Source organism: Centruroides vittatus, unplaced genomic scaffold, assembly GCF_030686945.1.
Source record: "Centruroides vittatus isolate TY-2023 unplaced genomic scaffold, ASM3068694v2 contig_651, whole genome shotgun sequence".
Lineage (NCBI taxonomy): Eukaryota > Metazoa > Arthropoda > Arachnida > Scorpiones > Buthidae > Centruroides > Centruroides vittatus.
This window is the reverse complement of record NW_027122405.1, coordinates 3,244,242-3,388,420: the sequence shown is the minus strand read 5'-3', so window position 1 is coordinate 3,388,420 and position 144,179 is coordinate 3,244,242. Positions and strand designations below refer to the sequence as shown.

General features: G+C 29.1%; 2 protein-coding genes across 7 annotated transcripts; one reads left to right on the top strand and one right to left on the bottom strand.

Moving 5' to 3' along the window:
* The first annotated feature begins 2,484 nt into the window (after window positions 1–2,484).
* On the top strand, window positions 2,485–16,752 carry LOC136979904 (lanC-like protein 3). Its single transcript, XM_067275934.1, has 4 exons — window positions 2,485–3,131; window positions 12,348–12,471; window positions 15,890–16,105; window positions 16,324–16,752. The coding sequence occupies exons 1-4, from the start codon at window positions 2,538–2,540 to the stop codon at window positions 16,683–16,685; spliced, it is 1,296 nt and encodes a 431-aa protein (XP_067132035.1). The 5' UTR covers window positions 2,485–2,537; the 3' UTR covers window positions 16,686–16,752.
* A 13,020-nt stretch (window positions 16,753–29,772) lies between these two features.
* Window positions 29,773–135,048, bottom strand: LOC136979914 (splicing factor, proline- and glutamine-rich-like). 6 transcript variants are annotated; one of them, XM_067275956.1, is made up of 11 exons: window positions 134,543–135,048; window positions 130,079–130,380; window positions 118,990–119,285; window positions 110,113–110,167; window positions 107,898–107,951; window positions 101,425–101,560; window positions 93,384–93,413; window positions 79,687–79,789; window positions 75,471–75,553; window positions 34,187–34,217; window positions 29,773–29,799 (listed from the first exon to the last, which is right to left on the bottom strand). In XM_067275956.1, exons 1-10 carry the CDS (start codon window positions 134,921–134,923, stop codon window positions 34,200–34,202), a joined length of 1,458 nt encoding a protein of 485 aa, XP_067132057.1. In that variant the 5' UTR covers window positions 134,924–135,048; the 3' UTR covers window positions 29,773–29,799; window positions 34,187–34,199. The 6 variants fall into 6 exon arrangements, with proteins under 6 accessions (XP_067132057.1, XP_067132052.1, XP_067132053.1 ...); XM_067275951.1 differs by lacking the exons at window positions 29,773–29,799; window positions 34,187–34,217 and adding an exon at window positions 63,540–64,002; XM_067275952.1 differs by lacking the exons at window positions 29,773–29,799; window positions 34,187–34,217 and adding an exon at window positions 63,540–63,999.
* Window positions 135,049–144,179: the final 9,131 nt, after the last annotated feature.

Genomic DNA, 144,179 nt, shown 5'->3' with positions numbered 1-144,179 from the left:
TTTCGACCACGAAGCAAATTCATACATTGGCCAGGAACAGTCGATTGGAGGAAAAATTGTCGGTAGCGTTGCTTTCGATAGAAAAAGAGCTTTTAAATACGTTGATGGAGTCGACGACCAGCGACTTTTATGATGAAGTAATTAACGACTTTGCGGAAAAAATCGCCGAATAGAGTTGGTTTATAAAAAATTAAGAAACAAGTTTTTCTATCATTGTTTGTATCGTATCAATTTGTATTATGTATGTATTATTTGTATTTTAGAACTAAAATACATAAATTGTTTATTTTTGTCATTTCCAGTATTTGTATAAAACTCTTATAGAAATGTGATGTACCGGACAGGTCTGACCCGTCACGAAAGACGCGAAAAAACGGTTAATTTAGAGAAAAATTTATTAGTTTAAAAAAACATAGGTAAAAGTCGTTTGTAGTCGGACATCCATTGTTTATATCAAACTGCCAGGCAGAAACCATAAATCGCGGAAGGAAGTCGTCCTATGATCGGTGGAAGATCGAATTCATCTTCGATTTTGACTTTTCTCCCGCTCCAGGTAAGAGTCTCGTTACATTTAGTAACCAGGGACCAACCACTCGGAATGCGTGATTGAGGGAGAACGACCAATCAAAATGGACGAAAGAAAGAACGGAGATTGATGTAATCTCCGATTCAATCGAGGACACCTGGCACTCCATTAACGTTTCGAATAACCAAAACGCCGTGTGTCAACGCGCAGAAAAAAAAAAAAACAGTTTCTCGTCTATTGTACCAACCCGTGCCACCTCGGACTTAGACCGTGTTCTCGACGCCAACAGACAAAGTCTCCCCGTGGCTTGCAGACTTGTCAACGCCACTGTCCCAGGACCACGTTCGATCGACCATCAGCCGTTCGGACATCGACGCCCAGGATGTCCGAACGGCTGATTGTCCTAAAGCAAACTATTTTGTACATAGTATATGTTTATTTTATGTTTCTTTTTTGTCGGTTTTTGTCAGGTAAGTCTCTTTCGCCACCACGCACGTACGAATGGATCCTAGGCCATCACTGGCGCAATTAACTGATTGCTTCTGGAAGTCAGCTTCTTACAGAAACACAGCTTCCCTATCACCAAATGTCACGGCACGCCACTGTAACATTTCTTCTACAACTTATGTAAAATAAAATTTCAGCGACATTAACACCAAATTTTCTACTGTTGCGAAATCTTGGAATTAAAGGATTTGATTTTCTTAAAATAAAAGTTGATGGAAACAGATAAAGAAAGCAATGTGTTTTAATTTTGGATGAAACATCACTTCAAGCACTAATTATGACACAAGTACTAATATTTATTACGGCAATGCAACATTACCAAATCCTACAAGCTTGGCTACTCATTAACCAGTTTTTATGTTAAGTGGTATATTTACAAGGTGAAAACAGACTATAGCATACTTTTATGCTAGCAACTGAACAGATGGTTCTGTTTAAAAAAATATAATTCTTGATATAATTAAATATAGATGTGAGATTAATTATCAATGCTATAACATCTGATATGGATCTATAAATCAGAAATGTGGAAAGCCTCTTGCATTGTTAGTGGAAAAGTTAGTAAATATGTATAGTATATCCCACACCCTTATTGTTCAGAAGAAAGCGTTGAGTTTATTGCTGATCTAGTGCATCTTTTTAAAAATATTTATGTTTGTAACGACATAACTATGTACTGTAGATATTTTATGCATTTTTGAACTTTACAAAATAAAATCAAATTTATATATTCTTTCAAATTTTTATTCTTTATATTTCTGTACAAATAAAAATTATATAAAAGGCAACGAATTAAATGGAAACTATAATTTCTTTTACAGTTTTAAAAATAAATGGCATTAGTTTATCTCGTAAATAGGCGGGACGAAATATATATTTTTGTTCTCCGAGACGTTTCGTATCATTTTGTCACGTTTATTTAATCTATTTTTAGAACGTAACATAAAATAACCTTAATTATTAACATTCAGGATATTAAAAAATAAAAGAATTGGCTCGTCACTCATCGCGTCGGGTAAATGATCATCATAAACAAATTCCAAAAATGATTGAATGGTATATTAAATAAACAAATAATAAAAGTAAAAATTATATCTGAAAATCGAAAACTACATCTATTTTCTTTCGCCCGACTTTCCATTTAAATAATTGCTACATTATTTCTATTTTCCCAAGTATACAGCCGAATAAGCAGTTTGGAAAAAACATGGCGGAGCTTATCTGTATGACCACTTTCTTATTATAGGCTTTCTAGGTCACAACCACTTCATATAGTATATTCTAACAAGGAATAACTAAGTATTATTTATAATTTCTTAATTTACTGTATATTTATAGACGCTTACGTCTAATATATATATATATATATATATTCTAATAAGTGTGTATTATTCTATTCATCTGGCAACACTAACCATCATCAAATAAATCGTATTATTGTATTGTAAATCGTCGCCGAGCAGACTTCGTTTAAAAGTATCTGATCGCTTTCGTATATAGTTATATGATAAAACTATTAACGCGAAAATTAAGAACAGCTAGTAATTTTTTCAGAAGTTTTAACAGCATGGCACAGGCGAAAAGATATTTTATAAATAATCTACCCGATTATCCGGGAGGCGAAGCGATTCCAAACAGTCAAATTGAGAAGTGGTGTTGGGATGTTATCAATTGCATCGCTAGCAGACAAGGCAAATCTCCTTCGGATTGCGATGGAGGATTATACGTAGGAATCGCTGGAGTGGCATACATGAACTATTACATATCCACTCTACCTCATTTTGCCGACAGAAAAAACGAATTATTAAAATCTGCAGAAACTTATTTATATCCGTCTTTATCCTACGCCGAAAAGTCAAGTATGAGGGATAAAGTCGGTTTTCTTTTAGGAGCATCTGGAGTATACGCTGTTGCTGCTTTAGTTATGGCTGAATTAGGAAGAGAGGAGGAATGTTTGCAGTTATTAGAGAAATACGCTAGCTTAGTCGACGTTTGTCTGCCTATTAATTTTTTCAGTCACGGTTCCGACGAACTGTTAGTTGGCCGAGCTGGATATATGTGTGGAATTTTATTGCTGAATAGTAAATTCAAAAGAGAAGTAAATATAAAATTTTTAATATCTGTTTCACATATTAAAATTATATGATAGTTCTATATAATACAAGGTGTTCATTTTAAAATGTAGCTAAAGTTTTGTTTTGAAATAATGATTATAATAGAAAATATTGAAATTCAAACAAAGAAGCTGAAGTAAGATACATTGTCGTTTCGGGATGGTGCGATGATAACTCGATTCCGTATAAGACTGAAAACCTCTCCCCAAACTTGATGCAATAAATTAATATTTTATTTCTTAGTATCATTTTAGAATGCTTCTTTACACTGATTTTTTATTAAAAAAAACAATGCTTCACAAAAAAAATTTTTTTTGTAAGAGTAAGCTTTTTAGATTAGAAGAAAAAATTATTCTCTAGCATAGTATATAAACACAATGACTATTTTTCCGTGTTCAAACTGTCCGACTATATAAAATGGTACGTCTTCGGTCAAATTTAATCGACTTCTTGTGCGAAGTAACAAACTCGTACGGGATGCATACAGAAAATGAGAAATAGGGGTTGCATTTTTAAAATGAACACATTGCATATTTATAATTTTTAATTTTATAATCACTGGAGAAATTGAAAGTGCAATGGATTATTTTAATTTGCATAAAAAAGTCCATTCAAAGAAAAGAAAAAAAAATCAATTTGATTATTTAAAATCATTAATCTTTATTGAATATGTAAATTTTTATCATCATTAAACTGATATTGCATAATATAATCACTAAATGAAAGAAAAGAACAAGTTATGAAGAGATATCTTCAGTAAACATTAATGCTCACTTTGGAATTATTCAGAAATTATTTAAATCTGACAAAAGTATTCTTGTTCAATTACATTTAGTGAATATATTATTTAATACCAATTAAAGTAGTAAACATATTTTGTATATCTGTAAGTGTTTGATTTTAGTTTTAAAGTATATCCATTTTTAACTACTAAGTTAGTTTGCATATTATCTATAAAATAATATGATAGATAATGTCAAAATATTAATGTTTTTGAAACTGAGATAAACCTCTAACAGTATTGCAAAATCAAATAAAAAAACTTTTAAATACATGTAACGGAACTTTAAGAAAAACTCCGAACATTTTCGGCCTTCGCCGAGGCCTGCCTCGGCAAAATCGTCAAACTATATGTAGATTGACTGACCGATGTGTGGTTCTCTACATATTTATAGCCAGTTTTTCAGCACTAATAATTTTGTGTGTCATTAATTATTGACTATATGATTTCTGTTGTTGATCATAACTTGATTTAAAAATATGGAAATTATGTGTAATTTATTCATGGTATTGGGCATTTGAAGCTTTTTGCTTTATTTTAAATGCATTCTTTTTAATTTCTTAACTTCTTATAACTAATAATAAATTCAAAAGTTCAAAATAATTGCTGGATAAAATAAAATTGATAGGTTTCTACATATGTGGAAATTTTATCATGTATATGCTCATAGTTAGCATGTTACTTACCTATTGTTTATTTAGTTACAAAATTTATTTTGATAAAAATGCTATTATATATAGAATCCTTTCGTTTATTTTCAAATATTTGACTTACATAACAATAGCTTAATATGTAATTTCCACATTATCCACAATCTTGATGAGACAGAAAAAATGAAAATGACAATTTCCATTTTAGTGTTTTTAATTTAGTAGAGATTTAGCTTAAGAAATATAATAATAATACTTTAATGATTATTTCTGCTCAACTTTTCAATTATAATCATCTGAAAGTGCTGAATAGTCTTATTGAGAAAACAAATACTGTATCTTATCAATTTTTTTTTTTTTGAATGACTTTTAATTAGAAGAAATGTATGCTGCTGTTATAAGATTATTTATGAAAAAGTAGAAAGTTGTGAATTGTTACAGAATGGAGTGAATACATATATCTGATTTAAACTTAAAAATAAGTTTACAGTTTTTATAATTATTTTTTAAAGATAATGTGGAATTTTTTTAGATTTACTATACAGTGGGTGATCAGTTAATGAACATAATCTGTTCCAAGACTTTGTTTGCTATCCGAATTGTTTGTTAACTGATTATCGATTTACCGTAGGTTTTTATGAAAATTTGATTCATTCATTCTGGAGACCCAAAAAATAAAAAATATATACTTTCTTACTACGTTTATTTATATGTAATAATAAAAATACATATATACACAGTCTTGTATTTTTATTAGTCATGTTTTTTTCATTTGTGGCATTAAAAAATCTGTCTAATGTCAATTGCTTTTCTCTCCTCTTCAGGATTTTTCAGAAGTAATTAATAGCATTGTAATTCTAGAGATCCCTAAGCCTATTAACCTCAACATGGTTTGGATGCCATTCTAAGACCGTTGTTCTGACATCCTCCCACTTCTTTAAAAGATGTTTAATAGCAGATATCGGCATTAATCCTCTTTTCAGAAGAAAACATATCTCGCTGAGTTTCTTGGTGTTCTTCATTCAAGAGTTCTTGGCATTCTTCTGTTGTCAGATTCGTTTCAGGTTCCATTATGAGCTCTTCAATGTTCTTTATTTCTCAGATGTGATTTCCATTCCTTTAGCTGCTTGAGTCTTCTTGATTATACTGTATCTTTCTTAGATAAGATTGAACTGTGGCCTACTGTAAACCTGTTCAAGCCATACTGCCCAGTAACATCAGACATCATCTGCACACACTCTACCTTTGCTATTATACTCTCGTCTTTCAAAAATAAAACCCATGCAAAACTTAACGAGTGCCCACCCGACAGTCTCGTGAATACTATAAAAGAATTGTTTGTCAGAAAAATAAAAGGCTGGAATTATAAAGAAGAGTTTCAAAGTTTGGAGAAATACTATCTGATCGATATATACCAGGTTGACTGTCAATGTCGACATCTCCTGCGCTCCGAAAAGTTTGAAATTGCTGCATGAAGACAAGGTAAGACCAGTCGGTATTCATTATTTTACGTTGCTGCTTCTTGTGTTTGTTCTGTGAGGTGTTTGTTGTCTGAACATAAAAATCTTTTGCGAAAGTGTTCGTTAGCCAATTTGTTAATTAACTGATCACCCGCTATATTTGTCTATCTTCTCAGAATATGGAGTTAAAACAAGTAAAATGATTTTGAAAGCTTTCATAAAGATAATTCTATAGTTCTCTTTAGGGAATGTTCACAAACCACATAGCCCAATTGAAGGGTGTAGGGGTAAGGGTGTGACTATGTAGACATGAATCTAGTAGCAAGTGAGAGGTTGTGAGCAAAGGAAAACCATGCATGAGTGAGAATGAGAAATCTTGCTGGTAATAGTGAATTTCTGGCTTTTGCAAATGTCTGACAAAGTTTGATATTTATTGCATCTTATCTCTTGCTGCTTCTTGCTAAATACCTCATATGTGCTTTAGCATTAGTAAAAAATGGCTTCTCATATCTTTCATCTACTGTATATATAAATTATAGAGTTTTTTTTTAAAACTATGATATACATAGTCATATGACAGTTTATAGCAGGGTTGTCCAACCTATTTACCTAATGGGCCGAATTAGAAATTTAGGTACATTCAGTGGGCCACAAGGATACTTAATATAAATATATGCTTTTAAAAAGTTCAAAATTTGAATATAAAATTTTTATAACAAATATATATAATTACAAAAATTAGCACATTGTTGATAGTAAGAAAAGAAATTGTACTCACACAAAATAAAAATAAGTTTAATGCAATTTTTGACATTGCCTTCCTTTTATTATAATGTCAATATCTGCTTTTATGACACTAAATTCTATGAATGTTAGTTAAATGAGAATCACTCAACTATTTCTTTCAGCAGTTTTGATGTTTTTCATGCACAAAAAGAATTGCTTACAACAGTATGTTATGCATGTGGGGTAGTACAGTTTTCTAGCACCAATTACGTCATTATGATATCGAAGTGTATCCAGTGAAACGAGAATAATTTTTACGACATACTTTACCAAAATAAATGAAAATGTACCTAAAAAATTAAGGGTGCAGTGGGCCACGGGTTGGACATCCCTGATTTATAGTTTATGTCAGTTTATATCATAACTGATAAGTCATATAAACTATAGATGTAACATAAAGTCATATTCTGTTTTATTAACAAATTATAATAAATTTCTTTATCTAAGTCTCACACAAACTTGTCACTCTTTCTCTAGCAGTTTCTTAAGTCCATTAGATAGGAGAACAAATGTTTCAGCCATTTTAAATGGCCTTCAGGTTCTAAAATGGCTGAAAACATTTGGACTTAAGAAACTGCTAGAGAAAGAGTGAAAGGTTTTTGTGAAACTTATTTAAAGAAGCTCTAGCTTTCCATGCATGGGTTTAAAGTTCTTTATCCTTTTGCTGTTTCCAGACAGAAGGAAAACCATATTTTCATTTTCTTTTTATGTGTTCACTATGAAGTAATCCTAATTACAAAAGTTTTTTCTTTGCTAGTAGTAAGAATTGTAGTCAAACCATTTTGATTTTTACTTCCATATATTTGTGCTTACCTGTGATGAGTTCAACGCAAACGTGATGTCATTATCTCCACATCACTTTCTCTCATTCACTCACATCAGTGTACTCATACTGTACTTAACAAGAACAAGAAACATCAGCTCTTCTCACTTGCTCATGTCTGCATAGTTGCACCCTAAGTCAGTGGCCACTACAACAGCAGGAGGGGTTTGGGACTGGTCATATAGCCTAGCCCCTTAAAAAAATCATTTGGAGTTGTATCATAGCCTATTATCTGTAGAAAAACTTGTATGCATATGATGTTATGCACTTGAAGAAACACAGTATTTGCAAAACTATTAGAAGAATGTTGATTAGTGGCTCTAGTCTGTTATGTGAGAAGTTGCCAAATGACATTTGGCGATGTCACAGTTGACTCAACTCACTATTGTAAGTTGAAGTCAAACATCAACTAGTTTTCAAGTCCACTCAGTAACAGGGACATTTATGACTTTATAAAGTTGCTGGTTTCAGGTAAAGAACATCTGCCAATAGAAAAGCATAATACAAAGAGAAGAAGTTCCAAGTGGAGTTGTTTAGTAATATGATTCAAAAGCTAGTAACAGCAAGGCAGCTCTAACGATTAATTTTTTGGATGAACATATCAAATTTTCCAGATATCATATTTTTATTTCATTTAGAGCAAAAGATAGGTAAAATTATGGGAGGATTTCAATTGGATGGCATTGGTCTTCTAAAACTACAGATAAATAGAGAAAAGTAATAATAGACTATATTTTTTGTTTTAAATAATGTAATTGGCAGTTTTAAATTAATAATGAATTTGTTTATTACAAGAAAATTAGTATGATTTTTTATATTAGGCCTATAGTCTACTAAATTTAGTTATAAACTATATATATTTGTGTGTGTGTTGTAGATCAATAAAAATATAGAGCCCCTGAAGGGATAATAAAACAACAGTATGGACTGAGAACTCATCATGAGACAGAAGCATGGGTCTATGTAATTGGGCTGCAATTTAAAAAAATTGTAGACTATAAATTCCCACTATGGTCTGTCTGTTTGTCTTTCCTTAGTCTCGAGAATGGAGTTAGATAGATGAAAGATGAGACCAGATGTGGAAACCTTAGGAGCAGGAGGCCCAATTAATTATATAAGAACTTCCAATGCAAACCAGAAGTCATGTTATTTTAGTTCAAAAATTTTCCCCTGAAAGGTGGTAGATAGATGACCACCATGACCATTGTTAAAGGAAAAGTATGATGTACAGGGGCAAGCCACTACTAATTTGAGATGGAGAGCATATATTTTAAATGAAATAAATTAAAAATATGATTAAAAATTGTAGCCAAGCGTTGTGATGATGTCACAATAAATAATTGCTCGTTACAGTTATAATTAATTTATTATAATAAAAAATGAGCATTAGAAACTGAGACATGTGAATGGAAACGTGAGAAAAATATTGATACTATCTGACTCAAGTTACGATTAATACAGTGGTGATAATGTGTCAATAACATCACTTGATATAGCACTCCAAGTGTGGTAAACTCCAAAGAAATACTTTTTATAACAGATTTATTATATGAAAGACCTCTCATTACTGTACTTAGAAGAATAGATCCAAAATTTTGTATATATGAGTGCATTGTACTGTTTTGCCACATTCTGTGTTTATTTTTAACTGATCTATATATCTTTGTTTTATTGTGTGTTTCTGTTTTTTGGAGGGAGTTACAAATAAACTTTTAAATTTAAACAATGGGTGGGAGAATAACAAAAATAAAATAAATAAAAGTACTGTACATAATGTGGCCTGTAAGCTTTGAGATAAGGTTTGTATAAAATAAAAAATTCACCAGAATAATAATTAAAATTTTGTAAAATATAAAATAAGCTCCATTACAGTTGATACACTGTTGAACACTCCCAATTGTTGTCATACCATTGAAAATGCCTTTTTTATAAGTCTTAAGTTGGTTGGTTACAATTTCAGAAACAACATTGAGTCTTTGGCCTTTCAATTGCAATTTTTATTTTAGAAATAATAAAATACAGTAGCCTGAGGTCAGATGAGTAGATTGGATGGGTGATCTAATGTTATGACTTATTTTTAAGCCAAAAACTATCATACAATTATTGCTCCTCCATCAATGCATGAAAAATGAAACACAAGTAAACTGTTTTGTTTCTTTAAATTCTTATTTAAGATGCAGAGAAGTATAATTTTCAATATTTTGGATTCTGCTATCATGCAAGAAGTGATTCATCAATCATTTTTAACTGATTCTGCAACAGTGGCAATGTTGTCTGCTTGACTTGTGTGGAAATCACATGCTCATCATCATCTATAGATTTTCTTCCTTCACAAAATCCAATGTACTGTCTGTTCAACTTTGGAAATGGTGGAAAAGTTTTGTAGCTGATAAACTGATTTTAAAACAAAAATTGATTGCAATACATTGCTCTTCTTTTGAATTCACACACAGACAAAAACATATTTCACAAAACAGTAGTGTATTTTATATCAGATAACTATTAACAATTCAAATTATTCACATACTTTGACATCTAGTCACTTTCATCTGAACTATGTTCTCATAACGAACGTAGTTCAGATGAAAGTGACTAGATAGTACTGTACCACTAATATGGCTATAAAAAAGCAGTCTCACATGTAAGAACTTATGAACTAAGACTAAGGAAGCTAGACTCTTCAAATACAATGTAGTTTTAGGAATATGACCACAGAATGAGGGAGGTTTGTGAACATTCCCTTGTGGTGGAAGATTTAAATGTGTTTTTTATTGAAACAATTTCTTTTCTTGATTTACATTAATTTATTAAAACAAAGAAACTACCGTATTTTACGGACTATAAGACGCACTTTTTTCTTCGAAACATTGCCTCCAAAATTCAGGTGCGTCTTATAGTCCGTAAAATACGGTATTTAATTTTTTACTATTAAACTCACGTCAGTTTACAGTACTTACAATAACAGTTTCTCTAGGAATTATAAATTAACATATGTGGTGTTTAATAAAGTATAATGTAACCTACCAGTGGCAGAATGGATAAAACCACAACACTGGTTCATATTGGTTGCAAGTTCGCACTTGACAAACAGGCTGACCATATGGAATTTTCCAGGTTTTCTTCATTCCCTTAATTTACATCTAAATAGGGCAAGTTTCCTATAGAAAGTCCTCTCAAGGGACTTTCTATCCCCTTGACAGACCACCCATATGTTGCACTTTCTTATTCTGTAATTCTTTGTAATATACTGTCATACATTCATTACATACACATACATGATTCAAGAAAATTGTTTACTTATAGTCCTTAATTTTTAAAAATGTTAATGTTTTTTGGATCAATTCATTAGTTCTTCACTACACCATAATCCTCATATAATAAATTATCATCAATGATAAAATGGAATAATTTAATTCTGAGTAATTAGTTCAACACTCAACAGCTTTTAATTATAAGATATTTAACATCTGTTCAATGTATTACTGTTATCCCAGCATATGATTAAGGAGGCTTGTGGTCTTATTCTGCTTTGTTGATGCTTTTTTTATCCATTCCATTTTCTTATAATTCTTACACAACCTTTCTGTCACTTGATATGTGAGCTTAGGTTGTAGTACAAATTTAGGGCTAAATTTGCAGATCTTGTTGATACATTATATGCTAGGATAGGATATGATAACATTACACCACCACCACGTATCAACGAGGATGCAAATTTGGCCCCAAATTTGTACCACAGCCTAAGCTCATGTATCAAGTGACAGAAAGGTTGTGTAAGAATTATAAGAAGAAAATTAAATGGATAAAGAAGCATCAACAGAGCAAAATGTATTACTGATTGATAACTACATTTTATAATGCTTTATTAAAAATTATATTCTCATAATTGATCTTGTAGAATAATTTTTGTTTTATATTTCAAACTCATAATGAACAAGTTCTAAGATTGGGTACTGATATTCCTAATCACATCATATAAAATTTTGCCATTTATGCAACTATTTACACTATAAAATCAATCAATTCTTTTATCTGTCAAATATCTTTCTATTAATTTATATTAGTTTTTTAGAATTTGAGTTCTTTGTTTTTTAACCAAATGAATTCTCTCAAGTTTTCTACAACAGAATTAGGAATAGAGTTAATAAGAAATAAAAGAAAGATATAATTTTCTAAAAAACTCCTCGAATAAAATAAATTTTTAAAATTAATAACAGTAGATATATATATTTCTATTAGTTAAATGTAGCCTATGCATTAGTTTTTCCTGTAAATTGTTAAGAGATCTTATACAGTTTCTCAACAGTTGTGACATTGGCATCAGCTTTACAAGTATTGGTTTTTTGTGTTTGTTTATATCATGTTTGGGCTGCAATTTGAAAAAAATTGTAGACCTATAAATTCCCACTGTCGTCTGTCTGTCCATCCATCCGTCTTTCCTTTATCTCAAGAACAGAGTTAGATAGATGAAAGATGAGACCAAATAGGGAAACCTTAGGGAAAGGAGGCCCCGATTAACTATGTATGAACTTCCATGCATAATGTTATTTTGAAATGCATTGAAGGATAGTTATTGAGATATGGATTAGTTAAGAAATTATATAAATCTATAATAATAAAAAATGTAGATAAATTGTTAACATTTATACGTACTTATATTTGTAGTAATGTTTATTTCTTATTATAATGATTATTTTTAGATTGTAACAAAAGAAAAAACTTATGAGTTATGGAATGTCATGATTCAGTCTGGTAAGGAGTATGCAAGAAGACGTCGATCGCAGAGTCCATTAATGTATGCTTATTATGATACAGAATATCTTGGTAAGTTAAAGTCAAATTAATTATAGAAAACTCTGTTCGTGTACAGTACCTCTAATGTTTCAATGCAGCTTCTTGCCTGATTATGTTGTTAATTTTTATGCAAAAGGTCATTTATTTACAAATGTATTAGCATTATTTTAATTTAAATCCATATAATGCATCTGAATTTAATATAGTTTCATATTCATATTCACTTATAAAAAGAATGTACACACATTGTACTAAAGTGCAGGACAGACGTAAGAGACGTAAAGAATTAGAACACAACAAAGAGCTAGCATGCCATGTAGGAGTCAATCAGAATAAAGACCTTAATTAATAAAACAAGAAAAGACAATAATGAAGGTAATGAACGGGGAAGAGTAGAAGAATACACAGTAATGGAATACATGGCACCCTTAACCAACATTTACAAAGAAGTAGGAGCAGCTACTAACAAAAAGACAGTCTTTAAAAGGAATCCAACAGTATACCAGATGCTACATATGGACAAGGAACCTATAGACTAGAGCCTTATTCCTGGAATTTTCAGAATAACCGTACAAGACGAGGGGTGGCAAAAAGAACTGTACTACATTGGAGCTACAAGGTCATTAAAAGAAAGAATAAAAGAGAACAAAAGGAATGTACAGAATGAGCAACCAGTCACTGCTTTAGCAACATATGTTATAGCAGACCCAATAGAGGTTTCAATGAAATGGGAAAGAGCAGAAATAATACATAAGGTTCAGGAGACATATTAAATATGCAGAAGCCCAGCAGGACAGGCTATAAACTTCAGAGAATCATAAAATGTCTGCAGCATGGAAAGAGAGTGCATTATGAACATATTTAATATCCACAAAAGAAAAAAGTGCAGATAAAAGATGGGCGTTAGTCGGTGCCTGTTATATCATCATTTGCTTATTTATCTATTTCTTTATTATTATTATTAATTATTTTCGTGTAATGTACAAATATATGCATACACTATCAGTCTGTAGATTCTATTAATCTATTTTCGGACTTGTGCAATAGGCATTGAGAAAACTTTTAAAGTTAAAAACATTCCATAATCAGTTTTGTTTGTCATAAATCGAAAAATTGTTCAATCCTGATGGTCAATTAATTGACCGAAAACGTTAGATTACTTTATCAATCTTTAACATGCATTCTATTTTATTAAAGTGTAGTTATGTTTCATATTGTTGCATTTGTTTACATATATTTAATGTTTGTATGAATACAATTTAGCCATAATATTCTTTGGCTTTTAGCTACAATTCTGTGGCTGATAAATTATGTACCTAGCCTTAGAATTATAAAATCGATGATAAATTTATTTTTAACAATGCAAAAAATAATGATTGAAACACAATAAATTAAATTTGTATTTTAATTTCAAAAAAAAAAAATCATCAAATTACAAATATATAAATGCAATTCAAATAATAAGGAATAAAACTCTAGAATAAGTTTTCATAAAGTTTTAAAAACATTTTTCCTTTTTAATTGTAAAATGGCATCACTAGTTTTAATTTTCACAGTTCATTTGTTTTCATAACATTCAACCTATATAAAAGTTATTGTTGCTGTAGAAATTCAGTTTTCCTCTCTCATCAAGATATTGCTATAATTGAATTGTGAGAGAAATAAAACATTTTAGAACCATTTTAACATAACATGGGCTGCATCAGCAGACTCAACAGTTCTGGAGCTGTTGAGTATTTTTCTGCTGAACGCCCTCTACAGTAGCACACTCTTGGAGAACATGTTTGGTGTTTTGATATCACATTTGGTAGCATCTTCCATTTATGCTACCTGAAATTGACCAATGAGGCTTTTTGTTCCAATGCAACATCACTCATTATTTGGCAGATCCAGGTTGCTAAGTAATAGTTACCGATTTGCTCAGTTATAACTTTTGAGTCTGTTGAATGCAGCCATTCATGTAAAAAACACATTAAAATAATCTGAACATAAATTTTACATAACTGCCAAGTCCATTTGTCATGCTGAGAATTCTAAAACATTTCTGTTTCTTTATTAATGAAAAAATGGCAATTTACTTTTTCATGATAAAAGAAGACAGGTTAAATAGATTGGTAAAACAGTGGGTGATCAGTTAACGAACATAATCCGTTCCAAGACTTTGTTCACTATCTGATTATCGATTTACCATAGGTTTTTATGGGAATTTAGTTAATACGTTCTGGAGACCCCAAAAAATAAAAAAAATATAAACTTTCTTACTACGTTTATGTATTTTTATTATTACATATAAATATACACGCAGCATTTTTATTAGTCGTGTTTTTTCTGTTTGTGGGGGTTAAAGAAACTGTCTAATGTCAATTGCTTTTCTCTCTTCTTCAGGATTTTTCAGAATTAAATAATAGCATTGTAATTCTAGAGATCCCTGAGCCTATTAACCTCTACCTGGTTTGGATGTCATTCTAAGACCGTTGTTCTGACATCCTCCCACTTCTTTAAAAGATTTTAATAGCAGATATTGGCATTAATCCTCTTTTCAGAAGTTTCTTGGTGTTCTTCATTCAAGAGTTTATGGCGTTCTTCTGTTGTCAGATCCATTATGAGCACTTCAATGCTCTTTATTTCTCAGATGTGATTTCCATTCCTTTAGCTGCTTGAGTCTTCTTGATTATACTGTATCTTTCTTAGATAAGATTGAACTGTGGCCTACTGTAAACCTGTTCAAGCCATACTGCCCAGTAACATCAGACATCATCTACACACACTCTACCTTTGCTATTATACTCTCACCTTTCAAAAATAAAAACCGATGCAAAACTTGAGTGCCCACCCGACAGTCTTATGAATACTATAAAAGAATTATTTCTGTCAGAAAAATAAAAGGCTGGAATTACAAGGGAGAATTTCAAAGTTGAGAGGAATACTATCCTATCCTATCAGTATATACCGGGTTGTGTCTCCCATGCTCCAAAAAGTTTCGAATTGTTGCCCGAAGACGAGGGAAGACAAATCGGTAGTCATTATTTTACGTTGCTGCTTCCTGTGTTTGTTCTGTGAGGTGTTCGTTATCCAAACATAAAAATCTTTCACGAAAGTTTCATTATCTGATCACTCACTGTATATGAATAGAACATGTTTCATAAAGAATTGTCTTCAGTGATATAATTAAAAAGATTTTTAGAATTTGTTAAAATAGCTTAAAATTTTTAGGACAAATTTTATTTTATACTATTAAGTACATTTCTTTAATTTCAAGTAAAGACTTTTTATTTTAGTCTTTTTTTTAAAAAATAACACACATCTTATTTCAAAACTAATTTAAATGAAATGGGAAGAGCAGTAAACAAAATTGACTTAGCATACTTAGAATAGCTTAATTGTGATTAATAAATTGAAGTGAGAATTAATAGTTGCTAAAAGAATGAAAAATCTTTTGCTTAAATAGGAGCAGCACATGGTCTTTCAGGAATTCTTCAAATGCTTTTGTCATTTCCTGAATTTTTATCTAGAAATCCTGAGGCAGAACAAACTATAAAAGGTGCTGTAGATTTCATGTTAAATTTGCAAACAGCTAATGGAAATTTTCCTTGTGCCATGGATGAAGTGGCACATCCAAGACCCGAAAGAGAAGAATTAGTACATTGGTGTCATGGTGCACCAGGTAAGATTTCTGAAATTTGTATTTAAAATTATGTAGTAATCTGAAACTTAAATGCAGAGTTCTTATAATTTTTAGAATATAGATTTTTTTTTGTTTTTTTAAATTTGATTGTCTGACTGAATATAAAAACAATCTAGTTATAATTGAGACACTAATTTATTCTAGTAATAAGGTGATGAATAAATGATAATAGAACATTTTGAAATTTTTATTTGTAGGAGTTATTTATTTAATGGCTAAAGCATTCTTAATATGGAAAGAAGATAAATATCTCAAATCGTGCCTTCGATGTGGTGAACTTGTGTGGAAAAAAGGATTATTAAGGAAAGGACCAGGAATATGTCATGGTGTCGCTGGAAGCGGTTACGTTTTTCTTCTTTTGTATCGTCTTACCAGTGAACCCATTCATTTGCACAGAGCTATTCAATTTGCATCTTTCATGTTTACAGATGAATTCAAATCTGCCAGAACACCAGATTCACCTTACAGTTTGTATGAAGGTTTTGCTGGCACAGCTTGTTATCTTGCAGATTTATTACAGCCAGAAAAAGCAGAATTTCCTTTTTTCAATGTATTTTAAATTCTGAAAATGGTTTTAATGCAAGCGTTGCATGCATTAAATCCACTTTGTTACCAGTATATAAAAAGTTGTTTCTTTGTTAATTACAAACATCTAACAATTTTTTCTGAAAATCAGAAAAATTGGTTTTCTTAAATTATGTATTTTATAAATGCAAATAACATTAGATTTGAGTTTCTCAAAGACTTCATTACATAAGACAGTATTCTATTTAACAAACTGATCCTAATAATAGTTTTCAAATAGAATTAATTAGACTTAAATGCTAGAAAGTTAAATTAAAATGTGCGCTTTTAAACGGCATTCCACTCGAAGCTGAATTATGAGCATTATTGTCCAATCATGGCTTTGCCACAGAAGAAAGTGCATGTGGTTTAGTATGCCTGCTAGCATGGCTGTCTAGATTTCTTTGTGTGGTTACATGAAAGATATGGTGTTTGCAACTTTGGTCAAAGGCCTTCAAGATCTTTAAGAATGCATCATCACAGCCATTGCCCCTATAAGAGAACATGCTGCAGCATACAAGAAATTGCCTATTGCTTTGTCACTATGACTGCTGGAGCATACATAGAGATATCAAATTTCATTGTGTATGATTGAAAAAAAAATCATGAGTTTTTCAATCTTTGCTGATCTAATTAACTGATCCCTTTAACTGTTATTTTTTTATGGCAAAATCATGTTGAGTACTTGAGTGTAAAACCCTGTATTATAGCATTGATGAAATGTTAATAACTATATTTTCAATATTTGAATTATATATCAATAATAGTTTCTTTTTAGTTTTATAAAAAAATACCAAATTTTAAAGCAAAAAAAATTTTCATCCTACTGTACTAAGGTCCTTCATATCTATTGTGAATTTGGCTAGGTCAGTTAAGTAATAACGAACAGGATCTGATGAATTCGGATACATTATCCAAGAAAAAGGTTTTGACCTAGACTCAAATCTAGATCAGAGCATTATGTCAATATCTTTACTGTTATCTTGTGAAAATTGAAACTGTTTTCACACAATTTCCATATGTCCAGTTAAGATTTCTAGTTATTCCTTGTGTGTTTTTTCAAATATTTTTGTTTATGTGTAATTTCTATATTGATATTTTACTGCAAAATACTTAAAAATAAATTGGGACAGAAAATATTTCTTAAGTATTATTAGAGCTTAATCTAGGAGAGTTATTGTGCAGGCACAATACAGGATTTTTATATCAAATGATATGATTAAAACAAATTATTAAGAACCATTTGCATGAGTTTTAATATCAAGGCTAAATGCACTAATATATAGAACCATGCTCACTGCATTACACAAGGCATAAATTTGAGGTAGCATAACTACAAATCAAAAATTCTGTTTAATTATTTACATTATTTCTTTTCCATTTTGAGTTTTGGAGATTGAGTTGTGTTAAGTCTCAACACCTACCAAGTAGAACTTCATCTCATAGTAAGATTTGAATAATGAATGGAATTTCATCCCACTAATTTTATATTTTAGTCTTATTACCCTATCCACTCTGGCAACCCTTAATTCTCCCGGCAGGACATACTTGTCCGCCCCAACTGGAAGCACCCTTTCAAGAAATAAACCTGAACAAATAATATAATGATTAATTGTAACCTAGAACATGCAATTAAATTATGCCTTATGAATATACCTTAATTTTCCACTACCTTTTTCTCCCTCTATTATTATACCTTAAAAATCCAGTAATATCTGAATGTTTATTTTTTTGGAATGATGTTCTAATCTTCTGGTTTAACCTGAGGATGGCCTGAAAACGTTTGGTTTTAATAAATTATCTTGGAAACATAAGGTGTATTTTGATGGTCTAATAATTATTTGCCGAGTGTGTTCTGAAGTTCTTGTGTTATTTATTTGTCACGAATATTAATATGGTGAATTATGTAATTACATTCAAGAACAAAAGAATGTCATTTTTAAAAAATTCCCGGCGTTATTTGTCATCAAGTACTCCAAAGTGAGGTGCTTTCACGACTCTTGAAAATTAAAATCCATTTATTTGCAAAAAAGAAATACCAATCACATAGTAAACAATTAACCATTTAAATAAAATATAAATGGTACAATAGTATCAGTCTTCTCTCTCTTCTGAAATACTGCTTCATAAATATTTATATTACTGGGGCATCTTACTCATTCAGATGAGTAAGATGCCCAGTAATATAAATATTTATGAAGCTTGAATTTAATAAGCCATCTTACTCATTCACATGAGTAAGATGGCTTATTAAATTGCAAATGCTGCTGTACAAGAAAATTCAATGGTCTCACACAAAAAGACTTCTTGCTGGAATAAATTGTCAGCTGACTGTAGATGGAAAGATTGGCTGAATCAGCTACCATGTAGATTGCACAAGGGCTGAACTCCAGTATGAATCCATTGATGAATTTTCAATATGTTGTTTCTTGAGAATTCTTTATGGCAAAATACAGGAAAACATCTTATTTGTTGATTTTTGATTAGTGTAATCTGCAAAGAGAATAAACACTTTTTTTCAATACTTTAGTATGTGAGTCTTGTCAAACTACATTAAACAATAAAATTATAACACTTAACAATCAAAACATGTTAAAAAAAGTTTCCAGCTTTAAGCCCAGTCTACATTAACTTCTTGATGGACATTTTACCTGATCATGTGTCAGACAAAACATTGTGCGGACAGGAATACGGATGTTTTACTTAAAATGAATGAAGACAGATGGTGTCTTTGGATCTAGAGCAGGTTGCCAATCTATTTTCTAAGTGTAGGCTGCAGGTTGTAGTTTGGTGTCAGTTCATCCAGCCTGCCGCTGCACAGTGCCACAAATGAACTAAAAATATAATTATTTATATGGAAATATCATAGATTTTTTATATATTATACTCAATTTAATTGTAGATGAACTTTAATATATATGTAAAAATGCCAAAATTGGTCCAATATGATTTTTGCATTTGACAGTAATATAATAATTAGGAAAATCAGTGAAATGAAAAATTCGACAACTTTGGATATCGGAGCACTTTTTGTGTAAGTACCTGCAATGATGTTTCTAAGAAAAGCAATTACGAGCTGGCTGCAGCAACCATGTTTGTATATTACAGAGATACAGGTAGATACAGTGGGTGGCCAAATTATTATACTCACAAAAATCCATCACTATCTGTGAAAGTGGTGGTTGTAATCAGTGGTGATATTCGAAATATTTAACAAGGGGTTCGCTAGCAGAAAATTTTTCCCTGACAATCACCGACAAACGAAATGGAAGTTTTGAATAGAAATAAATACAATACCTTTTCTTGCAACCGTATATCTAACAATCAGTGGCGTACTTGGAACGTAAGCCATGGGTGAAGGGCAGGTAACGATAATATTTTAGGGCTGTCAACCTTTTTTCTTTTAGGCAGGGGTAATCCTTACCGCGAAATGGCGCTTCTGGAAATACACACGTGTCATCATCATCTCTCGAGATACATTATACTTTTTCTTTCGCTGTCCATAGCCCGACACGTGTTCGACAGCCAACTTGTATTATCTCGCGCACGTGGCATTCTGGGATCTCTCTTATGACTGGGATCTACTTTCAAGAACTCTCTTGAATTGATTGCGATTAAACCTCGATTGAAACGGTCGAGAGAGATCGCACCAAGACATACTCCCTGACCTTGCTCACAATCTAGATTGAAATGCTCGGTATGAACGGGGTATAAGGCTCTAGTTTAGTAGTATTACAGAGTATAATACGCATATTTTAATATATTTTTTTTAAAAAAAAACAAACCCACTGCAAAATGTTCCGTGTTTTTAACAAGGTTCGGGAAACTGAAAATTTTAACAACGGGTTCGGCCGAACCTGTGTGAACCCGCCGAATATCACCACTGGTTGTAATTAATTTATTATTGGAAGAAAGTTATTGTTTTTTAATTTACTGATTAGCCATTATATCTGGCAACCTATTCATTAGTGTGGTAACACACAAATGTTTTTTTTTTTTTCAAAATGGCAGCCACTAGTGTCAGTGCATGTCAAAAATTTTACTGTGCTGGCTTGTGAGAAGTCTTTGAAAAAAATCTTAGCTTCAGTGTTATCAACTTATTATTCGATAAGTATTGGATTTTTTACATTTAGGATTATTCTAATACTTGATCAATACATTGTGGTCATGTTTGAGTTAGGTCGGTCGACAACCCCAAAAAATAAACTAACCTAAAAATGTTTATTAACAGATATGGGGAAGTGTGCTGGCCTCACACCAAGGAAAAAAGCACGGATTTCGACAATGTTATGGCGCTGTCAATATAACCAGCGTCAAATTGCTGATTTGTGTGATGTATCACAGTCCAGTGTGCGTAATATCAAGCAAAAATTGGATACCGAAATACCAATCAAGGCGGATTGAGTCAGTAAATGCAGTAGAAAATGCATTGCAACACCTTGAACTGAGCGAGAAATACATCACATTACACTTGAAAACTGCTGAGGCGCATTATAAAAAAAATTCTTAATTGAAAACAGAGTACAAATATCAGAGGAGACTCTCAAGTGAAGATTTGTAAAGATGGGATTGAAATGTTGTCGAGCACTAAAAATACAAAACTCACTCTCTCCCATGAAGGCCAAACGTCTGGCCTGGGCCAAGGAGCATCGACACTGGACACAGGAAGATTGGAGCAATGTTTTTATAATCCTAATACAAGAATACACATGTTTAGAGTATTTTTCTTTATAAATTTATACAAAAACAATTTCTTGCAGGTTTGTTTCTTGGATGAGTCGACAATATAGATTCTTCAAGACAAAACAGAGTTTGTTTTGCATGAAAAATTCAATGAAGACTGCATTGTGGAATTAGTAAAGCATTCTGCTTCAGTGATGATATGATCTGTCATCAGCAGCAAAGGGACTGGAAGGCTGTATATTGTCCAAGGAACTATGTGTCAGGATTGGTATAAGAAAGTTCTGGAGGAAAAACTGATTTCACAGACAGCAGAATGGTTCCCTAATAAGAATTTTATATTCATGCATGACTCTGCACCCTGTCATAAAGCCAAATCTATCACAGAATACCTAAAAACAATCAGATTAACACCCTGGACTGGCCAGGAAACTCACCTGACTTGAATCCTTTAGAAAATGTGTGGGCAGTCCTGAAAACTGAAATTTTAAGGGATAAAATTACAACAAACGAGAGAACTGATTGAGAATATCATTAGAGTACGGCACAACACTCCAAAATTCCATGAAGTAGCCATATCATGCATTGAAAGCAGGCTATGCTGTGTTCAAGCCGTCATAGAATTTAAGGGCGGAGTAACCAAATACTGAATAATATGTATTTTTCTTTTAGTACACTATTCAACCTATTTACACATGTTTAATTTTTATTCCTAAATACACTTACTAGTATTAAAATGATATATAATAACTTTAGAAACCATATAACTATTGTATTTAATAACTTAAACTGACAAAATACAAAGAAATAGTTTTGAGTATAATAATTTGGCCATCCACTGTATGTTGGTTGTCTTTATCTTTTTGTGTATTCTCCGTACTGTATTGAACAAAATGGATTTGTGACCCACAATCATCATTCTCTCAGTTATCTGGCCCACTGTGAAAAAAGTCTGGTGACCCCTGGGCTAGAGTAGGGTGTGCAAACCGTTGATTGTGACCCACAGGGGTCATGAGAAAATTTTTTGGGGTTGCCAAATTCAGAGAAATTTATTTGACAATAAAAAATACTTTTTGAAGAAAAGCCTTATACAGTATCAAATATCAGTAAAGTTACATTATTTATAAAAATAGTTCTATTTCATTTCACTAAATTGTTTTTGTAAAAAAAAAAAAATATATCTAATACCTATACTTTGGCAATCGACAGGCTAACAGACATAGTGATACTGATAATGTTGCAGCAATTGTGTGTTTTATTCAGACCTCCAATAAGGCAGAAACATAAGCACAAATCCCAGAAAGAATTTCACTTTAACTATGTTGATGATTATTGATGATTAAGAAAGCATCTATTATCTATCGAGGAGTTGCGACAAAATTTTGCACATCACTGGGCTAGAGCACTGTAAATCCAGTATATCTTAACATGTCAGGGCTTAAAGCAGTCATGGCAATAAAAAAAAGTGAGAAAAGAGAGTTCACACTGAAAAAAAGCTAATAGTGTTAAAATGAATGAAAACAGGCGTTATTAAAAAAACACACAAACGAACACACATTTTGTATCAATAACATTGCATATGATATTAGATTGATTATTAAGTGGACTGATAAGATTAAATATGAAAATAGTTAGGCTGAGTTTATACTCCAGAAAAGTGACCAGTAAGACTGCATTAAGCCAGAACAGGCCCGCATTAAGTTTTCATGTGCCCCGTACAGAATTCCCACCATTACACAGCAAAGCAAATGGAATAGTAACATAACTACCAGAATGTGTTTCCATATAACATGCCAAATTTCAAATGCCATTTATTTCAAGGTACATTTTTTGATTTCTTCATAAAAAAAATGTAATTAAAGAAGAAAAAAAAACAACTTCTGGCAGAATCAGTGGGTTGCATGTTCATTGTATAGCAGGGGTGGGCAAGCAAAAGTTCAGTGGGAGCCGAAATGTAGGTTTTGCAAAATGCATGGGAGCCGCAGTTCTGTACTTTTTTATTCTGTACTGCAGTTCTGTACCTGGATTTTATTATATAATATTGAACAAGTATTGAATTTTTTAAATAAACATATTTTCACAAAATTGTGGAAATAAAACTGTAAAAATACTAATAAAAAGCAGAAATTAACACTTTCAGCAAGAGCCACATAAAATTCAAAAAGAGCCGCATGCAGCTCTCGGAGTCCCATTTGCCCACGTCTGTTACATAGCTATACCACTAGTAATTGTGATCCAATCATTTATTTGGTAATTTTATCAATATTTTTTAAATGATTAAAAATAAAATTACAGCATTCATTACTGGTAATACTAGTCTCCAAATCTATTCCCCTGAATACAATAAAACAATTTGAGAAGAGAGTTTATGAAAACAATGTAATGAAACATTTAGCAGTTTGTTGTCCTTCACAGTGGGGAACGGGCAGAGTCTATTACTTTCACGGGAGAAAATATACAAAGCTTTCTACTACCCTCAAGTTGAAAAATAATACAATCCCATGAAATTTAACAAATCTGATGTTAATAAGTAAATGATGAACTTATTTACAGAGAGTTGATATTTGATAAGTTTGATCTATAAGAGCAAAAAACTAAATTACAGAAATTATAAATAAAAATCTCATTTTTTAAATCATAAAATTTCGCTTACAAAAGATCGAGATGGAACGCACGCTTTTCATTTTTATAATCGCTTTGTTTTATTAGACACAGATATTATTCCTATATAGATTTATTAATTATAATAAACATACATTATGTATAAAATTACATTAAAATAACACTGTAATTAACGTCTGAAATGAAAAAGTAATTGAATAGAGTCTCGCCACCATATTAATTAACACGTTGCTATGGGGGGGGCCTAGTAAAAGCTGTAATTTTCTGGGGAGGGGCACCAAGTTAACTGCGTGGGGGCCGGGCTGTAATTTTCTGGGAGGGAGGGGTTAACTGGGGGGGTGCCCACCCATGCCCTTTCCTGGCTACACCCATGTTAACGTGCCACAGTAATTAATTGATTACGTTGCATTAAATTAAATAATTTATAAAAATTGTTATAAATACGTTTATAAAATAATTGGCTGTATCTGTTTGCAATGATAATGTAAAACACACTGTACTTAAATTAAATATCGGAAATGCTAAACTATATTTTGAATTTTACAATATAAGAAAACCAATTTTTTAAATAAAGTTTTATGCATTTATATCTGCAACTTTAGATAATACAAAGATATAAGAATCCATAAAAAAATTTAATTAATAATAATTAAAATTGAGAAAAAATATAAGTTTCTTTCGAGGTAAGGAAACTTGTAAAAAGTCAGGTACGTGATCACACGATGCCCGTCTCCCCACTTTGCGTAACCAAATGGTCAAGGTTGAAATAAAACCCCAGCAGAAGTAAAAACAAACATCGGCGCGTGTATAGGACAATAAACTTGAACGGGAGCGAAGATGAGACATGACACCATGTAATTTATGCTAATTACTTTCTAATATTAAAATCTTCAATAAATTATAATTAAATTAATTTTTTGACTGAGTTCGACTAGAAGCATATCGAAAAGCTAGATTAAAGTAAAAATAGTGGTTTTTCGACACTAAATATTTACAAATTAATTTTTTAATTTGGTGACAGATTGGGCAGCTGTTCGAATGCGCACGTGCATGAAGAGTTTTATAGTTTGTCGAAATGGAAAATGAAGGACACCGTTAGAATGCAGAAAACCATGGTGCATGCCAAATATATAAGCACCCACTTAAAACCAAACTTTTGTCTTTGTCTAAAGATTGTCTCTACAGAAGTTATTAATATTTAGGATATTAGTTTAAAATCTTGTATTTCCTTGCACGAGATTCACTCGATCTTTAATTTTACAGAGTGCTAGAAAGATACAAGCTTTGAAACGAGTGTCCTACAACGTTTTATTTAATAACAACAGTAAAAATCAAATTTATTATCGCTCAACAATTATTTTTTCAGTTTTTCTACGGTAGTCAAAAACAAGTAAATGTCATCGTTTAAGCTAAAGAATAGCAGGCAGTTGGGAAGAAGTTTGCTTAGCAACTTACTTCAGAAAGTATTGGGTTCTATACGATTTTCCGTTGCTAAAACATGAGTTTCTACTGTTAGTATTAAATAAAATCTATTTCTTTCTTTTGTCCACTGTGCTTAAATAAATACAAATGCTAAAAATAATGCTGTATAAAAATCACTCTTAACGCTGAACTAGAAGTGTACTTGACTTAATGCAGCGTGATTATATCGAAGTGCTGCGGAGATCGGTATTTCACAAGGATACAAGCAAGGAGAACCCACGTGCAAATTCCTACAGCATGTGCAGAGTATCAAGCTTTGGGAAGCTCCTTGTTTTGTTAGTCTATATAAATGTAGTACACTACATGTGTGTACGACAGTGCCTTAACATGTTGCGCACAGTCCATAAGGCATACGGGGAAGTGCTGGTTGCTATTTCGCTTCTGAGCGCATTTACGAAAAAAAATTTTCACATGGGAAGTGAGGAAAAAAGCTAAAAAAGAGAGGAGCTATGAAAAAAAGCTAAAAAAGAGAGTCACTTTAAGCCCTGCATGTAAACACACATTCATCTTGATAGACATTTACACTTAGTCTTTTGACATTTCTCAACTCACAATACAAAAACACACAGAATTGTTCTGTATCACTTTCTTTTCAATGATTTTTTTACAAAGTAAACCTGTTAAACTTTTGGCAATGGTCACATGAATTTTTTACCGAATTCATTGAATTATATCAGTTATTCTTACCTATTGAAAGTCAAGCCAAAAGATTACAGTGATAAAAACAAAAAGAATCGCACATATGTTGTTCTGGTACTATCAACAGTAATTTCAAATAAGTGTACACATCTATTCGTAAATAATTCACCAATCTTCAGGGTCATGACATAATTTGTGAAGCAAATTCACACGAACGAACCTTCCACTCTTGAGCAATCATCATCTATTGACGACTGAATGGCAGAACGATCAAGGAGGTAGCCTACTGCTATGGGGACCCGAGATGGAATCTGGACAGGTAAAAAAAACCCCCAAGGAATTTTTCCAGATATGTCAGGCCTTGTCCCTCACCACCTGGCCTCCCCATATGGACCTGGCTGAACTTGTAACAGGCTTGCTAAAAGAGGCCCTATTAGTGCCCACAAGGTGGAAAGAGTTATAAAGATAAAAATTATTATATGATGGGGGTTTATTCATATTAAATATTAAAAGAAAAATGTTCCATCACTGCCTCACACAATGTAAATTCAAAAATGAATTTGATTTCAATTTGAAAATTTCAAAGCAACTTTTAAACAGTTTTTAAGAATGTTTTGATTTTTAATTTTAGTTTAAGTGTAAAAGGTCAAAGTTTTAATTAATTAATTAATTAAATTAATTTATATATATATATATAAATGTCATACCTTTGTCTGAAATAAAATCTCCATTATTTCTCAGATGATACCAACTATAAGAAATAAAAATTCCTTTGTAAGAAATAAATTGAAGATAATCTAATAATGAAAAGTAAGCTTATGTTTATGTTCAGAAAGAATAGCAGCCAATAAAAAAAACTATCATTGGATTCAAACGGTAATTCCATTAATTTTATCATCATATTTCTATTTATTTGAAATTTCATTAGTAATTTAGTACAAAAATTTCATCAGTAATAACAATTTTTGATAATCAATTATAAATTTTGTATTATTTTAATCATCATTTTGATAGTATGAATAAAAACAAAGTATTAAAAATTTTACCTTGTGTATAGATTAGCATTGTGTAAACCCTGCAAACAAAAAACATTTCAATCAATATTTCAAATGAATATTTTAAATATAATGAATAACTTATTAAATATCAGAAAAAAAGCAGCCATTGTTGTATTCTCATTAAAATCAAACGGTAATTCCATTACGTTTTCATCATAAAAATAAAATAGTTTTGTTTAATTCATTTAAACTCAGTATGATGACATTCTAAAAAATTTATAATTTCTTAAAAATATGCATTGTTGCCATTAACATGAATTATGAATATCAAATATGTCAAATAATATATTAATTAAAATTAGTCATTTTATTAACTAAACTGATACTTCTCTGAACAATCAAATATAAAACACCTTTCCAACATGAGATGTAAACATTAACTTTGCAAATAGTTCAGTAACATAAGTTTTACCGACATTGCTATTATAAAGTATTCTAAATTGTAAATAAAACAAACATTAAATTAAGACACAAGAAAACAGATTATATTGTTTTAAAGCAAACAGTTCACTTTTTTAAAGCTTCTTCAGATTTAAACTCTTCTATGACTGCATTATTTTCAACACAAACTCTTAGACACCTTTTTACTCATTTCAGATTGGAACACAGTTAATCAAATATATTTTATTCTGCCTAGATAGGAATATGCCATCTTAGAATATTATAAAGCTTTAAAAGAAAAGTTAATAAAAGATCATAAGACCCTCAAGATCAAGAGGACCAAAGGGCCTCCAGGATATCAGCAAAATTTACAGTAATAAACATACTCATAGAATGATTGAAAATTGCACATGAATAATCTGCTGGTATGCATTGACAATTGCATTATTGCAGTGGTCTGTTTTGAAATATCAAAACAGTAACACAAACATCAATTTCAGCTTGTGTTACATTTTAATAAAGTAATAATGAAATTAATTCTTTAAACATTGGAAAACTTTTTATTTGATAAAATGTCAAATTATTCAAAACTGACTCCAATTAATTATAAGGAAATCAAATTGAAGGATTAACTTCTCACTAAGGACTATTACATTTATAATATTCTCTCACATATGGTAACAACATGGCTCGTAAGTTCTTAAGTGTCTTCTTTTAAATCTTAATGTTCTTAAGATTTAAAAGAAGACACTTTTATGATACTTCTATGCATTTAATATTGTAATGTATAAATTTTGTCCTGGCATGTGTTAATTAAATTTAATGATTAGAGTGGTTGCAGCTGATGTTTTCATCGCAAAAACATGAACATCCAATGGTCACATTTTTGCAATGAAAAAAAACATCAGCCAAAACCTCTCTGTGGTGCCAAAAACCTTGGGAATATTTTTTAAACTGTATTTTACATATTGAGGTGGAAGAGTAGACTAAAAAGGAAGGCGAACTCTGCAGTAAGAACAGTTAGTTTCCAAAGTGTGAAAAGGACGTTAAGATTTACTTTCTTCTCATCAATACTTTTTGGCTTATTTATATTATATGTACAGTACCTTTCCTATGCATCTACTGTACACAGCAGAGAAAAAAGCCACCAAGACTGTCCTTATTTTAATTTCTGTCATCCCGATGAGAGACAAAATTACTTTTAAAAACTTATTTTCATTTTTTTTATGTTCACTTAATAACAACGGATGTTACAAATTCCAAAAAGACACTCTGGTATTTTAGACATAGCATTTTAGTCAAAATATCATTCTGTTGAAAAGTTTAATAATTAGAATTATGTATGTGGATGGATGCAGGAATTATAACATCTTAATAAATTCAAGTTAAACACTTAAGAATCTTAAGATATGCTTACTATTGCTAAAATTAGTGCAGTTAGTGTTTTTCTTTTTTCCCAATTTTTGAACTGATATCTAAATATAATGAGAATATTTTGAAAGTTTCATTTTCACATTTAATAGAAAAAACTGAATTAGGTTATATATATATTTTATATTAAAAAGCACTCAAAAGCACCAATGCTAAAATATTTGACTTGTTAATTTATTAAAACTAATCTATTAAAACAAAATATAAAATTAAAAACCATTTAGTAATTACCTGAATATTTTTTAAGTTGAAACGTTTTTTTTTCAGCTACTCATACTTCTGAAAACAAAAATTAGCTTATCAGATCTAATTAAGATTGATTAATAAAATTGTTTATGAAGCGAAAAGTCAGAAACAAAAGCAGCCATTTTACTTTTTTATCATTAATATCAAACGGTAATTCCATTAAGTTTTCATCATTGAAGTATATCATTTTAATTTACAATAGTATTTGTTAAAGAAGAAATCTTTATTAATTATAAAGTCTAAAAATGTGTTCATAAAATAATCTATTAAATTACAAAATTAAATAGTTACCATCAGCTTTGTTTAGATGATGTTTTCTTAGAATTCATACTGAAACAGCTGAAAAATTAATTAAAATAACTGTTTTAAAATGTAAATTATTATTAAATAAATTACACACACATTACATGAATAACGTAAATATAAAGTAAAAACTATTAAATTTTATTGCTTACAAAAAAAACAAAAATAATAATTTTTCCTATCAGGAGAAAAAAAAGTACCTTCAATTTTCACCATTCCACCACAAATGAATTTTTTAAAATTCATATCTAATACCACAATGGCAATCTGAAAATAATCAAATATAATAATGCCATTTAGAAAAATATAACTAGGATTTTCATGAAATATCACAATAAAGAATAGTATAAAATAAAAACACTTTCAAGTTAATAAAATTACAATAGTTTATGATATTCTCCAATTTTAAAAACAATTTTTAAGAAATGTGAATATTTGAAATGAAATAAAATTAATGAGGCAATTTCTTGTAAGTTGTTAATTGTTTTATTGTCTTAAAATCAGGAAAAGTTTTAGTTTACAAGTCAATCAAATTAAAACGTTATTATTTTTATTGTACTGGGAAGAATGTTTTCTTTAATGTTTAATTAACAACTAGTTAGATCTGATTAATTTTATTTTAGTTGCAGTTTAACCAAACTTGCTGATGTCCCCCATTTACATGTGGCATGCCAGTCATTCCGCAAAAATACAGTACATATTTTACACACATTTCACAAAATAAAAAAAGAGAATAATTGACTGGCAATAAGATTAAACTGATGAAAACTAAGCAGGTGGAGCCACCGATAGATTTAGTTTTTACAATTCATAATACTTATGAGTTGTTAGAGATTGGAAATCAGGTAAACTACAATACTGAAAATAAGTGTAATTTCATGAATTTCCAAATGAAGACTTTACTAGACAAGACATTTGAAGACAATAACTGCAGTATATATTATGAGAAAAAATCTACTGTACAATAATATGTCTTTTTGATGAAACACGCAAAACAAGTCAGCAGGACTAAAAAATGCTTTGATTCATGAACAATTATTACTAATTCTTTAGATTGTTCAGAAGATTTTGTCTGCATGGGTAAATGCAGGAATACCAATAAATATGCTGAATAACAGAGTTGCATAGTTGATATAAGAAAAACTTGAACTTTGCCCTAAATGAAAAGTTGCCAAATATATGTACTCTACACAGCCTCTTACTAGATATCAAAAAAGTTGATATGCAAGATACTATAAAACTTTGCAAAGATTATGACATTTAAGAGAGGGACAAAACAACTGATTCTAAAAACAGAAATGTTGTGCATTGCTTGGTGACCCCATTCATAATATTTAACAAAAGTTGACTGTTTCTTCAAAAGTTGTAGAAAAATGTGATGCAGAAATAATTGATGAAGTACATTTAGTATTCGAATCAGATGAAGTTAAGACAAAATCGCCTTGCTCTGATCTCAGGTAATATTCTGTACATACTCACTTTTAGAGCTGTGTAGAGCAAGGTTTTGTTATCAAATAATACATTCCACTTGCTGGATACAAATTATCCATCTTCAACCCAAGGAAGTCATGTCCAAAATAAGAAATGCACACAGATTTTTGACTCCTATGAAAGCAGCTTTACTTAAAGCTCCCTCACAAAAGCAGAATTTGCAAGAATGCCTCAGACAACAAGGATGTTGAATTGCTTTACCACCAAACTTAGTTATAACAAGATGGAAGACCTGACTAGAGACTGTTTCATACAAATGGAAAGCAATTACCAAATGGATTGAAAAGCCCCACAGTTTTGAGAGAAGTTCTGCAATGGATTAACTAATAAAAACTGATAAAGTAATGAGCTGAAAGAAAAACAGTTATTATAGGAGTGGATAAAAATTTGCATGTAGCTGTAAAAAAAAGATTGAATCAGAAAAAAGTGTTTACTAATGTATGAACTATTTTCAGTATGTTGAAAAAACTATTGGATAGCAAAAAGTTATCTTCAAATAAAATTACTGATTATATGACCAGCATCCAGCTTGCCTATTTTAGAAAAATATGCAGCAGCCCAAATCATCATTGCCCAATAAATGGATTCTTTTTGACAACAAAACAGGCAATACTTTCCAAAAAACAAATTCCAACAGTGAAGTTGCTTGCTATAATGTATTTACAAAAAAACAAGAGAAGCCTTGTGTTCCTGGAGAAACACAAGTAGAAATATGCCATTACTCAGTAAACTATCACTGAAGGCACTAACTTTTCCTGTTTCTAGCACAGATGTTGAAAAAAGCTTTTCTGCCTTTCGCAGAATTTCTTTGCCTCAAAGATCTTAGTACAGTCCAACTCATTTATAACGTCATCCATGGGACCGGCAATTTTTTGACGTTATAACAGAGTGTCATTATCTGCGAAGTCTATTATTATCACAATAAATTTATTATCATACGTATAAAAATGCAAACTACATGTTTAAATCAACTTTATTTACATTATTATGTTTAAGTTTACATCGATGTGATTAAAAATTTCAAAAATTACCTTTTATAAGAAATTTTTATTTGTCATAAATTTCAATAATGGCGGAACTTCCTGTTTTGAGAATAATGTCGAATCAAAAGGCAACAAAAGCTTAAACTAATGTATGCCAATTAAAAATAATTTAATTATTTCTTTATAAACTATTTAATGTAATATGTTATATTAAAAATAATAGAATATTTAACAATTTAGCATAAAATAATTTGAAAATGAGTACGTAATAACTGATCGTCACGTCGTTAAAAGTGTAGCAAACCTCACCCCACTGAAGTCAGGCTGTGAGAGTACCACCCACAGTCGTTCTAGACCCTAGGACTAAACACGTAGTATTTTCTTTGTGAAATAAAATTTGTAATCTAATTTTGTAAATTTGGGAGTGCTTCAAATATGACGTTAAAACAGGGTTTTATGTCATTACAAGTGGGTTTTTTAACATTATCTAGTGTAGTAAAGTCGTGGGACCGATAAAAATTTGACGTTACATTGATAGCGATACATCAGATAATCCTATCGATCGCTTCTTGTATAACTTGTACTTATTTAAAACAATTGTAAATCAAAAAGAACAATACAATTACACACAATGACTAGTCATCCTTCTTTGTTTGGCAATCTTCTTTGTCTTGAAAAAAAACAACAACTAATGCCCTCTACTTTTTTTTCTTGCGGATTTTCCTTAAAAACTACTTTCAATTTTCAATATTTCTAATTTAGACTATTTATAATAAAAATTTTTTAAAATAAATATACAACATAATATTTATTGTTCTTTTAGATGCTGTGGAGTTTAGAGACATCGATCATAAAAGAACTTCACAAATAATTATTACTTATACTATAATTATTTTTATATTTCTTTATTTTGTTTTTATTTATAATAAAAGAGAGAAAAATTGTGTCGTCGTCGTTTATTTAATCGTCGTCACAACACAAAAAAAACATTAATTTGTCAACAGATGGCGCCAGCTTAACAAAACTTATATATAAATATATTGATTCTCTTAAAATGACTTAGCAAAAAAAAAACTTTATATATATATAAGTATACTAATAAAAGAAAGAAAAAAATATATGTATCGTAAAAGAATCGATAAAAAGCAAATAGCAAATAGCACGATCCGATTAGCGACGGTTCGTGTTGTTTGTTATTTTTTTAAACATCTTCGTAATTTCGAAGGACCAAAAAAATAATTAAAAAAAATGAAGTTTAATATTTTGCCAACAGATGGCACCAGCGTAACAAAAAAATACTTTAATATTTAAGAGATTTTTATATATAAGTTATATATATAATATTAATTCTCTTAAATAAAAACTTTAAAATATTGATTCTCTTAAGAGGTCTATATAAAAAAAAAACTTATATATAAAAATCTGTTAAAGTTATATATATAAAAATATCGATTCTCTTAAGACCAGCGACGTTCGACGACGTCGATTCTCTTAAGACCAGCGACGTTCGACGACGTCGATTCTCTTAAGACAGTTTAACAATTATTTCAAAGTCCTAGCGAAATATTCCAGAACCGCTCATTCAAATTTCGCGGGGAAGTATATCCGAAGGAGCACCAAAAATGGGCGTGGTTTTGATGTCTACGAGAACTTTTGGAATACAAATATCCTAAAAACGCTCGAGCGATTCAACGGTTATTGCGATTTTTAGCCCCTGGTCGACGTCTTTCCCCCGAAATGATAAGCGACACTGAAATAAAAGTCGTAAAGTTTTAAAAGTTTAACAAATTATCCCAGAGTCTCTCTCTTTTATACTACTGATCTAACATGACAGCCGAACAGGAATATTTAAATTTTTCTCTAACTTTTAATGGACCAGCAGAGGTGAAAGATTCACTAGCATACTTAACTGTACCTTTCAATTAATATTTCATTAAAAAAGTATCTTTTTCCAAGAATTCACAAAATTTGTTTATCCTTGGCTAGGGAAAAATATTTTAAAGCATAATTAGCATGTAACAAAAGCATATTTTTTAATCGCAAAGCATTTTCAGCACAGTGATCACAATAAAATTCTATTGCATATAAAATAATACACTGTATTTTAAAAGCTAATAATAATAATAATAATAATGTTTCCAAATCAATAAATACTTTATAAACTGAACATTCATATTTACCTTTGGCATATGTTTAGTGCACCATGAAAGCCTATAAAAAATAAAAATATAGGAAAAATTAATTCTTTCAGTTGAAGTAATTTAGAGTTTTTAAAGTAAACTTATACTTTCATTAAAACAAATTACAATAACTAGTATAAATTTGATTAATTATGCAATTTTTCAGAGATGATTACAAAGGTAAATTTAAAAATTCATTAGCCATTAAAGAGCATTTTCTTTTATCAGTTGTTAAAATACTCATAATAATAAATGAAAGAAAAAAAATGCAAATGAATTATTTGAACAAACCAGAATTAAAACTGGAAAACTTGCATTTAAATATTTAAAATAGCATCTACTATATTTGTAAGAACACAGCCTGAGTTTTCATATAAAATTGAGTAAGAAATAAAATGTAATCTTGACTTTTTTAAAAACAAAAAGCACAAATTGCATCTAGAAATTATTTTATGTATTCCTGAAATTTATTAAAAGTTTTATTTATTAAATAATAAAATTGAATGTCCAAAGTACAAAATTTTTAGCAACAGCATTAAAAATTTTGTTAAATTTATCAGAAAAATCAGATCACAAAGGCGCTCAATAAAAGATCAAATAATACAAACTGATCGTAATTGTATTAATTTTCATTTCATTTTAATACAGGCATTTTAAATTCAAAGGATATTAAAATTCTGAACTTTTCTCAAAAATCACACATACATTCATAAACTTCATGTTTTAAATGAAAATTTATATATATAAAATTTCACGGGACTTCAAATAATTTTTTTCTCTATTAAAATAAATTACCGAACAAGTTGCATTACATCAGAATTATATATAAAAACAACAAACATTTATTCCCCCCAAATAGGCAAGTCATTAAAAACATTATATAGGATAAACTGGGGAAAATTACAGATAATGGACAAAATTTTGCATTACAATAATTAAAATGAACAAACAATAATGTATCAAATGTTTCCGAAACACTTATCAATCGACAATTCACAAAAACCTTTCAAAATGGATCAATCCAATGTTCAGAAATATTCCTTAAAGTATATCTTACCTCAACTTTACTATTGCAGAGGATAGATGATCCTTCTTGTAATACTTTTATTTTAGTAGATATATTCTCCATTTAATTCCTATTCTAATAAAAACTGCCAAAGCACCTTTGGTCACCAAATTAAAATTTATGTAAAAATCAAATATATCCATTGTCCAGGCATCATAAAAGACAAAACTAAATTATCAAGTTGTGGAAAAAAGTCAAATTTTATGAATTTACACATTTTAATAAATAATATAGTCAAAAATTATTTCCTTAAATACTAATTCTAAGATATAAAATAACTTATAGTGTTATAGTTAAACACAAAAAAAAAGTAACAAAACTAAGTATGTTAAAATACTTATGATCATCCACAGGTATATTAAAGTTCAAATAATTTCTTACTGTAATGGATACAATTGAATAATAAGCACAATTAAACTGAAAATAGTTTCCAATAAAATGATAATTTCTTCTTCATGCTAATCAAATTTACATATTTAGAAGAAAGGAAACAAAAAACAAATTAGTAAAAAAAAACAAAAGTTTTAGCAAAACAACAGATTAATTTCTAAATTTAAAATTCAGGGTTTTTTGAAGTTATAAATAAATATGACACAATAGCAGTAAAATATGTTATCATTAAAGACTTTTTAAATAAATAAAGCTGTCTCTAACAGTATAAAAATATTCTTATAACTTCAAATTTTGCAAAATTTTTACAAATTGTAAATTATGCTTTTTTAAAAAATATTCTTAAAATGATTAAATTATTTGAATATTTGTAATTTTTTTTATTTTGAAGCTGACATGTCAATTATTATTTAACCAGAGGGGATGATGACATTTAATTTTGAATATGTTTTTTGCCATTTCTTTAAATCTTTGTTTTTTTTTTAAATATTTACGAACATTTAATTTTCAACATTAACTGTTACTGTCAACAGTACAACACATTTATGCAAAATAAAAAATGCTATCTACAATTCTCATTTCTTCTGGCATAACATATAGACACTTGAAATCTTCGAAGTAAATGTATTGATGAACCATAAAACAATATTTTCTAAATAAATCAGCAAATCATTTATCATCAAAGTGATCTGTTAAACAATTCTTAAGATATCAGAAATTTTAGCTAAACTGTTTTAATAATAAAATTTTGATCTAAACTAAAAAAAATTATTATTAATTACATAACAATAAGCCAGCAAATAATCTTTTTCCATTACGTAAATATTGTATAAACACAGTAAATATATTTGTTCTTTAAATAATCCTTTACATCTAAAACATTTTAACTGTATTAAGAAATTCTTCCTTACAAAAACTATCCATTTTCATTTGTCTTATTTTCAGTTCTTAATTTTAATTATTAAATTTTACTCTTACTCTAAATAAAGCATTTGAAGATAGTTTTCCTCCTGAGATCTCCATAGGGCACGACCATTATTATTTAATATTCCAGGAATAATCAGTGTCATTGGAAAACATTTTACGCAACTCTTCTTCCTACAGACTAACAGATTACATTGTCTGGACTACTATTTTTGTTTTTAAATATAAGTGAAGATTATTTTTGTTTTGTAGAAACCAAAATTCATTATATGGAGACATTGTATCATCTGAGGAAATGCTTTAATTAGGGTGCATCCTATATGCCAGCATCCAGTGACTGTGGGTGTGAATGCACTACAGAGTGGAGCAGACAAACTGATACAAACGTGTGTATCCAGAGTAACAATGTTTAGCATGCAATAACGAAGTTTGATCACCATTTCCACTGCTCACATTTCCAAACAGGAAGACGAAGCTGAGTCATCTTTTATTTTATGATACAAATGGTGAAATTTACCAAACTAACAACATTTCTTACAAATATCACACGTCTTTTGCATATACAAAGTTTCAGAAATTCCATGTAGAAAACTTTTCCATGTAAACCATTCCACGAAGTCATCTCTCTGCCACTCTGAACTGAGATGGCTCGCCAGCTGGATGTTGCCATGTAGGATATAACCATTGTTATTTAAGTGCTATTCCACTAAAGGCAATCAATAGCTTACAAATATTTAATGTTGTTGGTGATTCTTAAATAAAAAATGAAAGATAGCAAATAAAAGCAGAAACCTTATATGAACTCTCATCTTCATAACAATCAATCTTACAAATATTACAATTGTCTTTTAGAATCTCTCTTTTTCAATTAATAATTCAATTTATAGATTCTAGATACTAAATAATGAAAGAAACAAGATTAATGTATAAAAATTAGTATTCATTACAACTTATTTACCTTGATTAAGAATACCAATAATGTATAGATCTGTAAATTATGGATATGTATCTATTATAAACTAACGATTATATTACAGGACACAATCCTGCATTTACAGTTACACACAATTATGATTTACAAACGTTTTTAATTCTTCATTTCAGAATTTGGATCATCTAGACTAGTCTATCCTACAGCCAAAAAATATTTATATATGAAATTATCTAGAACTTAAAGAACCACTTGGTCATATTTAAATTACATAGACAAGTAGTGTACACTGCAACAATGCATATTTGTCATCAACTTTCTTTCCTAAATTACATCCAAATTTCACATATTTTAGCATTTCCATATGAAAATAAAATCACTTCTGTTGAATTCTAAATAGCAGTTTAAAAATTCTCTCTTTGTTATTTTTTTTATTATTTTATTAATTATAAAGATTATTATTAGTTAATTCTCTAATCATACAAAATAAGCAATAAAATTTTTAGAGCAAAATAATAATTTCCTTAATTTTAAGATAGTATTTTGACTGTATAGTCAAATGTACTAGTCCAAGTACAGAAAAATACTAACTACTACATAGTGTAATTGTACAAATTCTATTTAATATATATGCTAATTTTGCTATATATTTTGATATATTGATTTTGATTCAGTTCAAGTGAAATTTAGAATGAAATCTAAGCACTTTTAAAATGATTATCTATCATACCGCATATCAGTAACTTATTTTTGCATTTATTTAAACTTCAAGACTAGATTTAAAAAATTCTGACTAAAACATAAATATGATATAAATGATCCATACTGAATTTATTACAAACATACTGCCATTACTGCACAACAGTACAGCATTGAATTTTGTACAAATCTTACCCAAAGACAGTTAATGTTTTTAGTTTCAATTTCTTTTCCATCATTTCTATCCTGAAGTAATGAAAAGTTAATTTTAAAAAATTTAATATGATGGTTATAATTAGAAATTAAGCATTTTATTTGTCCATTTAATATTTCATTACTTAAACTTTACTAAAATATAAGAAAATTTATTTCTATAATTGAATTTTGATAAAAAGAAACAAAAATTTGTAATTTCATTTTTTATAAAATCCAAAGAGCTGCTTAAAACTTAATATATTGTTAGTAAATACACTTTAAACAAATTGAGGAAATGAAAGATTAAAACAAATTTAACCTTCAATTCAAACATATGTAATCATCACACCCTTTGATTTCCTTATCTAATTGCAATAAATACAGTTTGTCTTGAGAATATTTTAAATAATTATCTAAACTGAAAGTATTAATCTATTAAAACTAAATCCTCTTTACAGAATTTTAATTTTAGACTATAATTTTACTTAACTTACCATTTTCACACAGGTTACTATTAAAGCATTGTTCATGCTGCTCAAAATAATTCTTCTGTTAACGAAATTAACATTAAAGTTGGCAGAAAAAATAATCATTGGATTAAAATATTACATTTTTCATTAAAAATTTTTTATCAGTAATATTCAGGTTCATATCTCTGGCTGATCTAATGATTTCTCTGCTAACAACCTGCTTAAATTTTTAATACAAAAAATAAGCATTTAACTTCCAAATAAAGAATAAAGACAGACTTCTTTGAGAAGAGACCGTTGGAAACAATCTTCCTCTGAAATATTTTTTTTCATTTGAAAAATAAATTTTATGTTCATAAAATAAAAATTAAGCTCATTTGATCAAAGACCAAATATTTTATGAAAAACACACACTATTTTCTAACAATGAAGCATTTCTGAATATTTGGTAGTCAAATCACACAAACCAATCATAAAATTTCATATAAATTAATGTTTCAATCACCATGATTTAATTGAAATAAGATTGTACGGACAATTTTTCTCCAAAGAAATGTTTTAATTTGTTATATAATATTATTATATTCTAATATATATTAATAAATCAACCATGTATCAAACTAACACTAAAATCAAGCTTTAAAAAAAAAAAAAAAAAATCAATCTAATCAAACTTACATCTACATGAAAATCAGAGTTTTGAACTACTAAAGTAAAGAAATGATAAATTATAAAAATAAGTAATGTTTAAAATAATTACGCTACACAGCAGTACTTGAATTTAAATGTAGAGTTTTAGATCATATTTAAATTCTTACATCGGTAATAATGATTTAATATGGAAAGAATTATACGATAAAACTGAACTTTTTGTCCAATATTCTGAATAAAATTTTCATTTATTCCAACAGTAAAAACAAAAATATCAAGGCAGAGTATCTGTATTTATTAATTAATAAAAATCTAAACACTACAGACTAAACAGCCAGAACAGTTGAATAATGGTTCCCAACCAAAACTAAAAAGGCAATTTTAACATTAATTCAAATTATATATGATAATGAAATCCACATTCATATCTGAATTCTTTATAAGAGTAAGAAGAAATTTTGAGTAATTTCTATAAACTTGAAGTTATATCAAAAATACATAATATATTTTTTCCTTAAAATTTACTATATATTAACACCAAATACATAAAAATTGTAAGTTACTAGTTAGCTTATAAATAATTTCAGTTTTTCATATAGTACATAATGATCTAAAGTAAGCAAAAAAAGAAAATTTTTAACAAGCAAAAACTATTTTGATACAAACAAAACTTCTGCTTAAATAATCAAAATTCATAGCCTCATTTAATACTCAATTAAAATATTTGCTTTCTTCATTCCAATGTTTTAATCCAAAGATGCTAAAGTGAAACAAATCAAAATTAGTTTTACTTTATATATGTTAAAGTATCCTTGTTATAAGATACTGCTAATATCATATAAATATACAAAAGTTTAATTATCTGATGATCATTTCCTGTTTGAAAACTTCAGCTGTTAGAAGATATAATCAGACAAATTAAAAAAACATTGACTTTATTGTTTAAGAAAACTATTTGCTAAGAATTCTGAATCCGATATATTAAATAAACACATTTCAGAAAGTGGAAAAAAAAAATTCATTAAAAATATCATAAAAACAATATAATTACAAATTAACAAAAAGAACATTTTATTTGTTGTTTTCCATATGATTATATACTGGACCAATTTCTGTACAGGTTGTGCATCTCTAATCCAAAATACTTGCAACTGCAACTTGCAAATTTTCAGCAGCAACAAATGTTTTTGATTTTAGAACACAATATGGTAGAGTTAAAGATTATCATAGCTATCAGACCTCTGACATTTTTAACCGTATATACACAATCCAGCAAATAATAATAGTAGTCACAGATGCCTTTCACTGAATGTTTTACAGTTTACCACATGCATTATTATATCATTTTAATGGCACAACTAACAAAGTCACACTATCACAGTCCTATCTGAAAGACTTTATAATGTGAAAGTGAAGTTACAGATTGGGAATATTCAACCTGTATTTATTTACTGTATAAAAAATTATATATGTAATTTATAACAGCAGTGTTTCAGATGTAATAACATGTATATAAACATTACAGTGATCATTTGGCTTTAAAAACATTTTCTGTATGTAATTTCTTAATCTTGATAATGAGAATTCTTCCAATTTTTATATTTCAAGCACTTAACTGTAACATCATTTTATACACTTTGATCATTTTGAATTCTGATACTGTTAAAGTTATTCTGTAAAGAATCATAAAAATAATAATATTAATATCATTAACTAACTATTCAGTCATGAAACAATATTAAATTAAAATCATACTTAAAATTATTCACAAATTTTCAGCAGCAATAATTCACTGTATACAATGTTTCTTCTTTTCACTCCCAAAGTTTTTTTTTTCTTTTTATAATTCCAAAATACTTACATTCAGTATTTAGCCAAACAGTAAAATTTAATCATTCGAGTATAATATGGCAAGAAAAATTAAAGGAAAAAAACAACATTTAGGCCACTTCATCAAAAGTATTTCAATTATCCTCGATCACATATATTTTGATTTTAACTGAAATAAGTAACATTACATAATGGTTTGCTTTTCAATTTCAATAATATTTTATTCATTTTCCAAAAATTAGTTGCTACAGTTGAAAAGGGTTGAACTTTTCTTTCTTTTTTATTTATTTAGTTCCTTAACTAGCCATTTTTAAAAACATTTAACTCAAAACTAAAACAGAGTAAAAGCATAATTCCAAAATCTTTAAAGTGTAAAAAAAAAAAAAAAAACTGTTTTATGCAAGTAATTATTTTACACATAAAATAGATATAATTCCTAAATACTTAGTTCCATTTTAATTTTTATCTAATTTATAAATGAATAATGATTATGGATATAATAGGACAAAGGAAAACAAAGGATATTTCTAACAAATATTTGTTTTCAATTTATTTTAAATTAGATTTCGACACTTAAATTTTATAATTTTTATGGAAATAAAAGACATCTTTTCAAGAAATACTGTTCCATTATTTAAAAACAAAATCAGCCAAAAGTTATTACTTAAAATTTTAACTTATCTTTATATTTAATAATATAAATAATTAAGATAATTCTATAAATTTATTTGATTTTGTAAATAAAAATTTGCCACAATATATATATATATAGTTATGTGGCAAATTTTGAATGAATACAAACATTTTATAATATAGGTTTATAATTTGTTTATTTTAAATATAAATTAAATTTGTTCTTAATGAATTTTGATGACAAAATCATTATGTAATATTTTATAAATGGATTTTAACTACATTTGAAGATTTCATTTATTATCAGAAAAAAAGTCCTTCAAACTTCCACTTTGCTTTTCTGAAATATATTTAATAAAAAAATTATTATACAAAAAAAAATTAAATGCTTAAGTTATACATTATTACTACTGTCATATAAAGAAACTTACAAATATTAAATTTTGGAATTTTTTTGAAAGTTATCTTCATTAAAAAAAAGTATAAAATAAAATACTAGTTACTTTTAAATAATATTTTTTTTATAAAATAATAATCACACTCAACTTTAATGGATTTTAATAGCTGTTGAATGAATGACTATAAACTACTTGCTATTTTCAATATATTAATTTATTCTTTATGAAGAAATTCTTTTGAAATGGTGTAATCTGTAATCTTTAAAATGGTTTTTCAGTTAATTTTTAACTACACTGCTAAAATGAATGTTTTTTTTTTTTAAAACTAAATTTTGAATTATTAACCTACCTTTTTATTCTATAATTTTGAATAAAGTTTTAAAAAAAGATAAAATTTTGAATTCAAATTCAATTCTCTTTTAGACCATTCTTGCACATATTGAAGAAACTGAAGCTTAATTCTTCAATGTAAATTAAATATTTTTATACTACTTTCTGTTAAGCTATGTTTATAGTGATGTAAAGAGCAAAGTGGCAAGCAAAGAAAGGAAAGGTACTTTTTCAGTATTTATTGTAAATATTCCTACATATAGTAATAAATGTTAATTTGACATTACGTAATAATAGCAAGAAACAAAGGAATAATTACTATTTAGTGCTTACATTTTTAATTTACTAATATTTTCTGTTAATACTGAATAGCAAGTTTTTATAAAAATAATTATTACTATTACTAATCATTTTATAGAAATTATTTAATAAAAAATACAGCACTGTACAGATTTCAGGAATGAGGAAAGCAGAGAAATAAACTTGTTTGTCTCAGTCTCCTCTTTTGAAGCTTCAGGTTTAGCCCAAACTAGTCTACTACACTATAAACACAAGTAACCTTTGCATATGTTTGTTTCATATCACTTCACCATTGTCCTCACTGCTTTGCTCACCACATCACTGTAAACACAGCCTTAGAAAGATTAAAGTTCAAGAATATATATTTAATAAGGTACAAAAATCATTACTCAATCAAATTTTAACTACAGTAATCAGAAACATCCTAAGGTTTATATATATATTACAATAAATACATACAAGTAAATTTTATTAATCTCTCATTTCAAAATATGAAATCTATTTCATTAATTTAAGTATGCATTTAATTTTCTAAAAATGTTTTTATAGAATTTTCCATCAAAAATAAAAAAATTAATAATGATTGATGATGATGATCAACTGTGTATTTAAAAAATTTACCATTAACAAAAATATCCAGTTTTGAGCAACTTCTAAATATGGTTTTTTGCCAGTACACTTTATAGTTGAAAATAGCTAAATTGTTTCTCCAGCAATAATAATATATGTTACTAATAATCACAATAAGTGCAACTAAACCTTCATTCTATTTAATCTATATCATTATATATTCTATTATACACGATAAGTATCAAAAATTTCCAGCCTAACTATGTTTTAGGCTACGTCCTACGTGGTAGCGTCCAGTGACCGTGGGCAGAAAGAATCTCTGTACGCACTTCCAACTCGCGAGCGACTTCTGTCCAGAGTGGACATGTATTGTTTACAAGATGGTGGTGAGAAGACTTTGTCGAATGCTACTATGGAAAATATGACAAGCATTAAAACGGTAAATTTGAAAGGCATATGTTATCACTAACTATAACATTACATTTATACAAAATCAGAAATCATTAAATTACATAAAAGATTATTAATTAAAATACACACAACATATATATACAATTTATTTGTCATTCTGTTTTTATTTATCTACAAAATCAGCCATTTTCTTCTTTGGAAGCACAAGCAGTGGAAGCAGCGATCAAACTTGCTTGGTAGCTGATTCCTGCATGCGCGTGTAGAAGCATCATCTGATGGTCGCTGCACACTAAACACTGTTACTCCAGAAGTGCACATTTGCTTGAACCAGTTTGTCTGTTCCGCTTGGAAGCATGTTCAAGTCCATGGTCACTGGACACTGCCACGTAGGACGTACCCTTAGATGTTTAAGGTATAAAACAATGATGTCATTTTTCAATATAGTGTCCTTGCAGTTTAACACATTTATTACATTTTTGAATTAGCATTTCAATATCCTTGAAAAAATAGTCTGCAGTTTTGTCTGCAAAACACCAATAAACTGCCTCCTGCAACTCTTCATCAGTTTTTTCGAAGGTCTTTTTTGGAAACAGATGACAATCATGAAGAGCCAGGTCCGGAATGTAGAGTAAATGGACAAGCTCCTCAAACCCACACTTTTACACAGCAGCTGTGTGCAAGAGGTGAACATTATGCAAATTAATGCAAAAAGTCTAACTAAAATGAGTGTTTCCAAGCAACTTATGCAACTTGGAGGGAAAAACTGTTACACATGGCACTATCTAATACTATCACGCCTAAAATATAGTTAGACTGAAATATTTTGGCTCCTACCTCGTAAATGTTTTAAAACAAAACTATAGTAAAAAACTTAATAGTTAGATTTTTATGTATTTTCAAACAAAATTGCTTCTACTTACCTCTTACTTTTGTAGGGGGAAACAATTATACTTAAAATCTTTTGTAACTAATTATTTTTGAAAATTTGCTGTACAATCATCAACTTAAAACACAATTTTCTTTTGAATGTAGCTTAATCCAAATGATGTCAATTTTTCAAGATATAATTTTTTAATTTATTTATAACTTTTCATTCTCTCTAAATTCATTCACAATAAGAAGTATAATAAACCTATAAGAAGCATTCAAGTTTAAATTATAATTTACATTTCTCACCTAAATAATAGTGATGGGATGATACCAAAATTTCTCCCAATTCTGATACAATTCCCAATTCCAATTCTTTGAAAGATTTTCTAAAGTTTATTTTAGTTTAGAAAAATTAATGATTTACATAATCAGCATGATACATTCATTAATTAATAAACATCAAGCTTAACAAAGGAAAATGATTAGGAAATCCATAATCAATCTTTAGAAAGAAACCTGAAAATTCTTCATTTATATGTAGATATGCGTGCATTTATCGTGTACTACAAAATAAATTTGAAATCTTATTTCAAATAAAGTTAATATTGCAACACTACCCCCAAATAAATTACAGATAATTTACATTTACTCAAAGAACTATCTAATCATGTCATCTAGGGTTGTAGTCTTTGGAAACTGCTTCGTTGGCCAATGTTATGATCAGTGCAAAGGTAAATGGAAAAATGCACTTCTTTTTTCATGCTTTTCATAATCATCATGCATTGCAAATACTTTAATTCCATCATATCTCCAGTTCAAACAAAATCTTTATTTCTTAACATTTATTTTCACATATTTTACATACTATGTCCTCATAGGCAAATAACCTTCAGACATTACTGCACATGGACGAAAGACAAGTTGTTTGAAAATAGAATAGGGTGGTAACAGTGTATTATTTTTTTTAACTGTTAATATTATGGACAATTTCCTCACATAACTCATCTTTGTTACACTTCAAATTTCATAATACCACCATATCTTAAAACAAATATGAAAAAAATAAAAATTTTATTTATCATCATCAAACAGTTAAATCTAGAGACTTGTTTTTGCTAAACAAGAAATGATATAAAACAAGAGATTAAAAATTGTGAAAAGCTTTAAACATGAGAAATAATAATAATGCTAATGACACCCCCCCTTGGAATGGTGTCACACTGAATCACCAAAAGTCAAAGACAGCAAAAATAAACTTTTCAGTAGGCAGAATCATGACTACTTTTTTTTCAAATATGCAAGATGTTTTGCATGTGAACTTCTTTACAGAACAAGGGATAATAAAAACATACTATTACTCAAATTTCCTGGAGTGGCAGTGAAAACAGCCATCCAAAACAAGATGATAAAAGCCAAACTTTTGTCAGAATCATGAATGCTGGATCCACAGTACTGTACTATGTTTGCTTCATTATAAAAGCAAGCAAATAATTTTAAAGTTTACTTTAAAATTATTTGCTTTTGTAATTAACCCAACCATGCTCATATCAGACTTCCACCAATTTGCACTGTTCAAAGAATTGTTAGAAGGAAAGAAGTAATTAAAGCTATTCAAGTGGATACATCTTCAGCCAATCCAAAAAGTAACCAACTAATTGCACAAATGTGTTCCAAAGAAAGGGAATCACATTGAAAAATAAAGCAATAAACATCAATGTATTATTTTTATTTACAGTAGAGAGTCGTTAATCAGAACCCCGGTAATCGGAACGATTTTCAGTCGGACTGTGTCGTGCTGAATCGAACGTTTTTGATACTAAATTTACTTCTAAAGTATAATTTTCATGTTTTTATATTCTTCAATATATTTATTTTGTTTGTACAAAATGCAAAAATAATTTTTAACGATACGATAGCCTCGATTATTATTATAGAAATTTTCGTTAAGCTTAAAATCAATGAAAATTCAACATGAAGCGACACGCAACGGAGAAAAATTTGAACATCGGACAGGTTAATATATTTTTTCGTACATAATCGGTAATCGGAACAAATCACTAATCTGAACAACCCCAGTCCCCAATTGATTCCGATTAACGACTCTCTACTGTATTTAATAATTAAATTATAATATATATTTGAACAATCATAATCAGCAGGAAAAAAAAACTTTGTTATTGATTTTAATGACGTATAACAGTTACAAGAACCATTCAATTCCTATCAAATTTTCCTCACAGTAGTATCCATTAATATAGTATATCAATGATTGGAATTTATTAATTAATCTACACTCTAAAATTATAATCTCTTTTTATACTAAGACTAATTCATTTAACATTTATAGTCATTATTATGTAATATCATATGATAATTATAAATGAAAACTGAGCAAAGCGTTGACTTGATATATATCACAAACCATCTGATTTTAAATGCAGAAAATAATTCACCGATGCTGGATTTCCATTTAGTGCAGTCTTGAAGCAGAGCGTTTGCATTTGTTACTGGAATCACTTTCAAGTACTTTGGCAACAGAGGACAATGTATATTTTTACATGGCAATTCTGTCACAGTCAGCCAATATATAACACCTATAATTTCACATTTACATAACATCATATTTTTACCCATCATCCTTAGCAGTACATACAGCTTGGTGTGGAAATGTCAAAAAGGAATAAAATGGAAAATATTAGATGGTCTGATAAAGCTGTTTAAAAACTACTGGAGGATATTACATACCATCCTATTCTTTATGAAAAAAGACCCAAATTTAAAAGAAGATAAAGTCAGAAGTATGGAAGCAAACGACTTTAAATAATGACAGAATAGACAAGACATTAGTATTAAATATTAAAAAAATTAAATTGAAATATAAAACTTTAAGTTGAAAGTTTTGCCGCCATTTTAAAAATTTCCCATAATTTACTACAAATTTAATTCTATTTCATGTGAGAGTGTAAGTATGCAGGGCAGAAATTGCATCACTGTATAAATTTTAAGTGGAGAGCCGCTATAAATGAAAAGTGAAACCAAACAACAGATAAACAGAATTCACCATTAAAGTATTTTTCTATTTTTAGAAAATATTACAATTACATGTATTATATGGAAGAAAATGTTTTAAAAGTTAATTATGTAGATTACTCACAAATGCTGGATCCACAGTACTGTACCATGTTTGCTTCATTATAAAAAGCAAATAATTTTAAAGTAAACTTAATATTTATGTTATTAATAATTTGCAATATTTGATACATTAAATAGATTTACAAAGTTTATTTAATGCATTCAAAATCACATATTAAGTACTATATTGCAAATTAAAAACTGAATTCTTCACACATCTTCTCAACATACCAAGAACCAGGAAAGCTGTTGCTGCAGTAAAATATAAATAATAATATATTAAAATAATTTGCACACCTAGAAATAATTGTAATAAAGAGTTATTAATGTGCATTATTTTATATTCTTTTAGTATGTCTTTTGTTCATGCAAATTGCTTTTGCATCTGTTACTATTTGAATTCTACAGACTGGTTCTTCTACTCTTTTTAAATTGAAATTAAAACTTCAGTGAAGATCAAAATTCTAATAAGTAAAGCACAAAGAAAAACTATTATAATCAATCACTAAATCCATCAAATTTTCAATTTTTAATGTTTTACTAGATTAGAATACAGCTGTCAACTTAATGTATATATATCCAGTATTTGTGTAACTATATATCTATTAAATATCTATTGTAACTGTATATGCATTTAAAAGTGATACTCCCAGAATAATACAATTCATCAATCTTAAAATACAATATACAATTTGTTTACTGAAATAGAATTTTTTACATATTTTAGAAAATCTGAATATGTACAGTGAAATTAAATAAATAATTTTCAGTTTTCCTACTCCCTTACTGCTATATTACCTTTTCTGACCTAAGAAAATTATTCAACATTTTAACAGCAGTTTATTTGGTGCTTTATTTGTTGAAGTATTTATAAGTTTTCCTCAAAAATTATAATAAAGCCATAATAAAAATTTGTCCTATCTTTTAAAGAATAAAATTAAATAATCAAATATGCCATTACTTAAAAATTGTTGAGTATTGATTTCTTTTGTTTCACTCTAAAATACAATGAATGGCTTTAAAACATTGTACTATAATTGTACTTAATTGTTATAAGTTAATTTTCATTGAAAAAAATTATATATATATATATATATATACACACACACACACACAGAGAGAGAGAGAGAGAGAGAGAGTAAATAAAATACTTTAAAAAAAAAGTAAAGAAAGCAACAAAGACAAGTAAATTGTATTAGATCATATCACAAATTGTAAAATTTAAATACAATTTCAATAAAACAAATTTACTTTAGTATAAACATTGCTACAATATAAAATTACTTTCCATTAAAAAAATAGCAAGCCATTCAAAATTCTATTAAAGGTGAGAAAATAAATGTTTACAATAATTAAAAAAACAGAAAATATTACAAAGTGTCGTTTTGAAAATTTACAAAAATATCAATGGAGTTTGTTACATGAATTCACAACTTTTAAATTAAGTTCAGATTGAAATTAAAATGTCTTAACTGAAATTCAATGATAAATAGTTATTGTAGATGAAAATTATTAGTAAATAAACCATTTCACTTTTTAAGATTTTCTAAAAACCCAAGTAAAGTTTCTAAGAGTAAAGATTGTGTTCATTAAATTACATGTGATATTTAATTTGTAAAAATAAGTAAATAATTAATGTATTATTTTCCTATAATTATATTACATACTTATCATATCAAATCAGTAACAGATGAGCATAAACATAAGAGTAAATTCAAATCATAGTTTTTTCAATATGAAGCTTTTCCTGGAAAAGTTTAAAATGATCAATAATAATATATTAACTGTAATATTTATTACACCATATTAAACATATAATTAACTATAGAATTTAGATATTTGCAATTAATATTTCACTTTCACATTTTAACATACTATCAATTTATTTCAAAATCCCTTAAAGTTTGGTTATACCAATGTAGAAGCTGTTTATATTTACTGCTTTAAAATAAAATGTATTTTATTAAAACTTTCAGAATTTACACCAACCTTTCTTAGTATAACAAATTGAAAATATAACAAATGATTCTTGAAAATTATTATAATTATTTTACAGAACACATTCAAGTGATATTTTGTTTTAAACTGATTCTAATATTCTATTCAAAGTGTTCAATAATCATCATATTTCCCTAAAATGTTCTAATATCTGCTTTAAATAATGTGTTTCTAAAATATAATTTAGCCAAAGAATTTAATTACTTATGATGAAATTTTTATCTTAAATTATTAAATTTACTATAAACAGTAAATTTAAAACAAACTAATAAAAAGTTCAAAGTATCAATACTCGTCTTAAACATTAATATGACCAACATTTCTATTTTATATTTGGATAACATGTAAACTATATAAGTATCATGGAGCAACTTTATCATCACTTGAAGTATCTGATAATAAAAAGTTCTTGAAAATAATTCAATTGCTTTATTTTTTGCTATGTACTGTAACTTTTCTCTAAGAAAATAGGTTTCTCTCTAATAATTAAAAAAAAGCTATTAAAATATAATTTTTACAAATTTTTTTACTAAAAGGAAATCAAAATAAGTCATTAAAATTTCTAACCTGGTAAATGATGCAAAATGCTTTGTTTTATTTCTCAAAAAATATTTAAAATTTACTAAATTTAAAAACTTATGATTTTTTTTTCCTGAAATTATATATAAATAAATTTAAAACAGATCAGTCAATTTAAGCAGCATTCTTTCTAACAAATCTTCATTACATTGACTTCATGTATGTTATGCATGAAAATTTACTAAATACACTAATGATTATTTGAAGCTAGAACAAACTGATTTTTGTTTAAAATTTTATTCTTGTTACTTCCACTTCTTTGTCATCTCAAATTTTAGATTAACTATTACATTATGGAAACAGTAAGCTGTAAGAATTAAAAATGAAAATCATTTCATATAATATAAATAAATTACATTCATATGCAAATCTCATCATTATTTAAACTTAGTATTAATGTATAAAAAATTAATACTTTAAAAAAAGTTTGACTAAAAAAACATTACTTAAAAAGTGTGGCAGTTGTTCTTTTTCAAAAATTAAGAGCAAAATTTATTGATAAAATCAAAAATTTGTTTAATAAAACACTAACACTAGACAGATAATGAACAGTACAATTTCTGTTCACAATTTTTTAAAATAATCATTGTAATTTCAATTTCCCCAAAATCTGGAACTCTTATTTACTACTACAATATAAAGTATCTTTGATTTGAACATGCACTTTTGCCTATTTTTCTTTTGGTACAAAATAGTAAAGTCTTAGAATCAATGAAATCTTGCATCCAATCCACAACAGCAATCAAAAGTTATCAAAAACAAATCTCATGATGCATTACATATCAATAATGGATGTTTTTAGCTATACTGCTCAACATACGTATATCATATCGTAGTTAAAGTGAACTTTGCTGGTAATGAGGCAATTTTAACACTTAAAATGCCTCGGAGATAAAATTATTACACAGAATTAAATAAATAGTAGTTATTGTATATAAAACAGAGTATAGAAATATAGTTGTCAAACGTTACCTGTTTCAATGACATTTGTATTATTTTTCACTTCTTGTTTGGTAACAAAAAACTTTACTTTCAAACTCTTCTTCCACAAGAAGTCTTAAGACACAATTTCAAACTTAAAATCAATATAATACAGTAACTGACTTTCAAGTTTAATATTTACTAAATATATTTCCTAGATTAATATTACTTTAAATCCATCTAACATATTTGAATTTAACAGTTTTGTATTGTTAGGAACTTCCTCACAAATATTTGCTTAAAGCCAAACATAAAACAAGTTAATGTGATTGTTTGTGAAGACAAAATACTGATTTTTATGTTGTGTGACTGTTTACTTTCAACTACTGTCATTGATGATCAACTTCACAAGTGTTGCTAATCACTGGAAAAAAATATTCAACAAGTTGAATATACTCTTTGTTGAACAACCTATATTTTGTCAAAAGGATTAACCTTAAGTCCACTGTTCAATTGCAAGTAAATTTGCTTCAACATCAATATGTATGCACAGGGCTTAATGTCCATATGAGTACATTTCATCAATAATACTACAGCTTATTTATGAATGCTTTTATTAAACCTAAACCAACAATTAACTTGTGTACTTATCATAAACACTGACAATAACTTAATAATAAAATTTAGATATTTCTAATTGATTAACAATTATTCTCACAAAATCTATTAGCATCAAATGTATATGCAAAATACATTATCATCATTTCCAAAGTAGTGCTTATCTAGAATTTAAATATGTATCAAATTTCACTTTATTACTACAATTTCTTAAAGAAACTAAACTTAATATAGTTCCTAATTCAATCAACAGTATATAATGAAACAATGAACAATGTTTTAAGATATACTTTTTTTGTAATTTTGTCAGTAATGCTTCAACATCAATATGTATGCACAGGGCTCCACTATTAACTCCACTAGTATATCCACTATTAACAATGAAAAACCTGGAAAAGGTATATTTATCTAGGCAGAATACTATAACTTATTAACTACATAACAAAATAAGCAAAATCAAAGTAGAATTATCAGAAATTTAGGTTTACAACGTGCCACCCCCTTATGATTACACAATCATTTTTCATTAACAATCACAAAAAGAAAAATTTTATATGACAGAAAATAACTCTGAAAAATATGTCAAAAAAAATTACCCCATATCCAACAAAGTGACAGTCAAATTGGAATAGGCCCAAAACACTGCAAATTACCAGCACAAGATGGAAATATAAATGCCCCCCATTTTGACACACTTTTACACCAATCAAAATAAAACATAAGCATAAATTATTGTATATAGAAAAATGAGCAGTAATTGTAAGGCTGAAAATTTTAATCATATTTTTAATTTAATTTATATGCTCTCCACCTCAAATTAGTAGTGTCTTGCCCCTTTACTGATGTACAGGAGCAAGACACTATTCCCCTGACAACAAGAGTCATGCCAGTTATCTAACTCCTTAGAGAGGAAAATTTTTCAATGAAAATAACGTGACTTCCAATTCAAACTGAAAGTTTGTATATAGTTAATCAGGCCTCCTGCCTCTAAGCTTTCCATATCTACTTTCATCTATCTAACTCCATTCAAGATTAAGGAACAGGACATAGAAGGACAACAGTGTGAATTTATAGGTTACGATTTTTTTCAAATTGCAGCCCAATAAAACATTGCTTACATATAAATGTCACCAATGTGAAGCATAAGTTACTACAGAATATATTCATAACATTTACTTCCCAATACTAAATAATCAATCAAGCTATTTATGCCATTTATTATTTGTTGTTAAGATAATATGAATCAGTAATTTAAACTAGAACTAATATTAAAATTTATTACAGTATGACATGCAATAAAAAATTCTAATAATTGAAATCATTAATGTAATTTAAATTTACCTTACATCTAGTATATTTCTGTGTATAATAAAACACTTCATTAAGCAAACTAATTAATTTTTCCAATCAGGATTTAAGCTTGCTTTATTTTTCAAAAGTCATGAACAAGAACTGGATTTCCTTCCAAAAACTGATTTACTTCAAGCTTTCAACAACGGATAAACAAAGAAACCGGATCCTAAACAGGAAATTTCTATGATGAAAACACATCTCACTCTCTAATAGAATTTCATATCTGATTTCCTCAAAAAATTCTCTCTTAAAACAAGTCTCTGCTAAAATATTGATGTAGCTTTTAAAAACTGAATTTTTTGCCATATTTTCATCAACAATAAGTCTCTATTAGATGCCAAAATAAAAAAATAATTTCAGCACTAATTGTTATTGAACATTACCTGTCTAGGGTTAATGTAGTAAATATAAATTTTCCATCAACTGACCACAATCTTAAACAACTATACTTAATTAAAACTATTGTTTACTATAAATTATTAAAATTATATTTATTCTAAATATTTTAATAACGAAGTTTGACGTTACTTTTCTAACATTATTCTCTTATGTTACAACTTTTCATATCTTTACCATTGAAAACATCAAAATTTATAATTAGTTCTTTGAAGAAATTTAGAAAGAAGAGCAGTTAATAACATACTACATAGCAGATTTAAAATTTTGATTAAATCAGTAAAATTTAAGTCTTATCAAAATATAACTAAACTAAACTCAATTTATTTAACTATTGCAATTTCATAATTAAATTTTGGAAATTTGGCACTGTTACAATTCAATTACATAAATGAATGAATGGTATAAAAAAAATTTCAATATCAATTAGATTTTGCTGTATATGATGATGCCAGAGTTAACTCATTACAATGATTGAGCTAGTCAATTATAGATAAAGTATTTTCTTATAAATTTTTCATATTCAAAAGAATTAAAATAAATTAATTTGGTTGAATGATATATTTGAACTGTTATAATTTTCTAGTTTTGGCTAATTAATGTTTTATAATTCATTCATTTTTGAGACTAATAATAAAATAAGATACCACCATATGCAGACTCACCACACACAATTTCAAAATTATGATATTTTCAATGAAAACAAGGTGTAAAATAAAAAATTATTAATTGCACATCAAATTTCTGCTGTTTTTTAAGGTATATTGCAGCATCTTTCTCATTCTTATTCTTGGATGCATTATTGTGACTTGTTTGTTTTGCTCTAAACATTGGGACTCTTGTCTAAGTTCTTGTTTATAACACATTGTGGCCATGTGATATTAGTGCTGCTTTTGTTTCGCTTATGCTAATTACATTGCAAACTTGATTCCAAAACAAAGATAGTGATGCTGATAGATCCAATAAGGCAAAGAAAAGCCACAATGCTTACTTTACAGGAAAAAAATTAAAATTTCCTGTTTAGTGAGAAAAAACATTTTTCAAAATCTTAACTTAAGAAAAAGTTGCTTATCATGCTATTTCATATTGTTATAGTGTTTATTTGACTTATTTATAAAAAAAATGAGACAAGTTGTAATAATAAGATTTGGTTTTTTATATGAATTTCTGCATATGCGAGAGGTCTTAGAATGTATTGGCTGCATGCAACATGGCCTTATCGTATTTAAAGAATGCTTCTTTTAAACAAAGTTTAGCAAGGGACACTTAAAGAATACATAGTATGTGTAAAAATATTGTGAATCACAATCAAAAAATTATTTGCAACAAAACAGAATTCAACTGTTATTAAATCTCATGAACACTATTGAAGTCAAAATTGCTAAAATTTGCTAAATCATGCTAAAATTTAACTTAATTAACTTCAAAACAAATAATACTAACGAAAGGATTTCTTTAGCATTCTGCTATTAAAATATTTTTGTACATGATAAAATAAGCAAGAGATATTTATGTGTTATATATATGTACACACACACACACAAAACTATTGAGAGATCTGTGTAAGTAAAAAATTTATCACCATACAGCTTTTGAAAGATGCTTTGGTATAAATATATAATTAAATATTTATAATTATATATATCTTAAATAGTCTTTAGATTCAGTAATTCAGAAAATTACTGAATTAGTTCTTACCTTAAAGATGGAACATGTCTGTCTCTGGTATTCCACATTTAATACATTCCAAATTCATGAAAATTAGATTTAAATCATTACAATTTAATGTACTTTCTGACAACGAAAATTCATCTAACATCAATAATAGCTATATAATTAATAAAACAAATTTACTATGAAAACAGTTTGTACTAAAAATTTAAAAAAAAAAATGATAATGATAAGACTATTAATAATTCTTCTAATTGGATGAACTTAATAGTAAATAAATTTTCCACAAATCTGGAAATTAGTCCAGCAGTAGTCCAAATTTATCACATTTCTAACATTTTCAATCTAGAGATAAATTTAGACAACTGCTAGACTAATTGCCAAATTTGTGGAGATTATATTTACTATAATGAGACTATTCTAAAGTTAGGTAAATTTTCATTGAAAGAAGAATAAATATGCATTTCTGAAAATAAAAACTCTGTAAATTAGTTAATTTCACATTATCTGAAAAGAAAGGGGGAAAAAAATCTAAATTCTGTTAATTTCAATTTTTGGTTAAGTTATGGCAATGCAAAACTTGGGTGATCTGACTAGGGGCAAATGCCTTCCAGGTCATCTTTTTAATGGTAACTGGCCCCTATTCAGGCATTACAGACGTGGAGAAAACGCATGATCAAACTCCCAGTGTTCAGGGAACAGAACCGCTTGGCCACTGATGGGCTCTGTTAATTTCAAATTACTTCAATACAGAATTTTGAATATATAATATATATAAATTCAATAATTCAACACTCACTATCCAAGAAAAAATATATGGAATAATGTATCATTTTATGCATGTTTCTCAATATCTTGGAGTTTTATTTACAATTAATCAGTAACAACGGCTTTATTACTAAACATGCTTCGAATTTCAGAAATTGTCTATGGCAGTGGTTTTCAACAAGGGTGCTATGAAATATGAACAGCACCATAATGCTTTATACAGTTATTAATTAAAAGATATTGTATATTCATGTGCATTTAAAATTATAAATTAGTTAATACCTTTCTTGTAATCATTTTATTAAGAATTGCCATATATATATATTGTAAATGTACAGTACATAAAAAAGTGGGATGCACCAAGAAAAAATTTACCACTATTAGAAAAAAGTTAAAAAACGTGGTTCAATGGCTATGTAACTAGCCAAAATTATTAGTTTATGTTAAAACTTTTACAAAATGAAAATCATAATTTAGCAAAAAAACTAATAATCAACTACAAGTTATACATATTAATGAAAATAGTTTAAAAATACAGTGAGAAATTTTCATTAATTTTTTTAGAGAATGTGTTTAGTATAATGATAAAAAAATGAATTAAATTTATATTGATATTTTAATCAACTTCACACAATCTGTTTGTATTTAATTTATTTAGTTTTCAACAACAATTAATTGATTCTAAAATGAAATTTAATACTACTGTTATCATCATAATGCTACAAAGTATGACTTAGTGCTTTATGTTCTCTAGTGAGATTATCTTTGTTTGTCCAGATATATACATTTTTATACAGTAGCATCCCAATTAACTGATAATCCATTTATCTGTCAATTGTAAACAAGCACTCCATAAACAAAGACTAAATGTAGTATAGTACAGTTTGAAAGTTGTAAAAAGAATTTCTTGTGGCCATCTTAAATCTTTTTTTCAAATTTATATTATCACAATAAGTTTTAATTGAGGTACATTTTCTGTAATAAAAACAGTTTCAAATCATATAAATAAAATTATGCAGGTTTTATTGTAAGTCATTTTTTAAATTCAATTCAATCTAAAAATAAAACTGAATTTATGGGAAAAGGTAACACCAACATCTGATCTTCCAAAGGAGGAATAATCCCTGGGAAGACTTTCTATAGGAAACTAGCCATTATTTAGATATTGAACACAAAGAAAACTCCATGCGGAAAGATTACCGGACAGGCACAAACCTATAACCAGTGTTTAGTAGTTTTATCCATTTGGCCACTGGTGGGCTAATCCGAAAGCAAAACGCATCAAGTCAATACACCCAAATTAAGTTCTATAATTAACCAAACTTGTTATCTCAGTATTTGATTTAATTTGGATTAAGTATATCGGGTTTTAACTGTTGTGGAATTGCAATTATAGGCTTCCACATCATCACTGACAATTCTAAACAACAATGTATATTTAACTACTTAATAATTACCAAAGTAGAAAATTACACGTGATTTCAGTGGTATTATTAATTGCACAATTAAAGTTAGGCAAAAATTAAATTCAAACCATCATTTCAGAATTCCAAAAAAGTTTTATTCATAAAATAGGTTGCAGCAATAATTTTAAAGATGTGAAAATTTATTTCCAAATAAAAATTATAAACAAATATAATTCTTTTTCCAACATAACAGATCTTCTGTCAAATTATTATTTAGAAGATAATGATTTTTGAATTTTGTTGAAACTAAAAAATAATTTATAAATTACAAAATAATGAGACTGAAAATGAACAATTATTTATTGTGACATCATCAGCTGGGCTCCAATTTTTAATATTATATTTAACCGGTTCCTGTCCGCGCTAATTTTTAAAAAAATCATAATTAATAATTAAATTATAATTAAAAATAATCAAAACTAAAAAAACGAAAGAAATGTGTTAATTTTGAAGAAAGCTTCAAAGTACAATTTCCTTTTTCTCGCCTTAGCGCGAAACTTGACACCGATGAGTCATTGTTTACAAAGCTGGATGACCTTGAGAACAGCTGGTGTCGTCTTTCGCGTGACATTCTCATGAAACTCTCAGGAGGAGAAGGGTAAAAAGTAGGGTGAATACTAGATGGCGGTATATTCCTAAATATTTTTTTAAAATTACGATTTTAATTGAAATTTCCGACCCCCCCGACTTAATTAAACGTAATTATAAAAAAATCTATTAATTAAAAAATTAAAAAACTATTGGATGTTGTTTTTTACATCAGAAAATAGCTTTAAATAACTTTACCGAAGTAAAATCGGCGCACTAGAACTTTAGAAGGATGAATAAAGTTCCATAAAAAAAATCCCATAAAAAAACAATTAAGTGTTAAAATCGCGCATCATTAAGGGTTAATTAAAATCGCAATAAATTTTTTTTCGCGCGGGAAATAATTTTCAAAAAATTTGGGGACTGAATAAACATCCGAAACTCAAAAAAAAAAAAAAAAATTCCCCAAGTTTTTTATCCCGAGGGTCTAAAATACCGGTTTCTGTGTAACGCTATGTAAACCGCTCGAACTCAGTTCGAGCGCGGGTACGAAGGGCCATCCTCTGCCCCTAAGATTTCCATATCTGGTCTAATATTTCATTTAACTAACTCTGAGATTAAGGAAAGACAGACAGACGACAGTGGAAATTTATAGGTCTACAATTTTTTTCAAATTGCAGTCCAATGAAGCTGAATAGACAAATATAACTATAAAAAATTGCCTATTATATTACATTAGGGAATAATTTACAGCACACACACAAAAAAAATTATACAGGGTGGGCCAGCGAAAACGAAACGGCAGAGTGTTCGTGTTCGTCCAAGCAAATCGCTCGGACAGGTCGATTTTATTCTGGAGGGGACATCTTTTGCAATAAAGTTTTTGCGAATCTGAATATTAAATAAACAAACAATTTTTTCGAAATAAATGTTTGTTTCGTTAATACAAAATAAATGAGTTTTTAAACTTTTTTGTTGTCTGTTGTATTCAGAATCGCAAAAACTTTATTGCAAAAGATGTCCCCTCGAGAATAAAATCGACCTGTCCGAGCCATTTGCTTGGACGAACACGAACACTCTGCCGTTTCGTTTTCGCTGGCCCACCCTGTATATATCACATTCTTCTTGGACCGGACATTATATGAAAAGTTAAAAAACAGTACCCATTCTTACATTTAAATAGTCATTTTTTTAATACTACCAAAATAAACATTGAAGTATTTTACTACTACTTCCCAGAAAAATTTTAAAAACCTCACAGAAGTTCTATACCAATATACTCTAAAGAGAAATTTAATATTTTTCAACATTAGAGATAGATATGTTATTTTTGATCAGCTAGTATCAGAAAATTTTTCCCCTAAATACGTGAACATCCTAATTTTATTTATTGAAATGGAATAATAATTTTCTTATAGCAATGAAATTATTGGCAAACTATCTAACATTTCATCAATGTGTCATAAAACGAAGCAAGAAGCAATATTAATTATTCAGTCAAATCTTTTTAATTTGATCACAGTTCAAGTGCTAATTTTTTGTTAACTGTTTTTGATAATTACAGTAGTTCTTCTATTTTATAATGATATAAACCTTTATAATATTTAACAAAATGTTTCACTAAACAATGGAGGCAAAGTAATATGATAATCAATTGATATTATTTCACTCACTTTCCTATTTTCATTTGGGAAACTCTTCTTCTGTAAATATTAATATTAAAAATAAAGTATACTCTCTATTATCTGAGCTAATCACCAGAATGGAGGCATGAATAACAGATATTCTGCAAGGTGTATTAAATTCAATATAAAATTAAAACAAATAGTTTATATATTATGAATAAAATACATTTTGAGAGCGATAATTAATTAAATAAGTTTTAGATGTGATCAGTTGAATAAAACTAACAAACAGGAAATTCCATAATTTTTTTCTGAATTAGCACTTCACTAATTTGTATACTTGTGTTTTATTTTATTCTAAAATTGAATTTATATGATGATTATCTCTATTATTCATAATTATTGAAAATATAAGTCATTTGAGTCTCTTATAACACTCAAATTTTACTTATATAAAAATACTGTTAAAAAGATTTAAATTTAAAACAAGGAAACAATTTAAGACAAATCTCATTTCAAGTATTTATTTTAAAATCTAAAATAAATCTACAATAAAACACACTGTAGAAAAGTGGTTATGTTTATATAAATATTCAATGTGCAAGAATTACTTAGAAACATTTATAAATTTAATAAAACTTTTAATACTTCTTGTGCATACTTTCATATTAATTAAAATAAGTTTATTGAATTAAGTAACCCATTAATTCAATTTTTAAATTATTTAAAATAGATAACATAGGAATGAATATATTTAAGATATTGAAACTGGAAATACAGAAAAAATATTCCACTATTTTAAATGAAATATTCAAATAACTACAATTAGACACTAAGTGAATTCCAAATTTATCAAACTTATGCAACAAATCCATTTTATGATAAAGAAAATTATAGATGTTTATTCTGTCTTGTAAGAACAAAAATAATCTCACACACACTGAAATGTAATATAAAGATACACAGAATGGAGGGAAAAAAATACTAATTGAAATTTTAAGACCAAATTATAATTTTATATAATAAAAAATTTTAAACTAATCATTTAATGAAGTTTTATATACAATGAAAAATATATTTATATATATTAATTAACAAAATGTAATAACAACTCAGTATGTACTAAAATTTTAATTCGAGATTTAGATTTCTTTCAATAGTTGTACAAACAAGTGAAGTTTAGAAAGTATAAAAGTATCCCAATTTTGGTTACAGAGGCATTAAAATAATCAAAATATTTTTATCATCTTCAAAGGCTGTTTTATCAAATCATTCATAAGAATTTGAAGTTAGTATTAAAACTATTTCTAAATATAAACATCCCACAAAACTCAATATATTGCAATAACACCATTTCTTTTAAATATTGGAATAAAATGGTTTGATTTGTAGTTTTTTTTTCTTTAGTTCAAAATTCATATAAACAAATATTTCTTTCCAAATTTTTATACATCCACCACACAATATATATTTGACAGTATTTTAACATTTGTTTCTTACAATAATTCCCACTTGTCAGCTATTCCCACTTTTATTTATAATCATCACAATAAAATAATTACAACAAAACTAAACATTCCTATATCTATTAAATTCAGTAAAACAGATTTTCAGTAAATGCTGAACAAAGACACAGCATTTCTCGAAAAAATGTTCAATGTTATAATGATTGGAAATTATTACATCCAACAGTAATATTTATTATAACTTTATAAATATAATAATTAAAAGATAAATTTTAGAATGATATAAAAAAAATCAACAATTAGCATTTAAAATTTTTTAAAATTTCCTCTCTACTAAATGAAAAACACTTTAAGAACACCTATTACTTAATAGCTTCAACTACGTTCAAAATTAATTTAAAATAAAGCGATGCATTTAATATTTTGCAACATTTTAAATATAATTTTCAGAAGCAAAAACAAAACTTCAAATCTTATAGCATATTTAATTTTAATAGTTTCAAATTAACTTACTGACTTCATTTACAAAAGTAAATTTTAAATGATGCACTTCTGAAAATATCCAGAAAGTCAATTTGAAAATGAAAAAAAAAAAGTAAACAGGTCTTTTTACAAACTGCATTTTTCAACATTTATTTAACGATAAAATTTTTCATCTTTTTTAGGTTAAAATCAGTATGAACCGTTAAAGTTTTAATAAAAAATATTTTTCATATTACTTGCTTATCAAAATGCAATTAAATCTCATGTCTTATTTTCCTAATTCATTTATAGCATATTGTAAAAAACTTAAATTTTAAGTTGTTTGTTAAATACAACATACATCCTGTGGATTCTCTATGAATTCCAATTTATTATTTCCCAAAAACTTTGCTAAATAATTAGTGGTGTTTCAACAATATTTTAAATTACCACATCTGCAAAAGAATTTTCAAATTATATATTCCAATCAATAAACTCTATCATTTTTTTCATTCTTGATATATCCCCATAAGAAAAATTCTCTTGGTAGTGGCTAGGTTATATTCACAAAGTTAAAAATAAACTGGCAAATTCTTTATAAACTTACAAATAGTTTAATCTTTATCTATACAAGTAATTATAGGCTATTAAGTTTCCTTATATAATACAAAAATCTGAAGTATAATTTTAAAAATTTAATGGCTCATTAAATCTAATAAGACTATTATTATTTATTCAACAGTTAATCCTGATTTATTGTCCAAATTTATTAATAAATTATATGTTCAAATGAACAATGAAACTAAATTCCAAGTTATAAAAACAAAATCAAATATTTTGATTTTGTTCTTATGTAACATTCCAGAATTTTATTCAATAACTGTATAATTTCCAATTAACCTGCAATTCTATTAAACTGTTTATTTCTATAATATTCTCAAACAAGAACAAGAGAAATATATACTGTTATAATTTGTAAAGCACATACACCATGTTTAAATACAAAACACCTGTATTTCCAAGTTAAAATATATTCATTGCTATGATATCTAAATTCTACACAATATGAATGCTAAATTATACTGCCTGCAAATAAAACTAAACACTCTAAACAAAGATATCAAACATATTTATGATATGATATATTATTATTGTTTAAACACAAATTAATTTTACAAGAGTTCTTTCACTATAACAACAAACTTTCTAATATTTAAATTAAACTTTATTTGAAAGTTAAGCTTTACTCCAAAATAAAAAACAAACATATTACAGTAACATGAATATATTTTTATTACTCTAATTATTCAATTTTTAAGAAGATATATGTTGTATTTTTTCTTTATTTAAAATAAAATGATGATGATTATATATTTATATATGAAGAAAACACTATCAAAGTATTCCTTTGAAGCAGATGTCATTCTTCCTAATATAGATATAAATATATAATCTACTTAAGAATACTAATTACATTGAAATTTTACATCATTCAAATTAGTATACAATTTAAGTTTTATTATTATTATTTTTAAATGTTTAAGTAGAATTCAGTAGTGTAAATTCTTAAGATGCAGTGAATAATCTTTTAAAAATATTATACATAAATTCAGTTGTACAGAAATCTTCAAAAAGAATGAAAAATAATGAAAACTATTGATGCAATTTTATCTTATTAACTTTATAGAACACATTTAGACTATTTCACATAAAAAGACCCATTTTATTGATCACAACATAGTACAATTCCCATAAGTGAAAAACTTAATTACACTTATAATATTATAACAATCAAATTGGAAAGTTAGGTAAGTGCATTTTACGATGAGTAATAGTATCTTCCTACTTCATAATGAAAGTTATCATTAACACAGGCATATACATGATAGACAAATTCTACAACTACAATGAAGATAAAAAAAAATGAATGTCCACATTCAATATCTGCGTCTCTTGTTTTCCATTGGATAATCCTCCCTGTGATCTCTGCGATCCATCATTTCGCGAGGATTACCACGTCCTGAGATAGGACCGTTACCACGCATATTATTCATATTTCCAGAGGGCGGTGCCCCAGGAGGGCCCATATTACTGTGATTTCCAGGTACAGGACCTGGTGGACCACCCATATAAGGTGGAGGCTGATCAAATCGTGACTGTCGCTGCTGTTAAATGATTCCACAGTTCAAAAAATGCAACAGTCAGTTCATTATTTCAGTGAAGCGATGAGTAGCAGAACAACAAATCCATCCAATACACGCGAATGCCCATCAGGTAGTCCATAAAAGGAGGAAAGGAATGTGAAATTAGTGAAGAATAATAATAATGACGCACAAAATGCCAATTATAAAATGTAAAAGGTTTTACCTCCACAAAATGATGTAGTATAATATGAATGAACCTTAACTAATATAATTTTAAAATTATTAAAACTCAATGTTCCAATGCTGTTATTTCATAAGTGTATATACATATATACATTTATAAACTATTTAAAATATTCAAAATAAACAAGACTAAAAATTTCCTTTCCACAATATGCCAAGAGGAAAAAATACAAGAAATTAAAAAAGTACATAGAAAATTCAATATTAATATAAAAACAATGTAAATCTTTAAAAAATATGAGTATGTATAAATTTATACACTTGAAAGTACAAATTAATTATATTAGAAGTAATTCACTAAGAATACATTGAGTATCAAACAAGCTTGAATTAGAATTATGAATTTGCAAAGAAATTTACAAATTAAGTGTTTCAAGGTACAATACATTTCACAACATGAGAGGCCATTTTTAATATATTTATATTACTTCTTTTTAGTTGAGGTAAAACAATTTACATTCACAGAAAATAACTATAAAAAAAATATGAGAACAAAATAAATTTAACTCAAATGACAGATTTATTTTATGTAACCTTCTTGGATGTCATACACACACATTAGATAATTTATATATATATACATATTAATCTTATAAATCTACATTATTTCTATATTAATTTTTATATAAAGAAAAAAAATTTAATTTCAGTTAAAATGCTCATTAAATATATTTAAAACTCATTTTGACAAAATTAAAAACAATAATGTTAAATATTATTATGAATACATGATTACATGATTCCAGCTGGGGAAAAAAAAAAATGTAAAAATCACACAAATCAAAATTATCAATGACATACACAAAGATCAATCTGAAATGTTAGTATTATATAGAATAAAAAAGTAAAAAGTTTAAAAATTAGATCTATCAATTCAACAACTGACCCAAATTTTCAATTATTCAAATAACTAAAGCCAGATTACATTCAAGATATAATAATGTCAACATTCAGCATAAAATTAAATCACAAATCACACTTTGGGAAAAATAGCAAAATGTTGAGCTTCTGTACAATGGGAGTCCAATGCACCACACACTTGTGGTGCATATACTTTTTGAATCAAACTGATCCAATATTACTCTGATCCCTGAAATCCTGTATACAAACAAACTGTAGTGATCTGATCAATCTCTATCGATGTATACAAACGTCATCTAGAATCAACTGGATCACGATCAAACTAATCTGGATGAATGGTAGAATCATTTGGCTTGGATAAAAAAGATTAAAGATGGCAACTACCACGATTAAAGTCAAGCTTATCATTGACAGCAAAGAAATATGTTTATTTCATTTTCAAAACTGCTGTTCCTAAACTGATAAAAAATTAATTGATTATAACAAATGTATAAAGACTTAATACATTATTTAAATTATTTATGATAAAGAATTTTGCATAAGGCTATGTCAAATAAAATATTGAATTAAGTTATACTTCTCTTTGAAATAAAAATTTAAAAATAAATAATCTTTCTTAATCTTTAATAAAACATTCATTTACAGATTTCACAGATAAATTTTTCTGCTTATGATTGAATATGAAGTCAATATATTATGATTAAAATAAGAAAATCAATTCTGAAATGTTTTAAAAATATTTACTGTATGTTACTTTCATTTTTGTAAATTCCACTACATTATTTTCAAATTTTAAATTGTATATATATGGTTCAATTAAAAATGAAGTAATTTCAAATACACAACAGATGAAACTTTCATAAAATAATGATATTTATAATGTATGTACTGCATTGTTAATATATGCAATTTAATATTTTCTACAAATTAAAAATTATCGTCATTTATTATAAAAAGAGTCTATTTGGATTTAAAATGGATTATTAAAATTTACAAAATCATATTTATTCAAAAATGGTAATATTTCAAAATTTAAGTAACTGATAAATAATAGATGTACTATAAACAGACTTTTGGTACTATAAACTACATGTGTAGTTTATTAAATCTGCATTACAGTAACTGAACATGATCATTATATCATCTATTTAAACATTCAGCATATTACATTTATGGAATTTTAAGGAGTAAGTTTACAAGTAAATTTTATTCTAAGATTTTAATGAAAAAAGCAATACCTATAAAAGGCAACTTTAATTAGATGTATATAATTTTTCTGTTTAAGGTGATATTTATGCTAAATTATTATTCAAATGGATTCAACAATGGTTACTAACAATTTTCACAATAAACTGAAAAATTTAATAATAATTAACTGAATGAAATATTAATATAGAAATTTCATTGGAAATTTATGCTGAAATTCTAAAATATTTTAATAAATTCTGTATGACATGATTATTGAATTTATATCACTAATGGTTATTCATATATACTATCATAAAAATAAATCTTTGACAATTTCATTCTAAAACCTAAAATTTTATACAATTTCAAACTTGCTTGAATAAAAATTCCCTTGTTAGTCATTATTATAATATATTGCAAACTTCAATTTTTTTACAACAAAAATTTTTTCTGTATAGAATATTGGTGATAATACATCAATACATTTTCTATTAGAAGTATGCATTTTTAATAGAGTACAATATCCTATATATATTGTTTAAAATTATTTTAAAGTATTGGTAACTGTAAAATCATACAATATTTCAAATAGAAAATTTGTTGTTCAAAAAATAAAAATTTATCATCAAATGTATAAATAATCACAATTTGCATTTTCTGAAATCAAAGTTGTCTTCAAAAAACAAAAAAAATCTGATTATTATGAATTTCTTCAATAAATTTGCAAAATCAGTGCAACAAACTTTATATATAAATCCATATTATTCACAGTGGTTCAGAAATTTTTGTTTTTCAATCTAATAAAAATCATGAAATGAGTTAAGCATTTTTATATAGTAATTCCATAAATTAACATAATCTCAAAATTGCAAATTTTATAATTATACGGCTTTATAGAATAAAGTGAATTTTTCAAAAGTAAAAAACATTCTTCCGAGAAAGATTCATCTACTTCTATATAGCTAAATCGAATCCTAATAATTAAACTATATATACTAAATTTGAATTAAAACTCAAACATATTAAGATAATTTTTTTTCCATAAAAAAATAACGATTTATAGAAAATACATGTATTATTAACTATCATCATCATACATAGAGCATATGCTATACTCCTTAACACACAATTCATTTCCTATACATTGCCATTTAATTAAATATAATACTATTATTATTAATAAATTATCAATGTAAATTAAAAGCATTATAACATCAGAATTCTCTGACATATATTTCATGCTTTTTCAATATATTTAATTCACAAGATCACAGTGAATTATAAAAATGCCAAAATAAGAATGTCATAAGGGAGAATAATAGTAATCAAGTTAATGTAATCAAACAATGAATGAATGAAGTTATAAACTGAATCATTAAAAGATGAATATTTAAAAGAACATTACTATACTTCAGCCTGCAGCATCACATTTGATATTATACAGTTTTTCAAAAATTAAGTTCAGATAATACACAAATCATACAGAAAACAAAATAGTGCACTAATTTAAATTTCATATCATTGTACTTTACTTAAAATTTTATGTTTATTATATAGAGGAAATTTATTATCAATCATAAATTAATCTCAAGACATTTTAAAAACAAACTAAAAAGGCAACAATAAAGAGTGTACACAAATCACCATTTATAAACTCAATTGAACTATACAAACATTATTGCATACAGTTGTATTTTAGAACGACACTTTAATTTATATTAATTTTAATTATCAATCATTTACTTTTTTACAATCAATACATATTAATAAAAATAAACTTTATGTTACAACATTTGAGATTAATAGCAAACAATTATCAGTAGAAATATGTTTTGTTAAATAATCAAAAACAAAACAGATAATAAACTTATTCAAAATCACTTATATTCAGTCTTATAAATGGAAGATCTTGAAGAAGAAATACTACAAATATTCAAGTAGGTCAGCAGCATAATGCATGATCAATATAAAGACAGAATTATCTAATGTGAAACAATCAAGAAGGTTACATTTTTTGGTTATTTCAGAATTATTATTACAATAGATATTACTGACAAAAATTGATGATATTAAACACAAAATTTTTATAAAATCATAATTTAAAACTTTATATTGAAAAACAGTGTATGAGATTACCATACAATCTTTTAAACTGTATAAAAACACTTAAATGTAAAACAATGATAACTATTATTTAAATTCATTATCAGTTGCTAATTAATAGATTTTTTCTAAAAGCAAGTTTTTTAATAATCATACTTTTTATAAACCTTAAAAAATAAAAAATATCTTAAATAATCTTGACAATGATTTCTATAGATTTTTTTTATTTAAATACTGAAGTTAAACATAAACGAAAAAACATGTCATATCCACCAATAATTTCAAAAGAGGAGAAACATTTTACATTACACTCAACAATAACCTTCATATTAAATGTGATTTAAAATGAAAACATTTTAGAACTCAATGCATTCAAAGTAAAAGTTCACATGCAATATTTTAAATTTTAAAATTAAAATTTGTTTTTTCTGTTTAATTTTTAGTCATCCAGTTTCTTCTATTCAGGTTCATTAAAAACTTGATATGAAGTTGATAATTATAAATTTTTTTGACACACTGGGAAATAAAATTGATTTCTTAATTTCCATTAAAACTCTCAAATGAGTTAGTTAAATGTATTTTTGAATAATGTTCATGGCAAAAGTGAATGTATATTTCCACATAAGAAATTTTCAGTAGACTAAAAATATATATATTCTAAAAATATTTTGAAGCCATTAAATTTATTTGCTTCAAAAAATTGATGAAGAGCAAATCACTTTGAATGTAATATGAGTTAAGGTACTACATAGTAGATTGAAAACACATCAGAGAAATGTTTATTCATACATAAGGTAACTGTGTAAAAGTACTGTAACTGTTATTGACATTTAGAAAATAAAAATTTAAAGCAAGCTACATAAACATGAAAACTGTCCACTATCTACTCTCAGAGAATTAAATTAAAAAAACACATTGTAAAAATTATTCCAATGTGGGGACACAAACTATTTTTGAATTAGATTTTGATATATCACTTATCTGGTGAAATATTAAAATTGATAATGAACTGATCAAATTTGTACAGTATTGAAAAAATCTTTTAAGAAAAAATTTCATTTGTAATTAATGATATCATAAATGTTGCAACTTAGTTTTTCAATTATATTTACATTTCATTTAAATTGTAAATTACATTTCATTTGTCAGATAGCTATTACTGCAATTTTTTTATACAATTAACAAAAACATTTTTCAGAAAAATAAATTTGTAATAATTTTGAAATGATACTGTAGAATTAAAACAACTTTTGTGTGTGAAGATTATTTGTCTATGGATATAAATTACTATGTAAAATGATTAATTCAACTAAGATGTGGTCAAAATTATATTTTGTTGTATAATAGTAGACTAATAACAGATCCTGATAGAATTTGTAGTAGTTGTAACATGCAAGTGTATGAAACTTCAAAACATTTTTTTCTATTAAGTGAAATTTGAAGAAAATAGGAAAAAGTATTTGATGAGATTTAAGTCTTGGAAAGATATATCTAAAAAGAAAAAAAACAAACTCACAGAAGGCTCATGACTAGACTACATATTAAGAAAAGCAAAGCAGAAACTGTGTCTAACTGAAAAGCATAAAAACTACATCTGCAGTGGTCAAAAGCCTATCACATTGAAGATTTGATGCATTGAAAACAAGTTATGTTCACAGAGGGTCATGTATTTGCACAGGATACGAAGATAATAATGGTAGCAAAGTTTGGAGAAAATCCAATGATAAGTTTCTATTAGAACACCTTATTTCAAAAACAAAATTTCTAAATGGAGTTGATGCATGCTCCACTCTTGTCGGCTCTGTAGATTTCTATGGCCTCCAATGCCCTTATGTGTTGCCAGTCAAAGACCCAATGTATTACACTAGCCTCATCCCAACAGGGGGAAATCCTCTGTTGGGACAAGGGCCAGATTGGTGGCATAACACACCAGAGCCATATTAATCTTTCCTTTTGCTGCATTGTACTTGTGATCTCATAATGTGGCTTGCAACAATCTGTATGTGGAACCAATATGCATTATGGATCCAAATTTCACACAATAGAAAAATACGTTTTGAAGTTTCATACACTTGCATATTACAATTACAATGAACCAAGTGGAGTTATGGTTTTGGCTGGTATGATTACAGCAGGACATGAACATTTGAAAATTGTCAACACTACAGTGAATGCAGACATTTACTCAAAAATTTTGGACAATTTTGTAAGAAAAATTACATGGGAACACTTTAGTCACTCTGACTATCTTTCAAGATGGCAATGCATCTTCCCACCATGCCAATAATTCCTAAACAATAATATTCCACATTTGGATTGGCTACCAAACAACCCAGATTTAAATCCAATAGAATTTGATGAATGTTTAGAATAAACTGGTTTGAAAAAGAAACAGATTTCATTGTCTGAATTGAAGAGTGCTATTCAAACCAGCTGGGCAAAATTATCTGTAGACTTACGTGGAAAGTTAATGACTTTAATACGGAGACATATTAAAGCAGTAATAAAGACCAAAGATAGACCCACACAATATTAATTTACTTTATTCCATACTTATGCATCTGTGATTACTATATTCCATATTTTTGTCTAATATTGCTAAAGTTTTGAGAATGCTTTCTTAAATTTTTTATATAATTGCTGTCATCTCTTTTCTGTTGTTACTTATACAAAACTGCAAATAAATTTTGTTTAAAAAAAATTAATAATTTAATGTCTGAGTTTTGAAACAAAGCCGAATTGAATGACATGCTGCAAAGTGAACAATATTCCATACTTTTGATCAGGGGTTGTACTTTTATATGTGAAATTTCTCATTTTCATAAATTCTAATGGTTTACATAGTTATATGCTAATGATAAACAGCATATCTAGACCTAGACTAAACAATGTTTCTAATATTATATTCAAGACTTGCAAATTCCAGAAAAATACATACATGTGAAATAAAATCATATAACTTATACATACTAACCTTATCCAATCCAACTATTTTTTATATTTAGAATGATTCATGACTTCAACATACACCTATCCCTCATTTGCATGGTACTCAATTTGCATGGTTTCGCTTTTACACAGTCTTTAAATGAAAACAAAAAAAGTTTTTGAGACAGCTGTTGGTAGCCATTTCTCGGGTTATTCTCATGCACATCTGTCTAGAAACGTCTTCCCCTGAAATTTGTATCAGTTACCATAAATACTCAAATACATCAAAATTTTTTTGATCCAATACACTATCTCTATAGACAGGGACCAAAAAAATGGTCCGAAACAAACTTCTATTGGGTGTAAAATTATAAAACATGCTGAGGTTATAAACAACATCCAATAAAATGTAAATAAGCATTGTTTGAATTATTTCGAGCAACGAAATGTTACGTCTCATTTTACACAGTTTTGGTTTGCCTGACTTTTCTAGAAACGTATCTACCATGTAAATCGAGGGATGAGTGTATTAGGCTAATGCACTATAATTTCATTCAATTAATGGCTGACAGCTTTCCTGTTCTAATCAGAACTAATATTTGCAATTTATTTTTAATCTATCTTTACATACATTATTTTTCACATAATTGCTTTTTCCTTAATTTTCATTACACGGTATAAGAAGTAGAGGACAAATGAGTAAGTATTAGGAAGACAAAATAGATCTTGATTATGAATATCTGATAGCAAGACGACTTACAAAATGTGAATTTATCAATCATATATAAAAGAAAAACTTGTAGTAATAAAAATACTGTACCATTAAAAAAGTTTTTACTATCTAGAATTATACTCCTTAAACATGATTGATTATAATTACACATGTAATAAAGGGTTGATTTTAATCAGTCTTATGAATGCAGAAAATTCACATGCATAACCAAATGAAGCACAGGCTAATATACATAAGTTACTATCAGATCTTTGTACAGTGGAACTTCACTTAATGAGCACCTCTCATAACTAGTAATTTGCATAATGAGCAAAACAAATTGTATAACAAGACAATATTAAGACAATTATAATCAGAATATTGTAAAATTGCAACAGATTTTTTTTTCAATTGGATGCATATACACATTTGTCTGATAAGTACAAAAAGTTATACAAAGTCTTTTGTATATAAGGGGTTTATTATAAAAATGAGGTGTAGCCCAAATTGTATCTTATAGTATCCTCTAAGATAAATTTTAAACATACATATTTAGACATACAGATAGATAATCTAAAAATTTAAAATTATTATTAATGAAAAATAAATAAATTTAAAGTTATCTTTCATTCATTCCAGACTAAATACTAATGATTATGTTTCTATTCAGAAATTAGTTATTTCAAATTGTTATTTTTATCACTTTCATCCAAAAATAATTTTTCTGATAAATATTTATAAAGCATGTTTCAAAAAGACTTCTCTTCACTAATCTGTTTCTTCAGCAAAAATTTGTTGTCCTGTAATAAAGCAGTAATTATCATGAAGCAACTGTCAAAGTTTAATTTCCAATTCCAGGAGATACCACTGAAAGTATTAAAAAAAATGGCAGCAAATCAAGCAATTAGACTTTTGCACCCTAAAATACACTAAAGTGGACTCCATCAGCTGTGAAATACAATTTATAGTAAACATTTGCAAACAAAACTCACCAAGAAACTCCTCTTTAAAGCTAAATGACAAAACTTTTTCAGTGCCACTTGAGACATGAAGGAGGGAGATTGCTTTGATAACCACCATGTTTTGTGCAATTACCAAGATGTGGGTATACAAATCATTTTTCTTTCTAGAAAAGAACCTCCACTGAATATACTTAAACATGATGCAGATGTGGTTGATGATTAAATCATTTGACTAGAGGTAGGCAATTATGCTGCCATCTCATATTAAATTTAATGACCAATTCCAAATTAAATTTCAATTTTTTTTTCTGTTTTCTGCAAATCAAATTTGCATTCCAGGTTGGTTCATTCTGTGCTAGCGGATAAGATAATAATGACTCACAATCCTTAACAATATATATTGTATAATTTCTTTTGAATAAATGTTATACATAAAATATTGAGTATTTTTTCAGCATGAAACACATTGTATTTTACAATAATTTATATGGGAAAAATTGTTTTGCTTAATGAGTGTTTCACATTACATTAGTAGTACATATGACTACATGAGTAGTGGTATGCAGACTTCATTTTTCAGCAGGATAGGACACCACCTCATTCTCATGTGCAGGTACAAGGTTATCTGAATGACATTCCTCCAAAGAGATGAATAAGACATGCCAGAAATAATGACTGCACTCTCCTTAGATCTCATGCCCTGCAATCTCTTCCATTGGGACTATGTTTAAGATCTTGGACTTGTACCACCATTGCTCCTAATTTGTGATTTCACTACTGTCACAGGAGTTATGCTGATTATGTTTGGGAAGAACTGAATTATCAATTAAGATATCTGCCATGGGACCAATGGTGTATATTAAATTTTTGTTAAATTACTGCAATGACTGCAAAACAGTATTTTTCTTTCCTGTAGTAAAAATCTCATATTCCCAAACTATATTGTTCAGAAATAAATTTTGGAAAATGTCAATCTTTTTGAAACATGCTATGTTTTATATGAGGTAGATCTTTATACTCTGTCCCCTGAACTAATTGTAGTGTTTATACAAATTTTAGTTGATATTATGTAAGTAAAACATATTTTAACAGTGCAAAAGTTCTGATAGAGTACATAAATTATATATATTAGAAATTAAGTACTTCCAGAAGAAGAGTATGAGTCCAAAAGAAACACAAGGACAAAGAGACTTTAGGCGACTGTACTCTTTCATATGACTTAAACAGTGATGTCATAAATTTAAATATAATAGAACTTCATATGAAGATAAACATTGCATATTGTATTATTATGTTGGGATACATAGGGAGTTGTATTAGTTGATCATTTAAGAGAGAGTCCACGGTAACGGGAATGTATTATGCTCAATTAATTTCAAAACTGCATTTTGCAATTAAAGAAACATTGTGTGGAAAGTTGACTAAAGGATAATGCAGTAAATTACACACATTGTCATAGCAGCTATGCTCAAGCAGAATACCAGCTGGTTAAACATCCACTTTGCCAGATCTAACCTCTAGTGATTTCAGGTTGTTTTCCAAAATCAAAATCTGTCTCTGTGGAAATTTTTAAGTTAAGTTGAAATATATACTGTTAACCAATGGTTTTTATGAACCTGGACCACTTTTCTTCCATGAAGCAGATGACATGTTGGAGTACTATTGAGAAAAAAGTATTACAACTGAGGGAGATTATATTAAAAAATTAAAGTTGTTATTTTGTTGTCATGAATATTCTATCTATGTCTGGGTCAGAGCAAAAGTACCACCACTGTCAATTTTGAACTTTTCAGTAACTTTAAACATTAAGTTTGGATGCTCACTAAAGAATCAAATTAATAAATACATAAAAATAATATTCGTACTTAAGTGAGTTAAGAGATAACTAAATTCAATTTTCATCAAAGTTATGCAGGTCTACAAAATTACAAAAAATAAATCTTGTTCAGATGATAAATAAATACTCCACTTTTTATATTTATGAATCTTATTATTATTAAGAAAATTAAAATAAATGAATTATTATAAATTATAACCAAATATTTAAAATTTTAATAAAAATTATTATTTGTCTTTCATTTTTAGTTTGTTGCAGAATTACAATCCTGATTCATACAAAATATAGAAAAATATATTGATTTTAACAAAAAATTTAGATATTTCTGCAATTAATATGACCATATTCTCAGACCTTATATTATATTTTTAATAAAAGATAATCAATAATGATTTGATATTGTCAGTATTATATACTCGGATCAATCTAAGACAATTTCTCAACAATATTTTCAGTAACATCTATTGTTTCTACTGTTGACATTAAATTTTTCATGTCAACAAAATTTTTTCATCTGAAATAACCAACATTTACTAGAAGTGAATAATATCAGGTATCAAACACAAATATTTTCATTTTGAAATATATTTCACTGGAAAATGTCTATAAAATTTTTTTCATTTAACAGTCATGAAATTTGAACTAACTACATTACCTGTGGCATCCCCATTCCTCCAGGTCCTTGCATCATTGCTCCTGGTCCAGACATTCCAGACCCTCCTGATGGTCCTCCTGGTCCTATATTAAATTTTTAAGTAAGCTAAAATAGTCATTTCTATAACAAACCTTCATTTCAGTTAAATTAGTTCCATTGTAACAGAATATCTTAAAACAAATTTAAGCAAGTAATTATTAAATTTTAATTTTATTAAAAATAATTAGTATAATTCAGAAATTTATGAAAGAAATTTGGATAATATATTTATATCAAACTATATTTATAAATGCTTTGCTTTAAAAACCATTTATTATAGTCATAAAGGAATAGAACCCAATAAGTACATTATGTAATCTGCAGAAATAAACAGAAATAAGACCCACTTAGATAAAAACAATGATTAGCAATGCATTTTTGGAAACTGTATAAACACATGAGGCTTATATTTAAGTTATTTATTTTTACTTGAATACTTTTGAATGACTAGTCATTATACAGTGTGTGGAAGAGTAATCTGACAGCTTTTAAATTAAAACAACATACAAGTTATGTAATTATAAATATCACATACTCTGAACTGATTACAGTGAGCACATAAACAAAACAAAAACAAACGTTTTCAAACTCCACTCGAGTTCTTCATCACACTTTGTAACCATTACCCGATGGTTCTTCGTAAAAGCTTTTGGGATAAAAAATTTGAACAAGCGTTCAAATATAAGCTTGAAAAATTTAAAAACCATGTTGTGCCTACAATCAGTTGCCTTATCGAAACTCAATGAACGACTAAACAGTGTTGTCAATCAACTCTTGCCAGGCAATTAACAACTATTTCCTCTTTATAACTTATGAATGTTGATGTAAAGTTGGATTTAAATATCTGCATGGCTTCCAGCCATCTGAGATGTTCGGGGGGGGGGGGCAAAGCGAGGATGAGTTTGGTCCAGTTAAAGCAGTGGTTCTTAACCTTTTAGTGATAAGGGACCATTTATCAAAATTTTTCTCTTGCCATGGACCACGAGCTGTTTGGCAGTAATGTAAGTGCTTATAAGGTTGTTCTATAAATTAAACACGTATAAAATTATTCGGAACCAAGAGTATTATATTATTTGCGAAAATGTTACATTAATTATATTATTTTAGTGCAATTTTTGTAACTGCATAGTGTTTACCAACTGCTGGATTCTTTGTTCAATGCTACTCAAAGCCAAACGCATGTCGGCACTGGCATCCAACCGATTTCGATGTTTATTTTTAATTATCAAAAGCACTGAAAATCCTTGCTCGCATAAATATGTGGTTGAAAATAAAGTTAGGTACTGTAAAGCGATTTCTCAAATTTTAGAGGAAGCAATAACTGTTTGGCTCCAAAAATCTTCAAGATTAATTCCTGTCTCAAAAGTATCCTTGCAGTTACTATCGTGTTGCATTTCAATTAACTCTTCTTGTGTTTCATCCGGCACCTCAGAAATATTGACTATGAAAGGATTGCGGATCAGTTTCCGAATACCTTTGTCCTTGCAGTCAGGAAAATAGCGATTGAATTCATTTTTCAAGTTTTGCAAATGGAATGTAATGTTCTTTTGTATTTGTCCTTTAATCTCAGCACACTTCTTCTCTGTGCCTTCTATATCCGTTACCGGACTACGGCGACACCTGGCGCAGGTTAGTAAGGTTAATAACACGCCAAGGTATTTACTAGGGAAAGTTAAACCCAGAGAGGTTTCCCGTTGCCGTCTCTGGGATGCGATGTTACGCGTGGGAATAATGCCTTCCAGGAGGTCTTTTAAAAGAAAATGGTCCCTATTCAGGTGTTACAAACATGGAGAAAACCCGGAAAACTCCACGTGACCACCCTGTCCGAACGCAGCGGGAACCCGCGACCAAACTCCCAGCATTTAGCAACAGAACCGCTCAGCCACTGGTGGGCATCTCAGCACACTGTCTGTCAATAATAGGGTTCAATGTATCAAACACAGAAAAATTCTCTCTTTCAACTTTGCTGATCAATAAATAGGTCGATTTTAGCGATAAACGCACTGATTTTATCTTCAAATGCAAATATATTGCTAGTGCCTTCCAATTTCATATTTCCTGAACCTTGCAGTTGAAGGTTCAATTTATTTAGTTGTGCAAAAAAATCCACTAAATAAGCAAAATGTATTTGAAATTTGAACTGACAGAACTCGTCATCATTTATTTAATAATTTTAGGATGACTTCACGGACCACTTCAGGTGCTTTCAGGGACCACAAGTGGTCAGGGACCACAAGTGGTCCAAGGACCACCGGTTAAGAACCACTGAGTTAAAGTCTGCTACAATGTCCAGATCTGCTGTGTATGTAGGAAGGGCCATGGTAGTTCTCATGTGTCATATATCGACAAGATGCTCTTGTAGCCTAATTCCCATGGAGCGCTTAGCTGACCACTGGAAAGCAGGTCTCTATTGTATCTGTTATCCCTAATGGAAAAAATATATATGCCAGGAAGTCTGAGTTGGAAGAGACCTGCCCATTATGCAGCATATCAAAAATAGTCAGGTGCAGTATTTCCTGTAAGCGAGACACACCCGGCATTTCCTGGCAACTTCAGCACATTAGGACCTTAAAGGTAATAGGGTTAAAGGTAATTATGCTAAATCAACTTATCATTCTGTATTTAACCTCAAAGCATTTAATCTAGAATTTACAAACAATCACTATTTTTATATTATGTCCAGAGGTAGCAACTTTTCTTGTCTATGCATTCTTGCAATAATAACTAAAACTGTGCATGACTTTCTGCAACATTTAAGAGAGAATTGCTGCCACTTCATCCCTGATGTTCCATTTCAACTCTGCCACAGTCTTTGAATTGTTCCCAGTGTAAGCAGTTGTCCTGTTCTGTTTAATCCACAGATTCTGATATTCAACACCACATTAACCCAACTCCAACAGTTATAAAGCATTTTTATGTAACAAGCTGAAATTACAGACACCCCCACTATCTTTTTTTGTCATCAATGAAATATGGACCAATCATTCCATAAATTGCTACACCATACTAAGCAATAGCCTTAATACTGTAAAGGTTGCTTGTGTGTAACTTATAAAAGTTCTGATAGAACAAAATGCAAAATTATTTTTTACACAAATTTCAATTGATACTAAATAATTGAGTTAAAAAACAGCATGTGTACTTAAGGTCATTCTCCCCACTCATACAGTTTCAGTCATTGCCATTTTCAAAACCCATCAGATTAACCTAACCTGCCACATCCTGTATAAGACAGCTAATTTCAGAATAAACTGATTCCATGTAAAATTAAGACAAATTAAACAGTAAGAAGAGTATGGGAATCAATCATTCTATTTATTTTGTTTTCCAGGACCTCATCCCATCACCATACCCAAAAAAATTTGAATCAAATTTATAAATTTAACACTTTTGAATTCCTTCAGAACACTACAAAAAAATATAAGGATATTTTCAAAAACAAATAAAATAAACTCTCTTTTTTAAGAATTAAACCTTCCTTTATAAAAATTATTTTTTAAATGGTTCCTTTTTCAAAATGTATATAGAAATATGCAAATAAAAAAAACATATGAATTACCCTTGTATCCTTATATTGAAAATAATAAAAACAAATTTTAAAACAAGCATTTTTGTCTTGTAAGAATTATTTGGGTTACAACAGTTTTTGTTATCAAGAAAAGCTTTAAAAGAAATTCATTTGATTTTACTTTAAATTTGCAGCTGAAATATAGTCTGTTATTAATTTGTTTTATCTCATTTATAGAATAAAACCTTAAAATTATTGTATAACAGTAAAAATATATTAATAAAATTTTTATCTTCATGACCAGGTGCATAGATAGACACAGGGCATTTCTACATCATCTTTATTCGGAATCTTCTATAGGCCTATACACGTTTCAGGCATAAGCCCCTCATCTGTCTGCATGACTTCTTATATGTGGTGTTGACACACATACATTCCGTTCAAAATTACGCATTTACAGTTAAAATTGTTTTAATGTTAAAATACCATTATAGTGTAAAATATATTTACAATTAAAAGTACTATTACAGTTAAGGTTTCTTGACTTAACATTGATCATCATCTAGCATATACTCTTGACATCCGTGTTAAAGTATATTAATAAAGTATTAACTTAAAAAATATATTAATACAAATTAATAAACTAATATAAATTAAAACTTAACATACCTGGACCCATGGCTGCAGCAGCAGCAGCGGCAGCAGCAGCACCCATATGATCTCCCATACCTTGATTCCCAGAACCTTGCATTTGTCTGAGAGCTGCTTCTTGCTGAAAATAAAATTTCTAATAAATAAAAACTATTTACTGAATAAGAAATATCCAAATAAACTAAATTATTAAAAATTAAAAGCTAGTTTCATAAATTTGATAATGAGTTTTAGTGTGTAGACTTCATTTTAATGATTTATCTTAACAAATTAACATTTATTCATAATTTGGATTGCTTACAGTGAAATTTCAAAAGATTTGTTTATATACTGACAATTGCTAAAATAAGTCTCCAAAAACTTAAGAAATCAAACAACAGAAATTTGTTTAAACTGCAATTATCATAAATTCCAGTTGTGAGAGGGAACCCAACTTTTTTCATTTGTTTACTTATTTTAGTTTAGTTACATTTATTTTAGTTTAGGGCAACTGTTTCATGCTCTTGATTGGACAAACAAAATTCCAAAAGCAACTTAACATTCATACTCCAAGAGATGCCATAAACTATGTGACTTTCAAACATCCTTAATAATCAAAGGGTAGACAGCAACTATATCACTATACCAAAAGGGTATAAAATGATGAGCACTTGATGGCAGAATTGAAAAAAGTTTCTCTAGCTTAGCTAGACATATAGTCAGACAACTGTGAAGAATTTGTTAAATCTTTGTTGAATTAATTGGCATTTAACCTTTTAGGTAATAACCATTGTGTCATAACTAATGTTGATTTAACTAATCATCATCATTGTTATATTAAATATTTTTTTGTAACCTTCTCCCATTAAATCGTATTGTTACTGTTAATCCTTGGTTGTTTTGGTATTTCTATTAATGGAAGTTTTCAGAACATTTTACCCCCACCCTACAGACCTTATCCTATACCTTATCTAGTCAAGGGATTAGAGTTGTAACATTCATGAGAGTTAAGACTAAGCTTTACAAAGTTAGGCCATCATCATCTGATAAGATTAATAATGAAGGATTGTGAACATAAGGCATCCCCAGATAATCTATCTTTACAGAGCTGAAAATCTGAGTCCCTGAATCTTTTTTGATTCATATTTATATGACAAGTACTTTACTTGACTGCTCGATAACCACTTGTTTTTTTAGGTCCGGTGAATACTGCTTTTCAGAATGTTGACTGCTACTGATACCACTTCTCTACTCTCACAGACTCTAGACTGATGTGTCAGTAAATTATTACATCTTAGAGAAATATTTACTACAAGATATGTATAGTCTCTTGATCACAGAAAAAAACAATGTATCAAAATATATTTTAACCAATAAGCACCAGTTTTGTATCTGAAGATCAATTTTCTAGAGCCTAAGTTTAAAGATTACTGTCAAGAAATATCTTTTTCATTGTACACAGTCATTTACTAGCATGATAACTATTATTGTATTAAAAGGCTATGGTCAGCAGATTCACAGCTATGATAATGGAAGAAATGATTTGACATGAAAAAATGATATGAAGTAACTGTTGTAAAAAATGCAGTTTGGAAGTATAGACAATCTTAATGAAATTAATTTTAATACCTCTGCTATAAGAGTAGCCAGTACTATGATAACTAAATACATAAAATAGATCAATGAAAATAAGTATCATTAAATTTTTATTAAATAAAAAATGTAGCAGTAACAAAAGTTATAAAAATCACAGTACAATAGTACAGTTAGCAACGAAATCTCTGCTAATTGTGCATCTAGGCAATAATCATAGAATCATTATATTTAATGTAAAACAATTCATCACATTTTCTTCCATATATATATTTTCATTCTCAATTTCATTTCCTTAAAAATAATCACCATGACAAATACATATTAAAAATAGTATCAGTGTACATAACATTATTTTACATTTCTGTATTATATGGATATTGTTAATTTGATTATTAAAATTCAAAACTTTATCAACGAGTTGCTTTTCCCAGCAACGTTTTGTGGCACATCTGTTATATTTATTTTATTTTTAAAACTTTTTATATTTTTAACTATTATAAAATGGCAAAAAGTTTTGTTTTGAGGATAGGGATGGATTTTATAAAAATTGCAAATGCTAATGAGTAAAATCCTCATTAAGTCTGACCCTACTAGAGATATCCCCTTTATCTCCCTACCCACTGCACCTTTTAATCACCAAAATTTATTACTATCAATCCCCCAATAAACAAACCTCTCTGCAAAATTTCAGAAATATTCAACAAAAATCACAGAAGTTATTAAGCTTCAAACAGGGTGAACAAAATTGTGTGCCCCACACAGACATCCATACAAACAGAAAAACCCCACCAATGTTTTTGCATTTCTCAACATTTTAAGATGTACAAGTCCAAAAATTTTTAGCAGTCATTTTTGACCAATTGTCGTACTTTCCCTATATTATATATAACAGCCAAAAAAGTAAAAAATCAATTCCTCTCACAAAAACAGTTGCCAATCTTTCTTCTAAATCATGCTATTGTAATTTCATGCAGATAACCTACAGAAAATTACAAAAACAAAAAACACCTTTCTATGGCTCACCCTAACATATAACTCATATCTCCAGGACAGGTGCTGAAAGCAATATAATTAACAGTATGTATTAAAATATTGCTTTTTCTGCTTCCTTTCTGTTAACAGAAAATTGCAATATATGTAAACAACCAAGTTCAAATAGTCTATGATGATATTGATTTCTGGATTATTCACACAAAACTACATTTAGGCATGATAGCTCTGGCACAAGAACATCTCAATGCAAGAAAAACTCATTAATGTTACTTACATAGGTAGATAAAAAAAAGGTTACAAGCAGCAACATTTCAAAAGTAATTAATGTGGAAGGAATATTTTTCCCCAGAGTGGAGGCCATATGGTACTAGTTGTCTTATAGAGATTGTGCGGGTAGGTAGTGTAAGTTTGCTGATGCGTCAGTGATTGAAATGACAAGATGTTTAGAAAAGTGGTTTTGCTTGGAGGTGCGAGCTATGATTCGTTTCTTATGGGTATCTGACACAAACACCCTGGCATGTTGAGTGACGTGTCATCGTCCAGCATGACAATGCCAGGCCCCATACTGCTTGCAAAACTCAACAATTGCTGCAAAAGTTCAAGTGGGAAGTCTGAAGCCACTCCCCCCATACAGCCCAGATTTGGCACCAAGTGACTATTTTCTTTTTCCAAAAATGAAGGAACACTTATCTGGAACAAGGTTTGCTTCAGTGATGTGAAAACAGCTGCCGAGAACTGGCAGAGTGGGCAGGGATGCGATTTCTACCAAATCAGGTTATATAGGTTGTTCCCTGTGTTCAGATAAATGCCTGAACAGATTTGGTGATTATGTAGAAAAGTGATTGGCAAGTATGCCACTTAATTCCCTTTTGTATTTTCTGTCTATTATTAATAAATAATTTTTTATTACTCTTGTAACCTTTTTTTTGGATCCACCCTTGTAATATCAATGTTATTATAAAGATGTGTATGTGTAACAAGTCACTCCACCACATTTATCAGAAATGCTCTTTATTAATGATTACCTGACATTTTTTCAAACTAAAGTTTTTAATTACCGTATTTTACGGACTATAAGACGCTATGGACTATTAGACGCACCTAAATTTTTAAGCATTTTTTTTAATAAAAAATACCTATAAGACGCTGCAAACTATAAGACGCACCTGAATTTTGGAAGCAATTTTTCGAAGAAAAAAGTACGTCTTATAGTCCGTAAAATACAATATATATTTTTTTCTAATTAACAATTTTATCTTTTTTTCTAACCACTGAAACATTAACAATAAGACACTTGATTATATAAAATAATTTATCCTTGTTATTAATATGCAACTATAGTAGTATATAAGTCCCAAAAGCAAAAAAAAAAGTTACTTTTATATGATTTATTAATAAATAATAATTAAGCTGTTGTAAAAATAGAAATTTGTTATATTTAGAACATATTAAAAACAAAAAAAAAAGCTGCCCTGTCCTATTCAAGGAGATTGCCAAAAATAAAAATTTCTGTCTTGCTTTCAGTCTTTCTCCCTTCTAAAAAAATACCAAAGATGAAGCAGACATGCATCACTTTCCCGGGTATATACTACACCCCTCCCTAACAGATTTAACCATAGTTTAAAATACATTAGCACTTCAAGCAGAAAACAGAACACCCACCTCAAAGAAAATCACTATTTCATCGGTAAGGGGCCTAGCCACCTTACTGATGAAATAGCCCTACCACATCTACCACCAACTCCAATATTGTTGTCCACTTTCACCAAACTTACCCATCCATTATATTATACCGAAGACAACAATTCAAATATATGGAATTGTTGAAGATTTATAAAGCAACTAGAAGAAATGAAGCAATTAACTTCAAAAAGATGGACTTTCCTTCTGGCATGAATAAAGTTCTAATTATACACCATGTCTCCTAAATCATCAATCTTTACCACATGGACAACAACCATAAATTAACAGCAGTTTTTTAAACCTAAAGTTCCATCACATTCCATTCCTTTTTCAAAGATGTCTAGCTTGACAATGACTGTTTAACACAGGAAACATCATTTGATATTAAGTTTTTTTATTTTTTCCTGAACTTTGGCATTTAAGTGTCTTGTCACTTGACATATAACTTATCTAGTTTTATTGTCATTGAACTTTGCAAAATTTTATATTAACAAAATTAAAAGAAAATTTAATTAAAAATTAACTACAATATTTTAATATACAATCAAATTTATTAAGACAAAAATTGAGAAATGATAAATGAATTTAAATTAGAATAATTTATAATTTTTTACTTTTAGGCTAGTTTATTAACACCTGCCCTCAAACAAAGGATGTAAAGGTTTGGAAAGAATTAAAATATAGTATTTCAAAAGCAAATTTTATCAATATTAAATAATAGTCCTTTAAATTTATAATTCTGTTTAATTAATATGTTTTTAAAGTCCCAAAATGTTTTAAAAATTTAAATAAGCCAAATGATACTGTAATAGACGCTCAGTCCAATCTACTTTGTTTTGTGACAACTGGTTTTGTGACAACATCACCATTAATTCATCCTTATTAATGGAAAATTTTTCTTGAGCTGAAACTTTTGCACCAAAATATATTAGGCAGTTATTTAGACTATAGTTTGGCTAATAATTAATATATTATATATATTAATAATTATTAAATTATTAATATAATTATATATATTAATATATTAATAATTAATATAAAGTTTTTTTTCTGAAAGTAGATGGTTTAGACCACTATCTTATTACAAAATTAATTAATAATTACAATAATTTTGAATTAAATTTATTAATTAGTAATGTCACCTTTAGTTTCAATTCTGTTAATCACCTTTTTGCTTTATTTTTTAAACTCCAGTGTAGACATCTGTTTTACATCAATTATACTAGTATTTGTATAAAATTTAAAATACTAAATAACTTTCAATCCAAGCATACATTAAAGAAGCCAGTAACTTAGTACAGTGGCATATATACACAAGTGTGCACTTTTGTATTATCTTTCCTAATGTGCATTTGAAGACACCTCGTGTATGGTATGGTATAGTTGGCATAATGAGAGATCTAACTTGGTTAATATTAACTGTGCCCATTTTATGGGATAAGATAGTGTATGCTGTATCAAACTTCTCCACTGGTTTTTATAAACATCTTTTCAGGGTGCCAATAAACTTGCTGTTAATAATATAAGAGATGTCATGTGTTTATGTATTCTTAACTCCTGCAATTTTTGTCTAATTCATATAAAACTTTGGTTATATTTATTTTATGTTCTGACAGAACATACAGGCTAGTTATTTTGTGAAAATATTAGCTATAAAATAAATGTTTTATCGATTTGAATCAGTGTTTCCACTTATATTGCAGTGATGCCAGTGGCCTCATTTAGTTCAAGCTTGACGACTGAATTTCCCTCAGGTTGCATTTTTAAATATTTTGGAAATGGCATACTTTAAACTTACTTCATTAAATTTAAAATTTAAAAAAAGTTAGCCCCATCATGTAGCTTCTACAACAATTAAAAATAATTTTTTTTATAGTGACCATGTGACATTCTATTATCCAATCAGAAGTAATAATCTAAAGAGCCTGTTATTTAAAATGTATTATCATGCATTAACTATGCTTCGATGATCAGTACAGGCTTCTTCATTTGTAGAAATATTAGCTGCTGCTCTTGAATTTCTTGAAATCTGTACTCTTCTCAATTTTTCAATCTCTACTTTAGCATAGAAAATAGTCAGTCATTCTTGGCAGAGAAATTTCTAGGTACAGTGGAACCTCACACAATGAGTATTTCGCATAACGAGCAAAACAAATTGTAAAAATTTGCCTCGCTTAACGAGCGATTTTCGCATAACAAGTGATGAGGAGAGGGAAAGTCCCAAATTGTGCGCATGCGGCATGCTCCACCAGTCTGTGTTTAGCACTAGTTCCACTAGCATCTTAGTGTCGCTTGTAATCACACATTTTTCCAAACTTGTGATCACACATATTTCTTATTAACTATTTATAATTATTAAATTTAATACAAAATGGAAACATAACTGCCTACCTCTAGTAAAATTAATTAATTTCTAATATTTAATTATAGCCTTTACATAACTGAAGAATTTGGAATATCGTTTGGAGTGTTTATCAAACATATTAGCTGTGATTCATGCTCCTTAACAGTGTATATTGTACAATTTTTTTTGAATAAATGTTATACATAAAACATTTGAGCATTTTTTGACGTGGAACACATCATATTTTATGTTAATTTCAATGGGAAAATTTGTTTCTCTTAACAAGTGTTTCACATTACAAGTAAGACTCTGGAACGAATTATGCTCGTTAAGCAATGTTCCATTGTAGTTATAAATAAGTTTATAAAAATGTGTGTGATTGATTTAAATCCACAGATCAATACTCCAGCCTTCCCCTACTTTCCCAATTATAACCCAGGCTAGAGAGTTCATTTCTGTTTACACAAATGCTCTTTTCAAGAAAAAATGATCTACATGTATCCCCTGATTAACATAATTAATTAATCCCTCAATGCCATTGTGTATATCAAAACTGTGTTAATCAAATATAATGGTACTTCAGTACTCAATCAAACAATCACAACCCACTAGAACAAATTTTCGGTTTTTGCTGGAATAGCAAATATTATAATTTTATCATCTGTAAATAAGTTCTCTGTGATAAAAATGAGTAATTTAAAAATAAAATAAAACTTAGAGCTGTTTACCTTCATCAGACAAAATCATAATTGATCCAGTTTGTTTTTTTTTTCACTTAATGCATGAGGAACACAATCATCATGCCAGTGACACACTAAGATTTGTTGCAAGTCATTCATCAGTTTTTAACAATAGCTTCCTAAAATTTCTCATCAACAGCTTTTTGGCACCCCTATATGTTTTGTATCCTTTAGTGCAAAATTTCCCAAATGAAAGTTTCAGAACCACATTTGATGCGTCCAATGTTTAGGAGCATCTTTCCCATACATTACAAGTATGTTTTACTGTTAGCATAGTATTATATCCTTTACACAATTTAAAAAGCATACATAATATGCCTGATATGCATTTAATCTGCAGAAATTTTGATTTAATTTTGTACAAACAAAATGTGAAATAATAAGTCTTAAAATAAGCTTCTAAAGAAAGAATACAATATCACATTAGCATTAATATGTTAATTTTTACAACTATATAATTAAACTAAGTATCTATATCACAACATCAGCTCAGCATGTAAACGGCAAATTCACCAACACCTTCTTTACTAAGAAGAACATGTCTATGTTAAGTAAAGACAGCTATTAAAGCCACATTAATTAAAACTTCTAACCACATATAAAGAGATTGTCACAAATTAATTTTGCATGTTAATTAAAGCCTTTGTTAAGCACAGGATACTTGTATTATAATATAAAAACTTGTACAGCATAAATACTTGCATGTATAGCAAACCTGCCACAAAACTATCCCATTCTATCACTGTATATAACTGCAAAGCATTATAAGGTTAGTGTGGTGTATGTATGATTTAATTATAATAGTTAAGGAATGATGTGTTCAATTTCATATGTGTAATTGTATTCTTTCTTTAGAAGCTTATTAAACATTTACTTCGATTTTGTTTGAATAAAATCTATAAAAATGACTAAAAAGAATTTTTATATGAACCACACATAGTAGGCTTTAAGAGTTTCAAAAAAAATATATAGCTGTACAAATAGTAAAAAAGTTTGTAATTTTTATGGGGAACACATTCTTAAACTTTAAATAGTTGTGTGGTTGTAGTGTAAAAAGTTATGTTTCAGAACTTCGTAACCACAACCAGTTGACCTGATAATGTGAAGAATTTTACACTTTTTAGTTGTTTTATTCATTTTAAGGTTTAATGTGTTTTTCTATGTTTTTAGAAAGTTATTTTACTAGTTTTTACCCTGTTGTTTTAAATACTTTGTTATTCCAGAAGTCACATGTAAATATCATTTCAGTTTTAACAAATGTACAGTACAATGTTAACTGAGGAGAAGCAAACAATCTGAAATGAATATCCTTCTAATGTACAAAATAAAGTCTATTTTATTCATCTAATAATGTTCCTGTGTGATAAGTTTGACTTAGCAATTTTGTGTTTACTCCCAAAGATCCATCCTGGAAATTTTGAACTAAAGAATATGAAAAATATGGGACACCCATAAGTTGTCACAAAAATTGCCGAGAAAAAATTGCTAAAAATCAAACCACACACAATACATGTAACCAAACACACAAAATGTAAAGTAAAAAAAGGACTGAAAGAATATAAGCAAGATGCAAGAGCAAGGGACAACTTGGGCATGAACAGATTGCATTTATACTTAGAGCAGATTTATTTCACTGTAAGCACAGTTTGAACTATGAGGCATTGTTCAAACTCTGCCTCGTACTCTGTCAATAATACAAGTGTCATACATGAAACTCTGATTGGCTATGTGTGATATTTATCAATGCTTACTGCACTGTGCCGGCACGTCACTGTTGTGTGTAAATCGACCCTAATGGACAGGTGAATTAGTGACAACAGAAGCACCTGAGTGGTGATTTTGTAGTTCACTGCCAACTACTTGGTACAGTCCTAGAAAACTTTTCACACAGTAACAATAACTTGCGTTATAGTTAATGACTTGATGTCCTATAGTGTAAAGCCAAATAACCACCGGATTACATTGGGATACTGTTCCGCAATTGTATTTAATTAATTACTAAATAATTTGTCACTGGAGGAATGTGTTAGGTGCCATCTCTTATTAAATTCAATAATCATATTTGAAGTTCAGTCGGATGGTAAAATTTTTTTGTAAAAATAAAATTTTTAATAATTATAATTAAATTAATATTTATTAAATATTATTTAAATATGTCTGGAAGAGAACATTGGACTGGATGCTTTAGGCAGCATAACTGGCAGTGCATCCACACAGTAAGCAGTAGTTGTGGGTTCAAGTCCCACTCCAGACTGATTTTCTTCTTCCAGAATATTTAAATTATTCAATATATATTAATTTTAATCATAATTATTAAATTTAATAAGAGATGGTGCCTAATACTCCTTTAGTGACAAATTATTTAGTAATTAATTAAATATAATTGCAAAAAAGTAGCCAGATGTAATCCAGTGGTTGTTTGCTTAACAAATTTCTCAGGATTCAGGATGTTTGTCTAAACAGTAAAGAATGTCTTTTATAATCTTTGAGATGCCTTATGAAAACATTACAGAAATACTGTAATAAACTGTGATCTCAAAAAATATACCTGACACTGAACTGACAAAGTAGCAGTATCAATTAATTTTCTTCTTAAGAAATCAATTTCCTGCAGCTTTGTTAAAATATTCCACATTCTGAAAGCATCACAGTAAAAGTAAACTTATGACTGAATTTAGACAAAATGAATATCAGATAAGAAATTTTAAGTGATGAACAACAATCAGAAGTGCAACAGCAAGACAAGTGCAAAGAGAGGAAGACAAAAGTTCACAAAATAATTGTACTTAGCCACAATGAAGCAAAAATTATATTGTCTTCAGGCAGAACCGGAATAAAATAGCTTTTCAAACAGATTATTTTTTAAAAATTGGAAGAAAAAACGGCATTAGCCGCTTAGAACATAACAAGTTTAAAGTAAATCTAATACTTTATTTTTAAACTTGTTGTGTTTTAAGTGGCTAATGCCGTTTTTTTCTTCCAATTTTTTAAAAATAATCTGTTTGAAAAGCTATTTTATTCCGGTTCTGCCTGAATACGACATTTATAAATACGTCGAAAGCGCTTGCAGGATATTAAAATGTTCTTTAATGCCTTTTTAAGTAAATTTTTCACTTGAATCAGTAAAATTGTTGGTGTGACATCCACTCTATGTTTTTAAGTTACTTAACGAAGTATCAAAATTACTTAAATGAATGATTAAACTTTCACTTAGTATCCAGATTAGAATGAATAATTCTGGTTAAAATATTTTAAACAATAATGGAAATTGCATTTTAGAATAACTTCAAAATATAGTGTGTTCTCAAATTACACAAAAATTATGAAATTTAAACTAGATTTAAATTTCAAAATTTAGACAAGATTTTAATTCATTTATCACTGCTTCAAAAACCTAGGTTGTCCTATATGTGTGAGCAAAGGATTCTGTGTTTTTGCAATAATTTTTGCAAACCGTGTATATTCATACTGCCATTATAGCAGGGTTCTATCTAGGTCAAGACAAATGTCACTTTCAAAGAGATGGTCTGTAAATAACTGGTTACTTAGCAATGATTACATATGTAGTTATTTCATATTTGTTAAATAGTATTTTTTAAGAATATTTGAACATTCTGAATCATTAAAAATATACTTTTTTCCTGTCATGCACATTATAATCTTTTGGTTTTGCTACGTGGGTATCAGGTGTGTGGAAAGGCATTCCTCAAGAGCTGATAGCAGTCATTCAAGAAATACTGCATTTCAAATTAACTAGACAAATCAGAAAAAGGTTCTTTGTAGAATGAGAGTGAGAAAAAGGAAAATTGTAATGAAGTTTTGGAGGATGAGTCCGAGCAGACAAAAAAATGATAATGTCAAGAAAACAGTTGTTTCCCTTAATACATTCATTTGATAATATTTTATTTGCAATTAAACAAAATAAAATTACAATTGTATTATTAAATCTAATTTTCTATATTTTGATCTTTAAAATCACATATTGTCCTACATGCGAGATCCGTCCTATATGCAAGTTAATATGGTAATTGTAAATACTATTTCAACTTATTAATTAATGATGTATTATGCAACTGACAAAAAGCTGAAATTTATTTATTTTCTTTACAAATGGAAATATCATATTTATGACAAAAAATTTACTTAGAATCACACAAAAATTATTTGATAATGTAACATATTACAACATCATTTGTGAATTATAACAAAAAGTTTAATAGTTATAATGGAAAAGTTATTTTATCATTAAAACACACTTCTATATAGGCTGAAACTAATTTAGCTTGAACAACACTTTAAATACTTTTTTTGGCAACACTTTAATTTCTATAAAAGAATGTTTTTTGGCCCTTTCACAGGTCTGTGTCAGGTTTAACAAAAAGATTTGAACTGTCTTCTTAAACAGTGCATTCTTCTTGTTAAACTTGACGCAGACTTGTAAAAAGGGTGGAAAACGTTCTTTTATAGAAATTAAAGTGTTGCTGAAAAAGTATTTAAAGTGTTGTTCAAGTTTTTATCATTATAAATAAACATACTAAATATTAAAAATAATTCTATATATTTTTTTGATTAAAATATAATTATGTTTATATTTTAAACTGTTTTAACACACACATTTTTATTCAGCATTCATTACCTAATGTGAATGAAAACAAAGAGGATTCTTCAATAATGTATGATAATTGTTAGTAGTAACAATAGATTTATGGTTATATTACACTGTAATAATGTACAATATCTATGAGAATAAAGAATAATGTATTGTGTATTGTTCTGGGCAGCTTCACAGATGAGAAAGGTTAGCTACAGTTTCTAAAATTTTGCTACAACTTTTCAGTAAAATTAGCTAAAGTGCTACAGAAAATTTTTTCCAGTTTAAACCCTGCATTTTTATTTGTCATCAACAACAGCCATAATTAATATTTTGATCACAGAAGTAAAACATTAGCAGCAATATTTTCCTTTAAATGTACCATTACTGAAATAAAATCCTTATCTTTATGTATATAAAAATATACTGACTAATATTCTTTACATTTGCTTCTAAGCTTTTGATATTGTCCACAAAAGAACATGCATTTAAACTTTTAACAATTTGAATATGAAAGATCAAAACTAAATCATGTAGACCTTGATGATTTAAGTAACAAATAATTCAAATAAAATAATCAACAATGAAAAAAAATTGTAACAAAATTAAAATGATGAATTTGTATTACAGGGAATCACACATTATCTACTAATTAACATTTTCAAAACTTTTTGCTTCATCAGATTGTTCTAATTGTTCCTTTCTAAGCAGAATGTTCTTTCTTTTTTTAAAAAAATTTTAAAATTAACTATTATGTCACATTCTGAAGTAACATACAGCAATTGATATTTTGAAATGTTCTATTTAGAAAGGAACAATTAAAACAGCCTGAAGCAACAGCAGTTATAAAAATATTAATCAGACAATACTATATACTCCCTGTAATATAAATGATCATCATAATTTTCTTAGCTTTCTCCCTCCTAAACTTTTTTAGACTTTGAGCAGACCGCATTATATCAAATCAGCATTGATCAAGGCAGTGTTACTGTAATTTAGAAAAGTGAAGACCAGAAATATTTTTCCTAATGCATGGACACAACTACTGGATTATTCTTATGGGAGCACAGCCAATATTAATAAGATATAACACAAAGGATTTGTATAAGTAAAAAAAGAATACACATTATCATTAATACAATAAAGTACAAAATGTCAAAAAGTGAGAATAGCAAGTGCAAATGAAACATGATGATATTTTGAAACTTATCAAAGGCAACAACTTCATATAGCTCCAGCATAAACATTATACAAAAAAATTATGTTCAATTAAAAAATGAAATTAATGATTAAGACAATTATTTTGCACTTATATCATATCTTCTTATATCACTTATATCATAGTTTCTAACACATGCAATGGAATTAAATTTTAAAGTGTTGTTATCATGGTAATGAAGTAAAATGTATTGTTTGTAATTTCTACCAGCAAAATAATTAAATTTTTATTTCACAACATGAATCAAAAGAATTTTAAGTCAAGACAATTATATAGTTTATGGATGTGAAAAGTAGGCAAAACTATTCATAAATGATTGTTTTAATTCATTATAATATTCCTTCCATTATTTTACTTTTATCAATTCTACTGTGCTTGTATGAATTGTAAAAAAAAATTCATCAAAAACAAAATAACAAATCATGCATACACTCAACAGTACTATTCAAGAAAATTTCAATTTTGGATTATATATAATCAAGATTCAATTTTTTCTTAAATATTCCAATTTAAGTACTTATCTTGAGTTAAATATAAACCATTCATTTACATAAAGGTATGACTTCTTACCCGGTCAAGCAGATCAGAGAGGGAACTTGCCTAAGAAGAAAACAAGAGGATATTGTTCAGCCAAGTTACCCTATTATATTGCATCTTTATTAAACACTAATGATGCAAATTTATTTCAATATATAAAACCAATTTCATAATTTTGACAATATACACACAGTTCATTCTGTTTAACATTCTCCAAATCAACACACAGTACTTTTTTCAAATTTAGTTAGAAAACATTAAAATATTTACATATGTATTCATTCATTTTATATAATTAAAACATTTAGTATACAAATTACAAACTTAAGATAATATCAATAAAATAACCATAAACATTTCAACATTTACTGTAAAGAATATCAAATTAAAAGTTTAGTAATCATTTTAAATGAAGTAAGCTGTTCATTTCCTTAAAGACAAAAAAAACCTATTCGAGCAACAATTTTTTATTTTATCTAATGCTTTCGATTATCTGTTTAACCATCATCAGGATTGAACACTTTGAATAGAATATATAATAAATTATTAGATAATACTTAAGGAAAACTATCAGATCAAGGAGCATAAGTATAACATATAAGCACAACAAAACTATTTACAGCTGGTTACGTAATGACAAAGACCCAATAAATCCTGAAACGACTCCTGGAGTACGAGATACTGATTAATCTAGGTCTGAAAAACAAAACAAGCAGATACATAAGATACACATCCAGAAACCTCCCGACAAGACTTAAAGAGCATCAGTATGATGTATATAAAGGCAAAACCACAACTACCTTAGCTATAATGGCCACTGTACCAGACAATACACCAAACTTTAACAAAGCTAAGCTCTTAATAATAATAGGGGATCAGTAAGCAAGTAAAACTCTTGAAAAAATACACATTTATAAGCAGCTTGCAAGTACCTTCTCAAGGCAGAGAGCAGTGACACCATAGACTAAAGCAAATATCTCATTTATGCATTTATTTACTTTACTTTTATATATGTTTGATTTTATTCTATATACTTTAAACAGTGTTGTACACATTAACTGCTATTCTCAATTTTCCAATTTTATGTATTAAACTATTTCTTGTTTAGAACATAATAGTTAAATGTTAAAGAATTCTATTCAAAGAGTTTGATCCTGACAATGACTACACAAATAATTTAAAGTGTTAGATAAAATTAAAAAATTGCTGCTGGAATAGGTTTTTTTGTTTAAGTATTTACAATAATCCAGTTAAAGCTCAATATATGAGGTTAATTTCCAAAAACTATTTTAATAAACATCAATATTTGTTTTCAGAATATATTTTCTGTGATAACTATATAACCAAGGAAAGAATATAACAATTGAAAATATTAAATCTCTCTGAATTCAAATTACACATTATGACAATTTTTGGAAAGTTCTCAAGATCAGATTAGTCTTTTTTTTTCTAATTGAAATAATAATAATATTATTAAATTCACTTTATTATATCAGAAGGAATATTTTTCTTCTAAATTTCAACTAAGTTATTTATATTTCTATACTAATACTGAATCTCAAAATACTATTATTTCCTTGAATCAAGGTACTATTGATTGTAGCATGCATTAAAATTCTGATATCAGATGTTAAGATTTTTTCATGGAGAAACAGTTTTTAAATACAGTAGTGTTCATTATAACCAATGTTTATTGTATCAGATAAGAAATAAATATAGTCAAATTTTGAAAAAGTAAAGTTTAATTAATGTCTCAAAGATAAAAGGTAACAAATTAATACATAAGAAGTTGCCCATTAAAACATCAATATAAATGTGTATGGTTACTTAAAAACACTGTTATTTTTGTTTGTCAATTTTTGCTAGTTGCATAGCATTCTGTAAAATATAGTTCCACCTCAACAAAATTAAAATACTTTGTGGAGTATTATGCATTTGTAAAACCTCTTGAATAATAATGTTTTGCAAAAGTTCAGAAATTGCAAACGATGTGTTTAAGAAATGAGTAAAGTAATGGAGGAAGTTTCAAAAGAATACCTTACTGTAATGTCTGTGTAAATATGAGTGGGCAGTTCAAACCACCAATCATCAGAAAAGCAAAATAATTGTGTTCCTTTAAAGCTGTGCTGTTCAACCCATGGTCTGTCGCCCAGCACAGTAATAAATGTGGCCCAACATAAAACTATAAATTTCCTTAAAACATTAAGATCTTTATGTACTGTACTTATTTTTTAATTTTTTTAAATTTGTGCAGCATTGTAATACATGTTATTAAAATAATTGTCAACAGATGCTATTAGTGTATACTTATAGTCTAAAATTATCTATCGGGCATCTTTCCTAGTAAAGCCACTTTCTTAAAAAACAGTTAAGCTATTTTTGCATTAAGTGAGCTGCTGTAGTGCTAGTGCAGCAAGGTTCACAAGTATTGAAGAAAAGTTAAAATGGCTACCACCATACATTATACATATATTATGTACAGTACTATATATCAAATGAAAAAAATTTGACTTTTGTGTGTCAAAATGGGCTTCTGTTTTTTAGTTTGGCTCATTGGCACTTTTTTGGCTACATAAATTTTGTTTGTTTGTTTTGGCCTAGACCAGCAATCTACTCATGTCATATTTACATGTAATTTTATAGTTTGTGCAGCCAGAGACAATTGTTTTTCTTGAAATGTGGCCCAAGAAAGCCAAAGATTAGACATCCCTGCTTTAAAGGGATACAAACAGACACTCTCGTTGTTTAGTGGTATGCTATCAAAAAGCATGAATGATAAAATATATGTGATGGATTGGAACATGGACAGAATGAAAAGATAGGTGCTTCTTTTCTTAGCCAATGCAACCTCCCATCCCAAAAATATTGCCTTGGAAAATGTTAAACTTTTTAATCTTTCCTGAAAACACAACTTTCAAATGTCAGCCACTTAATCAAGGAATAAGCAACTTCAAGGTTTTATACTACCACAGTACATTGTCATATCCTAACTTGAATGGCTTGCAAAACACAGTGAACCAACAAAAATCATTACTGTTTTGAAGATGCACTTTTATGGATTAAATCATCTGTGAATTTCATGCATCAGAAAACTAAGAAACTGCCTCATAAAGGCTATTTCCTCAGATATCAAACTTGGAAGTAACATCAAATGACAATCAAATAGAGATGCAGCAGATGCTTTAGAAGAGTTAGTGGCAGAATTTAGAAAATACATACAGGCAACAAGTTACATTACAGTTGATGATCACCTTCTAACTGAAGATTCATCAGTAAATATTAATAACATTGTGGAATCTGTAAAGGAAACAAGCAGTGCTATGAAGAAAGCAGAGAGTGAAGATGATTATGCTATGAAAGTTACAGAACAATAACAGCATTCACTAAAGCTTTGAATTGCTTTAGTGAATGCTGTTGTGTGCATAAACAAAAATTATAAAAGAACTTGTTTATTCAGAAAGTAGATTCTTTAAATATTCAAAAACTTTCTGAATTGGAAAATGTCCTGAAAACAATTTTGAGCTTGCATTCAAAAGCAAACAAATATTTCTGATTATTTTTACATACAATAAGCTATGTTTTACAGAAACACAGTGCAGTACAATTTCATACTGTATCAACACACATTCTACACTTTACAGTGACAATAAAACTTCATTTACTATACAATACTGTATATTTCTTGTTAGTCTGTTTTTATTTTGATTTAAGCAAATTAAAAATGCAATATACAAAACTCTTAAAAAAAGACTATGATTTCAATACCATATGCTGTACAGCATATGGTATTGCTTATTTATACAGTACTGTAACATTAACTCTCCACAGAGCAGACATTTTGGTTTGTTGTAAGATGTCTGCTATACATAAAGGTTTCACTGTAATTACAGAGTTTCAAAAATGCTAGTAATTTTGAATATGAAATTTTATTCTTATCAATTTAATACTATTTATCATAGTTTCCTGGAAAAAAACAAGGAACTGTTTTATTCATAGTTTAGCAGTGTGCCAGACAACTGTAATTGGATAATTCTACATTATAAAATGCATTGCAATCATTTTGACAACAGATTTAACATTCTGGCCAAAAGTACAAAGCTATCTTTAAGCACTTTCACAATTTTGTTTGATTATTATTTTCTAAGGCATGCCAAAATATTTTCTTAGCAAGATAAAATATCAATACTTCTAACTTAGATAATGTCATAAATATCACTCCAAAATATTGATTGAATTTCTATATTTCAAGTAATTTCTGTCTACATTTGATTTGCTGGGTTTACATCTAGCAAAAAATTTAACAAAATAATTAACTAAATATAATTCTTAAAATGGATGTAAATCAATAAATAAATTATATAATATATATATATATCTCATTGTTGCTGTAATTAAGTGATATATATATATAATATATTCACTTAATTACAGCAACAATGATATAGTGTGATTCAGACACACTATATCATTACTGCAACAGGTAACACACAGCATTTGCTACATGGAATTGGAAGTGTTATCGTGTGAAACGTCCAAATATATTTAATTTTCTACATCTAACAACTTGGATTTATTCATTTCTAAATGGTACTTTCTTAATTCTAATAAGTGCCCTCTCAATGTTAAATGTATAGGGTATTGTAGCCATACGTACACCGTTCAGAGGGATCCTATCTTTCTCTATCTAACTATGTCCTCTCCCTTCTTCTTCCCCCTTTCCCGCCGACTAAACACCTTGTGTACGGCCAAAGTCTTTCTTTATGTACTGTACATATATAATAAGTGTCCTCCAGTAACCAAGTGGATAAACTACCAAATACTGGTAGTCAATCGTGGGTTGGGCATGGCCAACAGGCTGGCCACATGTAATTTTCAAAGTTAGTAACACCTAAACAGCGATCAGCTTCACATAAAAGTCTTCCCAGCAACACATCCCCCTCGGCAGATTCCTCACGTGTTGCATTGCCATAAACAAATAAACCAAACTAATTCTAATAATTTTCCTATAAATGCAATATTTACTGGGACATACTTCCCACACTGTTCTAATCTGTTTGCAAAAATATATACACTTTAATATCACATAAAAGCAATTATTCTCAAACTTTTATAAGATATTTTAAAATTTAAGTCTTATGAAGTCTTTCCGACATTACAGTTAGTAACTTTGATCATATGTAAGACTATCACAACCTATCCAACACAGATCACTTTTCAAATAGTAATAGCAGACCAGTATTAATTAATTAGTAGTCATTGACCATCCTCCCTTTCAGAAAAAGGTCACAATGAATACTTTTAGTCAAATTACTTCAACCCCCTTCCACAACAGTCCCTTCTTTCTATTGGACCAGCGGTATGGTGGTATTCAAATATGAAGATTAATTAGTACACTGTTACCAGCCCGATTAAATATGGTTTAAGTGGTTTTCAAAGATGCTGAGTTTAAATGTTTGGTCCTTTTTCTGCAAAATTTGATTTATTGGGAAATTACCATTTTCATATTCGACTGTGAATGGTATAATTTCTTAAAGATAAAAGTAGAAAAAAATTATGATATCTCAAAAAATTTAAGATATAATTTTCAATTCCTGTCTATTTGACCATTAAAAGTGTGTCATTTCATACCATCAGAGTATTGCGATAAACATGACAATGGTAGGCTAAAATGACAAAATTCTTTATATGCTTTTCGTTTTAATGTTTGCTATTTTATAGTATTTGATTTATATAACTACAAAGGTTATCTTATGTAAGGATTTATCATACAGAGTGACCAATCTAACACATTTTAAAAATTCTTTATCCCTCTACTATACACAATTTAAAGAATTTTTAAAATGTGTTAGATTGGTCACTCTGTATGATAAATCCTTACATAAGATAACCTTTGTATATAAATCAAATACTATAATATAATATAATAGAAGGGTTAGAAGTACAAAATCTAATAAATTAATGTTTGTTGTTATTTTTTGTCCAGGCAATGCTGGGCTTACCTGCTAGTTAGTTATGAAATGAAGGCATGATGGAGAATATTCAGGTAAAGTCGTCATCTTCCACAGTATACAAAACTTAATCTGTTTAATCTAGTTGCATCATTTATCAAAAATCCAAAAGCCAAGAAAAAGTTTAAAGTATTAAGAAATAAAAAAGTAAAATCATAGCAAATGCAATGACTATATACCGTAACTGTTTTTATATCTAATTTTCTTTTAAAGAAGATTGCCATCAAAACTTTTCTTAGATGTTAGTGCAATTTAAAAAGAAATCTACAATTAAATATTTAATTCAAAATACAATTGAATATGAAAATTTGCAGTGATATTTCAAAATACAAAGATAACAGTAACTGTACAAAAACTATTACCATAGAAAATTTTTCTGAAAGGGTATCTGGTTTTTGAAATAACACACAAATGGTTCTACATTTAAATATTCACAGATAGAATTAAATTTTTATAATTAAAGTAACCCAATGCATTGGAATTTGCAAAAAAGACAATAATCTTCAAATTATTTTGTTTTCTAGAATTGTATGTTGGTTACTTTGAGTGTCACATTTAATTTTTAAAATCATAATATATTTAGAAATATCTTACTGATCAACATTCATTCGGTAAAACAGTTATTCTCATAAATCATGACACAGAAATAACTTTATATATACTATAAATTATTGCCCAAATACTAATGCATTTTACCTATATAGTATCCATTTTATTTCAATTTAATCATTCCATATTATTTTTTAATCTTTACTACAAAATTGTGAATTTTTCTGTTATGTCCATATTCACTTTACTATTAAAATAAATTGTAATTCATTAACTTCTAACTCTCAATTCTTGGTTGTAAATATGGCCATTAGTAACTTAAAATTCAAATTACTATGCTTTAAAAAAAATTTCAATTAACATTACATAAACATATCAATAGAAGAAAATTTAAAATTTTTATGTTATTTAAATCAAGTTATAATTATAGATAACTATACAATGTCTTCAAAATAATATTTTTCTAAATTTTTTTCACAGAGTAAATGAAAAGCTAATATACTGGTGATGTAATACACATTTTGCCTATCTGGAAGAACTTGAATTAGGACAATATATACCACATTTACTCACATATAAGACAATCTCACATATAGAACGAGATGTGACTTTAAACATCAAAATATAGAATATTATACTTATTAATAATGTTAATTTTATTTCATTTAATCACAAATAAAATATCAATGGCATGTAAATTGTCCTGCAAAAATTACTGATATTTTAAATGTTAAGGAAAAATCTTGTAACATTCTTCCTGAAGAAGATCTAAGTAGATCAAAAATGTTAGGTTGCAATTGATCATTGAATTTACAATTAATTATCCTAGAATTGCTTTAAAGGTTCGATTCGTTGCTATTTTATATAACCTTGTAAAATCGACAAAACTTGTTCACGTAAAGCTGGACAATTGGGAACCTTTTTTGTCAATTCTTAACAGTCAAATCCACTCTTGGTCGATTACATTTATGAGTTTCTCCAAATTCTGATTTCTGAATAATCATCTGTTTTCACGTGGGAATAGATTAAAATTTATATCGAGCTCTTGTGTGATTTTGAAATTTCAATTTAGAACCTGATTTAAAAGCTTTGTTTTTCCTATTGCTATTCATCTTTATTCCTGACAATATGCAAGAACAATTCAAACGACCCAGATAAAATACTTTTGTTTCTAAATACCTGAGGGAGAGCAACTGGTAAAAAATTTACAAAGAAAATTATTGCAAAAATGCAAAGAATCCTTTGCTCATGCATATAGGACAACCTAGGTTTTTGAAGCAGTGAAATATGCATAAAAACCTCATCTTATATGCAAGTAAATAGGGTATTTTGTATACAATTATGACAACAGCATTTCAACTACAATATATCAGGCAATGAAATGATAACTCTCTATATAAACAAATGTTTGAACTAAAAATCTTATTATTGTTTATAAATTCAATTTTTATAACAGATATTTTACTAATGCAACAGGTTAATAATACATTTGGAAACTAGCAATAAAATTATTTTACCTGCATCATGAGGGTATCCTCTTGGCGACGACGAATTTCTTCAGCACTTCGTCGTCTTAAGATTTCTTCTTGTTGCTGGCGCAACATAAGTTCTTCTTGCCGGCGCTGCTCATCTCGACGGCGTTCTTCCTCTCGTCTAAAAAACAAATGTATATATTTTATATTTCAATTCATAATTTAAAAATCATATTGTGTATTATAAACTTTGCAATTTTCAAATTCCTTTACTTACTACAGAACTGAGCATTTTGAAGTTAGTATATAAATGCAAATTCACTTAATTACATGTACAGTACATTAATATTTTCATTTTCATTAATTCAATTAACTATATCTAATAAAATTTTATTATAAATAAATCTATTTACCAATGTATTATAAATCTAAAGCTAAATTAGATCTTGATTTAAAGACTCAAATTACATATAAATCATATTAAAGCTATCATTTGAATCAATACTTGACCTATTAAAACAACACAAAATTTATAGAAATTCATCTTCACTTTTTTTTCAGGCTTTATTTAATGCAATATACTTTTTTTTATATTTTGAAAAATATCTGAAAAAATAATTTTACTTAAAAAAGCCAAGAAAAAACTTGCATTGATTTCCATCAACTAATTTTATAGCACAATATACAGAGTGTACATATACATGTCCTAGAAAAAAATTTAATTTTTCAAAAAATACAATTCAATTCGTCTACATGGGGACCACTCCAGACTGTCTCAGTGTTTCCCAGCACTTCCAAGGCTATCAATCTGAAACCAAATTAAGTGACATTCCATTAATCCAGTATCATTGGAACTGTGCAATGCCAGGTTATTGAATATGCCAACTTATCAAACAATAGAATTTTTTAGATTCCCTGGACACAATTTTACATGTTTTTGCATGTAAAACTACAAGTTCACCTTTTATGATCATTTAACACACTAACTTTTTCCAGATTATTACTATCTTTGATTGGTTTGAAACAAGAACTGTCTAATCTTACTTTGTGTTTTATACTCTTATCTATATCTACTCTATGTTTTATATCTATATTCTATATATTTTACATATTAAAGGTAAAATGTTCCATCATCACCAACCAAAATCAAAACTAACACTTTACTAAGAAGTGCTGTAAAAATACACTCAACTGTCACTGCCTGGATGAAATATAACCAAACCAATCAAGATGACAACAAGTACTTTATCTACACTTTGTGAAATATTATGTTTCAACTGATTTGATTTTAATTTTAATTTAATTAATTAATGTTGATTTTAGTTTGCTTCAATGTAAATGCCAGAATTTTAAATTTAAATTAAATATTATTAAATTTAATCATTACTTAGTTTTAATTAACTGACTACCTTGTTGCATATAAATACAGACAAATACACAGTACACTGATACTCACCCCAAAGATGAGCTGGACATGCCAGCTTATCAGTTTGCTAGCAAACAAAATGTCATGTTAATGGAATTTCACTGTACCATGTTTATTGTTGCATGCATACACACACTGTCTAAAATATCTTTCCATCAAATTTTCAAACACAACTTGTTTCTAAAAAGCTTAAAAAATTACAGCATTTTCCCACAAAGACCACCAATACATACACCCAATCCTGTAATAGTATATTTTCAATCTTTCCCTTGCTGTTTATTACCTAATAAAACTTTAAAATTTGTGGACTTTTTGAATTCTTCTAGAAAATACAATGGAACAGATTTGTAGGAAAATATATAAATGAAAAAATAATTTTTTTAAAAAGTTGAGGTTTCAACAATGACAATGAAAAATTCAACACCACCAAAAATCCAAACACAAAGACGTTTGGAAAGGCCTCATGCAGATCCAACAATGAAATTTTTCATTAACAGCAATGAGTTAAAATTTAATGCCGTACACCAGGGATGGGCAACCTTTTTCTAAGGGCCGCATTTTAAAACTTTTGAACTGACGTGGGCCACATACAAGAGAAAAGAGGGGGGAATGCCAATAAATCACAATTATTTATTCATATATAATTATAAATTAGCATATGTATACTTAATTTAGCTTCTGGAACTGATGTAGACATAATATATCAGAAATATTTGATTAAATATTCGTCACTGCTAGTTTTAAATTAGTTTCGATGTGTGTGTTACCTGGTTTCATGATGAATTTAGTAAAAATTAAAACACGGAAAAACTATTTACATACATAAGTTGTAGAAAATAATGTTTAAATTTTTCCAGCATACTTGCTTAAGCTGGAAAATTGATATATTTATTCATATTTTATATGACGCGGGCCGCATGCAGCGCGGGGGGCCGCCAGTTGCCCATCCCTGCTGTACACTGTCCTAAAACAATTAACTACCACCAGAACAGAAAATGCAAACACACAAAAGAAACTTATAAAAATTAACTTTATTATTTCTACGTGTTTATTTTTTTTATTAGTCTATATAATTATAGGATTTAATTCCGTTGTTTAATTTATATGTATTTAGCTTTTTATAGTCCATATCAAAATATCAATTTTACAATTCTCTTTGAATATGAGGAAGAAAAATGTTTATGTTAATCAATTCTATTGATAATTTTGTGGATTTCCTTTTTCATACCTTATATTCCTTCATAACAATTCAAATTTTTAATAAAGGAATTTGAAATTAAAAAACTAATTAAATTTCAAGTAAATTTAGATAAACAAAGAATTTTGCATATCTTCACAATGTAAAAAAAAAACTTTAATTTCAAAATTAAGATATTCTGATAAGATCATATATGAATAATTAAATGCTTAATGCAAATAATATTTTGCCATCAATACATTTACACTTTCTGCTCTTGCCAACTATAAAACTTTTGAATAAACAATGACTTTCTTTATTTTCAATCATACTTTTATATTTAAATACAATACTGAATTAAGAATGTGGAAAGCTGAGAATCAAAAGTGGTCCAGATGTCTGATTTTCCAGTTTGAGAGACAGACTAAATATATACTTTACATATAAATTGAACAATGGAAAGTAAAGAATTAAATTGTATTTAACACACCATATGCCAGCAGTCACACTGAAACTAGTGTCATATGCCATGAAAATCAAAAGAAAGCACCTACATGCCAAACTAATTTTGTACTACTACTGCCAATTTCAAAAATAGCCACTTTTCTGGAAATTCCAACTTACTAGAAGCCAGATATTTGGTCTGATACTGTATTGCCTAACAAGCTGCAAGCAAGCTTAATAATTTTCATAATAAGTTATGTTTGCAAACTTATATTTCATTAAACTTTTTATAAATTTATTTTAATCGGGCTGCAATTTTAAAAAATTGTAGACCTATAAATTCCCACTATTGTCCATCTGTTTGTCTGTCCTCCTTTAATCTCAAGAACAAAGTTAAATAGATGAAAGACAAGACCAGATATAGAAACCTTGGGGCAGGAGGCCCAATTAACTATATACAAATTTCCGATGCAAACAAAAGTCATGTTATTTCATTTAAAAAAATTTTCCCTGAAAGATATTAGATAGATGACCAGCACAACTATATTATTAAAGGAAAGTTCATGTACAGAAGCAAGATACTACAGAGGTGGATAGCATATATTTTAAAAATTAATTAAAAATTGCAGCCTGGCATTGTGATGATGTCACAATAAATAATTGCTTGTTTTAATATAAAATACTTTTCATTAGAATTTTATCTCCATGCTAATTTCTATTGAAATCTTTTTTTAGAAACAAAGACAATTCCAAAGTTATAACAAAGTTCTGTTCTGAGATCTATCTAAAAGGTGTAATTAAATATGACCAAACTTACAAGATATTGTTTTTATAGTCTGTATTTATTACACATTACAGTATTACATTTAACAGTAATTCTCATACTGTACCATTATCAAGTATGGCTAATTGTATGTTAACTGTTTTCAAACTTTTCTTTAATATGCTAGTTTTGATTGTGCTAAGCACACCAAGTTGAGGACTGACTGCTATTATATTAAGTAGTTCATTACAAGTTTTATCTTTGAAACGTGTTCTTTCACTTACAATGTATCTAAAATCATCAAAATAGCTAAAAAGTTTAATCCACTTAAGTTTAATATTTCAGGTAAACTAAAGCAAATGTAAGTTACAAATTTAAAACAATGACATTTTTTAAATTCTTAATGCAGCATGGAGGCAAACTATATTCCCACCAACAAAACATGTCCCATTCCCTTGGGAGATACAGTCTATGGGAGAAAAAGGGATTTCACTTCATAAAAATATTTAAAACTAGAATTTAACAAATTGATTAGTTATAAAACTGATTGTTTCAAGAATAATTTGATGGAAATGATATATTTTGTATGTATTTCTTTTACTGATTATCTTTCAAAGAACTTCAACTATCCTCATATGTTTCAGACAATTTATCTTTGCACAGTTTATGTCAGAAAACAATTTTCATTTATAGAAATTTTTTGATTAATTTTTTAATTCTATGATCCATATTTAAAAATCATAATTCTTAGATTTATAATCAATATTTACAATCTTGAAAAATAAGGTTTTTAGAAATTAATTTTATTTGCCTAATAAGACTAATGATAAGATTTTTAAATAATAAGATTTATAGATAATATGATTTTATATGTAATAGCCCATAACTGCATGATGGAGTATATATTCTGGTCTGCAAATGGTCATGCCATTAATTTAAACATGTAATAAGATTTTTGCAGATCTGAAGCATGTATCAGATTTGCTACACGTGTCATGTTAATTAAAATAGGTTGGCCTTTTCCACTAGTTGTTTAATTTAAAAAAAGAAGTAAAACACAAATTGTGTGTTAGTTCCAAGATCTCTCTCTCAGTGGTGAGACTGTGTCAATTGTATTGAATTAAAAATAGTTGTTTTTTAATAGGATACATCTAACCTAATAGGATACATTGAAACAAAATCAAAGACAGTTATATATTCACTGTTCCTTAAGAAAATTTTTTCTAATTGTTTAATTAGTTCATTCACTCTGGCTATGGACTGTTTGTAACCTTTCAGGTGCTGTTCTAAGATCTGTATGCTTCTCTCCATGGCAGCTGTTGGAGATCTAGACAAATCCAGATCTCCAACAGCCACCATACAATGATAGATATACAAACAAACTCTTGGCAATAATGTAAGGTATGTGGTAACTCATAATACAATTTACTTTTAGGAAGTATCATTTTATTTGCACAATGTGACACGTTTTGTTTATATATATATATATATACACACACACACTACAAAAACCAAATGCCAATCTTTTCTTCAGACGTATAGCAACTTCTATCTTGCAGCACTGTCCACTGTAGCTAAGAACAAATATCCAAACACATAATTGTTTCCTGTATTCTTTCAACATATTTTTTCTTGCTCATCATCTCTAAACAAGTCTCCAGCTTACTCATTTTGGGAGGTCTAGCAACGAAATTCTCAATTCTCAGAATTTTTGAAGTAGCAGAATAGATCTCTAATTATGAAAGTGTTGTTGATACAGATTATCAATTCTCACAAGATCAAGATAATTCATCAGAGAATAGTAGTAACAATGCCTGAAAAAATCTAATGAAGATAACACAAATTTTATGTAAAGCCATGAAATTTCAGTCATGTCACTGGCAGTCTTCCATAAAGAAGTCAGCAAACTTTTCAATATAGTATCTAAAGATAAAAAATCTTCCAAAACATGGAAGATCAAGTGTAATCATCAAGACAGCAATTCAACAGAAAAATAAAAGATCCAACAGCTTACATTCCATCTAAAGTTGTTCAGATTGATCAGGTAGGCCATTGGCCATTCTGGTCAGAGAGATGCCAATGCTACAACTTACCATGGTGCAACAGCTTAAGCTTTGTGAAGTGTGATAGGTAAGATTTTGCACCTTACCTTTCACACTTGCAAACCTTTATTTACACAAAAACAAGAACTGTTTCACACTAATATATAAGGAAAAAATAATAAATATGGCTGATTTCTAATTCATATGATTTACATGCCTAACCCCAACTTGTAGCAGATCTGATACAATGACCTTATCTGGTAATGTCAACCAGTTTATATAGATTTTTGGCATGTTTTTTAGTAAAATACTGATCCTAGATTAACCACACATTTTTTGCATCATAAAAAACTCATGCAGTAATGGTTTAATATATTTGTTAAATGTAATTAAATTTTTGATTTAAATGATTAATCAGAAACAACAATTATGTCAAAATCAAATAACTTATACTATAAACTAAAGCAACAGAGAAAATTATGATTATTAAATTAATACAAGAGCAAAATTCAATATGCAATAAAACAAACAAAAGTTTGTTATGATTTATAGAAGAACAAGTATATTTAGTTACAAATTCATTTTTCATTCATTTAAAATAGTTAATTTGATTGTTTTAATCTAGAAATTTCCAAGAATTACTTAGCTTTCAAAATCAATACCTACGATTCATATGGTGAAACTTTAACAGGAGAAAAATTTCTTTGGTTGAACCAAGGGCTAGAAACGAATAAAGATCTTAATTGAAATTCTCTCTCTCCCCCTCTCACCTCTTTGAAAATATATTTCAAATATTTAAAGTAATTACTTTCAGAATTTTTTTTTTAATTTGGCAATTTTTAATCTTTTGCACTTTAGCAATTATTTATCTTTTATACTCGTAAATCAAAAAATGATAACTAATAAATGCAAATACAATCTCAAAAAAGGGATTAAAATCTTAAATTGAAATATTGCTTTAAATATTTCAAATCTATCATAATTTAATTTAAAAGCCAAAATCTAAACTATCATAAATTAAAATCATCCACCAGTTATAATAATACTTAATCTTTTTTAAGTAAATAGTTTATAAATTATTTTCTTTAATACATTCAAATGATAACTGATTTATCATCAAAATTTTTGAGTCCTTAATAAAATACATTTTATCAAAATTAAAATAAATATAGATCTTAACATATCAATTCTATTCACAATAAAACAAAAATCAATTTGTCCGAGAACTATTAATAGTCAAATAATTTTTGATTATAACCAATTAATTTTATTTTAATTTTGATAAATCTGTAATTACACTTCATAAATTCAATGCTAAAATTACTGAACAATTTAATTTTTTACTAACAATGCTCTTACTAAATTCATAATTTCTTTAAACTATACAACTAAAATTATATAAATTATCTATAAAGAAATTTATTCTCAATTATAATTAAATTTTATTTTTATAATAAATTAACCAAGAAAAACTTTGAAGTAAATCTGAAATTGTTTCTGAAAACAACCAACTTTTACCTTATTCAAATATGTATAATTTTAAAATTTTGTTTTAAGAGCAAAACCATAGGGAAATTAGAAAAAATAATTAATATTTTGCAAGTTGTTTTAAAAATTTGTTTCTTTGAAAAAGTTAGTTTATTTCTGTGCCATATGTTCACAACAGTTTAATGAATTTGCATAATTTATGAAATTCAAGTTCTATCTCAATCAAGTATGTGTACTATTCTTTTATCATGCCACACAATTTAACTTCTATGGATAATTTAACTTTAGTAACTTATAATTAAGCATTAAATTGAAATCCTAAACTTCTGTAACTATTAATTGTCAAAATTAATTTTTCACCAAAATAAGTAACAGAAAAATAACAAGTTGTATTTCTGAATTCTTATAAAAACATTCCCAATTTTCTATTTTATTAATTTACAATATAATCATTACAATTTCTGCATATAATATCCATGCCAAAAATTTTATCAAAAAATATAGAAAATCATATCAATTGTACTGTTAAAAATACTTCATTCGAAACATAATTTCAAAAAAATGCATTTACTTCATTTACAGAAAATTTACATTTTAACAGCTTATTGTCTTTATTTATTGAAATGAATCACAAACACACTTTAAAAGTTGTTTAAAGTGTGTTTGTGATTCATTTCAATATTAAGAAGGTAATTTTTGATGGCCATAACACTCATTTTATAGTTTTTAAAGTCTGTTAATAAATATACTTATAAATCTCAAAATCCAGCACACATTATTTATTGTGCTGGATTTAGTAATAATTTTATAATGCAGTTACAACATCTGAATGATATTAACTAATAAATTCAACAAACATCATTGTCAGCTTAATAACAGCTGAAAGTTAAATTTCTTGCTAAAGCACACACATTTAAAAAATAAGAACTGACTCATTTGAAGTTTATTTTAAAGGATTCATTACTAATGTTTATTAATAAACTTTTAATATTCATAAGAAATGAATTTATTATTATTATATATTATTGCTATATATATCCTTTTGATATTCTTAAGTTTTTTCTGTGTTGATTATGAAGTTAGTTAAATTTGTATTCACATGAAAAATTTCAATACACATTCTAATGTTTATACAGCCAACTGATATTTCTGACATTCTCTTGTTACATTACATCAGTCAAAATTAGAGTGAATAATCAAGCAATTTAATAAAGTGATTTATATTATTAAGTTGGAAAGTCATTACAATATCAAAAGTTTAAGAATGATATGATAATCACAAACAATTATTACATACATCATCTATGCAAGAAGTCAAAGATTTTCTATGATAACAGTAAATAAATTAAAATCCAATGCAATGCTAAGAAATTTATAAATAAAATTTAAATACCTGATATCTCTCTCTCTTTGTAGAAGAGTACTTTGCTCTTCCATATGGCGTAATTCTGTATAAAAAAATAAAATTATAAGTACAAACTTCAAAAACATGAACTATTATTTTCACAATTTTCTGACAAAAATTATCATTTATATACTATAGTGATCACTATAATCCACTACAATGATTAACATTTGCATAACTTTGTTCTTCCTGCATTTTCTACTTCAATTCTATTACATCAAACAAAACTCTTCCAATCAAATTTTGATACTGATATTAATCATGTTTACATAAATTTAACAAACTTATTACTAATGATTAAGGCTCAGATTTTTAAGACCTAAAAAATGGCAAAATAAGCAGGTATTAAAGCCCCAAAAACCTGAAAATATGACCTAAAATTTTCAGAAAATAAGCATTAACTGAGGTTAATCCAGATTTTCTTTAATCTCATAATATTTTAATAATCAACTTTCATACATGGCACTGTTAGACTTCATGACTGCACTGTATTACCATATGTCAATGTAAATTTTCAAACTTGAAAGATCAACAATTGTCTGCTAGTAGAACTTTGTATCTGCTGAATGATCTTTCTGTATCACAAAAAAGGTTGATGTCACTGCTTGAGTTCATCCTCTTCAAATGTGTCTACCTCTCCATTAAAAATGGCTTCAATTTTCTTCATTGTTTTAAACTCCTTGTTCATTGAAAGAACTCTCTAGAAATGATCTGTGCTACTGGATCATTGGCTTGACACAGCTCTGCCCGGATATCATCTACAATCTTTGGACATGACACAGCTGAATCCCTATAGTTTCCAACCTTGTAATTGCAGCCAACAGTATTTCAAACTGAGATTTAAGATTCACCTTTCTAAAAAGTTGTATAGTTATCCTTCTCACATAGTTGGATTATCTGTCTTAAAGTATACAATTGATTGGTTTGATTTTAATTAATTAAGGTAATGCAACATATAGGCAATCTACCAAGGAAGGAATGGCTCTCGGGAGGTCTTTTATGGAAAGCTGGCCCCTATTTAGATGTTACTAACTTCTAAGCCACATGGCCAGTCCAATGGCAAGTGCAAACCTACAACAAACTTCCAGTGTTCAGTGGTTTTATCCAATCAGCCACTGGTGGGCAGCATATATAATTGAAGGCACATAAAATTTTTTAAAAAATTACGATTTACTGAAGGTAGAAGTGAAGATTCCATCTTTATAGGTTTTCCTTTCAAAAACCTGTGCCAAAACTTTATTGCTTTAAGCTTCTCCTAGGGTCAAGCCAATCCCTAGTATTGTGACATGGCAAGGTTAAACAAAATTAAAAAAAACCTAACAATTTCAAAATGTGATGGAAAATGGCTACAAAATCCCCCAAAATATTACAAAAAAAGGATGTTATACCATACTTTTGTTTAAAAAAAAAAAAGACCTATCCCAAAATTTCAGCCAAAATATGACTTTATAAAACTTGTAGTTCAATGTTAGCTCACTTATAATTAAAATTTTAAAAAAAAAATTTATAAAACAAAAATTAATGAAATTACTAAACAATCAAAATAAATTTAAATTTGATTATCTTTTGTGTGAAACAACACAAACAATTTCTACCGTTATGTTGCAAAAGAAATAAAAAGTTGCAATTAATTTAAAAAATCGAAATTAAGGATTCAAAAAATGCAAGCAAAATTAATTAAATGAAAATTATTAAAAATAATAATTAAAACTCTGACCTTTACACTGAAACCAAAACTAAAAAGAAAATAAAATTAATTTTTAAATTTAGGTCATTTATGTAAGGCAGTAACACCTCTCAAACTTTGCTTTTAATATAAAAGGCGTAACAGAAAGATATGTATAAAATTTGAGGGGTTATAACATCTCTACAACCTCTCAAATTTTTATACCCCTATCTGTTACATCCTTTATACACATATACACATAATGAATACAGATCCAGTCAAACTAACTGGATGGCAATCCTAAAGACACTATCTCCCCTAAAATGGGGACAGTTAGAGCATGGTTAGAATCCACTGTGACATGTCACCTTGTGTATGGGGGGTGTCACAGACTCTGCTTTGTCAACATGAAAGTTTCCAGTAAACTAATATTTAATTATTAATATCATAATTTTAAAAAATTTTTAATCGTCAAGTGAAACAAATAATTAAATTTTCTAATAAAATGTAAAAAAATCACTTTTAAGAATTGAAAATTGTGACAAGATTTTCTCAATTCCCAGAAAATGTGAAGATTTTTCTGATTCTGATTAATCATCCCATCACTGATGTGCACTCTCCCAAAAATCACACCCTCTTGTTAAGCCCAATTTCACTAATTTTTTTTAATACTGTAACAGTTAATTGATTAAACATTCTTATCATCAATGGTGACTTTAAATCTTAAGAGAAAAACAAATTAAGAGGTACCCCCCAGGTACAAAAGTCTCTAGTATTCAGCATTAAATACTGCACAATAACTATAGTTATGAGTAAAACTTATTGGGACATCTTCACAATGCTGGGCTGCAATTTTTAATCATATTTTAAATTTATTTAATTTAAAATACAGGTATGTTCTCCATCCCTAATTAGTAGTCTTACTCCTGTACATCATACTTTTCCTTACAACAAGAGTCTTGTCAGTCATCTATGTAAATCCATTCAGGAGAAAATTTTTGAATTGAAATCACATGACTTCCAGTCTATAGTTAATGAGGGCCTCCTGTGCCTAACCTTTCCATATCTGGTCTTGACGTTCATATCTAATATATCATTCTCAAGATTACAGGAGGACATAGAGGCAGACAGACAACAGTGAAATTTATAGGTCTAAATTTTTTTAAATTTCAGCCCAATAAATTATCTCCAATCAATATCATACAGTTAAATAACCTAATGTATCACACTATGACAGAGAAATATCTAAGTTCAGTATATATCTCATAAAATTACATAAAAAACATCTCAAAATCTGATGTTATAAATCAAAACCAAACAATTGCTGTAATACGAAAGCTATTTTTTAAATAAGGTCCATTTTTTAATAAGAAGAAAAATACCGTAAATATCGTTAAAATATATTTTTTTCTATATTCTACACACTTTTATCTACTTTTCTACATAATTTCCATTTTGTTTAAACATTTGTCATACCGCTCAACAATTTTTTGAATTCCAACTTCAAAGAAATCTGCCGCCTGTCAAGAAGCCCAATCCACGACTGCAGTTTTCACTTCTCCTTCGTCGTTGAAATGTTGACCACCAAGGAACTCCTTTAAGTATCGAAACAAGTGAAAAATCACTGGGTGCAAGGTCTGGACTTTGTGGGTGATCATATCGAGTCAAAACGATAAAGCACTGTTTAATCTTTTTGTTTTGTGATCATCAGAAAGCAGTCTTGGAACGCACCGAGAAAACAATTTTCGATAATTCAGTTTCTCCGAAACAATGGTATACAAAACTGATCTTGAAATCTGTGGAAATTCAATTGATAACGTTGAAATCGTGAATCGTTGGTCCTCTCAAATTTTGTTATCCACATCATGAATCAAATCTTCAGAAATCAGAGAAGGTCGGCCAGGGCGTGGCTCATCGTGCACATTAACCTTGAACATTCTTACCCATTTTCGAACTTTACTGTCACTCGTAGCATTATCACCGTACACTTCACAAATCTGACGGTGAATTTCCGCTGCTGCAAAGTTTCTTGCATTCAAGAATCGAATAACAGATCGTATCTCACAGTCGGTGGGAGACTTGATTTTCTTAAACATTTTAAACTTCTACAGCTCGGCACACAGACAGACGATATGGCTGCAAATGGCGTCAAAACGCGCGCCAAACTTGCTCGGAGCAGAAGCGTATGCATACTGCCGTGATTGCGCATTATTCTCACTTTCATTCACAAACGGACCTTATTTAAAAAATAGCCCTCGTATATCAGGCTATTTTCAGTTACTATTAATATTTAGATTTTAAACTCCGTGACAAAAGTATAACTCACCCCCCTAATTTTTTCATATCTGATAAAGTTGGGTGTTAGTAAGTTTATTATACTACCAATACATTATTTATTAAATGCATAATTAACCAAATACAAATGATATTGAGTTTTGCAGTGCAACAAAAGTATAACCCAGGTAATGAAATTTAAATAAAAATTCGAGAAAAATATAACAAACCATAATCATTCATATAGATTAATATTTAGTAAATCCACCACTTTTACTTATCACCTCAATCATTCGGTCCGGTAAACTGTCATATAGCTTTTTAATTATGTCTTGATTTATATTTTGCCACTCGTCAACTATCACCTTCTTTAACTCTTCAACAGAAGTAAATTGTCTTGATCCACGATAGACAGCTCGTGATAAATTTCCCCAACAATTCTCAATTATGTTCAAGTCAGGAGAATACGCTGGCCATTCAAGAACTTGAATATTTTTTTTCAGTAAAGTAGTCTCTAACTACCTTTGCACGATGGATACTGGCATTATCTTGTTGAAAAATGAAATTAGGACCAGCAATTCGCATTGCATGAGAGTTAATTTGCTCATTTATTACTTCTATATATCGTTTACTATTTATTTTTCCAGAACAGAACTTAATATCCATTTTACCTGAGTATCCAATACCAGACCATATCATTACACTACCACCTCCGGCTTGTCGACGGCTCAATATAAAATTATCTTTTCTTAAATCATGAAAATAGTAATTAAAACCATCAGGTCCATCTAAATTGAACTTCTTTTCATCAGAAAAAATAACTTTTTGCCACTTTTTTTTCCATTGAACATGATCTTTTGCAAATTGTAATCTAACTACTTTATGTTTATTAGACAACGGCGGTTTTTTTGTTAATTTCTTACATTTTAAATGTTCACACTCACGTATAATACGTTGAACATTCCTTAAATTCGTATCAACACCAGCCTCCGCTGCGATTTGTCTTGCAGTAAGCGTAGAATTGGACGCAACTCTTAAAATTGATCTTTTTTCTCGTGGTGTAGTTGCTCTCGGTCAACCTGTCCTTTTTTTCTAACCATAGTTTTCGGGATCTTTTAAAAAATTTCGCACAACACGATGACTTCTGTTGATGATTTTTGCAATTTTGACCTTAGAATAATTTTCAGAATGTAATTTTTTAATTATATCAATTTCAGTTTCGTTTAAGTGTTTTCCCCGTGGCATTTTAAATAAAAAATAGACAATTATTAACTTAAACAATTTATTTATGCGTAAAAACTTACGAGTGACACGAAACAAGTATAAACATGAATTGACATGTCCAGTGCACCGAGCTGCTTGAGCCAATGAGACGAATGGGTTATACTTTTGTCGCGCTATCAAACCAATAACTTTGCCGCTGTGTAACAAAGCAACATCGGAACGTAACTATATATATACCATAGTTCTAGAATCAAGTGAACAATGCTGGCGCGTTAGGAATTTATTTACTTATATTTAGTTTTACCGTAAATATAAAAAATTAGAGGGGTGGGTTATACTATTGTCGCGGAGTGTAAGTAATTTAGCATTAGAGGTAGATGTTAGGCACCCTCTATTATCAAAATTAATAATTACTATATAATTTAGAAGTCTGGAAAAATATTAAATTATAATAATTATTAATTTTGATAAGAAGTGGCACCTAATTTCTACCTCCAATCCCATTTATTTAAAATTAATTATTAATAGTAGCAAAAAAATAGTGAATACATTGCACTAATTGTTTGGCTTTGATTTTCATAAAATTTATAAAGATTATACTAGGTGTAATTTATTTCCAATTTGTTAAGATATAAGCAGAAAAATTACAATTATACTTAATATATCATTTTGAAGTGTATTTAATGTCAATAAGCCATCTTATGTCTATTTTACTGTTTAATTTCATTTAACCTCTCTAAACAGAAACAAAAGTTTGTGAGATCATTGCTGTTACACTACGCTATAATGTGGAAGAACTGTTCAAGCTTCATCTTGCTTTTCCATGTTATCTTGTTATCAACTACTTACCTATACATACATACATATATATATATATATATATATGTGTGTGTGTGTGTGTGTGTAGTTATATATGTATGCTATTGTTCAGTTTGTGACTGTTTAAAGATACATATAGCTTTTTAAAAATGTTAAGATCTTACTGACTGGATATTTCATACTATATATTGAATGCAAAGGTATGCAAGACTGGATGTTTCATATCATGTACTTTACACAGAGCACATTTCCGTGTCAAGCAGCTAAGTAAGCAAATGAATGACACAGATCATTTCATATGAAACAAACTACATCATTAGCTTGCTTATTTAGCTGCTTGACAAAGAAACACACCCAAAATTTCAATTGCTATTTTTGATGCTTCTCATGATAAATTTTTTCTTAATTTTAGAGCTCTATGGATATTCTTCAACAAGTACAGGTAAATCATCCAGAGCTTATTTCGCTTGTAAAATTTGCAATTGTGAAAATCCAGTCATCAAAAAATTCCATTTTGTTAAATGCTTGGCTCACTCTGTTGGACCCACATATCAAAAGACAGCTCAGTATTCCTAATCTACCCAGATATTACAAAATTGATATGAATGCAACACCAGAATATGAAAATACTGCTGCAGGAGATTATCAACTTCATGCAACAAGCTGAAGAAGAGGAAGGCCTGTTCAAAGTGTGCATCCTCCAAGGATAGAAGAGTTCCTACCTACAAGTGTATCAAATGTAATAACTCAATTAAACTAAAGTGCTGAAGGAAAGTTTGTATCACATGTGAAATAACTAATAACTAAAAGTTATAATTTATTAAAAAATTTCTTTAGTTTTACCCTGAAATTAGTTTTGAATAAATTTGAATTACTAATCATAATTTTGCTTAATCATCACCCAAAAAATCAAAAACCTCTTGTTTAGTAACAAATATGCATAACATGAAGTCTACAAAAATACAAGGTCTCTCAGACCAATATTTCCAATTATATAGTAAAAGACCTATGTTTCTGTTTAGAGGTTAAATGAAAATGTGTATTCTTGCCATAGTGGCACTTCTACCTGCTGTTTTAGCTGTTCTTTATGTATTGGACAAGAGTAAGTTCAATTTTGAAAATAACTGAGTTGACATTCATTCATTCACTTCTAATTATATTTTAATTTTCTTATTAATGGAAGACATTTAAAATTAATTTTGGTCAGAACTAACATCAATTTCTTTAGAATAAAATGGTGCCTAAGCAAAGAACTCTTAAGGGTAGATAAAAAAACAATAACTACATTTGATTAAATATAATGGATTTAAGTATTCATTTCTGCATGCAAATTAACTATGAAGGTATTTACATGGTTATTTGAACCATTTCAAAGAAATAAAGGCCATATGTCAAGAGAAAATACAAATACATCTTTGTTAATATTAGTCTTTGTTAGAATTAACCAGGGGCAAAACAGAATTTATGTAGCTATCTATATAAATCTATATATAGAAAACACTAAGGCAAAATCTATTTCTAATTCATTAGGTACTAGTGTTGTATGCTGAGAAATTTTTTTCTTATATTAATAGTTTGTGTTTTTTATTTGTACCTTAATTTTTATAGCAAAAAGTTTGCTGGGTACAAGTAGTATTAACTTAATAAGTCTAAATACTGTATGATCCAGGTATATCATAGTTGATATTTTAATTCTGATATTCAGTCTGAAGATAATAATGGGGTGTCATCATTTTACACAAGAATTAATAATTAAAAAATCAATTTTGAATCTAAAATTTAGAAAATTTTGAAAGAAAAAATTAATCCAGACTGGAACTTAGACAATAACTTACATATAGAACAGTTATACAATAGGATTTCAGGTTCAAACAGCAAAGTGCTGATATACCACTTATTCTACTTCTGAATAGAAAATGCCCACATTGTAGCATTTTAATATCAAATATCTGTTATAAATAACAAATAAATTCCTACAAACAATTGCAGGCTTACTGTTTCTTATAAAAAGGTTTCTCAGTTTCTAATTCATTCTTATTTCTATATTATAAAACTCGTTAATATTTGACAGATATTAAATTCTACTAATATATTGCTATTCAGTATGATGTTGCAATTTATTCTTAAGATACTGCAGAGCATTCTTACTATACATTCCATAATTTTGAATGCTTTCTCTTATTTTTGAAAGAGAGTTTCAAAAAATAATTGTGAAATATTATGGATTCTCTAAAAATTTAGTAGTATTCTTACAAATATCAGCTTGTATCAGAAATAATATATTGCAAGAATATTGAAAATAAAATACGAAAAAGTTAAGAATATAAACAACGAAAACAGTGCAATGCAAGCAACGGGAGTACTTTAAAGGGAATAAACATATATAATATTGTAATTCCGGTAAAAAAAGTATGTATGACAAAAGTTCAGTCTTCTTTTGAACAGACCTCATATAACTTTATATACTTTACAAAATTTAAAAAGTGTATATAATATGCCTAATATGCATTTTATCCACACACATTTCTATTTGATTTTAGGCAAACAAAATGTGAAGTAAAAAGTTTTAAAATAAACTAAATAAAGAATATAACATCACATTAGAAGTAATATATTAATTTTCAAAACTTTCATAATTATACTAAAAATCTATATTGGAAATCACCCTCAGCACAAAAATAGCAAATTCATCAACACCTTATTTGCTAAGAAAAACATATCTGTGTTAAGTAAAGACAGCTGTTAAAGGCCTGTTAATTAAAACTTCTGCTGTGTATATAAAGAGATTGTCACAATTAATTTTTATGTTAATCAAATCTTGCATTAAGCAAGGGATATCTGTAATTAATATCATATCAACTTATAAAAAAAACAAAACTTACTCTCTCTTAAAACATTAGTTTCATGTTCATAGAGCGAGTATTCCATTTGTTCTTCCAACTGGTGTCGTGCTTCTAGAATTTCTTTTTCTAAATTTTCCCGCTTTTGTCTTTCGACCTCATAAAGCTGTTTCCAACGGGTAGCAAAATCATACTCAAAAGTTCCAGGTTCGCCAAGTCTTGGTCCAATATCTCTTTCTTTTAAATACTGTTTATTATTTTTCTGAAAATTTTTCTCTGGAAGACCATCTTCTTCATCTCTCTGTTCTAATGGTTCAACAAGAACTGGTCTAGGTGAACTGAAAATATTTCAGGAAATGTAATGCCACAATACATACATATAACTTTTATAATCTTTTATTTGAAATTAACAACAGAAACAGTAACATTGCTAGTACTTATACTATCTAGCATAGTTAATGAACAATATAAACAAATGTTAACATTATTTTGTGTTTTAAAGAATCATTTTTCTTTAACAAATTGGAATAAAACAGACAAATATAGAAATCTATTTTTAATTTATATCAAACTTTTTGAATCTTTAACTAAAATTTACCTAAATATCAATATTTCCATTGTTTTTTTAACCAGAAAATGCTTATATACTAATCAAAAAAACTAAGAACTTCCTTAATCTCTTCTGTCTTTACAGGAAATACAAGATTTTACAATAATGTAGGTCCATTTAAATGCAAAAAGTCCAGCAACGAATCCTTAACTTTCCCGGCAACACTTAAAATTCTGATGGTGCTATCTGTTTTGGAGATTCTGTGACACATTTATCTATAAAAGTTTTAGCCATGTTAAATAAATTTGCCAGAAAATCACCTATATAATGGAAAAAACAAAAACTGTAATCCTCTAACAATTATTTAATTACGAAGTAACATTTTCAGAGTTCTTTATAAGCCATCTTATGTTCTTTTCCCTGTTTTTTTATTCAGATAAAACCAAAGGTTACTTTTTAAATAAAAATTCGCTGAAGAAGAGAATGTTTTTATTCATTCCATTACAACAATTATTACAGATATAGGTCTACATTGTGTGATTTATAAAATCATTCATAAAAAAACATATTGCAAATATACTTCTATATATTGGATAAAGATTAATGTTATTCATATACAGATATTGATTTTTCTTTTAATACTTTCCAAGAAACTGATACTGTATGTCAACCATTTAATATATACATTTAATGAGAAACTATATTTATAATGTTTAATTTTAAATAAATAAATTATTCAGTTTCTATTCTTTTGAAATAACTTTGTACAACTTTGCTGGTTTATATAAATAATAAATAATTTAAAATATTTTTGTATTTACATTAGGTTAGCTAATTTCTTAACAGAATACATCCCAGTATTATAAATTAAATGAATGAAGAAGTTAATTTTAAGCATCAATAGCAGATCAATATCATTAAGATGTTTTTACAAATTCAAATACTGTATTTACTCACATATAAGACAGGGTTTTAATTCATTTTTCACTGCTACAAAAACCTTAAGCCCTGGTCACACTATGCGACTTCCAGCCGCGCGGGTGACTGCAACCGCGACGGCTGTTCCCGTTAATTGGTAATCCCCCTTCGAAAACCGGCGCGACTGCAACCACAACTAGAAACAAAAAGTTTGTTCTACTGGCGACGGTTGCAAACGCGCATCCAATCAGAAAACTTCTTTGTGCCACGTCATACTTTGTGTTATATATTTGTCAACATATCTTGATTATAACATTTGTATTAACTCAGTTTCAGTACATTTAAATGCTATATTTGATATAAATCAAATCTGAATTTATAAAAGTTATTTGTTAGATTTATTTTAAAAAGTTTGATTACTTTTAATAATATACAATTGAATAAAATAAATGCTTATATAAAAGAAAAAATATATCGATTATAAATGAATTAAATCATTCAAGCTTTCCTCTAAACAACACTTACCCTCAAATATTCACTTTTATAAGATTGATAAATAGCATCCAAAACTTCTGGGATAATGACTGATATCGAATTATGGGCCACTCTAAATTGATATGCCAAACTACGAAACGTTTCGCCTAAATTATATATAAGTATTGGTATTCATACGGATATATCCCCTATAACCTACGGCATCCGAAAGCCTTAATTCATTCATCAACTGGTGAAAGCACGATTGTTTAGCCCGTTGATTTTCATTTCGTCAAGTTTTAACCCAGCATAAACGTTTTTTTCTTATTTTTCTCTTCGTATATTCTCGCCAGCTCTAACAAAATTAGTGCCTTTTTTCTTTTATTCATTCCAGAAAAGGAACTGCTTGCTATTTTAATAAGAAAAGTAGCTAAAATTCCGTAAATACTCTGAGGTAAAACGTAAAAATATCGGTAAACTTACGAAAGTAGATAAAAACAAGCTGCTGTAATTTTATTGGTTTATTATAGGGTCAGGTGTTCCGAGTTGCAACGTCAACGAACAATGTGTGACCACGAGAAGACGTGCGCGACTCGCGCTTGTTGCAGTTGCAGTCGCCTGCATGGCTGGAAATCGCATAGTGTGACCAGGGCTTTAGTCACGAGCAAAGGATTCTTTGCATTTTTGCAATAATTTTTGTGAACTGTGCATTCAAATTTTTTTACCGGATGCTTATCCTCTGGTGTTTGAAAACCCTCTGGTTTTTATCTGGGTCATTTAATTGTTCTTGTGTATTGTCAGGAATAAAGATGAATAATAATAGGAAAAAGCAAAGCTTTTGAATTGAATTCTAAATTGAAATTTCAAAATCACACGGGAGCCCAATATATGTTTTAATCCATTCTCACGTGAAAACAGATGATTATTCAGAAATCAAAATTCAGAGAAATTCATAAATATAGTTGAAGAAGAGTGGATTCAACTGTTAAGAATTGGCAAAAAAGGTTCCCGATTGTCCAGCTTTACGTGAAGAAATTATGTTGTCAATTTTACAAGATTTTTCCGTGTCAGTAATTTTTGCAGAACAATGTGTGCATTTACATGCATTTGATATTTTCTTTGTGATTAAACAAAATAAAATTGGAACTGCATTAATATATCTAATTTTCTTTATTATGATCTTTAAAAGTCACACCTTGTCCTATATGCGAGTAAATACAATATATTGTTCGGAAACACACACTGAGGAAACCAGACTTCATTTCATCCTTAATTACTCTTTGCTTAGTTAAATTTATTATTGAGATTTTGTTTAGTTTACAATGACTACTACTCACAACTAGAAAAACAAAATTGAAAACCAAACTTTCCATCTACATCAGGCCGTCTCCCTAAAGAATGCCATAAATCCACATGATCAACACCTTTAAACAACAAAACTATTTAATGAATATTTTCAGTTGTATTAAAAGACCATCTTCAGGCTAATTAGTTCTATGAAATGTTACAAAGTGAATGATTAAGAATGCAAGAAAAAAGATTATTATTATTATAATAAACAATAGCTAAATGCTGGATATATTGTATACAATCACCCTACTCAGAAGCCTAAACGCCAGCAAAAACAAATCCTTTACTTATGTGAACGTTTTTGTCCACATTCCATTGGACATCAAAAGGTTATAGAATTGGCAAATGGAGCCACGATGTTTAAATATTCAAATCTTACGCATTGTCATTCATTGATAGGGAGACGATTCCAATCTGGACAGTCAGGGTGCGACTATGCAGACACGAGTGAGCGAGACGAGGTGAAATGCAATAAATATCAAACCCTGTCAGATATATATGAGAACCAGAAATTCACTCTCACCAGAGAGATTTCTCGCTTGTGCATGATTTTCCTTTGTGAGAACTATATTGCTCGCAACTTCTTGCTTACTAATAAATTCACATCTGCATAGTTGTACCCTCACTGATTGGAGGAGACAATCTCCATAGGAACCCATAGTTTATGGGTAGTGAAGGAAAAATTTCCATTGGTTGGGAAACATGTCATCATCCTTAATTAAAGTTGATTGCCTTCTAATTCAATGCTGCCTTGTGAATTTCTAGTAGTTCAAGGAAGCAGAGTTGCTCCCGTCAGATGTCATAGGACCAGGATCCTCCATCAAATGATATAATCTATTCAAAAATCTTGTCACTTTAGCCAATATGAAAGTTCATCCATTAACACTTGAGATAGCCCATAGGAGATATGAGCATGACCCTTAAATAGTGTTGAAAGGAGTTTTGAAATAAAACAATTTTCTTTTCTTGATTCTAGATAGTGATATAATGAGAATGAGTAGCTAAACTGATCAAATACAAAATAAACATATTTGTATTTCATCAGTTCACTTTTAAAACAGTTTCCCTGCATTTTGGTGAATATCCTTTCAATTTTATTAAATAATTCATATACTCTATAGTGCTGGTGATTAATCTTTGTGTTTGTAATATTTTTCATAGCAACTGTTTTCTTGCTTTGATGATTGTGACATCAGAGAGGTCAGATTGGCTGTTCTCACAGACCCAGAGGTAAAGTTTGGTCTATGAGGTTAATTTCATGCAAGAACCTAACTTTGCAACACAGCTGAATGTTCAAGTAAAAATCCTAGTTCTCAGTTAATTCATTGCAGGCTTCTGAAATATTTTACTCTAATTTTAATTGCTTCTTTAAGTTCACCTTTATTAGTTGGTGCCCTTCCATCAACTAGCATTTTCAACTTTGCCAATAAATTTTCAATAGAGTTTAAATCGAGGCTATTTGCAGACCACATTAATGTTTTAATACTCAAACTTCAAAAATTCTTTTATTTGTTTGGCTTGATGGTATGTGATATCATCATCCTGACAAGAATTAGTAGCATCAAAGTGATCCTCAACTGTTGGAATCAGAAACAATTCTAGAATTTCCTCATACACTTCTACTGTTACAGCCTCAATACATATTTACAGGTCTAATAGCAGATACACAGTCCCAAATCATTAAACTTATTGGAAATTTAGTGTTCCTATTTACGGCAGCCTTCCTTAAATTTCTCATCTGCATATCTCCAAACAAATTTTCTACATCACCACACCGAACACACGACTCATCTGAAAATGCAACTTTTTTCCATCCTTCTATAGTCCAATTTTGTGCTTTCTTGCAATTTTAAATGATTCTTTTTTTTGTTTTTTAGTTAGAAAGAGTTTTATTTTGGCTTTGCAAAATAAAATCCCTGTGTCATTCACTCTATTTCTTACTATTTTGTCATAAAGATTTATTTTATTTTTCTTCCATTCTGAATTTAATTGCTTGGAAGACATTTTTCGATTTTTAAGCATTTTTTCAATAGGTGATCTTGAGTCTTGATGGATTTTTAGAATGACAACTTTAACATGATTTTTTATGTCTCCTGTCTTTAAACTTTATCCAAAATGATTTACACCTCCTAACAACACATATTGAACTTCTCTTTGGTTTCTTCCATCTTATAGCTGCTTTATAATTTGTTTTCTCACATCATTATTAAATTGTTTGATTGGGGCCATTGTTTATTGTTTAAGCAAAGACAGGTAAAATATCAGTCTTGCATAAAAATATGCAAATGCACCTCTTAAAGCTAATGGTTTCTTCCATTTAAATTAGAATGCTCAAATTTATGAATTTAGAACAGTGTTAAAATACTTTTTTCTAACTTGTTGTATGTTCAAAAACTTTTTCAAACACTGTTTTACATAAAATTTTTTGGGAAAATGATTAGGTTTATTTGTTTGAAATTAACATGATAAACACTTAACCCAATGAATAAAATACAATTTTATTTTCTTGTAAAATGAGCTCAAAACTAAACAATTTTATTTTCTTATATCATGTTCAAATACTTTTTGTCAGAAGCTGTAGTAGCTCCTTTCAGATTGATTTAATAACCATTGTAATAATCGTCGATAGTTATAACGTAAGCTTATATATACTGGAGGATGAGATTGGCCAGAGGTCCAGGTAGCATAATTGGCAATGCATCTGCACAGTAAGGAGTTGCAGGTTCGAGTCCTGCTCCAGGCCGATTCTTTTCTTCCAGTACTTCTAAATTATTTAAATTAAATTATTAAATTTATGAAAAGATGGCACCTAACACCTAACTCTAGTGCCAAATTGTCTTATAAATTATTATTATTATAGCCATTTCTAGCCCGATAATATTCGGCTTTAGTTGGACAATAGTTTTAAAAGATTGATTTATTGGGTTGTTTGGAAAGTAATTTCGTTTTTTCCATAGAAAAATAAATGCAATATTCTTATAATAAATAAATATTTTATTGAATTGTATATTAACCATTTTGTCAAATACCTGTTGTCATTGTTTCTGTTAGTAGCATGATTTCATTCATAAAAATTTTGATCGTTGTTCACAAAAAACTGATCCAAGTGATTTTTGACATTGTCATTTCAAGTAAATGTTTTAGTTAAAAAAATTTGTATAGACCGGAACAAGTAATAATCTGAGTGTGCCCGATCTGGCGAATATGGTTGGTGTGATAACACATCCCATCTAAGCTATAACAGTTTCTGACGAGTTACCAAACTTGTGTGAAATTTGGCAATCATGGTAAAACACTATACTTTATTGATCAATTCTGGCCTTTTCTGTTTGACGATATTACTCAATTTGTTTACTCAAGGGCAGTACACTTTCAAATCAATTGTTAAATTGTCTGATAAAAGCTCAAAAACAAAATTTCTTTAAAATCCAACCATAGAGAGCATCTTTCTTTAATAACATGTGGAACCCATATATCAAGCTTTGAAACGAAACCAATTCGTTTTAAGTAATAATAAACGGTTCAATTTAACAGATTTAATCTCTTAGTGATTTCACTTGTTATACGGCAGATTGCTTCAATCAGTACCTTTATTTTGTTTTCATTGGCTTCAAATGGCCATCCAGAATGTGGTGTATCTTCGATATTAAAATTGCCAGAATGCAATTTTGTAAACCAGTTTTGGCACTGTCTTTCTCTCAACACATCTCCAAACAAGTACCACAATTTTTTTCTTGTTTGAACAGCATTTTGATTTTTTAGTTATAAAAAAGCAAAATATGCCGAAAATGATGCTTTCAATTTTCCATATTTGATCGGTCATCAATAAAAAACAATTGTACAGAATCAAACAAAATTTTTTACAAATAAGCCTTAAAATGTCAGCTGTCGAAGTTTATAATGAAAATGTGGTTTAAAATAAAATTGGCTGGTAAAAATACACCTAATTCCTCTAGTAATAAAAAAACGAAATTACTTTCCGAACAACCTAATAAAAATTAAGAATCTGTACTCAGGTTAGAGCAGGTAGCAAGCTATATCCAGAGCTGCTTTAATTGTCTGTAATCTCTAATCTTTTTATAAAACATTCCAAACACTATTCTCAAACATAAAGCTTCACAATAAACAGATGCATAATCAGAACAATGCTGAATACAGATGAAATATACAGTGGAACCTCGCTTAGCGAGCATAATTCATTCCAGTCTTACTCATAATGCGAAACACTCATTGAGCGAAACAAATTTTCTCATAGAAATTAGTGTAAAATACGATAATTTGTTCCACACCAAAAAAATGCTCAAATATTTTATGTATAACATTTACTCAAAAAAAATTGTACAATATACACTGTTAAGGAGTGTGAATCATCATTGTCTTTTCTTCCAGTGCAAAATGAACCATCCTGGAATTCGATTTGCAGAAACAAAACAAAAAAAAAAAAATTCACAGCTAATATGTTTGATAAACACTCCAAACGATATGCCAAATTCTTGGGTTATGTAAAGGCTATAATTAAATATTAGAAATTAATTAATTTGACTAGAGGTAGGCAGTTATGTTTCCATCTCATATTAAATTTAATAATTATAAATAGTTCATTTTTAATTCAAACATTTCTAAAATTTAATTTGGAATCGGTCATTAAATTTAATGACCCAAGAATTTGGCATATCGTTTGGCGTGTTTATTATATAACGGGCTATAGTTGTTGATGTTTATAAGTAATATGTGTAAACACAAGTTTGGAAAAATATGTGATCACAAGTAACACTATGATGTTAGTGGAATGAGTGTTAAACAGACTGATGGAACATGCCATGTGCGCACAATTCGGGACTTCTCTCATCATCACTCATTATGCAAAATACTTGCTGGTGCTCGTTACGCGAGGTTCCACTATATTTCAAAACAATTTGAAATGCACAATCACTTTCCATGATGACCACATTTTTCACTAAAATTGAAAAACTTGCAATTGGCTAGTGTTGATATACAGTACAACTTCTGATTGATCATAACAAATTCCCACTGACAAACACACTCAATGTGAATACTTTTATAAAATACTATCAGTTGACTCAGTTTGTACAGTCAAGCATAATATGAAATCATCCTAAATCTGAACATAGCAAATATCTAAATTTTAAACTCTGCCTGTGGAAGTTACATCAAGAGAATAAAAGGAACAATTTAATTCTCAATCCCATAATCCAAGAAAATTTTCATCAAGACTGCAGAATGAAGAGATGTTTTGCTGTGCAGCAAAAATCAGTTTCTCTTTATCCATCAAAATTCTACAAACTATTTCTTGTTAATGTTACTCTTCTATTATTTCATGAATCATTTGAGAATCAAGTCAGTCTGTAAAGTTTTGAATTTATATTTAGTTTATTATGATTATTATATAGTTTATTATTTAATCTTCAACGCTTATCTTTAAGAACCTCACAAATCACTCAAAAACAACAAAACAGACAACAGTGTTACCTTGCTTACAGTTACCTACAAATACCCTGCCAGCATTCTCTCTAAACCTTATTTTGTTGGGTACACTGTCTGAATGATTTTTCTGGTCAACCAGCCGATAAATTTTCTGAGAATTATACATGCACACAAAGTATAACTTTTTCCTACTCCTAGAGTATAGTTTCGTTCTAATTTTTTAACATACATGTTTACCAGAGGCAGCATTCTGGGAATCTCTCATCTTTGAGAGACAATGTCTACATCACAAGCCATCACTGATTAGTTAACCCACCCACTTTATTCACCAGACCTTGCTCCTTCTGATTTCCACTTGTTCCGATCAATGTCACACATTTTCTGAGCAGCACTTCAAAACATACAAAGAAGTGGAAAATTTGTTTCTGAATGGTTTGCCTCAAAACAAAAATTCTATTGGGATGGTATCTACAAATTACTTGAAAGATGGCAGAAATGTGTAGCTGGTAATGGATATTATTTTGAATAAAGCACTTTTGATGTTTCTCTTGAAATTATCATGTTTTATTTGATTACAAAATCCACATTATTAACTGGTACACCTGGTAAGTACCAAGCTTTTCTAACTAGCTTACTATTATTAAAATTTCTATCCATTAAGAAACAATGTTACCCAAGACGTTACAATTGTAAAAACATCATAAAACAAAAACATATCTTTGTCAAAATTATGTGCTTTATTTGAGCCACATGCTTTCCTTACCATGTGATCTATAATTCTGTACTCTGCATTTTCAAAAATTTTAAAATTTCATTGGTTAAAATTCTTTACTTTGTTGCATGTGAATATAACCAAACATGTATAATTAACCTAACAGAATCATGATGTCAACAACAAAGACAAGATCAATACAAATGACTAGAATCACCTCTCTCACTGGGAGATCAGTTTAGTCTCTCATTTTGTTGTCATTTATCTCTGAAAGAAGAGACAAGAGATAAGTGACCAGAATAAGGACAAAGAACACATTCAAAATTTAAACAAATAGGCATTCTTTCTTACAGATCAATTAACACTTCTACATTAATATATGTAAAATCATTTTAACATCTCTGCAAATACTTTTCAAATTTTTTTATATATCTACAGTACATTTAAAAAAATAAATTCCCATGTGTGATAATTTTTTGTTTTATCAAAAATTAATAAAAATTCCAAACAAGAACATAAAAAAAGATAAGACTCAGTTTTTTAAAAAACTTTGTTTTTACAGGCCAACCAGCCACTTTATTTTAAAACAGAAGAAAGTTGCCAAAATAGTAAAAATTCCAGAACAACTACCAATTTGAAATCGTGGCATTGAAACTTGTCAATAACCATGTTTTAAAAAATCCAGCAACAAGTTGCATAACTTTCCCAACTATTATGAGATCCTATTTACAAAATATCTTTTATAATTTTTACAATACAATTTAATTACAATATAACTTAATAAAATTGCATGTGGTACCATCCATAATGACATTTTTGTTATAAAAACTTTTTATAGTTTTTATTACTATAAAATGGCAATAAGCTTAATTCTGAGAATAGGAAGTTTTATAAAAGTATAAATGCTAATAACGAGTAAACTTGTCATTAAGTCTGACCCTACTGGAGATATGACCCCCTTTATCTCCCCACTCCTTGACCTTTAACCATCAGAATTTAATAGCATCAATGCCCCTCACATACAAGCCACCACACCAAATTTTGATACTTAACCTTTACCCCATCCTGAGATATTAGGCAAAATAGATGCCAACACATACATACATATGGAATTTTTGATGCTTTTTTTAATATTTTTTTTTGGATTCAGGTGGTCTCAAAACATGGAGAATTGCAAAAATCTCAAAAGGGCCAAATTTGACAAAATTTCCTTAACAGCAAATTTGCTTTTTTGATATATCATTATGAACAACAACACATTGTACAATATAAAATCTGATATAAATGCATAAACAGTAAATAAGCAAATAGAATTTGCAAATACAGGTAGGTTGTTAGATTAATCAGTTGTCATAAACACATTGCAACATATTCATAGATGTCTTTACTTCTTATAAACTGAAGGAACTACCAAACTTTGTATTTACTTAGATTCCTTAAAGGTACAAATCACAGAATAAATTCAAACCATAATCAGATAAACTTTCATTTCTTGCTCAAAATTTTACAATGCTGAACATTGGAAATATTTTCTAACATTTTAGCATAAATTCTTATAGAATTGACTTATTTTTATAAAAGTTAGTCTGATAGCTTATACTTTAAAACAAAGATTACTGGTTTTAGTTAATTATTATAAATAATTTTTAATTAAACAAAATTATTGAACACTTGAAACTTACCTGGTCAACAAAAAGCATCCTTCTGTACACCTTTTCAGTGCAGTTTGAGCAGCTTGTTTTCTAGAATATTCAACAATACCTTCTCCAACAGGTCTTCCTCGATCATCAACAATAACAATTGCTCTTTCCACTTCTCCAAATATTGAAAAAGCAGCTTCCAACAACTCATTTGAAACCCAACCAGAAAGATTTTTTACTTTTAAAGCTGCTCCATGTGTTGCAAATCTCACACGAAGTGCTTTGCCATCTTTGACTGAAAAATCTAATGCTGCCTTAGCTGCTTCTGCATTTTGTCTTGTATCCTACATATTAAAAAATAAAATCATTTTGTATTTGTAAAATATTTTAAAATAATATACAAAAATCATCATTCTAATATTTTCAGGAAAAAAGTATCAAAATGCTTTTAAAATTGGTTAACTATGATCAATAAAGAACTGTACAAAACATTAATTCCAAGTATTATCAGATGAAAACTTGATGGATAATTTAAAATTGGAAAAATATAAATATGATGAAAATTTTTGAAGGCTGCAAATGACAACTGGAAATGAAAATAGTTGAGAAAGTAACTAGAATTCTTTAAAAAGTAACCAAAAAGTAGCTGATTCAGACTTATGAAATATGCTAAAAATGTGTTCAAAATATGTGTTTGCTGGAAATGGTACCAAAAGGTAAGCAATAGATATGCAGCAATTACGTAACAGTTGACTATCACCAGTAGATTATCATATCTACAATTTAAGCCTGTTTGACTGAGATAATAATTGCTTTGATAATTGTTTTAGATATTACACCATCAGGTAGTTATTCAGACTATATGAATTTTTAAGCAACATAAAACAGGGATAGTATAGATTGCACCCTATTGAATTTTGGGACTGAATATATATTTGAACTCAGGGGACTGAGAAGAGTTCAAAGATACCCTACTTTTGAACTGGAGGCAAAAAATAAAAAAGTTATACTTTTTAAGTTATCATATTTTTTAATGCTATCATGAAGATGGCACTGTAGTTGCTAGTGCTGCCATCTTGCATGCTTTTGTTTAAGAACTACCATGAATCAATAACTAGTGACGTTAAATAATTGGCGGCCTGCTGGCGACTCCCATCCCGGGGGAGTCTGTCGGGAACATGAACAGTTGAATGCCAGTTCCTTTTTTCCCTTTTGTTCAAGCATTGTGACTCCTGATCGCGATAGTGCAGTCAGCTTGTAGTACTAGCCGACCGCAAGTGATGGCGAGACTGACGGGCCGCAGCCCCTCCCTTGCATTAAAAAAAATCTGAAAATTCAAAATAGTCACAATTCAACAAAATTCTTTTACTTCTCACAATTTACCAAAACATGCACATATTTTGAAATAAATCCACTTGGAAAATTTATGTTTGATAGTGAGTGCATTTGAAATATTTATTGATATTACAAATAAAGTACTATCAAATAATTTAGCATACCATTAGTTCATTTCAACACAAAAAAGTGAAGAAAACTTTCTGGCATGCATTGTAATTTTCATTCTACTACAGTGTATACAGCAAAGAGTACATGAGTCAGCTTGAGCTGGAAGGGTCTATGTCAGATGAAAGGAATAAAAGGAAACATTGGTTGTGTTCAGCAGACTCAACAGTTTCGGAGCTGTTGAGTATTTTTCTGCTGAACACCCTCTACAGTAGTGCTGTTTCAAAACATGTTTGGTGTTTTGACGTCACATTTAGTAGCATCTTTCATTTACACTATCTATTGCTAACTGCAACTGACCAATGAGGGCTGTTTCCTGTTCCAACACATATGCCATTCATTGTTCAGAGGATTTAACTATGTAACAGCTACTAATTGAAACACTTTTGTTTAGTTACAACTGTTGACTCTACTGAATGCATCCATTGTGGCTACCTTCTTAGGAGATGACACATGGATCTGATCTTTAAACTTTTTTACAATACAACCACTCAAAAACTGGGAAAACCTGATACAAAGCTACAAGAAAATTTTTTCTACTGGTTAATTTGGTTAAGTGCTAACATTTTCACCCATGTTGAACAGACATCCTCATCACAAACCATTCTTTTTTTCCATTTCTAAAACATTTTTATGCCATCTTTATCATAATTTTATGGTTTTATTTTTTTACAAATTTTATTACTTACTCTTAATTCTAATGTTTCACATTAATCATGTCACCTATCATTCTTTTCATCTGACAGACCCTTCCAGCTCAGGCTGACTCATCTTTACTCTTTTGCTGTGTGAACTATAGTATGTTTTATATAATTTGTTTAACAATTCTAAAAGAAAAAGTGAAAATTTTACTAGGAAATTCAAGCTTAAATCCAATAATGCATAATTTTCCAAAAAATTATTTAAGAAGCATTCCAAATACTATGATCCCAAAATATAAAATTTCAATTTTCAATATTGTTTCATGAAAACAAAAGCAAACTTACATACACAATAAGCAACAGAAATATTTATTTGTGCATACATATAGATATATAATTTTTATGTACGACATTACCAATTTTATTACTTTATCTCAACTTCTAACTTTACAGAAGTTCTTTTGAATATAAAAAGAGTTTAATTTGATTTAATTAAAATTTGACAGTTACAGTATAGCTTCTGAATAAGGGAAAGAACTCTGTAATGTAACTCTTGTCGTACCAGTATCTGTTCATTTTATTCATTCTGAACTTCATTTCTCAGGCTTTATCTTACTAATATAAGCTAATTTGCCTGTGATGTTATTTGGCACTTTTATATTATGAAAGCTGAATTTGGTGGTTTCATATTATAAAAGTACCAAAATTAATTGTATATTATTTAATGATAAAGTAGGAACAGTGTTAACACCTTTTTATTATTTTAACTACTCACTAACAAACAATTCATTAAAACAAAATTAAATTTTACAGAAAACATTTATTTCCAAACAGGATAGTTTGTATATTATATACATTATTGTTATATAATCTCAGTTCAAATTTTTAAACAAAATGGTTAGTATTACAAAAACATTATATTTATAAATTTAGATGACAAATCCATAATTATTTATTTAGGATTATAAGTATTTGATCTGAATTTCAAAGTAATTTAATAATTTATTCATTCTGTTTTTTACAGAGTTAATCCTGAAAAATAAATTGTTATTAAATTTTAAGTAGGTGAGTTTTGTTGTTTCTGATAATATTGTAACATTCTACAACAAATACATTTATCAAACTGTGGTATGCAGACTCTTCGGAGTCTGAAAAGTTCTCAGGAAATACACCAGAGGATTCACATGGCTGACATAAGAGATATTTTGTAGTAGTCACATGATCAAGTGACATCTAGCAAGGTAACATTGATTGGTAGAGATTATTTTTGTAATTTGTGTATATTGTGTATATATATATATATAATTTTATATGTCCTGACTGACTGATTGATTCATCATTGCCCAGAGCAAAGTGCTAAACCTAAAGAGGTGAAATTTGGTACATAGGGTGTCATGAAAATGCACACTGAGAAAGGATTTTTCAAAATTTCTCCTGCGAGGGAGAGCATTAAGGCTTAACCTGAAGAATGGCTTCTACTGTACTATTTTAGATGTAATTTTTTGTTTTTAACTACATTTAGTTTTCATTGAGTACTTAGGTGTATTAAATTGATAACATTTCAGACATTGTTATAAATACTTTTACATATTTCGATTTTTTAACTAAATGTTTGAACCGTTTTAAATTTGAATTCGATATTGCATATTGGTTTGACTATAGAACGATTGTAAACGTTCCATAAAATTGATCAAGTTGGAAATGTTCGTTTGATGCAGTAAAATGATTCTCAGCAAAAAAGGGAATACAATTACTATGGTGTCAAAGATTACCATTCATAGTAATAACTTAATTTCCAAACATATAATATTTACCAAATCATCCAAATTGTTTGCCAAAGCAATGTCAGACTCATTTGCTAGTATAAAATATATTTATGTATATATACATATATAAACATTTGAAGTTGTAGATCATTAAGCAACAGGATAATTAACTAAATGAATTCGAGAATTAAATTTTGGCATTTAATAAGACTCATTCATAATAACTGCTACAGATTTAGTAGAAAATTCAAAACACAAACATGAATAATTAAGGATCTACAACGATCCTTAATTATTTTGCAAAATGAAGGCATCCGAATTCTAAATTTGCATTTTCATATTAATTTTAAAAAATTACCAAAATTTACAAGACAAAAATAAAATGGTTATAGTGCAAGATAATGCCGGCGTCCGAAAACTATTAACAAAATCCGTTTCCATCTACCTATAAATTAATAAATCAGACAAAAATTCTCACAAAATCGAGTTTATCGCCATCTTAAATAACGATCTGAAAATTTAGTATTTAAAATTCTGAAAGCATGCCATTTCTAAAAGAAAAAAAAAGATAACGGAGCCGCCATTTTTATACTTACCAATTTCACGAATCCGAAACCTTTCGATGCATTTAAAAACACTTCTGCGATTTCACCAAACGGTTGAAATAACTGTTTGAAGGCGTCGTCAGTAATTGATGATGGTAAATTTCCAACAAAAAGTCTACATCTTCCCGTAAATTTTTTCGGTTCTCCGCCTTCTCTTGTTTGTAAATTGTGCGTGGGTCCACTTACAGAAGCTAAACGTTCCTTTACTGGATCTTTATTCCTTCGTCCCTGGAAATTGCCACGATCTCTTTCTCCTTGTCTATCTTGTCGGTTATTTCTACCATCTCGAGATTCTCGATCTCTTTTGCTTATACGAACTTCTGGCTTCATTTCTGGAACATCGTTATCTGGTATTTCTACCGTATTCGACATCTTGGAATGATTTTTCTAACAAAACGATTTTGCCAACTACACGATTAGAAAATGGCGGACCAATGCGCTCGATGACGTTAGAGTACCTTGACCAAGCACGAATAATGCCAGACAATGACTGACGATGGATATTTCTCATTGGCTAAAATCGAAATCGAATATATAAAATTATTTGTTTGTTAAATTTTATTTCATATAAATATAAGTTTTTAATTATATCTTAATAAGTTTTGTTAATTTTTAAATTTTTCCTCGTGGATTAAAATATGAATTAAATTAATTAATTGTTTTATATATAATAATTATACATAAGCAATTAATTGATTTAAAATAATTTGCTCCTGTGTTAAAACAATAATAATTCTTGTTTTAATACAAGAGCATAAAAATGGGAATAGGAAATTAAATTTCGGGCAAAGGTATATCTCATATCAATAATAAGGAAAGAAAAAACTGTTACGAGTGAATGTCACTTAATTTTTTTAATCATTTTTTATTCTTTCCGCCCGTTGAAAATAAGATGACTTTTTAAATCATGCATCAAAAAATCCCAAGAATTTTTCAGGGGTGGTTCGTCCCGAATGTGTTGGGCCCCGTCACTCACTACGGGCCAGTCTCTTTGCGGACTTGGGCAGAACCCATGATAGGTTTTTTTTTTGTTTTTGTTTTTTTATTAAGGATTCGGCCAGCCCGCAGTGAGACGGTGGATGATGAGGAACGAATCCGACACACCCGGAACGGGCTACCCCGTAAACTTTCTTGGGATTTCCTACTCGTTCGGATTTGTTAAGGTTAATCATATTAGTCATTGTAAACCGCGCTTTAGTCAGTCGCTATCCGCTTATTTTGTGTGTCCGACCGTCAAAGAACCACTCGGGATCGAGTTACGTATATACAAGCTAAGTTTTTGTTTATTGTCTGGTCAATATACACTTCCGTTTGTCAATTGTTCACGATAGGAGGCGTTTTTTTTTTTTGTGTAAGATCCAAGTCGGATGTACCTTCCAACATAAACCCACGAACAAGAACAAGAACAAGAACAAGTCGGATGTATGTGAGTTAATAAATGTTCTTGTTGCCTTTGCCTCGCCCTGTTTTTGACTCGTTCACGGTTATAGGAAATCACCACAGGATTCAATTCCGGGTCCCCAAGCGTTAGGCTGCCACCTTAACCGCTTGGCCATCCGGCAGTCGATGCATGAAAAATATGTTCTCTGTCTACACGGAATTGAAACTTTCATAGCAATACAAATTCAGGATTTAAAAAAAAAAAACAACAACAAATTAAAGTAATATTTTTAAAATTAAATGCCTTGATTTCCTACCAATATTTTGATATTTATATTTTTTACAGTATATTCCCGCTGGCGCGGGTGCACATATCTGCTACGTAAATAATAGTAAATAAAAAAGAGACTCGGATAAAATGTTGTGCACTGTCCTCTAAAACTTATACAGGAAATCTTTCTAAATTAGAAATTTCAGAAATCAGAATATTCTAAAATGTTTTACAAAGCAAAAGTATAAAACAATTAAATACGTTTGCGTGTCGAAAACATTGTTTTGATACATATAATTTCAAGTTATTCTAACAAATGTTTTAAATATTTGTAGTAAAATTGTATTTTAAAAATCCATGAACTAACTTCAATGTTCTGAATTAATGCAATATTTTCAAGCTATTTGGCTAAAATTAAATTTATAATAGCTTTTTAAAAATATGCGACTGCATCCCCGAGAGGACTCGTTGACATGTATTGTGTATGATGTCCTGTCTAGTCCTGAGCTTCTCGAAGGCGAGATATATCGATGGAAAAACTGGATTAGCAAAAACCTAGACGAGGAGCTGTCGTGCACTTTGGCCAAATAGGTAAAAACATGCGAACCAGTTACGTTTCCAAACATTTTCCTGTTGCTGAAACTCTGTGACACAATCACCACATAGTGTGAATGCGAAAGGTCAGAATGTTGAGAACACTGAGTAAAAACATGAGAGCTTCAATGGCTGAACAGGACTGGCCCTGATTCATTGTCATTATGATTTTAATGTTGATATTGAGAAAGTGTATATTTGCGACATTGCATACAAGGAGGATGCAATTAGATGTGTTGTAGGCAATTGAAGGTTTTCTTGAAGACATGAAACGTTATTTTGTAATACTGTATATATAAGGTCTTTATTATTCCACCAGACCACCCTGGAAATTTTCTGACGACGCGACTGCAAGACAAGAACATAGGCAGAACTTTTAGTAACATACACGAACTTAAAGTAATAAGTATTACACTGACGCTTTTACAGTTTTCGTCTTTTGTTTTTAATCTTTCCGTTGTCGTCCTATACCTGAATGCAGACAACGCGGGGTAGCATAATTAATAAATAATATATGCCGTATTTACTCGCATATAGAACGAGGTGTGACTTTAAAAATCAAAATAAAGAAAATTAGATTTATTAACACAATTCTAATTTTATTTTGTTTAATCACAAGTAAAATATTAAATGAACGTAAATGCACACATTGTCCCGCAAAAATTACTGGCATTTTAAACTTTAAGGGAAAATCTTGTAAAATTGGCAACATAATTTGTTCACGTAAATGTAAGGACCCAGACGAGGTCCGAAATTGCATAAATGCAGAATTCTGTTGTGAAAAAAATAACGATAAATTATATAAGAGAGAGAGAGAGAGAGAGAAAAAAAACTCTTAATCAAAACAACGTAACGAAAAATGTAAACAACGAGTCTCGGGATGACGTCAGCGCGTGTTAAACGACCTGTTAATGTTCAGTCCAAAGGTAGAACTCTGACACACGCGCTATAAAGAGGTATAAGTTTGACACAAGTATTCAAAGAAAATAATTGAACTAAGGGAAAACAATTTCAGAAAAGGGGAAAAATTGGAGAGATAGAAAAATATCGCGTGATCGTTAGCATTCCAAAATGACATCAATTACAAACAACGGATTAAATTATGAGTGCAGGTGTTGTGGTTCTATCAACAATCTTGGAGCATAGTCGACAAAGAGTGTCAAATAGACACCTCGAATCGGACCTTTCCGCGACCCGACATGGTCTCGTTTTGCGCTTGAAAACAAAGGAGAGACCAATCGGGAAACGAGGAAGGGGACGAGGGACCAATCCGAAAGGTGGATAGTACACGAGAAAAACGTATAAAAACTGGGACTTCAAGGTCAAGAGAAGTTTTTCGGAATGACGGACATGCCTCTTGTGGATTAAGACAGTGTGTGTAGTGTCGTCGCCCTGAACATCTAAAGCTACGGCACACTATGCGATTTCCAGCCGCGCAGGCGACCGCAACTGCAACAAGCGCGAGTCGCGCGCGTCTTCTCGTGGTCACACATTGTTCGTTGACGTTGCAACTCGGAACACCTGACCCTATAATAAACCAATAAAATTACAGTAGCTTGTTTTTGTCTACTTTCGTGAGTTTACCGACATTTTAACGTTTTACTTCAGAGTATTTACGGAATTTTAGCTACTTTTCTTATTAAAATAGCTAGCAGTTCCTTTTCTGGAATGAATAAAAGAAAAAAGGCGCTAATTTTTTTAGAGCTGGCGAGAATTTACGAAGAGAAAAATAAGAAAAAACGTTCATGCTGGGTTAAAACTTGACGAAATGAAAATCAACGGGCTAAACAATCGTGCTTTCTTTCACCAGCTGATGAATGAATTAAGGCTTTCGGATGCCGTAGGTTATAGGGGATATATCCGTATGAATACCAATACTTATATATAATTTAGGAGAAACGTTTCGTAGTTTGGCATATCAATTTAGAGTGGCCCATAATTCGATATCAGTCATTATCCCAGAAGTTTTGGATGCTATTTATCAATCTTATAAAAGTGAATATTTGAGGGTAAGTGTTGTTTAGAGGAAAGCTTGAATGATTTAATTCATTTATAATCGATATATTTTTTTCTTTTATATAAGCATTTATTTTATTCAATTGTATATTATTAAAAGTAATCAAACTTTTTAAAATAAATCTAACAATAACTTTTATAAATTCAGATTTGATTTATATCAAATATAGCATTTAAATGTACTGAAACTGACTTGTGAGTTAATACAAATGTTATAATCAAGATATGTTGACAAATATACAACACAAAGTATGACGTGGCACAAAGACGTTTTCTGATTGGATGCGCGTTTGCAACCGTCGCCAGTAGAACAAACTTTTTGTATCTAGTTGTGGTTGCAGTCGCGCCGGTTTTCGAGGGGGGATTACCAGTTAACGGGAACAGCCGTCGCGGTTGCAGTCGCCCGCGCGGCTGGAAATCGCATAGTGTGACCAGGGCTTAAGTGAATCACCGCTCGTCGCCATCGTCCAACGGCCATTCTCGTCCGCCCGGGACTGGATAGATCAACCAGCCGAACTCTCACGTTTCTGAAGATCGCTGAGATTTGGAACAATCTAACCGATGTAAGCATGAATTCGTCCAAATAAACGGTTTTCCGCATATAAGCACTTGTCATCATTTGCCTCCTTCGCAACCGCCCACATACACGGGTTCCCTTAAGCTCATCCTGACGAGGGGTTAATTGTATCCCCCTTTAAAGTCGGCAAACCTTACACTGGTGTCAGTGAAGTGAGATATTTAAGCCCAGTCTACACCAGCCAGCGGCCGGATGACCGAGCGCTCAAGGTTAGCAGCCTGCCGCCCTGCGGGACCGGGATCGAATCCGGACGGGTCGAAAAATCTCCAGGAATTTTTCGGGGGGTGGTCCGTCCAGATATGTCGGTCCCCGTCCCTCACCACCCGGCCGCCCCATTGTGGGCCTGGCCGAACCCATAATGGGCTTGCTATAAGAGGCCCTCTTGGTGCCCACTGGGCGGAAAGAGTTACAAAAAAAAAAAAAAAAAAAGTCTACACCAGCCCAAATTACATAAAGCCGGACAATCGGGAACCTTTTTTTGCCGATTCTGAACGGTCAATCCACTCTCCGTCGATTACACTTATGAGTTTCTCCGAATTCTGATTTTCGAATAATCATCTGTTTTCATGTGGGAATGGATTAAAACTTATATGGGGCTCCCGTGTGATTTTGGAATTTCAATTTGGAATTCGATTCAAAAGCTTTGCTCTTCCTATTGCTATCCATCTTTTCTCCTGACAATATGCAAGAACAATTGAAACAACCCAGATAATATACTTATGTTTTTAAGTACAAAAGGGTGAGCATCCAGTAAAAAATGTGAATACATGGTTCACAAAAATTATTAGCAAACACGCAAAGAATCTTTCGCTCACGCGTATAGGACGACCTAGGACTTTAAAGCTGTAATAAATGAATAAAAAACCTCGTCTTATATGCAAGTAAATACGGTAATTATAAAAAAAAGCATTATTAAAAAATTCAATAAAAATTCTTTATAAAAATGCACGATATTAAGGTTGAGGTATTAATTAATAGACTACAAAAAATATGTTAACGACAAAAAATTAAAAAAATTACAAATACTGTCAGTAGTCAGTACGTTCAACTAGATTTTAACAGCAACTTCTTCACTTTTAGATATAGATTTTACTACACACATACGTAGTTTAAAACACATAGGTAGTCTTAGTGAAAAGCAATAAGTGCACATTATACAACGTATAAATTAGAAAGTGTCATATAAACTTGCCCATACGAGTAACTTCTTAATCATTTAAACAGCAATGCCTAATACTGATAAGAGTGTATTGACTGATTTTCTTTCGAGTTTTTATCTTTATTTCTCTTTTTTTTTCTTATTGAAAGTCATTCGGAAATTTGCGAAATTTCAAACTTAGACATTTCTTATTATTGGTATTACACAGAGGCACACAACAACCGGCATTTCAATATCTAAATAAGTAAAAAAGCAATTTTAAATAACGTAAATACAGTACAGTAAGACCCTGTTTAACGCTGCTTCGATTAATGCTGATTCAATATAACGGCACAGAAAACGGTATGCTCAAATCCTATAAAAAGCTCAAAATTTACGCTGATTCATATTATCGCGGCATTTCATTTATTATTCCCAAACACGAACCAAACAGCAAAAGGTGGCAATTCGTCGTAGCGCTGTACTTTCCTTAAATTATGTTTATTTGGTGCAATTTTGGAAAGAATATAACATCATGGATACTATAGGCAATATCGATTTCACTTGGCAAGAATTAACTAATAAATGCATGAACGAAGTGTGGAAGAAGTTATGACTGAAGGTATCCAAAAATTCTCAACGAGAAGAGCCTATCGCTGTATCGTTAGGTTGATCAAACTCAACCTAATCGATATAGCATGTAGACGAGCAGGATATTGGGGAGTAACAGCAGGTTTCTGGTGAGAGCATTACCAACGACGACCTTCAAGAATTGGCAGAACAAGAAATTCATGTAGAACTGGAAAATGGAAACGAAGTACCCAAAGAACTTGCTATAGTAAAAGTTTGGTAACGATAACCAAAATCGGTGATCAAATTGTAGCGAATGATCCAGATTTTGAAAGGAGTGCAAAAGCACTCCTTTCAAAATCTGGATCATTCGTTACAATTTGCCCTATTCAAAAAGACGAGGCGTTTTAGATGCGACCTTTTGCTACCGACATTTGCTTAAGGAAAGAAAAAGAAAGCGACAAATGAAACTACACGACTTTATGGCAAAAAACAAGAATTTCAGAAGAGCCCAGATCTTCGCCACAAAAAGTGAACGTTACGTTTCTGTGTGCATATGTTTATGTCTTATTTAACATATATTATTATGCAAATTAATATAAAAATAACTTAAAATTAAAGTAAAATTTGTTTATTTTTGGTCACGTTTCCCTTTCAATATTTACTCTATGTTAAAATGATCTCGTTTAACGCTGTTTCGTTTAGTGCTTTGTCGTCTAGGGACGTATCCCCCGCGTTAAGCGGGGTCTTACTGTATTAACAGAGTCGATAGATATACAGTACTTTTTTTTTTTAATTCTTTCCACCCTGTGGGCACTAAGAGGGCCTCTTTTAGTAGGCCCATTAAGGGTTCGGCCAGGCCCACAATGGGGCGACCGGGTGGTGAGGGACGGGGCCCCGACATATCCGAACGGACCACCCACCGAAAAATTCCTGGGGATTTCTCGACCCGTTCGGATTCAAACCCGGGTCCCCCAGAGCGGTAGGCTGCCACCTTGACCGCTCGGCCATCCGGCCTAGATATACAGTACTGGTTTCTCGGCTCTCAATAGCTGTAATGCTATAAAAGTGAATATTTCTGCCACTTCGAGCGCTGTAATCTCTTTGCGGCGAAAGTTTTGCTCGAGTACAGGAAAGTCAGTTGTAAACATCCGAAATTCTTTCAAGATGAAATTTTTCTTCTGTTTAACCCAGATATGTCTTTTTAAACGACTATTTGTAAATACTATTTTAATTCGTGTTTTGAACATTATTTATTCATAAATGTCACTAATATTTATTAGTCTATTAATTTGGAGGCCGGATGGCCGAGCGGTCAAGGTGGCAGCCTACCGCTCTGGGGGACCCGAGATCGAATCCGAACGGGTCGAATAATCCTCAGGAATTTTTCGGGGGGTGGTCCGTTCGGATATGTCGGGCCCCGTCCCTCACCACCCGGCCGCCCCATTGTGGGCCTGGCCGAACCCATAATGGGCCTTCTAAAAGAGGCCCTCTTAGTGCCCACAGGGCGGAAAGAGTTAAAAAAAAAGTCTATTAATTTAACTATCGTTTTCATGATTTTAGACTTTAAATTGATTCGACGGTTTCTTTTAGCTCACAATTTGGATTCATTTTTCCTTGGACCGTATTGGAGCCGGTTTTTTTCAGGTAGTTAATGTTAAATGGAGCCCGGTAAAAGTATTGATAGCGATACTTTTACCAGGGTTCAACTCCTACCCAGTTAGGAGTTGAAAAGTTGAAATTTGGTACACAGTTACGGTATGTTATTAGTAGTCCCCGAATTTTCCGGATTTATCTGAGAATCCGAGGAGAGTTCCGTAAATGATATACAGTATTTTGCTTCTAATCCGACGAAAATAAATTACATTTTTTGAACTGAAATCAGCAAAAATGTTTGATTTATTGGATTTTCTTGCAATTTTTTTATATATATTCATAATTTTCGGAAAAATAGTATTATGTATGCGGTCACTGATGCCTTTGTAGGTACCAAAAAAACCCATTTTGTATTTCAGAACAAACGCGCACACCTCCGGACGTCGTTTTGTAAACAGCATTATTAATATGATTTTGGAGTTTACAGAACGTATTAAATTACTTTAAAAAACGAAAAACAATTTTATCATTTGATTTCATGATATACTGTATATCTTAAAAATAATTAATTTTGTCCCGGGATTCCGGGATAAAAGTGAACTGTTTCCAGGGATCTCGGGACAATCAAAAGACCGGGAAATGAGAAACCCTACGTTACGACAAATGTGACCGTGGTTGTACGCGATCAACTAATGTCAGAAATATAATCCGCGGCAAACGCTCTTACGTGTGTGTAAAACACTATCTAATGTAATGAAAAGGTCACTTTCGGATGGATGGGAGTTCGGACTGAAAGCTCTGGGAGCTGTCAGCTAAAATGTTGCTATGTTGCTAACCCGAGCAACATTTTAAAAAGGCGGAGAGCACTGAGTTCCCAGACGAGGTTCGAAATAAAGTAAATCGCGAAATTCTTGCGCTAAAAATTATAGCGATAAATTGTGTCAAGAGAAAGAAAAAAAAAACCTTTGATCTAAACAACGAGACTCGGAACTGCTCGAACACGTGTTAAACAATCTGTCAAACCGAAAGGTAAACTCTAGCACGAGCGCTCATAAACAGGTAGATCTTTGACTCGAGTATCTATAAATTTTTGACCGGGATAAACCTTCTCGAAAAAGGGAAATTTTTAAGATGAAAAACGATCGTTAAAATTTCTAGACGCCAAAAAAAATTACAAACAACGGCCTGAATTATGAGTGCAGGTGTTATTGTTTTATAAACAATTTCCGAGCAGAGTCGACAAAGAGGTATCAGATGGACGGACACCTTGAATCGGACCTTTCCCGCGACCCGAGATGGTCTCGTTTTGCACCTGGAGACAAGGGAGAGAGACCAATCGGAGAAAGGGGGACGAGAAACCAATCACAAGTACGGATGACGAGAGAAAACGTATAAAAATTGGGACTTCAAGGTCGAAAGGGATTCTCTCTGACAGTTCCCTGGAGATAGTGCTAGCGTGGAAATTTGTGTCGCCTAGAGCGCCGGA

What these genes read in the sequence shown, in the direction of transcription:
- LOC136979904 (XM_067275934.1), top strand. Translation starts at nt 2,538, where the DNA reads ATGATAAAACTATTAACGCGAAAATTAAGAACAGCTAGTAATTTTTTC. An exon ending in ATAGTAAATTCAAAAGAGAA is followed by an intron (nt 3,132 to 12,347) that starts GTAAATATAAAA and finishes GATTATTTTTAG; the next exon opens with ATTGTAACAAAAGAAAAAAC. An exon ending in TTGGTGTCATGGTGCACCAG is followed by an intron (nt 16,106 to 16,323) that starts GTAAGATTTCTG and finishes TTTTATTTGTAG; the next exon opens with GAGTTATTTATTTAATGGCT.
- LOC136979914 (XM_067275951.1), bottom strand. Translation starts at nt 134,923, where the DNA reads ATGTCGAATACGGTAGAAATACCAGATAACGATGTTCCAGAAATGAAG. An exon ending in CAAAGAGAGAGAGATATCAG is followed by an intron (nt 107,952 to 110,112) that starts GTATTTAAATTT and finishes ATTCGTTTCTAG; the next exon opens with CCCTTGGTTCAACCAAAGAA. An exon ending in AAAGTTTCACCATATGAATC is followed by an intron (nt 101,561 to 107,897) that starts GTAGGTATTGAT and finishes TTTGTTTTTTAG; the next exon opens with ACGAGAGGAAGAACGCCGTC.